The sequence below is a fragment of the Simochromis diagramma genome, unplaced genomic scaffold (genome assembly GCF_900408965.1).
Source record: "Simochromis diagramma unplaced genomic scaffold, fSimDia1.1 OVJJ01000456.1, whole genome shotgun sequence".
In the NCBI taxonomy this organism is placed as follows: Eukaryota; Metazoa; Chordata; class Actinopteri; order Cichliformes; family Cichlidae; genus Simochromis; species Simochromis diagramma.
In genome coordinates, this window is record NW_024387186.1 from 11701 (window position 1) to 133596 (window position 121896).

Sequence of the window (121896 nt, forward strand, 5' to 3'; positions counted from 1 at the left end):
ACCCAGCTAAACATTGAAAATAAAAAAATAAAAGAGTCCGTTATCGATCTACAAGCCCGTAGCATGAGAGATAATCTTGTGTTCTCTGGTATTCCAGAATCTGCCGGAGAGGACGCGGAGGCAACGGTGAAAAGCTTCATTAAAATCCACCTGAAGCTGCCGGAGGACACCGTAAAGAACATCGACTTCGATAGAGTGCATCGCTTGGGGGGCGTGAGGTCGCGGACCGGGAGACCACAGCCTATTGTGGCCAAATTCGGTCAATTCAAACAGAAGGAACAGGTGAAGAGTCGCGGCAGAGAGCTGAAAGGAACGGACTTCAGCGTGAACGACCAGTTCCCCAAAGAGATCCTGGAACGATGCAAGGTCCTGTTCCCAGTTCGACGTAGCTTCATCCAGAAAGGCTCCCGTGCTGTCATCGCCGTGGACCGGCTCTACGTGGACGGACAGCTGTACCGCGACCCCGGCACCACACCGTGGTTATATTGACTGCACCCCAGATAAGAACCCGCTACACTCTTTTCTTATTCATTCACACTTTCTCCTTTAACATGGGTTTAACCTAGTAATATCAATATGATGTCATAGCAGATATAACACCGTCACCCTCCGTCATTACTTTAATTGGAATGTTTCCGTTTCGTTTCTTTTTTTTTTGTTGTTGCTCACAGTTCATGTGGTTTCTTTCTTTCTCTTGTCTTTCACTGCTGTGATCACCTACTTCCCCACTCACCTACAAACAACACCCTCTATTTCTCCATATTTTCACACCACGATCACGCAAACACATCCGCTCAACGGCAGCACATTCACAACAGCCTCACAGCACGCACAGACTTGCAGGACACATAACACAAGCCACGCTTGTTCATATTAGTGAATATTCACACACATAGTCAGACTTATGGAGCCTCTCACCACACTTTTTTTTTCTCTCTCTTTCTATTTACAAACAAGTGATGTTTCCACACTCTCTCCACCTGTCTAAACGAAACACCCAGCATACATCATTAGACATACACACACAATTATGGGCATGCTGAGGTTTGTCACATAAAGTGTAAACTAATAAAACTTAATATGCAGCAAGCCTAAGAAAAGTGGACAGTCTTCTATAAAAGAGCAAAACTCCACAGCTGCTGAAACTCACTGCCACAGACACTGGTGTTATACAGCGTAGGCCGTAAGAATTAAAATCGTTATATCTCAGATAGGCCTACTGTAGCAGCACAAACGCTCATTTTACCTGCACAAATCATCACAAACGTAGCACTAACCGCTCCGCTTATTTGCCTTTATGTTTCAAGTGGGTGGGGGGTCAGCTTCACTCTGCTGGCGTAGTATGCGAGGGCGTGCATGTGTGAGTGCGCGCGCGCGTGTACTTGTGCGCGGGTCTATGCTTTTGATCGGGAAATAAGGAGAAAAGGCGCTGCCGTAAAGGGCGGTGTAGAAGCGCAAAAAAATTAATGCGGCGGAAAAGAGGCGGCTGGCTTGACTGCGGTCCTGCTTGAGAGGAGGCGTTTCCACAGGCATGCTTCCGGGAGCAAAGAAGTGAGTTTACAGGAGATAAACAGTCCTATCGTGTTACTATCTATCCGATACCAATACGAGCGTTGGCACTGGTACGATCGACGTCTGGATAACTCCGCCCACCACGAATACAAGGCTGCACTACTGCTGCATTCTGCACTCATCATCGCTCCAACATCGTCACACGTAGGTAAACCTCCACCACTGTATCAAACTTTCTGTCTGCAAAATTAAATTCACTCAAATTTCAGCCTGTGGTGTTTTTTTTTTCACCTTTCCTTAATCTGAACACATCGGTGCTACAGTTTTTGTTGGGTTTCTTTGTTTTGGTTTTTGAGTTTGTGAGCTGTGAATCTCTGCAGTCATACTCGACTCTACGTGGACGACTTCCGCGATCGGTCAAAGAAAACACCTGCACACCTGTTACGGATCTTAGCTTTTCACACAACAATGAGAGTGACGCGAACCATGGGGCTCTTATTACTGTAGCAAAATCTTGCGCGTTTGTAGTAATCTTTATAAATGTGTAGAGAAACACAAGCACTAACTGATTGTCCTTGGACTGACTCTGCACACATAGGATTTCCAACTGTTAAATTATTAAATAAGGGACACACTGGCATACCAGAAGCACAATGCACAACCAGCTGAGCATAGTGTAAATATGCACTGTGACATTGCGTGTAACGGTCAATATATGTGACAATTGGTGGAATAAGGACGAACCAGTTTTGCTCATTTTACAGGATGTCCCGGTTAAAACGGGACAGTTGGAAACCCTAGTGTCACATCAAACATTCTGTTTCTTTTGAAATAACTTGAAAAATATTTATTAATCAAGTGAAAATCTTCAGATTTCTGGTCAGCTTCCTCAGGGGGCGTCACAGTACACATACAGTACCTTTCCATCACATCAGGAGGCTCACACTTATGAAGGGCCAGGAGTGACATAATAAATTAAATAAAATACGTCATTAAATAGTTAAATGTGTCAATAATTAATCATTATAAAATTAAATGTATATAATTAAATTCATTAAATAACATTGGAAATAAATCATTTAAATGTTCTAAATGACATGAATGAGCATTTAATTCATTAAATAAATTTAAATAATGAATTAATTCCAATTTTAATATGTTAATGAAACATAAAGGCGTATTTAATTAATTTTGTCACTCCTTGCAATCCATACACACTGGGGTAACCACATATATGAGGTCAAACACACAGATTCATGGTCTCATGCTCTCTGGTCTCCATTTAAATATAAATATGAATGTAAAGTGTGAGTTAGGACTGAGTTTCTGCTCCACTGATCAGTTTCTGGAAGAAATCAAAGATCAGCTGTTTAAATTCAGAGTGTCATGTTTGATTTGTTTGATACTTTCTTTGCCTGTGAGTCTGAAAATGTGACAGAGCAGCTGGAAACAAAGAAGAAGAAACTTTCAAGATTATATGGTGATGAAGGATTTATGATATCATTTGTATTCAGAGATGAGAGTGCAGTGATTCTAACTGCTTTTTCTTTTATTTAAGGGTCCACATGGAGGCTGTACTTGCTTCAGTTAAAAATGATCTGATGAACAATGACACTGCTGCAGCTGCAGTAGAAAAGATTCAAAGATATTTAAAAGAAGCAGATAAGATTCCACTAAAAATCGCCATCACAGGAGAATCTAAATCTGGTAAATCCGCCTTTGTTAGTGCCTTAAGAGGCATAAAGAGCATTGGTGATGAAGATCAGGGCGCTGCACCCACTGGTGTTACAGAAACCACCTCAGAGGTCACAGAGTACCTCCATCCAAACTATCCCAATGTTACTTTATGGGATCTTCCTGGAATCGGCACCACCAAGTTTCCGGCTGATAAGTACCTGGAGCTTGTTGGATTTGAGAAGTTTGACTTCTTCATCATCGTCTCAGCTGATCGCTTCAGAGAAAATGACGTGAAACTTGCAAAGGAGATTCAGAAGATGAAGAAAAAGTTCTACTTTGTTTGGTCAAAGATCGACAACAACATACGTGATGAGGAAAGAAAGAAAGACTTCAGTAAAGAGGAGACTCTTAGAAAAATCAGAGACGACTCTGTTCAAGGTGAGTTTCTTATCTAATCATTTTTACCGAAGTAACATCACTTTGTGAATTTACTATTTTAAAATATTCAGCATGGTGGCACGGTGGTTAGCACTGTTGCCTCACAGCAAGAAGGTCCTGAGTTCAATTCTACCATCAGGCTGGGGTCTTTCTGTGTGGAGTTTGCATGTTCTCCCCGTGTTTGCGTGGGTTCTCTCCGGGTACTCCGGCTTCCTCCCACCGTCCAAAGACATGCAGCTTGTGGGGATAGGTTAATTGGATAATCCAAATTGCCACTAGGTGTGAATGTGAGTGTGAATGGTTGTCTGTCCCTGTGTGTTGGCCCTGCGACAGACTGGCGACCTGTCCAGGGTGTACCCCGCCTTTTGCCCTATGACAGCTGGGATAGGCTCCAGCGCCCCCCGCGACCCTGAAAAGGATAAGCGGAAGCGAATGGATGGATGGATGGATGGAAAAATATTCAGAACTTAGTTTGATTTTTTTCCCCCTCATGTTAACATGTATTTTCTGTAAAACAGGACTCAGATGTAGACACCAAGTCTTCACATGTTTTCCTGGTGTGCAGCTTAGAGCCTCACTATTATGAATTCTCTAAATTAGTGGGTCAGCGACCCTCTTAGGGACATTTCCAATAAGGCATAACAATCTGGGACTCTCCATCAATTTGCCCTGAAAAAGCTTCTCAGATGAAACATCTTCAAGAAACCTAAAGAAGTCCATACCCTTTTTCTTACCAAGCTCCTAAGAGTACCATGACCTGGATGACTGAGAACCTTCACAGAACTCTGTCTTACCTTGTATTTGTTTAAATACATTTTTATTTTCATTCTCTCTTCTTTATACCTCAGTGCAAACAAGTGTGAACATCATTCTTTGTTTATTAAGTTAGTAAAGTTAAACTCTGAGCCTTTTTTGTTTTTTATCTTTTATAACACAGGTCTTCAGAAAGAAGGTTTTGAGTCTCCACAGGTCTTCCTGGTGTCCAGCTTTGAGCCTCACATTTATGAATTCTCTGAATTACAACAGACCTTAGAGAGAGAACTTCCTGCACACCAGAGTGATGCTCTGCTGCGTGCCATGTCCAACATCAACGAGGAGATCATCAACAAGAAGAAAGAAGCTTTTCAGTCCAGAATAAAATACTACTCTACTCTGTCTGCAGCTGTAGCAGCTGTTCCAGTTCCTGGGCTTTCTGTTAATGTTGATCTCAGCATGATGCTTTCAGTTGTCACAGATTATGTAGCTGGGTTTGGTCTTAATAAGCAGTCTCTGGAGAAACTTGCTGCCAGCTCAGGTGTGTCATACAATGATTTGTGTGCTGTCATTAAGTCAGAACTGGCTAAAGAAAAAATAACCAAAGAGTTCTTCATGAAAATGTTTATCTCAGTTGCAGGTATAGCTGCATTAATGGCAGCAGAGAAAGTATCCAGAAAGATTTTCATAATTGTAACTGCAGCATCAATGGGCATCTCCTTTACAACAACCTACTTGACTCTGAGTTATTTCCTTAACCAGCTTGCTGATGATGCTCAGAGGGTGTTTAACAGAGCTCTGGGTGTGAACATATCAGTGTGATACTATAAAGTAAAGTAGCTACTAGTTACATTTTAAGCTGCAGTGTTCAAACAAGCTTTGATATTTTTTTTAAACAAATACAGAATCATTCACTGATTTCAATTTGACTGACTTCAGTGAACAGTAAGCATCTTTGTACAGCTGATCTGTGTATCAGATGCCTCAGCAAGACTCATTTCCTCTCATCAGAGCAGAAACAACATAGTAACTGTTTTCCCCTCATCACATTAATACAGAAACAAGTGTGATCTTATTTTTAATAAACTGTGTACTGTGGAGAAGAGCTACTGGATTGATGCTGTGATGCTTTTTAATTATTTGGTTAATTTTTAATGTCAACATTTTGTGCAAATCAAATCAAATCACTTTTATTGTCACATCACATGTGCAGGTACATTGGTACAGCACATGTGAGTGAAATTCTTGTGTGCGAGCTTCACAAGCAACAGAGTTGTGCAAAATACAATAATGTAAACAAGCAAAATACAAGAATGGCTACATCTGAAACTAATAAATGTACAATATATAATAGTATATGCATTTCTGGATGTGTTTACTAAATATTTTTCTACGTGTGTGTGTGTGTGTGTACACATATTTTACAAATTAAATAGAGTAAACAATAAATAAAAAATATAAAAATATACAGAGTTGAATATGTGCAAAACAGTGGCATTACTGTACAGTATGGAGTGCATAATGTTAAAGTTCCAGTAATGAAGCTGAGGTGTCTATGACGTGTTCAGCAGTCTGATGGCCTGGTGGAAGAAGCTGTCTCTCAGTCTGCTGGTACGGGACCGGATGCTGCAGAACCTCCTTCCTGATGGAAGTAGTCTGAACAGTTTATGGCTGGGGTGACTGGAGTCCTTGATGATCCTCCCCGCTTTCCTCAGGCACCGCTTCCTGTAGATGTCTTGGAGGGAGGGAAGCTCACCTCCAATTATCCGTTCAGAGCACCGCACTACTCGCTGGAGAGCTTTGCAGTTGTAGGCGGTGCTGTTGCCATACCAGGTGGTGATGCATCCAGTGAGGATGCTCTCAATGGCACAGTGATAGAAGGTCCTGAGGATGCGGGGGCTCATGCCGAATCTTTTCAGTCTCCTGAGAAAGAAGAGGCGCTGCTGCGCCTTCTTCACTGTTTTGTTTGTGTGTACTGACCATGTAAGATCCTCAGCCAGATGTACACCAAGGAAGCGGAAGCTGCTCACTCTCTCCACAGCAGCGCCGCTGATGGTGATGGGGGTGTGTACTTCTCTGCACCTCCGGAAGTCCACTATCAACTCCTTTGTCTTTGCGACGTTGAGGGTGAGATGGTTGTCTTGACACCAGTGGGTCAGGGCGCTGACCTCCTCCCTGTAAGCCGTCTCATCACCATTGGTGATAAGACCCACCACTGTAGTGTCGTCCGCAAACTTCACAATGATGTTGGAGTTGTTAGTGGCTGTGCAGTCGTAGGTGTAGAGTGAGTATAGGAGAGGGCTCAGTACACACCCCTGTGGAGCACCAGTGTTCAGTGTGATGGGGGATGAGGTGATGCTGCCCAGTCTGACCACTTGGCGTCTGTCAGACAGGAAGCTAAGGATCCAGCTGCAGAGGGAGCTGCTCAGTCCTAGATCCTGCAGTTTCCTGTCCAGCTTTGAGGGAACGATGGTATTGAATGCTGAGCTGTAATCTACAAACAGCATCCTCACATACGTGTCTCTCTTCTCCAGGTGTGACAGGGCAGTGTGTAGTGTCAGGGCTATGGCATCATCAGTGGACCTGTTGTGGCGGTATGCGAACTGTAGAGGGTCCAGTGAGTCGGGTAGTGCAGAGCAGATGAAGTCCCTGACCAGCTTCTCGAAGCATTTGCTTACGATGGGGGTCAGGGCTACAGGTCGCCAGTCGTTCAATGAGGAGATGGTGGAGGATTTGGGTACAGGGACGACGGTGGCCATTTTGAAGCAGGCTGGGACTACAGACAGAGAGAGGGAAAGGTTGAAGATGTGCGTGAACACTCCAGCCAGCTGAGCCGCTCATGACTTGAGGACGCGGCCGGGAATCCCGTCCGGACCAGTAGCTTTGCGTGCGTTCACCTTCCTGAAGCACCTCCGCACATCCTCCTCAGACACAGTGTGCGCACTGACGTCATCCGCGGTGCGCACACTGTCCGGTCTCATGGTGTTCGCTGTGTCGAATCTAGCGTAGAATACGTTTAGATCCTCACACAGAGAAGCCGTGGTCTGCGGTGTGCTGGTTTTCCCTCTAAAGTCTGTGATCGTGTTTAGTCCCTGCCACATACTCCGAGGGTTGTCAAACTGTTGCTCCACCCTGTCCCTGTACTCACGTTTGGCTGCTTTGATCGTCTTCCGGAGTTGGTAATGTGCGTGTTTGTAGTCCGATGTGTTCGCGGAGGCAAAGGCGGTGCTCCGTGCCGCGCGAACATCTCCGTTAATCCAGGGTTTTTGATTTGGGAAGGATTTAACTGTTCTGGATGGGACGACATCTTCCACGCATTTCCTGATAAATCCGCAGACTGAGTCTGTGTACTCGTCAATGTCCCTAGCAGCCACGTGAAACATTTCCCAGTCTGCGTGATCAAAACAGTCCCGCAGCGCAGACTCCGATTGGTCCGTCCAACAGTGCACCGCCCTCCGGGTTGGAGCTTCCTGTTTCAGCTTCTGCCTGTAGGCGGGCAGGAGCAGGATGGAGCGGTGATCTGATTGGCCGAATGGGGCGCGGGGGAGGGCTTTGTACGCATCCCGGAAAGAGGTGTAGCAGTGGTCGAGTAGCCGGTCTCCACGGGTGTTAAAATGGATGTGTTGGTGGAGTTTGGGTGAGACTTTCTTCAGGTTTCAGATCAAATAATGAAATTGGTTTTGCTATATTATATTACCATGCCGTAGCTTCCACCATAATAAATACTGAGTTATGCAGAATGTATGATGTCATGTGATAAGCAGAGGTGTGTGGAACAGAAACTGCTCTGTGGTGTTTGTGTTGACTGTATATTGTGTTCACTGCCCTCCAGTGGTCGCAGTGAGGAGCTACAACAATAATAATACAGTTATGAACTCTGTTTATCACCATCATAAAACCCTGGTCATATGCTCGGGCTGTGACTGCTGACAGCAAAGAGGAGCATGGAGAACTGGTAGTTAGCTCTGCAGAGCAACAGGTAGCTGGTTTCTTGCAGTCAAAAGGGATCGACCTGGACTGTAATAACATCGAGGCATGCCACCCTTTGCCCAGGAGAAACGCTAGTGATAAACCAGCTGTCATCATAAGATTTGTAAACAGGAAACACAAGAATGCACTGCTGAAGCAGGGGAGAAAACTAAAGGGATCGAACGTCTACATTAATGACCATCTAACCAAATACAACGCTGACATGGCTAAGAAAGCACGACACCTAAAGAAACTGGGTAAAATTCAAAATACCTGGACTGCAAACTGTAAAATATTTATTAAACTCAACGGCACACCAGAGGAAGCCAAAGTGCTGGTCATCAAACGCATCCAGGATCTGGAAAAATATTAACAAGTCACATGACTACAAATGCAAGGAGCTGAACAAACAATCTACATTCATCAAAGCAGGTAACAGAAGATAACAACGGAAGCTAAAGCACAACATATTAAATCATGAAACAATCAGCTAATTTAACATCTGGGAATTATACACTGCTATCACAGAGGATTGCTAATCATGAGAATCTGGAGTTAAATTCACCACAAAACACGGAATACAATACACACTTCACAGAGCAGGACATTGATCCAGAATCGAACTTTTTTAACATCAGAAACACCTGCTGCTATTATACTGAAGAACAATTCAATTAAACTGTCAAGGCTGACTGCAAAATGCCCATAATCCACTTTAATAGTAGAAGTTTATATGCCAATTTTCACAAAATAAGAGAATATTTAAGCAAATTTGCACATCCATTCAGTGTGATTGCAGTATCTGAGATGTGGATTAATATGGGGAAAGGAGTGGACTTTGAAATAGACGTATATGAATTAAATTTTATGAACAGAAAGAATAAGAATGGTGGGGGTGTGGCTTTGTTTGTGGACAAAAATTTAAAATACAGGAAAAATGACGGTGGTGGTGGACAACATATTAGAGTGTGTAACAATAGAAATTGGTATGGAAAAAAATAAAAATGTCATTGTAAGTTGTATATATAGAACACCAGGTTCTAATATTGAAATATTTAAGGAGTGGGTAGATAAAACATTTATTAGGACAAATCAAAAAGTTATGTTCATTTATGGGGATTTCAACATAGACCTATTAAATCCAAACAAACATAGTATGACAAATGAGTTTATTAATACAATGTATAGCATGGGACTCTGTCCAGTGATCAGCAGGATTACAGCACAGTCGGCAACCTTAATAGACAATATATTTACTAATGAAATAGAAAACAGATCTATAAGTGGTCTCCTAATTAATGACATCAGTGATCATCTACCGGTTTTTGTAGTGTTTAACAGCAATTACAGGAAGGTCAAACAGGAAAATACAACAAAATACAAACGAGTGAGAACAGAGGAGTCCATAAATGCATTTAAAAGTGATTTACTTAAGCAAGAATGGGAGATGCTGTATAAGGAAAAAAATATTGATAAAGCTTATGAGATTTTTTAGGAAAATTTAAACTGTTAAATGATAGCCGTTGCCCAGTAAAGAAATATAGTAAAAAACAAAAATATGCAGAGTGCCCATGGATTACAAAAGGATTACAAAATGCATGTAAAAAGAAAAATACCTTATATAGAGAATTTATAACGAACAGAAGTACAGAAGCTGAAAACAAATACAAGAAATATAAAAATTAATTAACTAGTATTTTGAGGTCATGTAAAAAGGAATATTATGAGAAATTATTAAATATGAATAAAAATAATGTTAAATGGATTTGGAAAACATTAAATACCATCATTAAAAATGGTTCTAGGCAGTCAAATTATCCTTCGTATTTCGCTAATAATGATAGAAATATTAGTAACATGAGTGATGTGGTTAATGAGTTCAATAAATTCTTTGTAAGTGTTGGGCCAGACTTGGCTGATACAATTCCTGATATAACAGATTCTGCAGAGAAAGAAACTAAACTCATTGACTGTAATCCTCATTCAATGTTTTTAACAGTAGTAGAAGAAAAGGAAATCATTGATATTGTTGGGAAATCACAAATAAAAAATTCTAAAGACTCTGATGACATTGATATGGAAATTGTTAAGAAAGTGATAGATGGCATCTCCAAACCCTTAACACACATTTGCAATTTGTCTCTACAAACTGGTGCATTCCCAATACAAATCAAAACAGCTAAAGTAATACCACTGTTTAAAAATGGAGATAGACACCAATTCACAAATTATAGGCCTGTTTCTCTACTTTCACAATTTTCAAAAATACTGGAAAAAGTTTTCATTAATAGACTTGACAAATTTATTGATAAACACAAAATAATAATGGACAGTCAGTATGGTTTCAGACCAAATAGATCAACATCTATGGCATTAATGGAACTAATTGAAAATATCACCAACAATATAGATCAAAGACAATGCATAGTTAGTGTTTTCATTGACCTAAAAAAAGCTTTTGACACAATTAATCATGAAATATTACTTGATAAACTGGAGTACTATGGCATTAGAGGAGTGGTGCTAGAGTGGGTCAGGAGTTATTTGAGAGACAGGCAACAATTTGTGAAGATTGGTGAATATCAATCAGAGTGCCTGGACATTGTTTGCGGAGTTCCACAGGGGTCAGTATTGGGACCAAAGCTGTTTATCCTCTACATCAATGATATATGTAAAACATCTGATATATTACAGTTTATTTTATTTGCAGATGATACAAATCTTTTTTGTGCTGGAGAGAATTCACAGCAGCTTTTGGAAATTGTCACACAAGAAATGATTAAACTGAAAACATGGTTTGACAGAAACAAGTTATCACTAAATTTGAAAAAAAACTACATTTATGTTATTTGGAAATTGTAAAAAAAGATGCCGGAGCAAAATTGTTAATAAACAACGTTGAAGTAGAGCAAGTTTCTGATACAAAATTTCTGGGTGTGATAATAGATAACAAAATCTGCTGGAAACCTCACATAAAGCATATACACGCTAAACTGTCAAGAGGCATCTCTGTACTGAGTAAAGTTAAACATTTTTTGCCTTCCAAATCACTTTACTTTACTGTTCACTTATATTGCCATATTTGGAATACTGTGTGGAAATCTAGGGAAATACATACAAAACTTCACTTCAACCACTATGTAAAATTCAGAAAAAAGCAATCAGGATGATTACTAAAGCAGGATTTAGAGACCATACTAACATCATGTTCTTGAAATTAAAAATTCTGAAGTTTATGGATCTTATAAAATATAAAACTGCAAAAATTATGTACAAAGCCAGATACAATATGTTACCAGGAAATGAACAGAGGATGTTTTTTGATAGAGAAGGGGACTATGAATTGAGGGGAAAATTAAATCTGAAGACTCTTAAAGCACGGACAAAGGTTAAAACCTTTTGTGTTACTATTTATGGGGTAAAACTGTGGAACAGTTTTACTGTGGACCTACAGCAATGTTCAAGCATTAGTCAGTTTATAAAGATGTTTCGAAACTGCTTTTGGAAGAATATGAAACTGATAAAGTTGATCACCCATTGTATATATAACTATGCTAATTTGTATCTAAATTATATCTATCACTGTAGCTATGTTTATACATGTTCTCCTTGTTTATTGTGTGGGGTAAGTGATGATGGGAATTAGGTGAATAGTGGGATTCAATAGAAAGTTGAGCATGGGGTAGGGATTAATAAGTATGTTATACTTCTTCCTACTCCATTTCAGACCTAATAATTGTCATTTCATGTCATTTAGACTCTGATTTATTTTATTTATTTCCTTTTTTTGTTTTATCTGAGCACATACGTGTGTGTATTTGTAAATGCAAGTATGTGTACTTGTGTATATATTGTTTTTTTCTGTATATGTCTGAAATAAAGATACAATACAATACAATACAATCATTCTCTTATTATTAATAAAGTGCAGCATTAGCATTATTTATGACCCTTAAAAAACAGATTCCAATGTACTAAACAACACATTATAACACCGGGTAAGTTATTCTAGTCTCTGTATATGTGTAGTAGACAAAATATTAGAAACACTGGTGAGCACCTAAACACTGAGCTTCATCATGATTGGGTTAAAAGTAAAACACAAGTCCCCACACCAATTTCTCAATTTGTCAGAATGCATGTGGATAATACAAATCTATAACAACTGAAAACTAAACTGAATGGCTTTAAGAGCTTGTTCAGAAAATGATTTAAGTCATTTTTCACTGTTAGAAATTTGTCAACCTGCAGGGCCAGCACCCCTATACAGGAACCAATGTGGGTGAGAGGACCAGCTCAAACTGCTGCAAGGCCATACAGGTGTCTTTCCTGCCTCTGATATGGAAATGGTGGTCCTGAGAGCAGGTGCAGTTTGTGTCTGCCACACCTGTTCCCTTCTAGATCGTTTTCCCTGTTTAGCTGTTAATTACAGGGTTCATTTTAGTGGCCTGGACAGTCGGCCCCAAGAGACTTATATTTTAAAATGCTGGAGTAACATCGAAGAGCTATTTACACTACAACTAATACTATTAAGTTAAAGACTGAATGTTCACAATTTAGACCTTAATAGCAGGATATTTTATTAAAGCAGTTTAGCAAACCAGAATAAAAAATAATAATAAAGCAAAATGATTATAATAACTTGAATTATACTTAACTAACCTACTCTGAGCTAATGCTGATTTTATTCACATCGTTGGAGAGAAAAGGCACGCTAGAACTGAAACTGTCAACAGTGAAACTCTTAGAGCCATTCTTCAGTGTTTTTTTATTCAACCAGGAAGATCCCATTGAGATTGGAAACCTCTTTTTCAAAGGATATCTGGTCAAGATAGGCAGCAGCACGGTTACAAAAATTATACAATTAAACACAGGCAGCAACAGAACACATGCAAAATAAAAAAATAAAAATAAAATTCAATTAAAATGACAAACAATCTATTTGAAACTGTCACGGTTTGCGATGCAAGCCGTGTGGGAATTATTGAAGGACCCAAGATGCAGACACTGCTGATGTGAGTGAGCTTTATTGAGGAGGATGACATACAACAAAAGGCGAGGGTGGCGAGAACAGAACTGACAAAACCTAAACAGGGAAATCTAAGCATAAAACATATCTGAAACCTTAAGATACGAACGGAGATGCAGGGGAACCAACAACAAACAGTAGAAAATACAGGGCTTAAATACACACTGGGCAATCAGGGACTGGGAGACAGGAGGGAGACACAGCTGGGGGAAATCAGAGCTGACGAGACTGAGGGAAGTAAAGCAGAATACAATAACCTGAGACACTGACCTTCAAAATAAAACAGGAACTGACACATGCAAAGACACAGACTGAGAAACCCAGACTTTACACAGAGGAACACATGTGCAGGAATGACCAAACACTAAACTGAGGAACAGAACCAAAGAACTTGAAAACCACAACCAACATCACAATAATAGAAAACACAAAACACTGGGTCAAAAGACCCAGGACCATGACAGAAACAGTTGCATGTTATGGACTTGGCCTCAAGGACTTGGCCTAGTTTTGAATTAAAATCACTTAATGAAATGAATTCAGTCATTTTCCAGTTGTTCTGCAGTTCTCTCCAAGCCAAGGGTGCTAAACCTGTAATGCTGCACATGTTTCATGCTGTACATGCTCATACCTTTTTTTACCAGCACATGTAAAAATGTTGTAGCAACAACTTCTTTGTATTAAAAGAAAAACAGAACTTATTTTGAAAATAAAATCTCAGTTTTAACTTCAGTTTCTTCATGAGTTTCTCTACATGTGGTTTGAAGGTGAGCGAGTCATCAATCAAGATACTCAGATATTTATATGTGTAAACCAATGATTCTATGATTATTACCCTCAAGAGTGGTTACTGAAGGAATGTGTGTTCATCTCGCAGGAGACAACAGAGAAGAAACCTGAAACTCTTCTTCACCTCGCTTTCATACCTGTTCAATCGTTCTTCTTCTTGGTAAATGGTAAATGGCCTGTATTTGTATAGCGCTTTACTAAGGACCCCAAAGCGCTTTACACATCCAGTCATCCACACATTGGTGATGAAGCTACATTGTAGCCACAGCCACCCTGGGGCGCACTGACAGAGGCGAGGCTGCTGGACACTGGCGCCGCCGGGCCCTCTGACCACCACCAGTAGGCAACGGGTGAAGTGTCTTGCCCAAGGACACAACGACCGAGACTGTCCGAGCCGGGGTTCGAACCGGCAACCTTCCGAACTCTTGAGCCACAATCACCCCGGCTTTATCTACTGAACGCTGCATCTACATATTTTGGCCATCCAATCGAGTTGTTTGTAAGCACACAATGTCCACCCACACCTTATCTCTCTCTGTCTTTCTATCTGACTTCTTCCACATATGTGATTTAAACAGAATTTAAACCTTAAACTTTAAAATAAGTTTAAATTACATTTTCTTCTCTAACAGAGCAAAATCGTGTTTTATTGTGATAGCATTTTGTCTGTGTTCATCATGTTTAGTTCTACTGTCACGGCCTGGAGGTTCAGCTGGTCGCTGATCAGCCGTCTCTCCCTCTTTCTCTCTAGTCCTCTCTCTCTCTCTCTCTCTCTCTCTCGCCAGGGCTGAACTCATTATGGGTTCACGCCCTTGGCCCACACCCTCGGAGGAAGAAACACTTGTGCCTCATCAGTGTGGATGGTATTTAAGACAGGAAGCAACGGCTGTTCTTCGCTGGATCGTTGTGAGAATCGCGTCAGTGAAAGTCGAGTGTCCCAGCAAGTATTTTCCCGTGCAGTGTGTGTTTAGAATCTAACAAGCGTTTCTTTGTGTACAGATTCCCTGGACTGTTTCCCTGGTGTGCGAGTGGATTCGTGTTTGGATTGTGTGGAGAGAGACGAGCGTGTTCCCCTGGATTTTCCCCGGAGCCCTGCCCCCCTCACCTTTTGTACATAGCACTGCCCCGCATCTGTGTATATACACTCGTTGGACATTGTTCTTTAATAAATTCTCTTGTGTGCATCATCCCCGGAGTCCAGCGCGTGAGTCCACCTTGTACTTCGTGACATCTACTTCCTCTATTTCATTAGTTATATTTACCCCAGGTGTATATCCTCATTAGCCTGTCTATTTAAGCCCTCAGTTTCTCCCAGTTCCTTGTTTCATTGTCGTCAACTCCTCATGTGTGTTTCCTGTTCATTCAGTCATGTGCAGTTCTCTTAGTTCAGTCATTAAACACTGTGCATATTCTAAACCAGCTGGCGAGTCCTGCGTTTGGGTCCTTTCTCTCCTTATTCCACACACTGAACGTGACACAAATTTAACACTGTGGAGACAAGCATCAATATTCTGGTTAGATAAGAGAAGCTTGGAAAGAAAACAACTGGACTTCTTTAAGATGCTTGAAGACATTTCACTTCTCAGCTGAGAAGCTTCTTCAGTTCGAAAACCAAATGGTGGAGAGTCCTGGGGATTGAAATGTTAGCGGGGGTTGTCCCTTACGCTCTGAACGACCATCCTCAAACAGAGGCTGTGACAACAGCTTTCTGCCACCTTCAATGCAGTTTTGAGATCCTTCCCAGGTCCCAAAACCCCCACTCACATTTTGTGTCAAATGATCTCAATGGATCATATGATAGGGTGAGGCAAGGTTTCGCAATGGTTTAACCCCAAACTTCTATCGAAAATGAACTACTCCTTTTTTCACACCTTGTGATAAGGCACATAATCAACAGTGGGTCAGCAACCCTCTTAAGGGACAACTCCCACTAGGGCTTAAATACCTGGGACATTACCTGCCAGGTATTACATACCTAGGACCGCTCGCCCCTTCGGGCGGTCAGTCCTCCAAGCTCGGGTCCTCTACGAGAGTCCCAAGACTGCGCTCTTCTGGACAGAGATCTAAATAATAATAATAATAATGGATTGCATTTATATAGCGCTTTTCGGGACCCCTCAAGCGAGGGAAGTAAAATCAGATCCGTGGCAAAGTAAATCTAAAAAAAAATAATGATATCCCTAAAGATTAACTATGTATCCATTACACAGCATACCTGATTGTATACTAAAACAATACCACAATCTCATTAAAGAATTTCTCTGGGCAGGGAGGAAGCCTAAAGTGGGCCACCATAGAAAAGATTCTTGTCACACCCTTTCACCCTATACAGATGTCATCACAACAATCCAGTGGTAAAGAGACACAATTACTGAACACTCTCAGGAGGTTTGGGCAAAGGCTACAAAATGTACAAACTCTCCGATTACAAACAGCAATATGCGTCACTTTGGTATAGCCCAGAATTAAAAATAGAGAAACAAATATTATTTTGAAAAAGAACTCTTGGTAATGGAATTCATACAATTAGTGACTTCTGTAAAGATGGTATTCTTAAATCTTTTGTTGAGTTAGTTCAAGAGTACAACCTATGAGATAGGGGTGACTTCTGGAAGTATTTGCAGATTAGACATTGCATAGAAAAATTTCAGCCAAACAAAGCAGATAATTCAGTAGTTAACCCAACCCCATCTAATCACAAGGCATTACTATTCCACAGTAACTCAATTCACATGACCACCAACACATGTGACAATCTAAGAATTATCTAGTAGAGAGAAATAGAATTGTGAAATAGATACCTGGGAATATATCTTGGCTGATAATGGTAAAAGTAACAGACATGTTAGACATAACATCATGGACATCATGCAGGCTTTTTAGAACAGGATTTATAAATAAAAATGTCTGTTGTAAATGTGAAAAGGAAACTGCCACCTTTCTGTATTTGTGACAGGTTGAAGGACTACTGCATATAAAACTGTTCAGTTAATACTAATTCATATCTGTTGATATAAGGACGAAAATAATGTAAATATGGTAAGAAAATGGTTAAGAGTTTATTATTTTTCATGTTATATTAATGGCTTTCATGTTACTTAAGAGAACTACAATCTATACATCTCTGATCGGCTAGTGAGCCTTTTTTGGGATTGATTAGTAGTGTCTCTATTCTCCACTAGGGGGCTTTCGCGCGTTCTCCTCACTGCAATAAACGACTGCATGAGAGACGCAAGTCATAATCACTCTCGTGAGTCTTTTCCCCCTGTTTTCAGGGGTGTAACACATTTCATATTGGAATGTGCCAATGTTAAGCCATTTTGGCATAGAATATAAAGCTCCAAGAGAAATGAGTAAGACTAAGCCACTGTCCCTATGTTTAGGTCTAATCTAATGTTATTATCCATTGTTCTTCTACTGATTCTGAGTTCTGGTTCAGGATATCTTATTCGGACTCTCTGATGCAGAGACTCAAACAGATGTTTAAGATCACTGCCCTGAATTAACAAACAGAGGGCTCAAACAGATCCAGGGAATCTGCACACAGAAGCGAGTATTAATATTATGCTAAACAATCACTAAAGCACTTTTAGATTTAGCTGGGGCTTTACGAACTCAAGGCATTCAACGTTCCAGTCATGAGCTGTTCTGAGCCGCAACCTTAAATAGCGGCCAGGAGGAAGCAGGAACTAATCAGTGGCAGGTGCAGATCATCAGGACAGGTGGGCGGGCCCAAAAGCAGGAGATGAGCTCCGCCAAGGCAGACAGAGGACAGTGAGGGAGAGAGGGAGTGACAGAAAAAAACAAAAAACAATACTGTAGCCCAACGTGACCCAGCCGGAGAGACACGGAGACCATGACATTTTCGGCCCTTAAACATTTCTCCTACGAAGACATGACTCTAATGCCCTTATATCTGCATCCCTCCTAATAAAAACATTATAAATCATCTGCATAAGCAAGCAGAACAGCTGGTTTAAACAGCTGTAGATGCAAATAATCTTAATACAGTTAATGAATAATATTAATCTAAAAGTGTACAAAACCAGATAACGTAAATCTCCATGATCCTTTCAAATAAAAAGCCTTTTCCTGGTTCATGGAGATCACTCTAAACCAGAGTATTCCAACTTGCTGAATTCCAAAACATGACGCATTAGAAACAGATTGTTACAACACAAATCTCGAGTGTTTGACTTCTGGGATGCACTGTGGTGCTGTCCTGGTCCTGGGAACGTTTACTCAGCATTTGTGAGGCTTTTTTGACTCCTTAAATTTGTTTATTTAAACATTCTATGTGATTTGGGGTTTGTTTAGACGGTACAGTATTGACTGTTCCCCATAATACCAGTTCTTTTGGTAATAAAAGTTATTGTTTCAGGTGATGTTATTCTTTGCCGTTGGTTATGGTTAATCATTCTATGATAGAATGTCTTTATAGTTCCAGTTAATCAACAATGGATTTCCTAACTGAAACATTGCATCACTGCCAAGAAAAAATGACTTCCGCGAAATCCAGTCATAAGGAAAAAACACACAGTTTATTTGACTGGTTTTACTGCTTAAATGTCCACGAACCCAGAAACAGATTATGTTTTTCATAAACAGATCATTGTGCTCCAAGTAAATTTGATGTTTGAGTATCATGTCTAAAGTTTAGAGTTAGCACTAAGACCAAGTTTAGCTTCAGATTTAGACCACTGGTTTTGCAACTGTTCCACTAATGTTATTTGGTTACTAGTCCTCTTCATATGTCATAGCTTGTGTATATTTTGAAGAACCATAATTCATTGTTGTTCTCTGTTTGTTTGTTTTTGTTTTGACAGATCTATCTGATCTTAGTGTGAAAAAGTCCTGTGCTATATTGTAATAACATGAACGTGTCTTTAATGTCATTGTTTAGTAAGACTGATATGAACTTATATTAAGTCTAATCTGACTTTGTGTCGATCTTGCTTAATGACCCACGTTGATCAGAACAGTGTTGGAAGTTATTCTTTTCTGCCCCAAGACTTGTTTTTGTCCTGAAAGCTGAAACTAAATTAGGAACAAGGGTGTTCCGATGCAAAATGAACTAAATCTAAAGGAAGTGCTTTCACTAAAAGGATTTCAGGTAGTTTTTATATGTATGCAGTTATACCCAGCTGCAAATGTTTTGCCTGACTATTACTGCCCCTGTGGGTTTTTTTGTTGTTGTTTTTTTGCCTGAGATAATGACCTTTTTTAGCTTCATTAGTGTGGAAGTTCATACATCATAGTTGTTTTTGTGTTTTGCTCTTTGTTTCAGGCACATTGGTAGACTTATTTTGTTTACTTTTGCTGTCTGTGTATTTGGTGTGTTGGAAGTCTATGCAAATAATGATTAATAAATAAAATACACATAATCTAAAAGTTTACTGTGATGTAGGCTCAAAATATATCAACCTGGTAGATATCTCAGATCTAAGAGCTAACATGATGAAATAGCTTTCTGGATTTTACAATCTGGAAGCATTTTTACCCTTTCATGCATGAATTATGACAACCTCAGTCAGGATAGAAGTAACAATAATTACAATGAAACACGTCATACATCTGTGGTAACATTAAACGACCAGTCGGTGGCAGGGTATGGAGTTACACATCAGTGTCCAATGTAGTGGTTTATGTTAAGTATACCATCAATACTGACACAAATACAAGCAAACAGCCTTCGAGTAGCCGTCCACTGTAGTGACCATTATGCGTGAAAGGGTTAAGATGTTTCTTTTCCCAATTGCTTAAATAAAATCAAATTCTGTGACACTTTATTACATTGATTTTCATTTAAACATGTCTAGACTTTAGAAAAATGCTCAGTCTGTGCTTTTGTTTCTGATTTGGACCTTTTACTCTGCTCTGATCATTTCATACCTTGTGATCTTCCTTTTCTTTAGTCAGATAGGGCAGTATGGTGCACTGCATTTCCACACACACTCCAAACTGTTTGAGTTAAAATTAACCCTAAATCAGATCCAGAAAGCAATATTGAATGTTTTATTAATGTCACTATCTCTGGTACATGCTGTTAACAGTTAAAACTTTACTTTTAATACACAAACACCCTGTTTAAATTCCTGATTTACTGCAGAGGTGAGCAGCATCAGGAATTACGATACTCAAATAATCCTAGCCCTCAAGGACACGTATTTCTTTTTTAACTGTAATAGTGATAGGAAAGAATAACATCCAAGTCAGAATATGAGGAAATGGTGTGGTTTGTCTTGGTAACTATGTTGAGTAACAGAACAGCTGTAGTATTTAAGATGTAGTAGTGGTTCGTGTACAGTTTTATGTTTTAATACAGTTTTAATACAGTTTTGTGGCAGTACCAGAATAACGTAGAAGCAACCGTTCTGGATGCCTTTTCTACTACAATATCTACAAATGTCTGCTCTTTACACTCCATTAAATGGTACTTTTGTTGAATATGAGATTCATGTCATTAATTAATGTCATCATGCTTACTGAGAGTAAATTGATAAGTAAAAATACATTTTCGAGACAATGAAGTTTGCAAAAAGGTTTAGGGTGTCATTAACTGGCGACCACTATTAATGTTCAGTTCATCTCAGTTCAATTTTGTTTACTTCAAGCACAATTTTTGCTACTGCACCAGAAAGAAGACGGCAGAGTCATTTCATGACTTATTTGTCATTAAATTAGTGGTGCAGATTTAAAAATTTACCTGAAATATAGCACAAGTGTAAACTGTTCCTATAGTGTGGAGACCGTGTCTGTTTTTATATATTTACTATCTCAACAGTGTCAAAAATGTTAACTAATTTAGGCTAGATCACTACAAATTGGTAGCTACTTTTAACTTTCTGAGCCACTTTTCTGCTGCCATTTTGCTTGTTGCCAGTCAAGGAGCTGAATTCTTCGAGTTTCTTAATGATTTCTATTCCTGTTCTGCTGGGATTTGGTTTCATTATTTGAAACCAAATCCCAGCAGAACAGTTAACATGATATTAACTGTTAATCTCATATTTACAGTTAAACAGTTAATATGAGATTATATTTTCATGTTATTGTCTAGTTGAATTTGTGTAAATCAGCTTGCCAAAAATTGTCCTTTAACCTCCTAGGACCTGGCGTCCACATATGTGGAGACCACATTTTGGGTTGTCTAGACCACATTACTAAATTTTGCTCTACAAGGGCCTGATATCCACTTACAAGGACATTATACTGCCACTGTTCTATCAAAATTTGAAACGAATGTCCTCATATGTGTATATCAGGCCCTCACAGAGCAAGATCAGGTAAAACAATAGTTCTTTGTTTTACATTAATCAGGTCTCTTTATGGTTCCAATAAATCATCAACAGATTTCCTAACTGAAGTATTGCATCAGCAAGGACTTCAGTTAAATACAGTCATAAGGAAATAAGACTGTTTATTTATCTGGTTTTACTGCTTAAATGTCCGTAAACAGTGTTTCATAAATGAATCATTGTGCTTCAAGAAAACGTGATGTTTGAGTATCTTGTCTAAACTTTAGCATTAACACTCAGACAAGTTTTAAAACTTTAAAGACAACTTTTAAATTTATACCACTTGCCTTGTGATTGCTCTGCTAATATTATTTGGCTAATGTTATTTTTTTATTTGGTAGTCAGTCCTGTTCATATGTCATAGCTTGTGTATATTTTGAATATATCACAAGAACCGTCATTCATTGTTTTGTCCTTGTTTTCATTTACTTGCTTGTTTGAATCAAGTATTGTTACATGCCTATCATGTACAAACTAACAGGTGAAAATACATTTTCAAGACCATGAAGTGTGTCATTTTTTGACGACCACTGTTAATGTTCAATAGATTTCAGTTCACTGCTTTTGTATTGCACCAAGTCAAAACAACATGAGGTCATGTATCACAATACATGTGCCAGATACAATTTACACATCAATAACTTCCTGTTTACCAAACAGATCAGAGTTCAAGTACATACCTTTATGTGCACTCTGCAAATATCTTCCTGGCCTGCATACGCCCACAGGAACGTGACCTGATGTGACTCAGTTTACGTATATAAAGACCAGAGAAGTTCCCCGTCATTACTGCATCACTCAGCTGATACTTGAACAACATCTTTACCTGACAGGTAAGAATCCTACTTTTCATTCACTGACTTCATGCCTGTGCTCTTTCTGGATATTCATTGGCTGTTTTTGTTTATTTCATAACAGAGGATCAACATGAAGACTGTCCTGCTCCTCTCCGCTCTCCTCTATGCTGCACTGGCAGGTAATATTCAGCACACACAGACTCAAACAAACCTGCTCATCAGTCAATCAGCCAACCCTGAAGAAGTGATGGGAGACTCACTAATGCACCATTTTTACTGACTGTGTCATTTTTCTCTGCAGTTCCAGCTGAAGACAATCAGCAGACTTCAGGTGAGTGTTGAAAGTGTTTCTTTTAAGACGTACAAAGACAGTGAGAACAGAATCTAACACCAACACACGTGTGGTCAGTGTCCCCTTCGCTGTTGGCTTTTGTGTCATATTTAGCTTGCACTGTGACAGACAAGAGAACACACAATAAATAATCAAAACAGTCTGACTACAGTTCAACCAGAGTTTCAGCACCACAACCTTAGACTTCAATATGATCTCAAATTTCAAGTGTAGTATCTTCAGTACAGTTACAACTTGAATGTTGCTTTGAATTACACTGTTACACAGTTTGAAGGTTAGCAATGTGCATTCTTAACCAACTCACACATATTTAACTTGGCCTCATTACAAGGCACATAAATGACCTGTATGCAATTTCAGTTTCTCATGAAGGCAGCTGAAAACATTCACAATTAATAAGGTGATGGTGCCTGACGTAGTCTTTGAAGTCACACGTGCTCACAGTCAGCTAACATATCTAGTTTAGAGTCAGTCACATTGTAAAGTGCTTCACATGTTGTGTGTAGGAACCAATGAGAATATTCTTAAAATGATATATATCTTCCTTTTTATCACTGATTGTGTTAATTTGTTTTTGTGCAGCCCAGGAGTTTGAAGGAGCAGCCAAACCTCAAGGTAAGACTCTTTCACTTCCCTTTTTGACCTTGTTTAGTTCACTGGTAAATAAGCTTTTAATTAACAGCAACAAATAGTCAAATCAAATTCAAACACCTCTCTCTGCAGGCCACAGTAGAGAAGTTTGGATATGTATGAATGTGTAAGCTTATTAAATATAGTGCCCATATTTTTGGCACCCCAACTAAGGATTGATTGGAAAGAATGCTGTGGTGAAACTGATGAGCAATAGGAATTTTACCTTTTGTCAAATGTCTTTACTTACTTACTTTACTTTAAATACATTTTCTCTCCCATTAAAATGTCATTTTAATATGGTTTTTGAGGCTGTTAAACATGCTATAAAAGCATGATCAAAAGTAAAGAAACAAAAGTAGACACAATAATGAAGTATTCATCACTGTCTGCCTGCAGCTCGTTTTAGCTTCTGTCCAGATGGCTGGTTCAGCTATGGTCCTCGCTGCTTCAAGTTCATCAATAGTCCCAGGTCCTGGTTCTCTGCTGAGGTACTGTCATTGAGCTCAACTATACATTTACACCTGAACAATGAGATGTTCCATGGTTTTTGAATTAGCTGAGCAAATTTTTAGAAACACCCTTTCATGGAAATCATAGAAATGGCGGTCTCTGCTTCACCTGAACTAAAGCTTTGGTGATTGTATATATTTGTAGGACAGTCAGTCTCCCACATGACTCACAGAGCTTTAAGTTCACACTGCAGCTTAATGATACATCTCTTTATGTTCATCTATCCAATAGGAGTACTGCAATAGTCTGGGTGGCAATCTGGCCTCAGTTACCAACCTCAGAGAGTACAGCTTCCTCCAACAGATGACACAGACAGCGGGTCACACTACTGCTTGGCTGGGAGGTTTCAGCCTGCAGGTAGAGTTTTAGAAAAAAAGAAACACCACCTCAGTCAGTCCAGATCAAACTTTGGACCTGGTCGGAAGTGGGTCTAGACTTACACAGAATGGATATGAGAATAAATGAAGAGACTAAGTCAACACTCCCTCACACATATGTTCTTTGCATCTCAGAACCGGTGGCTTTGGATTGACCGTGAGGGTTTCTATTACACCAACTGGTACAGCCCGTCCTCTTCCAGCAGCTACCCTTGCCTCTTCCTACGATCCACCTGTGAGTAATATCAGCATCTGAAAATGTTATATTATTTTATTTTCTTACATAGAGCATTGCCTGTAGAGTTAACCTTGATATGTCAGTTCAGATCAAATTTGATACATGGCTTCTTTCAAGCTATGAGACTGACACACCCTGTGTTTAAATGTATGCCATTTTGTTAAATCTGATATACAGTGGGTCAGTAAAGTGTATTATTGTGCCCAAACATATAAGGGTTTGCTTACTGGGGATAACGGTGCAGAATTTGTCAGTCTGCTGCAGAGAATACCAAACTGCTGGGGCACAGGGTAACTGCAGGTGGGGTGTTAATCTAGGTGAAATGAATATATTTTTAAATAAGAATCAATAGGTGCTGACCTCTATTTAAATGCTGTTAATTGCTGATAAAAACCACTGCCTTGATGAATTTAATGTTAATTTTGATTTGTCTCTTTCTAATTCCAGATGGTTGGGGTAACACTCTGTGTACTACCAGTTATTCTTTCATCTGCTCTAAGAATCCATTTGGTTGTTAACATTTATGCTAAACATCTGAGGCCTGTGGGTGGACCACATTGTATTTTTTTTCTGTTTAAAAGCATAAACTCTGTTGTATGTGTTAATGAATGGGAGATTTTTTTTAATTTCTAAAAATGTATTCTTCAAAGACTTAAATAATGAAGTGCTAGTAAATTTTAAACTTTGTTGGTCAGTGTAACAGTTTCTTTTCTATAATAAAGACAATGTGTAATTTCCTTTCTTGTACCTCTTGTAAGTCTCCTTAAAATTCTTTCACACCCAAATAACAATAAACAATATCAATACCAGAAATTAAAGGGGCAGTAAAGCCACACATCCCAAAATTAGATTTATGTGATTTGCCTCTGGTCTGTAATGCTCCTTATGAATCTAGGTTGTTTTGTGTGAGAGATTTGGTTAAATTAATAGATGAACACATGCATGCAAGTGCAGAAACACCATCAGGGATGTTCACTGATAACAGGAAAGAGGATCTGGGTTGAAATACCCAGGCAGGCAGGAACTGTTTAGGAGTCTAAAATACAGAGGAAACACAAATGACCATGAACCAGAGCAGAAATCCGGAACAACAGCTAGGCAGCATGACATTGGTGTGCATAAAAGACAATCAGATTATAAGATGGTAATTCATTTCAGTTTTCAAGTTTATTTACTTTGTGCAAAATCACATTAACAAAAACAAAATGAAACCTTTGGAGTGGTCTAGTCAAAGTCCTGACCTGAATTCATTTAAGATGCTGTGGCATGAACTTATGAAAGCGATTCATGCTCAAAAACCCCCCAAAGACACGTGGGCCAAAATTACTCCAAATGTTTTTCCAATGTGATATCTGTCCTATCAGCATTTTGATTACAGCACATTTTTTGGCCTGTGAAAATTGAATCATTGCGTAATAAAATAATTGTTAAAAAAACAAAACAAATAACAACAACAAAAAAGAAAACAAACCCCCCAAAAAACAGAAATGTGCAGTCACTCTAAGAACATCTTTTAGCACCCCTACTAGGTCAAGAATTGTTTATGGTAAAATGGTAAATGGCCTGCATTTGTATAGCGCTTTTCTAGTCCTTAAGGACCCCAAAGCGCTTTACACTACATTCAGTCATTCACCCATTCACACACACATTCACACACTGGCGATAGCAAGCTACATTGTAGCCACAGCTGCCCTGGGGCGCACTGACAGAGGCGAGGCTGCCGGACACAGGCGCCACCGGGCCCTCTGACCCGGTGGCGCCTGAGTAAATGTCATAATCCTGGGTCTCTGACCCAGTTTTTTTGAGTTCTGTAAAATTTATGGTTGTTTGAGTATTGTATTTTCCATGAACTTTTGAGTTTTCATCATAGGCTATATTTAGGTCCTTGAATTTTCTGTTTATTTTATCTCCCCTGTGTTCCTTAATGTGTTCCTTAAAGTTTTTCTAGTAGAGATCACAGTCAGACACTAGTAGGGGTGAGGTACCATGCAAAGCAATCCCAACTCTCTAGTACCACAGGCCCTTTGCCCCTCAATCCAGTCAGAATAGCCTGATATGACAGTCTCACATATTAGAACTTTCCACTCTTGGAATGTTGGGTTTGTGGGCAATGTCTCAGTATAATTCTGGCTGCAGAGACAAACCTGACTGTGCACCATTTTTGCAGTGGTGGAATTACTGTTTTATCTCGTAGAAGACCTAAACATAGGTACCTCACCCCTACTAGTGTCTGACTGTGATCTCTACTAGAAAAACTTTAAGGAACACATTAAGGAACACAGGGGAGATAAAATAAACAGAAAATTCAAGGACCTAAATATAGCCTATGATGAAAACTCAAAAGTTCATGGAAAATACAATACTCAAACAACCATAAATTTTACAGAACTCAAAAAAACTGGGTCAGAGACCCAGGATTATGACATTTACTCAGGCGCCACCGGGTCAGAGGGCCCGGTGGCGCCTGTGTCCGGCAGCCTCGCCTCTGTCAGTGCGCCCCAGGGCAGCTGTGGCTACAATGTAGCTTGCTATCGCCAGTGTGTGAATGTGTGTGTGAATGGGTGAATGACTGAATGTAGTGTAAAGCGCTTTGGGGTCCTTAAGGACTAGAAAAGCGCTATACAAATGCAGGCCATTTACCATTTTACCATAAACAATTCTTGACCTAGTAGGGGTGCTAAAAGATGTTCTTAGAGTGACTGCACATTTCTGTTTTTTGGGGGGTTTGTTTTCTTTTTTGTTGTTGTTATTTGTTTTGTTTTTTTAACAATTATTTTATTACGCAATGATTCAATTTTCACAGGCCAAAAAATGTGCTGTAATCAAAATGCTGATAGGACAGATATCACATTGGAAAAACATTTGGAGTAATTTTGGCCCACGTGTCTTTGGGGGGTTTTTGAGCATGAATCGCTTTCATAAGTTCATGCCACAGCATCTTAAATGAATTCAGGTCAGGACTTTGACTAGACCACTCCAAAGGTTTCATTTTGTTTTTGTTAATGTGATTTTGCACAAAGTAAATAAACTTGAAAACTGAAATGAATTACCATCTTATAATCTGATTGTCTTTTATGCACACCAATGTCATGCTGCCTAGCTGTTGTTCCGGATTTCTGCTCTGGTTCATGGTCATTTGTGTTTCCTCTGTATTTTAGACTCCTAAACAGTTCCTGCCTGCCTGGGTATTTCAACCCAGATCCTCTTTCCTGTTATCAGTGAACATCCCTGATGGTGTTTCTGCACTTGCATGCATGTGTTCATCTATTAATTTAACCAAATCTCTCACACAAAACAACCTAGATTCATAAGGAGCATTACAGACCAGAGGCAAATCACATAAATCTAATTTTGGGATGTGTGGCTTTACTGCCCCTTTAATTTCTGGTATTGATATTGTTTATTGTTATTTGGGTGTGAAAGAATTTTAAGGAGACTTACAAGAGGTACAAGAAAGGAAATTACACATTGTCTTTATTATAGAAAAGAAACTGTTACACTGACCAACAAAGTTTAAAATTTACTAGCACTTCATTATTTAAGTCTTTGAAGAATACATTTTTAGAAATTAAAAAAAATCTCCCATTCATTAACACATACAACAGAGTTTATGCTTTTAAACAGAAAAAAAATACAATGTGGTCCACCCACAGGCCTCAGATGTTTAGCATAAATGTTAACAACCAAATGGATTCTTAGAGCAGATGAAAGAATAACTGGTAGTACACAGAGTGTTACCCCAACCATCTGGAATTAGAAAGAGACAAATCAAAATTAACATTAAATTCATCAAGGCAGTGGTTTTTATCAGCAATTAACAGCATTTAAATAGAGGTCAGCACCTATTGATTCTTATTTAAAAATATATTCATTTCACCTAGATTAACACCCCACCTGCAGTTACCCTGTGCCCCAGCAGTTTGGTATTCTCTGCAGCAGACTGACAAATTCTGCACCGTTATCCCCAGTAAGCAAACCCTTATATGTTTGGGCACAATAATACACTTTACTGACCCACTGTATATCAGATTTAACAAAATGGCATACATTTAAACACAGGGTGTGTCAGTCTCATAGCTTGAAAGAAGCCATGTATCAAATTTGATCTGAACTGACATATCAAGGTTAACTCTACAGGCAATGCTCTATGTAAGAAAATAAAATAATATAACATTTTCAGATGCTGATATTACTCACAGGTGGATCGTAGGAAGAGGCAAGGGTAGCTGCTGGAAGAGGACGGGCTGTACCAGTTGGTGTAATAGAAACCCTCACGGTCAATCCAAAGCCACCGGTTCTGAGATGCAAAGAACATATGTGTGAGGGAGTGTTGACTTAGTCTCTTCATTTATTCTCATATCCATTCTGTGTAAGTCTAGACCCACTTCCGACCAGGTCCAAAGTTTGATCTGGACTGACTGAGGTGGTGTTTCTTTTTTTCTAAAACTCTACCTGCAGGCTGAAACCTCCCAGCCAAGCAGTAGTGTGACCCGCTGTCTGTGTCATCTGTTGGAGGAAGCTGTACTCTCTGAGGTTGGTAACTGAGGCCAGATTGCCACCCAGACTATTGCAGTACTCCTATTGGATAGATGAACATAAAGAGATGTATCATTAAGCTGCAGTGTGAACTTAAAGCTCTGTGAGTCATGTGGGAGACTGACTGTCCTACAAATATATACAATCACCAAAGCTTTAGTTCAGGTGAAGCAGAGACCGCCATTTCTATGATTTCCATGAAAGGGTGTTTCTAAAAATTTGCTCAGCTAATTCAAAAACCATGGAACATCTCATTGTTCAGGTGTAAATGTATAGTTGAGCTCAATGACAGTACCTCAGCAGAGAACCAGGACCTGGGACTATTGATGAACTTGAAGCAGCGAGGACCATAGCTGAACCAGCCATCTGGACAGAAGCTAAAACGAGCTGCAGGCAGACAGTGATGAATACTTCATTATTGTGTCTACTTTTGTTTCTTTACTTTTGATCATGCTTTTATAGCATGTTTAACAGCCTCAAAAACCATATTAAAATGACATTTTAATGGGAGAGAAAATGTATTTAAAGTAAAGTAAGTAAGTAAAGACATTTGACAAAAGGTAAAATTCCTATTGCTCATCAGTTTCACCACAGCATTCTTTCCAATCAATCCTTAGTTGGGGTGCCAAAAATATGGGCACTATATTTAATAAGCTTACACATTCATACATATCCAAACTTCTCTACTGTGGCCTGCAGAGAGAGGTGTTTGAATTTGATTTGACTATTTGTTGCTGTTAATTAAAAGCTTATTTACCAGTGAACTAAACAAGGTCAAAAAGGGAAGTGAAAGAGTCTTACCTTGAGGTTTGGCTGCTCCTTCAAACTCCTGGGCTGCACAAAAACAAATTAACACAATCAGTGATAAAAAGGAAGATATATATCATTTTAAGAATATTCTCATTGGTTCCTACACACAACATGTGAAGCACTTTACAATGTGACTGACTCTAAACTAGATATGTTAGCTGACTGTGAGCACGTGTGACTTCAAAGACTACGTCAGGCACCATCACCTTATTAATTGTGAATGTTTTCAGCTGCCTTCATGAGAAACTGAAATTGCATACAGGTCATTTATGTGCCTTGTAATGAGGCCAAGTTAAATATGTGTGAGTTGGTTAAGAATGCACATTGCTAACCTTCAAACTGTGTAACAGTGTAATTCAAAGCAACATTCAAGTTGTAACTGTACTGAAGATACTACACTTGAAATTTGAGATCATATTGAAGTCTAAGGTTGTGGTGCTGAAACTCTGGTTGAACTGTAGTCAGACTGTTTTGATTATTTATTGTGTGTTCTCTTGTCTGTCACAGTGCAAGCTAAATATGACACAAAAGCCAACAGCGAAGGGGACACTGACCACACGTGTGTTGGTGTTAGATTCTGTTCTCACTGTCTTTGTACGTCTTAAAAGAAACACTTTCAACACTCACCTGAAGTCTGCTGATTGTCTTCAGCTGGAACTGCAGAGAAAAATGACACAGTCAGTAAAAATGGTGCATTAGTGAGTCTCCCATCACTTCTTCAGGGTTGGCTGATTGACTGATGAGCAGGTTTGTTTGAGTCTGTGTGTGCTGAATATTACCTGCCAGTGCAGCATAGAGGAGAGCGGAGAGGAGCAGGACAGTCTTCATGTTGATCCTCTGTTATGAAATAAACAAAAACAGCCAATGAATATCCAGAAAGAGCACAGGCATGAAGTCAGTGAATGAAAAGTAGGATTCTTACCTGTCAGGTAAAGATGTTGTTCAAGTATCAGCTGAGTGATGCAGTAATGACGGGGAACTTCTCTGGTCTTTATATACGTAAACTGAGTCACATCAGGTCACGTTCCTGTGGGCGTATGCAGGCCAGGAAGATATTTGCAGAGTGCACATAAAGGTATGTACTTGAACTCTGATCTGTTTGGTAAACAGGAAGTTATTGATGTGTAAATTGTATCTGGCACATGTATTGTGATACATGACCTCATGTTGTTTGACTTGGTGCAATACAAAAGCAGTGAACTGAAATCTATTGAACATTAACAGTGGTCGTCAAAAAATGACACACTTCATGGTCTTGAAAATGTATTTTCACCTGTTAGTTTGTACATGATAGGCATGTAACAATACTTGATTCAAACAAGCAAGTAAATGAAAACAAGGACAAAACAATGAATGACGGTTCTTGTGATATATTCAAAATATACACAAGCTATGACATATGAACAGGACTGACTACCAAATAAAAAAATAACATTAGCCAAATAATATTAGCAGAGCAATCACAAGGCAAGTGGTATAAATTTAAAAGTTGTCTTTAAAGTTTTAAAACTTGTCTGAGTGTTAATGCTAAAGTTTAGACAAGATACTCAAACATCACGTTTTCTTGAAGCACAATGATTCATTTATGAAACACTGTTTACGGACATTTAAGCAGTAAAACCAGATAAATAAACAGTCTTATTTCCTTATGACTGTATTTAACTGAAGTCCTTGCTGATGCAATACTTCAGTTAGGAAATCTGTTGATGATTTATTGGAACCATAAAGAGACCTGATTAATGTAAAAACAAAGAACTATTGTTTTACCTGATCTTGCTCTGTGAGGGCCTGATATACACATATGAGGACATTCGTTTCAAATTTTGATAGAACAGTGGCAGTATAATGTCCTTGTAAGTGGATATCAGGCCCTTGTAGAGCAAAATTTAGTAATGTGGTCTAGACAACCCAAAATGTGGTCTCCACATATGTGGACGCCAGGTCCTAGGAGGTTAAAGGACAATTTTTGGCAAGCTGATTTACACAAATTCAACTAGACAATAACATGAAAATATAATCTCATATTAACTGTTTAACTGTAAATATGAGATTAACAGTTAATATCATGTTAACTGTTCTGCTGGGATTTGGTTTCAAATAATGAAACCAAATCCCAGCAGAACAGGAATAGAAATCATTAAGAAACTCGAAGAATTCAGCTCCTTGACTGGCAACAAGCAAAATGGCAGCAGAAAAGTGGCTCAGAAAGTTAAAAGTAGCTACCAATTTGTAGTGATCTAGCCTAAATTAGTTAACATTTTTGACACTGTTGAGATAGTAAATATATAAAAACAGACACAGTCTCCACACTATAGGAACAGTTTACACTTGTGCTATATTTCAGGTAAATTTTTAAATCTGCACCACTAATTTAATGACAAATAAGTCATGAAATGACTCTGCCGTCTTCTTTCTGGTGCAGTAGCAAAAATTGTGCTTGAAGTAAACAAAATTGAACTGAGATGAACTGAACATTAATAGTGGTCGCCAGTTAATGACACCCTAAACCTTTTTGCAAACTTCATTGTCTCGAAAATGTATTTTTACTTATCAATTTACTCTCAGTAAGCATGATGACATTAATTAATGACATGAATCTCATATTCAACAAAAGTACCATTTAATGGAGTGTAAAGAGCAGACATTTGTAGATATTGTAGTAGAAAAGGCATCCAGAACGGTTGCTTCTACGTTATTCTGGTACTGCCACAAAACTGTATTAAAACTGTATTAAAACATAAAACTGTACACGAACCACTACTACATCTTAAATACTACAGCTGTTCTGTTACTCAACATAGTTACCAAGACAAACCACACCATTTCCTCATATTCTGACTTGGATGTTATTCTTTCCTATCACTATTACAGTTAAAAAAGAAATACGTGTCCTTGAGGGCTAGGATTATTTGAGTATCGTAATTCCTGATGCTGCTCACCTCTGCAGTAAATCAGGAATTTAAACAGGGTGTTTGTGTATTAAAAGTAAAGTTTTAACTGTTAACAGCATGTACCAGAGATAGTGACATTAATAAAACATTCAATATTGCTTTCTGGATCTGATTTAGGGTTAATTTTAACTCAAACAGTTTGGAGTGTGTGTGGAAATGCAGTGCACCATACTGCCCTATCTGACTAAAGAAAAGGAAGATCACAAGGTATGAAATGATCAGAGCAGAGTAAAAGGTCCAAATCAGAAACAAAAGCACAGACTGAGCATTTTTCTAAAGTCTAGACATGTTTAAATGAAAATCAATGTAATAAAGTGTCACAGAATTTGATTTTATTTAAGCAATTGGGAAAAGAAACATCTTAACCCTTTCACGCATAATGGTCACTACAGTGGACGGCTACTCGAAGGCTGTTTGCTTGTATTTGTGTCAGTATTGATGGTATACTTAACATAAACCACTACATTGGACACTGATGTGTAACTCCATACCCTGCCACCGACTGGTCGTTTAATGTTACCACAGATGTATGACGTGTTTCATTGTAATTATTGTTACTTCTATCCTGACTGAGGTTGTCATAATTCATGCATGAAAGGGTAAAAATGCTTCCAGATTGTAAAATCCAGAAAGCTATTTCATCATGTTAGCTCTTAGATCTGAGATATCTACCAGGTTGATATATTTTGAGCCTACATCACAGTAAACTTTTAGATTATGTGTATTTTATTTATTAATCATTATTTGCATAGACTTCCAACACACCAAATACACAGACAGCAAAAGTAAACAAAATAAGTCTACCAATGTGCCTGAAACAAAGAGCAAAACACAAAAACAACTATGATGTATGAACTTCCACACTAATGAAGCTAAAAAAGGTCATTATCTCAGGCAAAAAAACAACAACAAAAAAACCCACAGGGGCAGTAATAGTCAGGCAAAACATTTGCAGCTGGGTATAACTGCATACATATAAAAACTACCTGAAATCCTTTTAGTGAAAGCACTTCCTTTAGATTTAGTTCATTTTGCATCGGAACACCCTTGTTCCTAATTTAGTTTCAGCTTTCAGGACAAAAACAAGTCTTGGGGCAGAAAAGAATAACTTCCAACACTGTTCTGATCAACGTGGGTCATTAAGCAAGATCGACACAAAGTCAGATTAGACTTAATATAAGTTCATATCAGTCTTACTAAACAATGACATTAAAGACACGTTCATGTTATTACAATATAGCACAGGACTTTTTCACACTAAGATCAGATAGATCTGTCAAAACAAAAACAAACAAACAGAGAACAACAATGAATTATGGTTCTTCAAAATATACACAAGCTATGACATATGAAGAGGACTAGTAACCAAATAACATTAGTGGAACAGTTGCAAAACCAGTGGTCTAAATCTGAAGCTAAACTTGGTCTTAGTGCTAACTCTAAACTTTAGACATGATACTCAAACATCAAATTTACTTGGAGCACAATGATCTGTTTATGAAAAACATAATCTGTTTCTGGGTTCGTGGACATTTAAGCAGTAAAACCAGTCAAATAAACTGTGTGTTTTTTCCTTATGACTGGATTTCGCGGAAGTCATTTTTTCTTGGCAGTGATGCAATGTTTCAGTTAGGAAATCCATTGTTGATTAACTGGAACTATAAAGACATTCTATCATAGAATGATTAACCATAACCAACGGCAAAGAATAACATCACCTGAAACAATAACTTTTATTACCAAAAGAACTGGTATTATGGGGAACAGTCAATACTGTACCGTCTAAACAAACCCCAAATCACATAGAATGTTTAAATAAACAAATTTAAGGAGTCAAAAAAGCCTCACAAATGCTGAGTAAACGTTCCCAGGACCAGGACAGCACCACAGTGCATCCCAGAAGTCAAACACTCGAGATTTGTGTTGTAACAATCTGTTTCTAATGCGTCATGTTTTGGAATTCAGCAAGTTGGAATACTCTGGTTTAGAGTGATCTCCATGAACCAGGAAAAGGCTTTTTATTTGAAAGGATCATGGAGATTTACGTTATCTGGTTTTGTACACTTTTAGATTAATATTATTCATTAACTGTATTAAGATTATTTGCATCTACAGCTGTTTAAACCAGCTGTTCTGCTTGCTTATGCAGATGATTTATAATGTTTTTATTAGGAGGGATGCAGATATAAGGGCATTAGAGTCATGTCTTCGTAGGAGAAATGTTTAAGGGCCGAAAATGTCATGGTCTCCGTGTCTCTCCGGCTGGGTCACGTTGGGCTACAGTATTGTTTTTTGTTTTTTTCTGTCACTCCCTCTCTCCCTCACTGTCCTCTGTCTGCCTTGGCGGAGCTCATCTCCTGCTTTTGGGCCCGCCCACCTGTCCTGATGATCTGCACCTGCCACTGATTAGTTCCTGCTTCCTCCTGGCCGCTATTTAAGGTTGCGGCTCAGAACAGCTCATGACTGGAACGTTGAATGCCTTGAGTTCGTAAAGCCCCAGCTAAATCTAAAAGTGCTTTAGTGATTGTTTAGCATAATATTAATACTCGCTTCTGTGTGCAGATTCCCTGGATCTGTTTGAGCCCTCTGTTTGTTAATTCAGGGCAGTGATCTTAAACATCTGTTTGAGTCTCTGCATCAGAGAGTCCGAATAAGATATCCTGAACCAGAACTCAGAATCAGTAGAAGAACAATGGATAATAACATTAGATTAGCAAGGCTAGGCAGAGAGGTGTTTCCCTGTGTGCCTCTTACAGAGGAGGGAGCAGGTACCACATGAGGTTGGACATGGACGGGGAGGATTTGCAGGGAAACAGCAAGACTGCCATGATAATCTTTGTTTTTGTCTCACTATATAAAGTTGTACAGCCCGTTTGAGGGTTATCCTTTTTGTGAACCAGATGCTTGATTTCACACAGAGGTCCACAGTGCTGTGTAAACTTGTAATTTCAACTACCAACACAAATTAAATCTTTTTAAATGACAACTTTCTCCTGAAATTCCTCCTAAAAAATTTGAACACGACAAGTGACAACAGACAAGGGACTGTATTATGTATACACACACGTGTTAATAGTGTAGTTTAACACAAACTAATAAGGCTAGAACCGAACAATGACAGAAGACAATAACAGTTGCACTAATCCCCCAAAACTGCTTTCATGCTATCTAATATCAGTATGAATGTACTGATTGGAGTCATGACACATTCTTAAAAACTGTGAAAAGCAGTACATACTGATGTCCCCTTATGTTTCATGGATTACAGGGATCATCTCTGAGGTTGTCGACTTTGTTCTGCCAGCAGTACGCCAATTTTGAGATGCCTTGCCCGTAGCTATTTATGTTTGATGCTTTCATATATATACAGTGGCTTGCAAAAGTATTCGGCCCCCTTGAACTTTCCCACATTTTGTCACATTACAGCCACAAACATGAATCTATCTAATTATTGGAATTCCACGTGAAAGACCAACACAAAATGGTGCACACTTGAGAAGGGGAACGAAAATCATACATGATTCCAAACATTTATTTTTTTACAAATAAGTTACTCCAAAGTGGGGTGTGCGTAATTATTCAGCTCCCTGAGTTAATACTTTGTAGAACCACCTTTTGCTGCAATTACAGCTGCCAGTCTTTTAGGGTCTGTCTCTACCAGCTTTGCACATCTACATACTACGAATACTTTTGCAAGCCACTGTATGAAAGCTGCAGGGACCAAGTCTCCAGGCAGACATGATATAGGAATTAAGTCAGGAAGAAAAAAAAAAGCAATGCTTTAACATAGATTCCAAAGAAGGTTTAGTTTTGCAGGTCACGGTGAAACTTTAACTTTTAAAGCTTCTCTGGGGAGACAAGTGACTAACAGCACAGATTTAGAATTACTACCAGAAATCATACCGTGTGAATTCTTTCCTCTTCTCAGGCTGACCCCGAGTAACGACTAAAACAAAAAATGTTTGGTTGGGTGCTGTCACTATGGAAAAAGAAGAAATGCTAAACCCAGACAGTGAAACTGGTAGCCGACAACGACGCCTTGAGAGGCCCTTGAATTTTTGACAAAGTGTAACAAATATGAAAAACATAACAAAATCAGAAAGGAGGAAAATTGTTTTACACAGCACTGTATATGCTTTTTTTTTAATTTATTTAATTTTTTTTTTTTTTTTACAAGTGTTAATAATAATAATGTATTCTGATATATCACCATCTGTTCTCAGGTGCAGTTCTGAACAAGCTACTTCAAACTGTGGACCAGTGCTCCCCAAATCCTTGCCAGAACCAGGCAATATGTTAAACCACTGTGGGGCATTGAGTCATAGGCCTTCTTGTAATCAATCCAGGCAGTGCACAGGTTGGGCAGTCTTGTCTTGCAGTCTCGGCTGACTGTTCTGTCTACCAGTAGCTGGTGTTTTGCGCCTCTGGTATTCTTGCCAATTCCTTTCTGTGTCCCGCTCATGTATTGACCGATGTGCCTGTTCATCTTAGCCGATATGATGCCTGACAGGAGCTTCCATGTAGTACTGAGGCAGGTTATTGGTCGGTAGTTGGAGGGGACCGGTCCCTTCTGGGGGTCCTTGAGGATCAAGACCATCCGGCCTTCAGTTAGCCATTCTGGGTGTCTCTCGTTAACGAGCAGCTGGTTCATTTGTGCTGCCAGGCGCTCGTGGAGTGCAGTCAGCTTCTTTAGCCAGTAGGCGTGAACCATGTCGGGCCCTGGTGCTGTCCAACTCTTCATACTAGAGACCCTTTCTTGGATATCTGCCACTGTAATGGTTACTGGACCCTGTTCAGGGAGGTCACTATGGTCTGCCCTCAGATCCACTAGCCACTGAGCATTGCCGTTATGGGTTGCGTCCTTCTCCCATATGCTCTTCCAGTATTGTTCCGTCTCCAGCCTTGGTGATGCTGTTCTCATATTGTTCCCCATATTGTTCCCTTGCCACTGAGAGTACACCTTGGCTGGTTCTGTGGAGAACAGCTGGTTTATTCTCCTGCCTTCTATCTCTCTGGTGTACCTCCTCAAGTGGCTGGCCAAGGCTGTGAGTCGTTGCTTGGCAGTTTCCAAGGCCTCAGGTATGGACAGCTTCCTGTACTTCTTAGGCACCTTCTTCATCGTGCCTTTCTGCAACTCCGATAGTTGGCTAACCTTCCTCCATGCTACCTTGATCTTAGCCTCTAGCCTCCTTCTCCATGAAGGGTACTGCCCCTTGTGGCTGTTCAACTTGTAGCCAAGCATCTCACTGATCACTGCTGCCGTATTGTAGATCAGCTTGTTAGTGTCGGTAATCGTGGCTGTAGGTATAGTCCATAGTGCTGCATTAACATCATCTAGTAGACCTTCTGAGGGTACTTCACGTAATCTTGGTAACCGGCTACGGGGGGGTCCAGGTTTCAAGCTTGCTCAGCATGGATGAGGCCCCCACCCTTTCTGCTCTCAGTGCAATTATCTGTAAAATGTGACCTTATTATGGTAAAAATGTAACCTTTAACATCTACTGAAATCAGGTGACCAGAAACCCAGATACCTGGGCAACAGATAGCAGTTTTTATTTATAGTAGGACTACATAAAGCAACTGGCTACCAACTAGTAATCAGCAATGCTTTATTAAACCAAAGACTTATTCTGCTACACAATAGAGTAATATCCTCATGTTACAGTTTCCTAAATATGAAAAGCATTTCTTCTTGTTCTTCCTGCAAATCTAGCAAAAAGCAACAGATTAGATTTTAGACTACAGCTGCAGATGGATGGAGGTCCAGCAGTGTGAAGAAAGAGGCTTCACAGTTCTGCTCCTCTGTATCTGCAGCACTTTGTGCTCCCGCTGTAGCTGCTGCTCCAACTGGTCCATCAAACTCAGAGTTGACACTGAGCGCAGAAGTGTGAGCTTGATGGAACAGACTGTCCTCATCTACAGATAAGGATGCAGTCGTGACTGATGCGCTGAGCGTTGTACAAGCAGAGAGATCACGTGGCTGTAGCCATGTTTGGTGGGTGTTCGAGATCCTACCACCTACAACATAGCGCATTTCTGAGCATCCCAGCCGCAGCGCTCCACTCTGCATCACAGCATCTATTTTTTATGAAAGCCACATGAAGCACAGAGTTGGTGAGGAGGGCAGAAAGTCGGCCACGTGCAGGCGACATGCAAATGCTCTGAAATGCTGCCAGTTTGATTTGTGGCTTTCAGCAGAAACTCTGATGAATGCCACTGTTAATCTGCACTCAGCATGCACAGCATGGATGATGCAACTGAAGCCTCCTCCTTTCTTGCTCTGAGTGCAGGTATCTGTAAAATGTGACTTTATATGGTAAAAATTATCTCCCACCCGAGACCGTAGACAGAAGCTTCCTGTTTTAGCTCACGGCGGTCTTCTATTACTGCACACTGCTGTCTGCTCAGATTTATATCTTCAGAAACTGTTACCATAACACCTTCTGTCTCTAATCAAAGGCGAGCATGAATGATCCAATTGGAGTTAAATCGGTTATAGAAAACTACGACACTGCTGCAGCAGCTGCAAAGATAAAGAAAAAATATCTAAAAAAGACAAGAAATATTCCACTAAATATCGCCGTCACAGGAGAAAGCGGTGCTGGTAAATCCACCTTTGTAAATGCCGTCAGAGGTTTAACAGATGAAGATAATGAAGCTGCACCTGCATATGGAGACTCCACCTCAGAGGTCGCAGCCTACAAACATCCAGACTATCCCAATGTCACTTTATGGGATCTTCCTGGAATCGGAACGCCAATGTTTCCAGCTGAGAAATACCTGAAGCGTGTTGAATTTAGGATGTTTTACTTCTTTATCATCGTCTCAGAGACTCGCATCACAGAAAATGATGTGAAACTCGCTCTGAAGATTCAGGAGATGGGGAAAAAGTTCTACTTTGTTCGTTCAAAGATTGACAAAGATTTAAGAGCCGAGAGAAGAAAGAGAAACTTCAGCAAAGAGAGGACTCTTACAAAGATCAGGGAAGACTGTGCTCAAGGTGAGTGTGTGATTATTTATACCAGAGAGAGAGAAATGTTCACTGCACTGTTTTCTCTTCTAGAGGTCTTTCAAAGTTTGCATTGGACATTGGCTGCTTTTTCACTCGTACTGATCATCCTGTTCTTAATGCAACCCGTTCTCACTCCCAAAGCGTAACATTTTACGCTAGGTGACAAATCGTTACCATATTACGTTTTCGGCTACCCACCACGTTCCTAAATGACGACCTCGGAAAAAGAGGAAATATGAGAACCGTCTGGACTGAACCTACACATGTTCGCTCTTTTTCTTCAAATCGCTTAGAAACATGCTATTTAACATCATTAAAGTCCTGGTTAAGGTCAGGAATAAGGTTATGGTCAGGGCTAGGGATAAGGTTAGGTTTAGGGCTGGAATACAGGGCTGGAACGTCTATTACCGCGGGAGCGTCATTGCACTGGATTCCAGCCATCACCCGCCGCGTACCATAAGAACGCCGAAGGTCTCCTTTCGCGTTCCTCAGGAACGCCGCGGGACGTGACAAAACGTCGACATGTTACGCCTCGGGAGTGAGAACGCTCTGCTTAATGACAGTCATGCATGCAGTGCAGAGGTCAGACCATTGTTGAGCTTTGTCCTGAAAAATGCCTGTGAGACTGGAAAATAATAAACAAATAAGGAGAGAAGGTGGCTGTGCCCCGTCAGTTTGATATCATACTTTAGGCTGATGTTTGTTTTATTCATTTGTTTGTCCAGTAAAAACCATTTTTGGTCTCCACCAACATAAAGGTGTTTCTTTTCCTCTGCTATGTTACAAGCTCATCTCTCTCTCTCACAAGAACATTTTCTTAAAATAAATTAATAAACTCCATCTTAATAATCTGTCACATGGATTCCTTCTGTATTACAGGTCTTCAGGCACATGGCATCAAGTGTTCAAAGGTGTTCCTGGTGTCCAGCTTTAAGCCTCGAAAGTACGATTTCTCTCTCCTACATGAGACCTTAGAGAGACAACTTCCTAAACTCAAGAGGAATGCTTTTGTGCTGGCCATGCCCAACATCAGCCTGGAGATCATCAAGAAGAAGAAACAAGCTATGGATCTACGATTACCTAATGTGGCCTGCTTTGGTAGACCAAATGTTTCTGTTCCTGGGCTAACTGTTTCTGTTAATCTACCTTGGCTGCACATTATTATTGTAATGGTGGTAGATGCGTTTGGTCTTGATATCCCATCTCTGTGGAAACTTGCTGCCAGCACAGGTCTGTCATACAGCGATTTGTGTGCCGTTATCAAGTCACCCCTGGCTGCAGCTGAAATAACTGAGAAGCTCCTGCTGAAGGTGTTGAACCAGGTTGGAGTAACATCTGAATTATGTTTTGAATTGAGCATGATAAACTTCGTTGAATCGGTTGTGGGCTCAATCCCAAGGGGAAGATGTTATCGGGTAATGGAGAAAGCTATGCCTATTATCCTCAGAGAACTTGCTGATGATGCTCAGAGGGTCTTTCAAAGAGTTCTGGCCTGAACATGTCGATTTTGTAAAGTAGTGACACTTTTGAAACTAGCATAGATCTACAAACAAGCTTTTAACTTGTTCTAATTAGACAGTGTTTGTTTCAAAATAATAAAATTCATAATCTCACTGCATCCTCACAGCTGATCAGTGTGTCCGAGGCCTCAGCAGGTCTCATCTCCTCTGATCAGAGCAGAAACAGCATTGTAACTTCTCCCAGCATCACACACTAATATGTAATCTTAAGGCAGCTATTAATAGCATTGTTATTAGCATCTGCAGTTATTATTATTATTGAACATATATTGGCTTTTCAGTGTTTTAATAAACTGTGATTACATTTGTCGTTTTGTTTTTATATTACATTTAAATGAGATTTCCGATAAATATACAAAACCTTTTAATGAATAAATATAAATTTGATTAAAAGAAATCATTAATATTATTGTTACGCAGAGTTATTATAATAGAGGTTGAACATTTTATCTTTCAGCATAATAAATACTTTAACACGTTTTAAACCCTTGCTCTGTGGTGCTTGTGTGCTGTTGACTGTGATGAGTGTTCACTGCCCTCCAGTGGTCGCAATGAGGAACTACAACACAATACAAACATGAACTGTAATATTTTTTTTTTGTCTATGCATGCATTATATTATTGTTTTTCAGAATTCCAGTTATTGATAAAATATTACTGATGAAAAATGTTGGCATTGTTACTTATAACAATAAGATGATTTTCTGACCTAATGTTGGTAAAATGTAACAGAAGCCGTCACAACAATGTCTCCATTTGTTGGAAATATCCCTCTGACATGTTCATTTGATCCGTGCATGTGCAGAATAAAATTCTATATCAGTCTAACATCTTTGGATTATTGTTCTCTGTGGGGAATCAAAAGCATCTGACAGAACTCGTGCAGGAGGTGAAGGTGTCCTCGTGTCTTTGAATGATGGAGCAGGATGCAGGTGTGGATAAGTCTGAAATGACAGCTCTGACTCTGAGCACGCTCTTAATAGCCTGTCAATAAAACATCCAGCCTCAAAGTGAGCACATAATGCAGGCCCGGCCCTAACCAATCTGGCGCCCTAGGCAAGATTTTAGGTGGCGCCCCCCCTACATCGGCAGTGTAGTGTATGTACTCACAAGAAACCAAATAGCTTTGTCTTTGACCTTTTTTTTTTTTACTTAAAGAAAGCAAATTCACAATCAGAATAATTAACAAGATAAAAAAATATATGAATAAATAAATGAATACAAAAAATAAAAAATGAATATATGAAATACAATAAATTTTACATACATAAACACAATAAAACGTGTCAACAAGTTGGATAAAATAAATTAAAAATACAATATAAATAAGGCACTGCACAAAACAAGATATTAAATAAACCAGTATGACTTTAACAACTATATTACAAAAAAGGGGATCCTACAGAGTTCTCTAGTTGTGCTTTTTAATACTGCATTAACTAGAATGACTTACAAATTACTGTACACCACCCCCTCATCAACCTCACATCACCTACTACAGCCTTACTCTCCTAGTCTTTCTTGCAGCAAAGTCATCTACAACATCATCATATGACAACTGATTTGAGACCACATGATTTATGCTTATGATGGAAAGTCCACTGAGACGTTCTTGCATCATAGTAGATCTCAGGTAGGTTTTAATGAGTTTGAGCTTAGAGAAGCTTCTTTCAGCAGCAGCCACTGTAACAGGAAGAGTGGCAAAGATTCTCAGAGCAACCCACATGTTGTGGTAAATTTCTGCCAGCTTCTTCTCATGCAGGAAGGTCAAGAGTTCCATGTTTGTCATGTTCTTTGATGGCAATGGTGGGAAATTCTGCATTTCCATTGCAAGTTCTGTGCCATTAATGTCCGGCTGGCTGTCATGGGTCAGAGTAGTATTCAGTGTTTGGCACTGCTGTAGCAGCTCTTCTTTTTGTAAGTTGTGGAAATTGAGGAGTACTCCAAACTTGTCATTCACCTCTCCAAGGTTCTGAAATCTCTCATCAAGTGAAGAGATGGCTGTATCCACTACCACATTAAAAAATGTGGTTTCCATTTTTTTAAGTGCATCTTGTATGGGCTCATCTGGAGACTCATAACCGAAGTGCCTTTTGGTGGTTCTCAATCGCTTTTGTTTGAGTTCAGCCTCCACATTAATTTCTTCACACATCTCCTTTGCCGTTGTCTGTGCATCAGAAAATCCAGTGTTTCTGTAGCTGGTGAGGGAATCTTTGGTTTTCTTCAGCACGTCGACAGCCACATCTAGCTGCATGGAGGGTGACTGCATGAGTTTACTCACATACTGAATCTTGCTGAGAATGTCATACCAGATGGCTGTACAAATGCAAAAACGATAGGATCCAATCTCCTCAGCCAAAGACTGGGCTTCAACTCTGACCACAGGGTCTGTAGCTGTTTCCCTCACCTCCAGAAGAGTCTCTCTGACTTGCTGAGCCTGATATCTGACAGCCTCAATGCTTTTTATCCTGCTTTCCCATCTGGTCTCAGCCCATGATTTCAAGGTGGTTTTCACATGTTTCAGGAGAACACCCCACCTATGGGTGGAGGCTGAGAAGAGCTTGAATAATTTTGCTAAATGCCCAAAGTAGCCAAGGGCATCTGGTGAGCTTTTTGCAGCATCAGCTACTACCAGATTTAAAGTGTGGGCACCACATGGGACCAAAAAAGCTCTTGAGTTTAGCTGAAGCAACCTTGCCTGAACACCTTTATTTTTTCCCTTCATGTTGGCCCCATTGTCATTAGGACTGTCCTCTGCAGTCTTCAAAAGGAATGTTAAGCTCCTCTATCCGTTTTAGCATGAGAGTTGACAAATGATCTCCTGTTGATTCCTCTGCAACAAGAAAGCCCAGGAAATGCTCTTTAACTTGTGGTATGTCTTCTTGTGACACTATCCTGATTATGACAGAGAGCTGTTCCTTATGACTCAGATCAGGTGTGCAATCTAAAATGATGGAGAAATACTTTGATGTTTTGATATCTTCCACAATGCGTTTTATTATTCTTGAACTGATGGTGTCAATCAATTCATTTTGGATTGTTTTTCCCAGATAATGTATGTGACTGCCAGCTCCACTTTCTACTCTACTGACATGCTGCTTCATCACTGGATCAAATTTGGCCATAAGCTCCACTTCTTTCAGAAAATTGCCATTGTCTGGTTTATTTAATGTGTCTGTGGACCCCCTGAAAGCCATGTTTCTTTCAGCTAAGGACTGAATTATTGCCACCAAACGATGTAGAACTTCACGCCACCTTTTTCTCTCAGCCTCAGCAAGTGCCATCTCTTGTTTATCTATTGTGAGTCCTTTCGCAAAACGGACCTCCAAGTCCTTCCATGTTGCCATGTGAGCATTATGCTCCTGGCTATCCTCATGGACCTTGAGCAAGTGGCTTGCATTTTTCCAGTCCTTCAGACCTTCCCTACTCAGTTTGTAATCTCTCCTGGAAAACATTTTGCAGCAGAAGCAGTGCAAGCTATCCTCTTTTTTCGAATACATAAGCCAGGTTCTTCTCACCTTTTCCCCATTGATTAAGAGTCTGTTAAAATAATCATGCTGACACCTTCGCCCGTCTTTCTGTTTCGGGAATGTGAAGTCACTATCAATTACAAATGGACCTCTGTGAACTAACTCTGTTCGTACCTTTTCAGTTAAAGCAGAAGGCCAGTCAGCAGGGTCTATTGGTGCAGCAGGAAGACCGCTTGATGCTGCTGCATCACTGCTGGGTTGTGCTGCTGAGGTGGAGGCAACAGGAAGACCACTTGATGCTGCTGCAAAACTGGTGGGTTGTGCTGCTGAGGTGGAGGCAACAGGAAGACCGCTTGATGCTGCTGCATCATGGCTGAGTTGTGCTGCTGATGCTGCAGCGGTAGATGTGGTACATGGCCCAGGGGTGGGATTTAGAAACTTCAACAGTGCATCTGAAGAGAGGAGTATGTGACACCACTGAGTATTAAAGTCTAATAATAAAAACATATGATTCCAGGAATAAAATGAAATAATATAAATGAAAAACCAAAGAGATATATGTATGATGTTAACTGATATGCAAATTAGATTAGATTCAATTTATTGTCATCATTACAGTGAAATGCTGAATAGCAGAATGCAAAGTAACAGTATAATATCATATGAGAATGTTATTCAAAGGAGCTTGCAAAGAAAAGCGTCTGGACTTCTTTAAGTTGCTTGAAGACGTTTCACCTCTCATCCGAGAAGCTTCTTCAGTTCTAAGGTCAAATGGTGGAGAGTCCCAGATATAAACCTAGTGGGAGTGACCCCCCACAGAGGGACGAAAGGACCCCCTGATGATCCTCTAATCGCCTGCGCCAAGGTGTGAAACTGGGCGTGGGTCCCAATCAGCCAGAGTTTCGGGTATGTTCATTGTGAAACCTGGCCCCACCTTATCATGCGAATTCCTGAGGTCAGATGGCCCAGGATGTGAGTGGGCGTTAAGGCGTCTGGGAAGGGATCTCAAAACTGGATTATAGATGGCAGAGAGTTGGTGTCGTAAACCCCCGCCTCTGTTCAAAGATGGTCGCTCACAGTGGACATAGATGGCTTCTTTCACTCCTCTTTCAAACCATCTGTCCTCTCTGTCCAAAATGTGAACATTGGCATCCTCGAAAGAGTGTCCTTTATCCTTAAGATGCAGATGGACTGCTGAGTCTTGTCCTGTGGAGGTGGCCCTTCTGTGTTGTGCCATGCGCTTGTGAAGTGGCTGTTTGGTCTCTCCAATGTAGAGGTCTGAGCATTCCTCGCTGCACTGTACAGCATACACCACATTGTTAAGTTTGTGTTTTGGCGTTTTGTTTCACCCAAAAGGCGTTTTGTCCAAGTTTCACACCTTGGCTCAGGCGATTAGAGGATCATCAGGGGGTCCTTTCGTCCCTCTGTGGGGGGTCACTCCCACTAGGTTTATATCTGGGACTCTCCACCATTTGACCTTAGAACTGAAGAAGCTTCTCGGATGAGAGGTGAAACGTCTTCAAGCAACTTAAAGAAGTCCAGACGCTTTTCTTTGCAAGCTCCTTTGACTACGATGACCTGGATGACTGAGAACCTTCACAGACATGAGAATGTTATGTTATGATTATCTTTGACCGAATCACAGCAGTGCTCATATTAAAAAACAGCATTCCCTCTCATGTGATATTGCTTAATTAACATTAATGATGTGCACTTTAACAACTAGGCTTACAACTATAATATATACAGGGGTGGAAAATTGACTATTACCTGCAGGGTAAACGTTAGCTAACCAGAAGGCAATAACAATGTAAACAAAAAACACCTGCTTAAAAGATGAATACAAATGAGGAATGGTGGGAAAGGTGGGAGTACTGTAATTACCTAACGTTACATTATTATTTTCCATAACAATTTAGCCCCCTCCACAATATTAACTGACGTTAAAACAGTTAACTAGCTATTTATTGATTAGCAATTAGCGAATCATGTAACATTAGCTTAATGCTAAAAATTTAGGTTACTATCACATTCAGACAAATAATTTCATGTAGGCTAACGTTACCTAACTCTGTCTTTTTCTCGTTTCTCCTCCTCTTCTTTTCTCTTTTTTCTTCCCTGGGCACCTGACAGTTTTGGCCGTTTTGACATCTTGTGTTGATTTTTTGATGTGGTGACGTCCAAAAGGAACCATGATACGGGAAGGGAGGGGGCGCACCGTGCGGGGAGGGGGGCGTAATGTTGTAACAAATAATATTTCTATTAAATAAGCTTTACTTTGCATTTTAATTAACGTGGGATTATTTTTTGTATTTAGAAATAATAGTACCAACTTTTTTTTTTTTTTCAACATTTGTGGCACTGGCGTGGCGCCCCCTGATGGACGGCGCCCTTAGCATTTGCCTATACGGCCTATGCCACGGGCCGGCCCTGCGTGATGGTGTCGACTTCAAAGTTATTATAGTTTATAGGTTATTATAAATTTAAACTGAAAACTAAGACTAGATGTCAAAATTATTCAGTTAACTAAAATAAAAAATAATGTTTTTTAAAAACTAAAATAAAGTATTTTAGTTTTTATTGTTTGGTAGAAATTTATTCAAACTTGCTGGGTGAGGCTTTCATGGATGTGTTTATACCTGTGCGATTTTCCTAAATATTGCCTCTGATATATGCCCTCCATGCTTTAATAATTTAAAGGACAAGAACTAAAGAACCAAGAAAATCCACAGTAGAAACTCACTCAAACTAAACTGAATAAACAACAAAAAGTGAAACAAAAATAAAAGTGACTTAGAAAGTACAATAATTATGGTCCACCTGCCTGGGCAGAGGCTGTGTGGAGGAATTTTTAGGCTTCACAGGGATGGTGTGTGGGAGACAGGCTTATCTTTTTAACTTTTCCCCTGAAGAGCTGCTTTTATCCTTCTTACTTTGAGTACATTTCAGAGCCTGTACTTTTTTACTTTTACTTGAGTAAAGAAGTTGGTCCTGTTCCTCTAGTTAAATCAATGGTTCCCAATTTTTTTTTGCAGGCCCCCCTTTGTTTTACAAGAAAAATGCCCCCCGCGCGCACACGCACAAACACATCCTCCAACCACACGCACCCATATTTTGCTCCATTGCGGTTTATTTCACACATCAAACATTTAGTAAACAATTAAGTAAATATAAGTAATCTGCAATAAATTACAGGTAGTAAGAAAATAAACTAACTCTTTTACGCTGCGTCCACACCTACACGGGTATTTTTGAAAACGCAGCTGTTTCGTCCACGTAAACGGCGTTTCGAATCACCGAAAACGGAGATTTTTTAAAACTCATTTTTTGCGTTTATGTGTGGACGAGGAATACAGAGTTCGTCACGCAACGTCAAAGGTATGTGCCTTTTTTCACGTCACGCTGTGCGTCACGTTATTGCTTACGTGAGAGGAATTGCAGAATGGCAGATAAACAGTATTTTGTCTCTGTCTGCAGGTTTTACGCACTTACAGTGGGGCAAAAAAGTATTTAGTCAGCCACCGATTGTGCAAGTTCCCCCACTTAAAATGATGACAGAGGTCAGTAATTTGCACCAGAGGTACACTTCAACTGTGAGAGACTGCTGCTGTAAAAAGAACGACACTAGTTTTCAACACAGAAAATTTCTCACGTTATTCACATCATCAAAGTAACCTTCACATTTTCCCAAAAACACAGTGTAACAGCATCACCAACTCATAACCTGTAGTAGAGAAACAAACATCCACCAATTGTTCTGTTAGAAATCACATCATCAAATCACATGAAGAACAGAATGCAAATGTTAGCGCTGCGCAGGTGTGTACACACTTTCTCACAGTAACTTCTGTGAGCAACACAAGCCCATGAATAACACACCCCTGGTAGATTCACAAACATAGAAAATGGCATTTAAAAGGTAAAACCATCACGCAACCTCAGGTGTTGCTGTCATCTTTCTGCTCCTGTAAAAGGAAACACATAAATTCATCTGCCCTTTTTTCCTGTCTAGGTGGAGGTTAACCTTGAGTCGTGGTCAAGTCTTGTCAGCTTTTACCAGTCAGTCAGTTTGTTTTTATTTCCATTCATTCATTCATTCATTCATCGATTCTTTCTTTCTTTGCTGATAGTGGAACCCATCGTCGCATTTAGTTTTCACTCTCAGCAAAATGACGTCATTTCAAAAAGAAAAAGAAGAACTTTAGATCGGATTACATCGCTGAATCCTTTTTAGGCCGGGACTCTCACTTTCTAATTGTCCCAGATAAGTGGCTTTCTCCAGAGCCCATTTTAATGTGGAGAAACTCACTTGCAACAATTTTCTCAACGATGTGTAGCGCTTTTAATTCCCGACGTGCAGATCTGCTTAAAGAAAAGAAATTCACAAACAGAAATCAGTGCACTGTTCAAAAAATAAAATAAAATAAAAAATGACAAATAAAACTGAAAAACAAAAGAAAAAGAAAAAATACAGAAGCCCGGTCTTAGGACTTGTCACAAAATATTCTCTCTCTTATAGGTGAGAAAACACCCATACTTCAGAAACAAAACAAAAACAAAACTAAACAAAACAAAAATCTGCTAGTTTCACTCATTTAAACTCTGGCTGCAGGATTCTGTTCCCCCCTGCTATCATGTTCCCCAAAATAATACTAATCCAGTCGTCTATGTATCAGTTCTCAACCCACTCAATAAACCAGACAGGATGATAGTAAACAGTATTGCCTACTTAAAATTGTGTTTGATCTTCATTACGTGTGTGTGTGTGTGTGTGTGTGTGTGTGTGTGTTAGTCGGGTTAGTACATTTTCTGTTTTATGTATCCTTTTATGTACCTTCCCCCTTTTTTCTGAAACAAAACTCCGTTCACTCCAAATTTTGTTTAAGAAACATCTAAATGAAAAACTCTGTCATAGGCAGGCACAGCTAAACCCCAAATGCTTGCAGGTTACCATAGGCAACCACGCTGAGTATTGTTAACCCCTTCTACAAATACCCTCTTTTAATGTGTAACACTTTGTGTATGATTTTTGTTATCTCTGGTGCATATTATCTGCATGTGTGGTGTCACCTTTCCATTTTCTAACAGTACAGTTGCATACCTCAGTGCTTGTCTTCCTCCCCCTTTTGTGGAGGTCTGGACACTGTGTCAATCCTCCACTTCCAGGCAGTCACTTGTCTCCCTGGATTCTTTAACCCAATTTGGTTCCCCACACTAAAACAGCAGCCTCAGCCCTCTTCTGCTCCTTTTCTTCTCTCCCACTTTTCAGTCCAATGGCAGTCAGTTTTCTTCAGCTTTGTCCCGTGTCTCTCTTTGTCCCACTGTCTCTTTCATTGCCATCTCACTCCAAACATGGCAAATGTCAAGCTCAGACAGTCTTCTCAAAAGTCCTTCACACACAGTGAGGTTGCAGCTTGCTGGAAACGCATCTCCATCCATCCAATCTAGATGGTGGTTCTTCTCTTTCTGATGCAGTTTGCCCACAGCGCTGCTGGACCTCTCTGCTCAGAACTCTGGTATTGTCTCTTGGACTCCTGTCCACTGTTGATGTTCATGCTCGTGCTTCTGAAACTGCACTCTGTGTCTTCAGGGAGAGATTAGCTTCCTTGGAGCTTGCTTGTTCAGGATGAGGACGGGAAGCTGCAAAACAATTCAGCCAAAAAATTCTGGCTGGGTGTTTCTATTTTTTCTAATGATTTTAACCTATAATTTTCTTCCGACTGCTGCCCGTGGAGAATTGATCCAGGTCCGTTCCCCACCTGTAAACGACAGACTGAGAGACTTTCATTATTCACTGTGACTGCATATGTTTTCATCACTCCTAAAGCAACACATCTCTGCTTATTTTGTTTTGAACTCTACTGACTTTAAACCCCCAAAATGAAATTTCTATTTGTTCTTAACTGCAAACACAAAAATCTTCTTGATGTTGTTATTAATTATTTTCATCCACCACACTCCAAATTATGTTTTCTTTTGTGTCCAGCAGGGGAAGAAGGTGACCTGTAGCGTCACTGCTTCCCCCAGTTGGAGACAATTTCCCACTCACACTTCCACACTTTTTATTTTCTTTGTTTTCATGATTTTCTTTCTCTTTTTTTTTTACACCATTGTTTTACACCCACACATTAACCTGTTAACTCACTCCTCCAACCTCATTTTCCTTTCACCCCAACAGCTCTCATACAGTCAGCAATCAAATTCTCCATTCATCCTTGAGTACTTGGTCACCTTTAAATGTCACTGTTAATTTTATCAATTTATTTGTCATTACTTTAACACTAATCCACTGTTTATTTTTTAATTACTTTAGTTCATTTTCTCCTATTTGATCACTACGATTTCTTGACTATTTATTATCTCACAGAAAATCAACTAATGTACTTTGTCTCCCTCTTTGTCATTAAGGAATTCACACACTCTCACAGGCTGGTCACTCGCCCCCACCTTTTCTTTCTCTCTCACACACGCACATTTTGCTCTTCGTTCGTTCCACCTGTGAACCCCGCCCCTCGAGGCTGGCTCACACACACCTCATGCTTCTCGCAGTCCCATTCAAACTTTCTGCGAGACACTTCTTCCTCTGCTTATTCCGGACAACGCCCTAAGCGGCACACAAAGCGGATGCCGTCCGCTCGTGCACCTCAGAAATTATTCAAACTGCACCACGGACTGGATACCGCGGTTTCTCTTCCCCTAAAAAATATAAAACCAAATTAAAACCCCAATTGACTTCACAGTTTGCAACAATTCGTGACACGGCCTTCTGCCGTGATTTCTGCACACCACAAACACACACTTTTAGACACGAATTCTTTTTATTACTTTAATTGACTCCCGTACTTCAGACGAGACGCCGACTCTAACGGCGCTTTCACACACACTACACCGTCCTCCTTCTGCATCAGGCACTGGTTCAACTCAGCTCGGAATCTAACCGGCGAAAGCAACCGATCCTGCTTTTATGCATACTTCAGACTGTGACAGGGACCTCTCCCCGACTTAGTTATTTAAGGAGCCACGAATCCCCAGGTCACCACCCTGGATCTCCTGCCCTCACAGGTCCTAGCCCCGCGTCCGAGACTAGGTGGGGTAACCAAACCCGTGACACGCGCAGCGCTCAGCTGGCGACAAAGCCTTTCAGCCCCGCTTTCTAACTAATAGTAACACGTTTCCCGCTTTAACGCACGAGGACGGATCACCGCCACTTTTTTCCTAATAACTAAGACGGATCAAACACCGCCGCGGATGAAACACCGATTCTATTAATCCGTAACAAACGTCTCCTGCTTTAACGCACTGAGATTTTCTTACGGGGCGCTAAACATCAACTTGGAGTTCTTAAAAAAGTCTCTTGCTTTAACGCACTGAGACGGACGCTAGCCGCCTTTTTTTTCTACTGAGTGAATTTACACTGGGATACGTTCAACTTAGCGAACAGATAATTTAGGCTTTAAACAATATGCACGGTTCGAAAATAAACAGGCCGTGCTTACCTTTTAATCATGTGAGCTAGCTCTCTGTTCGCCTCGTTTCACGATCTCAGCTCTGCCAATTCATCTCTGCGCCTCGAGCGAATCCCGGGTTTCACGGCACCAAAACTGTTGAGAAATCAGTTCTACCCCGGTTCTTTTTATTCCTCGAGCATCCAGAGATGGCACCGGACTCAGTAGTCATTTTCACAAAACTTTATTCATCTTTACTCTTCTTCATTTAAGCATGCACTTCTAGAAGGGAAGACGAGGCCGGTGTCCCTCTGCAAAAGTCTTCACCCCTTTGTTAGTTACAGCCAGCTTTATAGAAGCGACCCCATCATAAAACCCCCTACGGTGTGCTGCAAACTCTGTCTGTGTCTATGTGCACGAGCACATGAATGCCTACATGTGCGCGTTCCATCGTGTCTATGTGAGTGCTCGTGTGTGCCTGTGTACGCATACCTGTGTGTATGTGTGTGTGCACATGAGTGAGTGTGCGTGTGGATGTGTGTGCGTGACAGTTAAAACACTGTGGGTGTAGGTAACTCCCTAGAGGTCATAAAACCCCTCTCCCTTCCAGACCACAGGTATCCAGTTACAATGTTGAGACCCCCACCCATACATCCTCTGGGGAATTCCCACTCAGCATTAACTCTTCTCTGTTTTACTTTCACAGCTCAAGTGGGGGAGGGGTACCCTACTCCTAAGTTCACGACAGAGTCAACCTTTATTATATTGAGGGCAGTGTCAGTGTCTCTACAATAGTTCTACATTCTATAATAACACATTTCTAAACTCTAAATCAGCTAAATATTCTACAAGATACTGAAAACAACATAATGAAATCACTGTCATGTACGCAAACACACTATAAACCTACACTGGAGTGTCTATTTTTATGTAATGCATTTAACCCATATATTTGATGTAGTTAGGTCAAGTATTATTCACATGTATATCATAAGATTATCACAAAAAAACGATGCTGTTTGCTGTACTAATGTATGACCTTTGACCATGTTGTGACCTATTGTCAGAAGGCAAAGCAAAGGGTTAACCTAGGGGTGTCCCTTTGGGCCGGGCCCTCAGCCAGAGCCCTGCCCGAACTCTGGCCCGTACTTGACCCTGCACCTGCTGTTTTTGGGCGTGTGGGAAAGTTACTCAGCAGCAGGAGGTGGGACTACTGGTACCTTTAAAAGGGGGCCTGGGAAAGCCCTCGGGGCTTTTTTCCTGCTGTCTGTCCGTTGGGGTTGGTCCCAACCTGCATGCGCTTATGGCGAACACCCTAGGGGAGCTTTGCTTTTCCTTCTGTTTTGCTGAGCTGCACTGTTCAATAAAACAGCTGGCAGAGAACTTTGCTCCTCTCCTGTAATTTTTGTGTTTTTGACTTTAATTGAAATTGGGAAGCAGAGATTCACCTATTGCTAATCTGAAGAATTACTCTCAATTGTGACAACTACAGCGTCTCTTTGTCTACTTAACAGTGGTTATTATTCAAGGATTCAAGGAGCTTTATTGCCTTCGCGTCACATGCTTATATGAGGTGGAACGAAATTACGTACACACGGTCCCGAACGAAAAGAAACAGAATAACGAAGAAACAGAATTTAAGAAAATACTTACACTCCATCATTGCCTACCGGAGTTTTGTTTTGTCCGCCTTCTCTCTGTTGCTGTTGCTCTGCCTTCCTGAACTGGAAACGTCTATGTGATGAGAATTGGCAGCGTTCCTGTGGAGCTTGCTCATCTGGATTCAACTGGTTTCCATCTTCCACCCAGTAACTCAGAACACAGCAGCTGAGCTTCTTCAACTTATTTACTCTGACCACTGGTGTTTCAGATTATTTGGTGTTTCAGATTATCTGGCGTTTCAAATGTGTCATGAACTTTTTAGCTGCCACTACTGACGAACCACAAAATCATTATTGGGTCTTTAAAGATGCATTTCTGTGCTTGTTGTTTTGAACACAACTGTTGTTACTTTGTTTTAGAAAAACACGAACATGTGAGGTTACCTGGTGACCCAAACAGCGCTGAAAAGCGATGCAGGAGTCTGCACTGATCAGCGCTCCAAAGTACGTCGGTAAATGTTATTCTTCACACACACTTTTTTTTGTGACATGAGGATGATCTAAATACTCCTTTAGTTTTCACAATTAACTTTGAAAATGAATAAAATCAGCAGATTAATGAAAGAGAATGGAGGTCTTTACATGACTGATGAACATTTAAATAACTTTTCAAAGCTACATGAAGAATTCTTACAGGCAAATGATGATGATGATGTACTGTTGCTGTTGCCAGAAGATGAAAGGAATGTGAACCAGATGCTCTGGTTCAATCCAAAAAAGGAGCAGTTCAGTGGGTTTATAACTGAATTTGAAAAATGGACCATTATAACAAGACATCAGCATCAAGATGGCGTGAGCCCAGATGACAGCGTGTCAGTGACTGATAGACCAGCTGCAAAGAAATCAGGTACCAGCGTCAGAAGAAGATCATCCAGAGTTTGATCTGTATCATCTGTACGGCAGGAAGAGGAAGGAGAGCGTGCTGTTCTGCTCGCACGAGCAGCATCCTGGAAACAAAGACAAGCCTTGAACATTGAAGAATGTAAGTTAAAGGCAAAAAGAGAACAGCTTGAGATGAAGACAGCTATTGCTGCTTTTACAGCCATAATAATAGTGTTAAAGGACTGTGGATACAGGAGCTGTAAAAATGATGTGAAACAGCTGTTCAACAGTTCAGCTTCCAAGAGCCAAAGGTAATGAGTCATAATGTAAAAGGAGAAAATGACATACACCAAACAAATGCCAATGTTATTCCAATGAATCTATGCATTTTGTCATGATGGTAATGAACTGAGAATTACAACTGCCTACATGAGCAGAGCATTTGATTGGCCACAAATTAAAACAGATGATGCAAAGGCTCTTCATAGCTATTCACTGTTTCTCACCGGTTATAACAATGCAATGCAAGACATCAGTCAACTGCAAGAAATGGAGAACCCAAGTTGTTAGTTATTGTCTCTAAACTGCCATATAAAATGAGAGAAATGTGGAGAATTTCTGCCTTGGACATTCAAGAAACAAGTGGAAGGAGAGCAAAGTTCTCAGATCTGGTCAGATTCATAAACAGACAAGGAAAAATAGCTGCAGATCCTTTGTTTGGTGACATTAAGGATGCTGAAGATAAAGCAACAGTCAGGAAGACTCAGACTGAATATCCAGGAAATCAGAAAACAGCAGAAACTCTCTAAGGTCTCATGTAAGAGACATGAGTCGTACAGGTGGAGATCAAACTTGGACACCAAGAAGACCTGTTGAGACTCAATGCCTAAATCTTTGAGTCCGCTGTCAAAGGAGGAGTACACAGTGTGACAGTAGTTTATTGGTTTAGTCTTGTGTCATCAGCGAGGAGGCTTATTTCTTTTCTCAGTGCTGTACAATTACAAAACTGGACTTAAACTTAACACAGTAAGGATGGGACACGCTTGTTTGAACTGTAATATAACAGCACCGAAAAACATACTGTTGAGCTCAAGCAGGATAAAGCAATATCGTGAGATTGTATCGTGGTGTCTGGTGATTCCCACCAGCTTGACATTTGTGTTAACCTCTCACTGTCTTTGTAAATGCTGTAACAGACCCAGGAAGTCTGTGTAGAGTCTGTCTTTGATAACTGAGGTCTTCAAGGGTCACTCTTCATGCATCAGTTATCATGCGTGGATGCTGCATAGATCTGCCTTAAAGATTTTTTTTATTTTTTTGTACATATGCTTCATATTAGTACCACTGATTTTCACTGTGTTGTTATACCATACATACTAGAGGACAGAAAATAAATGCATTTGCCATTATCAGAGTTTTTTTTGTTTTTTAATAAACAGTAAAAGTGTGATTTAACCCTTCGGCGTCGACAAACATACCAGTGTCCAACTCACATGACCTATTTAACATAGCAGCAAGATGCAGCAGCTTCAAAGTACAGACCAGTTTTTAAATTGAATTGACACGCCGAGTAAAACCAGAGCTATGATTAAATAATTAGCTCAAAGTGCGTTTTCTGAATGCTGTCGTCACATTTGGTGCAGGAAGAAATGGTACAGACTGGATTTTCAAATTCAGTGGATTCCAAGAGCCTATCCTAGCTACCATGTGGCTAGAGGGTGTTTATTAATTGGACATGTGTACAGCATGGTGTATTTTTTTTAATAAAATGTACTTCATTGATCAGAGAAGTGTGAATATATTACATGCGGAAATGTTTAATTTGCCTTTATCCTCCATTAGGTTTCCAGCACAGCTAAGCAGGTCACATTCTGTGGCTCAGTCTTTCACCAAAGAAGTGATTCTCTTGCCAGACCATCTAACTGCACATGTGCCAAGGAGTAACAAAAAAGCTTGGCTTTTTGAAAATGGACTGGAGTTTAATTCAATTCAATTCAATTTTATTTATATAGCGCCAAATCACAACAAAAGTCAAGGTGCTTCATAGGTACAGAGAAAAACCCAACAATCATATGACCCCCTATGAGCAAGCACTTTGGCGACAGTGGGAAGGAAAAACTCCCTTTTAACAGGAAGAAATCTCCAGCAGAACCAGGCTCAGGGAGGGGCGGGGCCATCTGCTGGGACCGGTTGGGGTGAGAGAAGGAAGACAGGATAAAGACATGCTATGGAAGAGAGACAGAGATTAATAACAGATATGATTCAATGCAGAGGTCTATTAACACATAGTGAGTGAGAAAGGTGACTGGAAAGGAAAAACTCAATGCATCATGGGAATCCCCGGCAGCCTACACCTATTGCAGCATAACTAAGGATTCAGGGTCACCTGGTCCAGCCCTAACTATATGCTTTAGCAAAAAGGAAAGTTTGAAGCCTAATCTTGAAAGTAGAGATAGTGTCTGTCTCCTGAATCCAAACTGGAAGCTGGTTCCACAGAAGAGGGGCCTGAAAACTGAAGGCTCTGCCTCCCATTCTACTTTTAAATACTCTAGGAACAACAGGTAGGCCTGCAGTGTGAGAGCGAAGTGCTCTAATAGGGTGATATGGTACTACAAGGTCATTAAGATAACATGGGGCCTGATTATTTAAGACCGTGTATGTGAGGAGCAGGATTTTGAATTCTGGATTTAACAGGAAGCCAATGAAGGGAAGCCAAAACAGGAGAAATATGCTCTCTTTCTAGTCCCTGTCCGGACTCTTGCTGCAGCATTTTGGATTAGTTGAAGGCTTTTCAGTGAGTTTTTAGGACATCCTGATAATAATGAATTACAGTCATCCAGCCTGGAAGGAATAAATGCATGAACTAGTTTTTCAGCGTCACTCTGAGACAGGATATTTCTAATTTTAGAGATGTTGCGCAAATGGAAGAAAGCAGTCTTACATATTTGTTTAATATGTGCGTTGAAGGACATGTCCTGGTCAAAAATGACTCCAAGGTTCCTCACAGCGTTACTGGAGGCCAAGGTAATGCCATCCAGAGTAAGAATCTGCTTAGATAGCATATTTCTAAGCTTTTCAGGGCCGAGTACAATAACCTCAGTTTGATCTGAATTAAGAAGCAGAAAGTTAGCGGCCATCCAGGTCTTTATGTCTTTAAGACATTCCTGCAGTTTAACTCATTGGTGTGTGTTATCTGGCTTCATGGACAGATAGAGCTGGGTGTCATCTGCATAGCAGTGTAAATTTATGCCATGTCTTCTAATGATGTTGCCTAAGGGAAGCATGTATAATGTAAACAGCATTGAACCCTGTGGAACTCCATAATTAACCTCAGTGTGTGAAGAGGACTCTCCATTTACATGCACAAACTGGAGTCTATTAGGCAGATATGATACAAACCACTGCAGTGCAGTACCTGTAATACCTACAGCATGTTCTAATCGCTCTAATAGGATATTATGGTCGACAGTATCGAACGCTGCACTGAGGTCTAGCAGGACAAGCACAGAGATGAGTCCACTGTCAGAGGCCATAAGAAGATCATTTGTAACCTTCACTAAAGCTGTTTCTGTGCTGTGATGAGCTCTGAAACCTGACTGAAACTCTTCAAATAAGCCATTCCTCTGCAGATGATCTGTTAGCTGTTTGACAACTACTCTTTCAAGGATGTTTGATATAAAGGAAGGTTGGAGATTGGCCTATAATTAGCTAAGACTGCTGGGTCTAGAGATGCTTTTTGAGTAAAGGTTTAACTACAGCCAGCTTGAAGGCCTGTGGTACATAGCCGATCATTAGAGATAGGTTGATCATATTTAAGATTAAAGCATTAATTAATGGCAGGACTTCTTTGAGCAGTTTTGTAGGAATGGGGTCTAAAAGACATGTTGATGGTTTGGAGGAAGTAATTATTGAAGTTAACTCAGAAAGATCAGAGAGAAACAGTCTAAAATATCAGTAGTTATCAAATTTGGGATTTTTATTTCAGTAATGGTTACATTTTATTTGTAAAGAAGTTCATGAAATCATTACTAGTCAAAGCAGGGGTGGGGAACTCCAGGTACCAAGGCCCGGTGTCCTGGCGGTTTTAGATAACACGCCCTGGGTCAGCACACCTGAATCAAATGATTAGTTCATTAGCAGGCCTCTGGAGAACTTTAAGACATGTTGAGGAGATAATTTAGCCATTTAAATCAGCTGTGTTGGATCAAGGACACCTCTAAAACCTTCGGGACCTGAGGCCTGGAGTTGCCCCACCTCTGTTTTAAAGGGACGGTTGGCTCAACAGAGCTCTGACTGTTTGTCAGCCTGGTTACAGAGCTGAACCTATACCTGAACCTGGGGTTGTCCTTTCATTTTCATTTATTTATTTATTTATTTCACACTTGGTACAACAATTCAAACAAACCAACCACACTTTCTATCAAAAAGCACTACAACCATATGGTAAAAGGAGCAGGAAGAAGAAAATATTCTTATTAAACCCTGCCCGCTATCTACAATTCAACTTATATTACAAGTGGGCACCAAAAATCAGGGAACAAACTAACATTAACATTTATCTCCGGTCCTAACCCAAACCAAACAACAAATTTACAATCAGAATATACCACTCCACATAGTAACAAGGAGAAAAATAAAATAAAAATAAATAAAACATAATTATAATGGATCCTTTTTCAATGAACTCCAATTTCATTTATATTGAATTATCGTTTTAAGCATGTGTTAGATTTGTATTGTTGATTGTCATTTATGCTTAGAAATATTTACTTATATATGCTTAGAGTTTTGTAATTAGTTGTAGATTGGTAGAGGTTTTGATCCTTGATAGTCTGCAAACTTTGTGTGTATTAGACAGCACTTTGGGAGCATGAGAGGTCGTACCGTGTCTTATTGTTTTATGATAGGATTAACGTAGTTGCGTCTGTTCTAGTCTAAGTGCTCTTTGTTTAGATGAACTGCTGGACTTCCTCACCGTGTTATCTAGGGTGAACCATCTAGGGTGAGGGGGAGGCTACCCTCTTCCTGACCAAGGATGTTTGACCCTTTGATCAGCAGTCCACACACACACACACACACACACACACACACACGCGCAAGATACTCTTTGTGTGTATGTAGACGTCATATGTTAATGAACTTATGCATATTCATGTAACCTCAATAAAAGAACAGTGGTACGGGAGAACGGACGAGAGCAACTGGGGTCAGGCGAGGGAACGGCGTCTGTCCGGTTCTCTCCCGTGCACGAGAAACATGAAGAACTTTGCCTACTTGTGTCTTGCTTTGCAGTGTAATTATATTGCCTTCAACGTTCCAGCGGATGGGTTCAAGCTACAAACCTATCAGCATGTAACACTTTTTAAAACAATGTAAATTTATACAATTCTTTAAATTATAATGAAGAGAGTTCCACAGTCGTATACCGCTAACCGTTGGACTCATTAATCTTTGTGTTGTGTTAATCTAGCTGATGGTTAAAATAAAATTTCCTTCTGCCATCTTCTCCCCCTGAACACATTAAAAATACTCTTTGTAATTTAAAGGGCAAAATATTATTTTTAGCCTTAAACATAATAAATAGTGTCCGTAGTTTCACTAAATCTCCTAATTTTAATAATTTCGATTTTATAAATAATTTATTTGTATGTTCTCTATATTTAACATTATGAATCATTCGTATCACTTTCTTCTGCAATAAGTTTATAGATTTTATAGTTTTCTCATATGTATTTCCCTAAACTTCCACACAGTAACTAAAATATGAGAAAAACAATGAAAAATATAAAATGCGCATTGTTTTATAGTCTAATAAATCTCTAACATTTCCCAAAATATAAATGTTTTTAACCATCTTCTTTCTAATATACTCAATATGTGATTTCCACGTAAAATTTTCATCTACTATTACACCCACAAAGCGAAATTCAGTTACTCTATCAATCAATTCTCCATCAATGGACATAATAACTTCTTCCTCCTTTACACGATTGCCAAATATCATGAATTTCGTTTTTGTCAAATTCAAGGATAATTTATTTACATCAAACCATATTTTTAATCTTAACATCTCAGAAGTCATAATTTCAACCAAATCTTTCAAATTCTCTCCAGAGCAATAAAAATTTGTGTCATCTGCAAATAAAATAGAATTTAACCTTTTTGACACGTCACAGATGTCATTAATATATAAATTAAAAAGTTTAGGTCCCAAAACAGAACCTTGAGGAACGCAACATACTATCTTCAATCTTTCAGAGGTGTTACCGAGAAAATGTACATATTGCAACTTATTTTCTAAATAACTCCTTAACCATTTCAATGCCACTCATCTCACACCATAATTATACAATTTAGAAATCAAAATATAATGTTGTAACGTATCAAAAGCTATTTTTAAATCAACAAATACCCCGACTGTATATTTATTAGGGTTCTTAGGGTTGTAGTGAGATGTTCTGGCTTTGTGGAGGGCTTTCTTATAAAGCAACAAATTATTTCTCCAGGCTAAATGATGATCCTCTAAATTTGTGGCACGCCATTTCCTCTCCAGCTTACGAGTCATCTGCTTTAACTCAGTAACCAGTAGGTGGCAGACAGTCACTCTGATAAATAAGTGACTGGCCAAGTAATCCCTTACAAAAGTAACACAGGCCAGTTATGGTAACAAAAGCCATCAGTAACACAGAACTGCTGTTTTGCTGTGTTTCAGAGCAATAAACCTCAGTGTGCACCTGGATGAACCTCGTCCTCCTTCAGTGTGTAACAGTGACAGTAAAACTAAGACACAGCAGTGAATGTTTGGAGTGGGGGCTCGATGAACAGGTTGGTTAATGGAGGTATGGAGAAGCTGCAATTGGGGACGGTGAAACAGATTGATTCCTCTTCTAGTCTTAAATACTGCCTGCAGATTGGCCTGGATCTCCCACAGGTGAGTATAACAGGTGTAGTGATGAGGGCTCCGCCCAGAGGCGGGAGCACAGGGACACCATGGAAAAATCCAGATGACTCAGCCGGCCCATGACCACTTCTCATTTGAGACTTTTGTTAACAGCAGATCCTTAAACTTAGTTACAGCACTTTCAGAAAGACACCTACTGTGATGACAGTCCTCATGTGTAATCCATTATTCTAAATGTAAAGGCTACTGTAACTGATTTTCAACATCTGGATGTTAAAATCATCTACAATTACTATTTTTATCAGAACTGAGCACTAAATGAGATAAAAGTATGACAATCAGAAACTCTAAGGCCCAGATGGATGATCGATAACAACAAATAAAACTGTTTTTTTAGTTTTCTGGCTTTCAAGTGAATTAAAACTACGTCTACATTTTTGGGTGATTGATGAGTGTAAGAATGCTGCCACTCCTCAGCCTGTGCTTCGTGTGTGTGTGTGTGTGTGTGTAACCTCCGCCCAAACTCAGGTACAACCAGTCGAACTTAAAACACAACAAAACGAACATTCTTTGGTTTTGACTCATCGCCCATCACAGCAGCAAACACAGTGATCTTATTGGCTGAGCTCTGCTGTAGGCGGTGCTCGTGGATTTAATTGTCCAAACAGTGTCTGTGGTTCACTTCATTAACCATGATGTTTGCTGCTCTTGCAGGTGCAGCTCTGTTATCAACACACAGCCCTCCTCTCTGTTTCCAACAACACCTGCAGTTAAAAAAAAGAGTAAAAACAAACTGGTTGGTTCAGGTTGCAGCATTTTCATTGGTCGCTCTCTGTGGATCTGCCCTCACCTGTTCTGCACCTCCATAACAACCAGGTGAGAACAAACTGAAGAACCGATCGCTGTTGTTGCTGATCCAGCTGTGTGTGTGTCAACAGTACGAAGAATCCAGTGAGTACCTGATGTTACCTTAAACTTAGTTAAGTGACAGGTTTGCTGTCCTATCAGTACAAGAATGAGAATAAGCACAAATTATTTTTTCAAGTCAAGGAAAAGGAAAAGTTTCAGGTTTATAGAAAGATATTATTTGTAAATTAATGTTAATGTTGGATGTAAAAATACTCAACAAACCCCAGGAAGAGACTTTGGTGGCCTCAGTGTTTTCTCATATAAACACGTCTTTTACCGACATTTAACGTTTTACCTTTAATCACTTACTGCCCACATGTGCTGTGTCCGTGTGCCGTCAGTAACATTACTGATAATCAATAGTATATGTCTGCATTCCAAAATAAAAGTCTTTATGTTTTTCTTTCTGTCAGGATGAGCATGGAGGATCCAGATGATTCGTGCCCAGAAGAAATTCCTGGAGTTAAAGAAGCCTTGAAGAACAACGACACGGCTGGAGCAGCAAAAAGGATTAAAGAATATTTAGAAAAGCAAACCAATGTCTCGTTAAATATCGCCATCACAGGAGAAAGTGGTGCAGGTAAATCCACCTTTATTAATGCCTTCAGGGGGATAAAGAACAGAGACGAGGGAGCTGCTCCTACTGGTGTCACAGAAACGACGTCGGAGGTCACACCGTACCCCCATCCAGATAATCCCAACGTCACTTTATGGGATCTTCCTGGAATCGGAACCAAAGACTTCCCAGCAAGGAAATACCTGAAGCTTGTTGGGTTTGACAAGTATGACTTCTTCCTCATCATCTCAGACACTCGCTTCAGAGAAAATGACGTGAAACTCGCTCAGAAGATTAAGAAGATGAAGAAAAATTTCTACTTTGTTCGCTCAAAGATTGACAACGATATCCGAGCCGAGGAAAGTGTTTCCGACTCCAGCAAAGAGAAAACTCTCACAAAAATCAGAGACGACTGCATTCAACGTGAGTGAGGTCGAGTTTTCAAAATCATTTAAATCTAGTTTTTAATCGTTTTTTATTTGTATGAATCTGATGGTGTTGACATGTTTCCTCTGTGACGCAGGACTCAAAGACCTGGGCATCGAGTCTCCACGAGTCTTCCTAATGTCGAGTTTTCAGCTCCACAAGTACGACTTCTCTCTCTTACAAGAGACCTTAGAGACAGAGCTTCCCAAAGATAAGAGAGACACTCTGCTGTATGTCATGCCCAACGTCAACCCCGACGTCATCAGCAAGAAGAAAAAAGCTTTAAAGGTACACTTATACCTCTTGGCCACTCTGTCTGCAGCTGCTGCAGCTGTTCCCGTTCCTGGGCTTTCTGTTGCTGTTGATGTTGCTGTGCTCATTGGTGCTGTCACACATTTTGTACATGCGTTTGGTCTCGATGTCCAATCTCTGAAGAGACTCGCTATCAGAACAGCTGTGTCATACACTGAGCTGCGTGATGTCATCATTTCACCAGTGGCTGCGAAGGAAATTACTAAAGAGCTCTTCCTGAAGGTGTTCGCCCAACTTGGAGGAGCAGCTGGATTAATTGGAGCAGAGGAAGTATCCAGATTCATTCCGATAGTGGGAATCCCGGTAGCCATGAGCCTCTCCTTCGTCACAACCTACAGAGTTCTGAACTTTATCCTCAACCAGCTCGCTGAAGATGCTCAGAAGGTATTAAATAAGGCTCTGGTCTGAGCGTGAAAGGAAAAGGCAATGAACCTCAGTGAAACTGGGATTCACTCATGAAACTCAGTAAACCAGTCTCCTTGTACAGCTGGTCAGCTTCACACACTCAAACTTTTCTCATCATCACATACATACAGAAACAAACATCATCATATTATTCAGATATGAACTGTGTAAAGTGTAGAAGTCTGAGTCATTGTCATGTTTTTTCCTTTGTGTAAGTGCTTCCTCAGGACATCAGGAGATACGATGACCCACCTTCAACTAGTTGCGGCAGATGGCTGCACTTCCTGGGTCTCCTTCCTGTTAAAGGCAGTTTTTCCTTCCCTCTGTCACCAGGTCTTTCGTCATAGAGTGATGTCTGATTGTTGGGGTTTTCTCTGATTTGTAGGGACTTCACTGAACTTAATTTATCTGAGCTGTTTCTACCTTTACTCAAAGATGTCTTGTTGTTTGAATAAATTGTGATGAAACTGGTTGTTTTGCTGTATTATATTTTCACATCATAGCTTCCAGCATCATAAACACTGAGTTAAACAGACTGTTTGATGTAATGTGAGAATCAGGGGTTGTTTTGATGTTTTTACTTGCTGTTGACTGTGGATTGTGATGAGTGTTCACTGCCCTCTGGTGGCCAAAGTGAGAAACTACAACACAAATAATAACGATATGAATTATATTACTTATCACCATCACACCTGTTTATTATTAATAAAATGTTATTGATAAATAAACATCAGTGTTAGTGTGTAGGTCAGCCACTATATCATTTATAACTTACCTCAGCACTTCAGTCATCTGGTACTCTTCTACACCACGCAGAGGCTGTCTCCTCCTTCTTCAGCTTCCACCTGACTCCACCTTACAGTCTCCTGTCTGTTTCAGAGTGCACCTTCTGCATAAGACGTCGTCCACCTGTGTGCATGTACAGGGTGCAGGGTGGACGCAATATTAGATACCTTGACTCTGTGGTGTAGATTTACGTTATGCACAAAACAGAATAAGGATTAATGGTGGAGAATATTAACGCATCTAGGAAATAACAGAACAGACTGCAGCCATCAGATGTATCCTGAGTCCTTCGATGACAGCCTCATCACCTGTAACAAAGACAGGAAGGATGAACTTGAACCGGCTGTGACATCAGTGAAATGCATCGCATAGACACGAGGTGGCGCCATTTCACTACCAAATACTGTCAGTTTGTTTTGGAGCCACAAACAACAACAGGAGAGGAAACAGGAGACGCACTGCAGTGAACATTCACACAGAGAAATCTAAATCTAAACACGGAGCACACGCTGATCAGAGATCAATCGTTTACTGGGTTGTGATCAGTTACAGGGATGGAAAATAATCACAGGTGATGTTGTGAATATCTGACTGACATTTATATCACAGGTCTGTCGGTAAACTCGACCTCACCTGTTTGATTCGTATTATTATCTCCAGTTTTTTCCACCTGCTCTTCATCTCTGTGAAGCTGAATCTTTGGATTTAAAACTCAATTGTGAAATTTGGCAGAACTGCAGTTTTATCTATAATCTACAAGTTGGCCGGATGGTGACTGAGTGATGATGATGCCCCACATTGATAATTTTCATCTTCCTCAGTTCCCTGAAGCTCTGCTCGTTGTTTACCCGTTGCCACGGTGAATCTGTCCTGTCACCTACATGCGTTTCTGTGAAACTGGAAACTCGGAGTTAAAAGTTAGAGTTTGGTGAACTTGGTGCTTTGTGGAGCAATCTCTGATTGTTGTCTCAGATATTATCCCATAAATACAGAGAAATAAAGTTCAGCTTTGCTCTCAAACAGAAAACCTGCAGCTGACGTCTGACATCATCAGTTTCTGTTCAAAGTTAGAAAACAACAGAGATGGAGGCAAACTTCCTGCAAAAACCTCAAATGTTTTGAAGTTTATTTACTTATTAACTGTTATTTTGAATGAAATTTATTTTATTAAATAAAGTATAACATGTTATATTATGTAAAACTGTATTAAAAATACAGAAAGAAAGAAACTTGGATTCTTCTGGATGTTTGATTTGGTATCCAGTATTTATTTGTACATTTACCTGTTTTCCACTGATAATGCTGTTAATAAATAACTAATAAAAATCCCAGAAATGCTTTTTAGATTTCCTCTGTGTGGGATCATTGTTCTGTTGATTGTTTGGTCCCAGTTTGGTCCCAGTTTGGTCCCAGTTTGGTCCCAGTTGTAGCTGTGGAACAGACGACCTCACAGATGAGTAAATACTACTTTGATTACAGGATTTATGACTCACAAATCATCAGGCTTGGTGCTGCAAACATCTGCACGCTGGTCTCGTCTGTCCAAAGAAAATCGTTCTTGCTGTGTTTGATAAAGGATGAATTTCATGATTCCCTGATATGTAAAAACCTCAGAATAGAGGAAAGGTGTACTTTATTTTTACTATTACTGTAACAAACCACTGTCACTGGTGTTACTGTAACAGTGCGGTGTATGGGGCACACGGATGACACACAATGCAAATATTGTGGGTTCTCCTTCCAAATCTAGGCCGGGTTTATTTAACTAATGTATCTCATAACTCTAAAGTTGTTGTTTGTTTGTTTTAAGGCAACAGATTAGCATTTTTAAATAAAGCCAGCAAATCAAATGTTACAGTTTCCCACAAAAAAGAGAAATCCTTCGTGTCAGATGTGACCTTTGCGGAGGCGGGTAAATCACGTAGGGAGAACGTCCCCACGCGGCTGGTGACGGCTTTGCTGATCAAACCATCAGATAAGGAAGCTCCGTGTGAGTGCGAAGATCAGAGGAGCTTTCTACAGTCATCGAGCCCGAGAGAACGTGGCTTTGACTGCGCCTGCTTTGAGGTTTTGTTCTTTGTGGTGCCATCACCGTCTTCTTACCCACACAGAGCGAGGAGCTGTTAAAGAGCCACCGCTCTGTCAGGAGTCAGAAAAACATCGGCTCAGGGAGAACGCTCTGCAAGGTATGCATGCTCTACACTTACTGTCTACTGTCTCACTGCATTGTGATTTTAGTGTGTTTGTTTTCACTGTGCTGCATCTAAAGAAACGTTTGTTTAGATGCAACACAGAATTAATTTTAAAGTTTTAAAGAAATGATCAGACTTTAAAGGATAAAATGCCTTTCACAGATATTATTTCATATTTGGAGAACTGCCAGTTCTGCAAAAACATGAAACCCTGTTTGTTCCCAGTTTGCATTTTTAGAAAGGTGTTGTCTTTTCTTTACTGCCTTTCTCATTAATAACAGCCTCACTGAGGTTAGTGAGAACTGAAAGAGGTAAAGTGAGAGCAATATGAGCCTGTCACATTTGTTCCTCACGGCAGGTTTTTAAAGAAGTTCAAGTTCTTGTTTGTGTCTTTATCGCGGCGCTGTAGGGTCCATTTACTCAGAACTTAAATGTGTTTCCTCAAAGCTGTGAAAACAGCATCCATGTCCTGCCTCCTCATTCCAGAAACAGAACGATACATATCAGGTAATCACGTAATTAAGACGATCGTGGGGTCAAATACAGATTAATCTGACTGCTACCTGCTCCACATGCTAATACGAGCCTCGAAGGTTTACCCAGAATGCACTGTGATTTATCAGAAACAGATCAAGCATCAGGACACTGATGTTGGTTTCTGCTCCTCTGTGTCACAGATATAAAACCGCTGCAGTTTATTTATACCGATGCTCACGGCCTGTCGGCGAAAACCGTCTGTAGCTCGGGACTCTTGTGGCTCCAACACTTTAGTTTTTAAACAGAGCTTCAATGTGTTTCTCAGCTTTGAACATTTCATGTGAACATCTGATGGATTTGTGACATTGTTAAAAAATGCTGGAATTTTTTTTCAATGCTTAAATCTGAACCCACCGGCTGTGGATTTCAGGGCCTGGAACTCAGAAAACATCCACAGTATGAAAGTGAAGTGTAGCAATGTTTCATTAAAACAATAATAATAATGCTTCATTAAAAAAACAAGTTAATGTACCTAAAAAAAAAGATTCTGAGGCGTTTGGGTGGGAGGAGCCATGACCTTGTTTTTTTGTGTCATCTATCATAATTATAAGAAGCACGAATGCTGTGTGAGGAAAAAGCAAACGAGGACAAGTGACTGGAACATTAAGTTGTCCTGATGCTTCCTCCTCTCGTACAGATCCATCGCGCTCTGATTTCATGTGAAATAACTGACGCCTTCTCGCTCGCCCAAACTCTTTCCATCCCTCGTTTCTATCTGCTTTGATGGTTTTTCCACAACTGCTGTGACTCAAATCTCTAAACCCCAAACTCAACTTTCAAACCTCACCAATGCACCAAAACTGTCTTATTGGCAAACCACATATTAGGAGACACACACACAGTCAGTCAGACTAATGACGGCGCTGCAGAGGCTTCATTGTTAACGCAGCTACAGAAACGTGTTACAGCAATTCTACAAACACGTGAAGTAAAAGCAGAGCTGGACCTCAGATTACAGACGAGTCACACCTGCAGCTAATTTACAGCCACTAATTAACCCAACATGCAAGTCTGTGGCCTGCAGGAGGAAACCAGAGCACCGGCACACTCACCCCACACTTAAATATTATTATTATCATGTCCATGTAAAGCTTCATGTGTTAAACATAGCATTTTAATTTGGTGGGAAGCGTGAAAAGGTGTGAAATATGTGAGCCGGCGTCCCAGTGACTGCTGGGCCCTGACCTCAGGACCCACAGGAGTCTCCTCAGATCAATGAATTAAAATTTAACAAAGAAACAACACATAATATTAATTATTAATGCTGCTTAAAAGTTTTTACTTTGAAGGTCAGCTCTCGCTGTTTCCTGCTGTTTTCATTATAAACAGCTGAACAAGCAGAATTATTATCATGTTGGATTTTTTTAGTTAAATTTAAACAGATTTTTTTGATTTAGTTGCTTTATAAGTTTTAGTTTTCATTTCATGTAATTTCTGGGATTAATAATAATAATAATAATAATTATTATTATTATTATTATTATTATTATTATTATTATTATTATTGTTGTTGTTGTTGTTGTTGTTGTTGTTATGTGGGCTTATTTTTGTTACAGGCATGTTTAACTCAAACACTACTGTTGGTGGACAGAAACTAAAAATGAAACTTTTCCTGTTTAATTATCTGTATTTTAGCAGCTTTGTAATCACACGTTGTTCAAAGACACGATTGAACGAACTCGTGTGGGAAACGGCTTCAAAGCCTGCAGACGGATCCTTGCACAGACCCACGTTCATGAATGCATCAAAAGTGAGACATTTAAATCTCACACTTTGCATGTCCTCTGCTTTTTATATGGGTTAGGACTGTCTGTACGCGCTGCCCTCCATCTTCCTCCCTTCATCCTCCTCTGCCTCTCCCACTCTCCCACCCTCGCTGCTTTATATCAGCTCAGATCAGAAAAGCTGTGAACAGTTCTGAGTCGTCGTGTTTAAGAAGTGACGTTTGAAGTCTTAGATGATTTAATTCTGTGAAAGGATTTCAAAGAAGGTCAAATGAGGTACTTTAATCTCATTAAGGTGACACACTGTCTGTAGGTCACGGCCCACGTGTGGCCCGGTTTGATCTCAAGTAAAAATGCTTTATTTTAAAAAAAAAACAAACTTCAAAATTTATTTATTTTTTGCTAAAAATAGTTTAAAGATTTCTCCTGGAAAAAGCACAAAATTTAACAGCGAGCTGATAAAATCTAGATTCAGTGAATCTGAAACTGTTACATTTTATCCACACATTAGTTCTGAAAAATGTGGATCACGTTAGTTCCTCTGATTCTCAACAATAACAATAATAAATCTGATCTTGTTTTTTTATGTTAGTAATGATTCAAAGGAGCTCTGAAACAGTTTTACAGCCACAGATGTGACGACCTCACAGCCACAAACTGAAATGAAGCATAAAAACTCTAAAATTGACCCAACAGTTAAACTCAGCAGTAAAAGCCAGTCTGTGAAGATTCTGACTGTTTGGATTTGACATCATTATATTTGGTTTGTCTGCATCTAGACCGATTTTAACTTCTCATCCGACAGCATAGTTTTAATGACAAATAAATAAATTAGCGAGTGAATGAAATGTTATCCAGTGGCTGGACTGGAGGTTAGAGCTCGCCGGCTTCTTCAGAAATCAGAATCTGATTCAGAGAATCTTCGTTTGTGTTTGAACAATGCAAAAAAACTCTGAAATATCAGGAGAACAGCTTAAAGTGCAGTTCTGCAGACACAAAGCCTCTGCACTCCCTTTTTTTTTTTGTCATTTTCTCACTTCAGTTTGGCTCTTAGTGTTTGTTTTTTGACCTCATTACATCTGAGATGCCCTCTGATAACAATCGGATCATTTTCTAAGCGAAGCACAAAGCACGGCGTACCTGTGCAGGCGTCGCCTCGGGCTGAAAGTGGGTCATTCATAACCAGAGGAACAGCTGACACAGAACGATGGTTTATTTTCTGAAACCACCAGAAAAGGTGTGAGGAGTCTCAACCCCCGGTGTGTGCAGGGTGCACGCTGTGCTGGATTGATTTGTAGTGTTGGTGCTGAACTCTTCATATCTTCTTTCATCAGACAGCGCAGTGGTCTGTCAGAGGTCAAACCTGCTTTCTAATGATGGCACAGGGCTTTCCTTTGGTGTCATCACACAGAACCTTCTGTTGATTAATTTTGGCTTTTGCACCACAGGTTTCTACATCTGGAAGTAAAACTGCAGCTTTAGATCAGGACAGAAATCACAGTAATTCAGCTGTTTGTGAGAATCACATCACAAACTACTCAACACAACTGATGTTACAAAGTTTTCCTTCAAATCAAAGGATCTGATTCAAATTAAAATTGGTTCAATATTAAAAATTATTATTACAATATGATTCGTCACACGATCACACATTTAGAAATCAGGCGGTGTGTAAACTTTTACAACTTCAGTGTCCTGAAACTTTTGCATCTGCGTCTCAGACTCGTTCTGCTGAGTTTGCTGTTAAATGGATGAGACAGACTCATCCAGAGAAGAGATCGTTATGTGGCACAGAGCAGACAGGAACACAAAAACCACCAAAGACACTGTGCTGAAATTTAAGGTCGGAGCTGCTGTGGCGGCTTTACGTGGATACGTGGCAGAAACAGGAAGCTATTAGAGGCACAGACCAAAACACCCACATGTGACTGCGAGACCTTCACTGACTGGTGGAAGCAGACGCCGCGGCTTCAGCTCATGTAGCACGTCAGACACTTCACGCTGGAGAGATCCTTGATGTCAACATGACTGACCCAAAGACACGAGAAAGGTCGGCTTCAGGACGGCGTCTGGATGGGAACCCAGGCAGCGCAGCAGCTGGACAGCTTTCAGGAAACATTCACAATTTATGTGTTTTAATTCTTTATAGACAAGCGTTTTTTACAATGTACAACGTCTGGTTTCTGTGAGCGGTGGAGCATTAAATAACACGTCAGATCTACTGGGAACAATGGAGGCCGGGGATCCTCTCTGAAGTCTCTTTTCTCATTGCTCAACCTGAACAACATCACATGATCAAAGCTTCACTGACAGCGTGTTTCAGGTCCTTCTGCAAATGTCTCCAGTCAGTGCTTCACTCATCATGTTTCTTTTCTTCTCCAGGTCGCAAACATGACGGAGAGTCCTGCAAACGCGACATTTGGTGACTATGACAACGGTACTGAGACATATATCGATGACGATGGCTTCTGCATCATGGATCCTGACGCCAGTGAGGTCATCACCCAGACTTTGATCCACTCCATCATCTGCGGATTCGGCCTGATTGGCAACATCCTGGTGATGGTGACTTACATCTTCTACAAGAGAACCAAGACCATGACGGACGTCTACCTCTTCAACATGGCCGTGGCCGACCTGATCTTCGTGGCTACGCTTCCGTTCGTCATATACAACGAGCAGCACGATTGGTCGATGGGCATAGCGGCCTGTAAGGTGCTTCGGTCGTCCTACAGCATTAACCTCTACAGCGGCATGCTGCTGCTCGCCTGCATCAGCTGCGATCGGTACATCGCGATTGTTCGGGCGACGCGCTCTTTTGGGACGCGCTCCCGTGCCCTCGTCTACAGCCGCCTGATCTGCTCGGCGGTTTGGGTGTTTGCACTGGCGTTAACTCTCCCCACGCTCATCTACACTGAACCCTCTGAAGATAACTCCCCGGGGTCTGACCGCGTCACCGTGATGTGTCAGATGTCTTTCAACCAGACTGAAACTGCGGCGCTCATGAAGCTGCTGGTACCCAGCCTCCAGATGGCCGTTGGCTTCCTGCTGCCCCTGTGCGTGATGGCGTTCTGCTACTCCTGCATCATCTACACGCTGCTGAGGGCGCAGAGCAACCAGCGACACAAGGCCGTCCGGGTGGTGTTGGCGGTCGTTGCTGTCTTCATTGTCTGCCATCTTCCGTACAACGTGACCCTGCTGATCCACATGCTGTCTCTGTTCAAGCAGAGGAGCTGCGACGCCGAGAACCTTAAACTCAAATTTCTCAACATCTGCAGGACCGTCGCTTACCTGCACTGCTGTCTCAATCCCTTCCTCTACGCCTTCGTCGGGGTCAAGTTCAGGAACCACTTCCGCCAGATCATGCTGGACCTCTGGTGCTTCAGCAAAAGGTACATCTACACCGCTCGCTCGTCACGTGGCACGTCCGAGATCTGCATGTCAGGGCTGAAGTTGTCGGAAGGCTCCAACAACATGTCGTCATTCAGCGCTTAACACTTCAGCTATAAAGGGAAATCAGTCCGGCATTCATCGCTCTCAAGCTTTGCTGTGAAACTGTGCTTTAATCATAGAGACTGTGAGATGTTCTCATCTACTGCATCCCGTTTATATGACACAAAACTGGACATCAAGTCCAACAGCTGTCCTCAGAAACACAGGTGACCACAGCAGCTTATTATCCATCAAACTAAAAACACAGCTGCAGAATCTCACGCTTTGACTTCACGTATTGTTCTTGTGATTTAGAAGTAACTGTGTCGTGCAGGTTGCAACTGTACTCTTTGCTAATGAAGTTTGATGCTATAAACCGCATCTCTAACTGAACTAAACATAATGTAATTTTTTTAACGGGCAGGTTTGGATGTTTGGGACATCGAGGTCGGTTTTCTGTGACATGAACATGTAAACACATAATCCTGCAATCTGAGAATGAAGCGCCCTGTTGGAATAATTTGGTATTACAGTCGAGGTGTTTATTCCTGTTCTCGTGTCACCAGCAGGAGCTTCTTTTTTGTGTATGATGATTAAATCTGCTGTTTTTAAAGATAAGAAGTTAAACTTCTTCATTTTCTGGATCTTCCCATAACTGTCACTTGAACCTCATCTTCTTTTCTTGAAGCATGCTGTACACCTGCCCTGCTGTTTTTAATATTTGGCATTTTGTAGACCTGTGTTTTGTTTTGTTTTTGCATTATCTGAATAAAACTGTATGAAAATATCAGGGTTTTAATCAATATTAATTATTAATTTAACTGGATGTGCCAAAAGTTTGCAGACTAAAATGTATTTTTAAGATATTGTGTGCGTGGTTTCTCTGTGGATAGATATCATCGTACAGTTCTGAGTATCATGTCTGAGAGGAAGTGGGTAACCCGAGCAGAGCAGCGGGCCGAGCACGGGGTTCTGGGGAACGCCACAGCTAAACTGGGCTTTGGAGAAACAGGAAGATGGGAAAACTAGATGTAGATCAGATTAACAGTGAAAGGAGAAGTGTGGCAGCAGATTGTGACACCGTGTGCGGTTTCCAACAATGACTTTCTCAGATGTGCTGATAAGCAGAGGTTTCACAGGCTACAGACACGAGCACAGATAGTGTGCTCAATAATCCAGCTGTTTCATGCTCCTGCAGCCTGCTGTGGAGGACAGGGACCTCTGCGCAGGTCAGACTTTTGGAAGCACACATAAAACATTTTATTGAGCACTGATGTGTGAGTTCATGTTGTACCTCACATGTCATTGTTTGTGCCACGTAAAGGCCTCAGGACAGGAAATGACACATGAAACTGTCATTAATGGAGAAATTATGATCACTGGAGCAGGAAACTGTGTCTCTAATACACTAAATTAGTTTCAATCAAACTCTGTGCTGGCGTTTGTAGTTCCTCTGCAAAGTTTCCATAGAGATAAAAAACACTGAGGACAAAGCTGCCGTACTGACCAGAAAAATGTGTAAAACCTTTAAAAAGTATCACAAAGTGTTAGACTGTGTGTTTGAACAGCTGTACCTCAGACATAAAGCACTCTATCAAACGCTGGCTGACCTAAAACTGAAACTCCAAACTGTGTCAGTCACTGCTCCAGAAACCTCTATAACAACAAGATCAGTCCACGCTTGAACAATGGCAGCGCTCTGCTGGAAGCTGCTGCATCAGCATGAACTGTGAACACATTACTACAGTACAGGCAAATGTGCACTAGTAACACTGTTGAATTATTACTGTTAAAGTTTTACCCATAGCTTCTCAATCCTTACACGGTCACATAACTACATCCAGGCTTTGTTTGTTCGATCCAGACAAAGGTGACTGCGTCTGTGTGACCTGTTATGTGAATACAGCCGTGTGGGAGCCACAAAAACCCTGAATCTCAAATAAAAGCTCATAAAAATATTTCTACGATCATCAAACAGGTAAAATAACAAACAATTAAAAGAGCATCATTTCACCAACTGTATGGAAACAAAAAACAACCGAAGCTCAGATTTACTGGAGCGAACGTCACAAATCAGACGACGCTCTCATTACGCTCCGAACCGCAGACGTTTCACGTTCGATAAACTACAACATGAAGCGATTCCACAAAACTGCTACGACCCTTCTGTGAAGCCTCCACCTTGGACACCAACACAGAGCCGTTCACATCAAATCGCCATTTCCAGCCCAGTTAGAGAGTCGTAAATTGTTGTAAATTTTACAGCACGTTTTTCTCACCTTGCAACTTTTGACTTGTGGGACTGATGTAAATGTAGTGACGTTACTGTGATTCTACTGTCAGCCATGCAAATCAGCCAATAGAAGCCGAAGTTCAGCCTATTTAATCAACTCTGGGGCACAACGTCAACCATCCCATCATACTGAGAGTGTTGGTAATTCTTCAAAAAATATTCAAACAACAAACATTTTTTAGGCCTGTAAATAAAGTTCAATCATTTCTGCTGTTCAACAGAAATTTCTACTCACAGATGTGTCACAATGTGCCAAACACCGGCCTGTGTCCTCATTAAACCCACTGTGTAATTTCTGTGTTTGCACAGATGATGCTCATATGTGGTTTCCTGGAGTTTATTGTCCACTGTGCATATTTTCAAAGAGTTTATAACCAATATAATACAAACAAATTAGGTGATAAAAAAATATTCTTACTTCTTTTTGCTCCAGCCTTGGTAACTTTGACACAGTAACTTCTGCTGTAATATTTACACCTCTAAAGAAATCTCACAAGCGTTCGCTTTACTTTGATACCAAGATGTTTACACAGAGTCTGTAATTGCAGAGAAATACATGACTGGAGCACATGTAGAATTGACGGCTCCTTTTTCTTTTTCCACTGCTTTGCTTCTAACAAGCAGACACATGCACTGTAGAAAAACGCAGCTGCAGCCACTGCGGGCTGTCCGCTTACATGCATGCATACATACGACCACCAGGGGGCAGGATAGGACCATTACTGCATGCCTAGCTTTGTTGGCAGTTTCATGGATGTGAGGAGCGTCTACGCAGGGAACGGCAGCGGTCTCTGCGGTCAGGAGTCACAGCATCAGCTGATTTATGAGCATCCACCTCTCGTCACAGAAATGGCAGCTTGTAAAACGTTAGCGTGTTGACTGAGAGAGCATATCAGCCCCGGGCTCATTCCAGATGACTTGTTTTATGTTTTTCAGTTATTATGGATGAGCTGAGATAGATAGATACCTCAGGGCCTCAGAGAGGTCTCTCCTGTGCGGCCTTTTCATGAGGAATGTCAGAACATCTGGTACCTGATAACGAAAGCACTGGTTTCTCTCTTACAGCTGAGTGATTCTCCCAGGAGTCGTCACTGACGCATCGTGGGGGCTCATTTGGTTATCTGTGAGCTTTAACTGGAGCTGCACTGGTCCTAGTTAGCAAATCTACACCTGGTTAAATGAGACAAATCACAGCTAATAACACTTTGAGTTCCTTTGCTGGTTGATTAGAAGTTAAATTTGGAGACGTGCAACATTTCTTACACGGATTACAAAAGTGAAGCCAGTGCCAAAGTACCTTAAACCTGTATTTTTCTCTCATGTCCAGCAGGGGGCGACTGTGCTGTAAACAAAAATGCGATTTTTGAAGTCTTTCAAAGGTTTTTTTGGACATTGGCTGTTTTTCACTCATTTCCAGATGTTGTTCACTTGTATCTGAACGTTTTCAGAGGAGTGTTTTTGAGCTATGAATCATTCCAGTGTTGTGTCGTCACAGCTTAGCAAAGAGCTGCATCTTTGGCCTCTTTGTCATCAGCAGCCTGTCACACAAACACATTTATTCACCGTTCTTTAGTCGCATTTTTAAAAAATCCCAAAGATAACACAGTGAAACAGCATAAAGGGATATTTTTTGCACCAACAAGGTGATTCCTGAAGAACTGAAAACTTGTGGAGAAAAGGCCTGAGAACAATTATCTACAGCTGATGAATCTGAAAGTACGTTCTTTAGAAAAGAGCAAAAGATCCAGCAGAAACCTGACGGAGACCCTGAGAGATGATCTGGACCTTCAGCCGATCATCTTCTGTTCACTGAAGCCTGGGTTAGTGAACCCTAACCCCTGACCCCTAACCCTAGCTTCATCAGAAACTCTCTCAGTGAAGGACGGCTGTCAGCAAGTCAATCTTAATGAAGGGAAACAGGAGCAAAGGCTGATGTATGAAAATGACACAAGAACTGGACTGAAGATCCGAGGAACAGGTCTGACGGAGAGATGGATCCACACCCTGGTCCTTACGTTTGAGGTCTGCTGTGTGTACACCACAGCGGAGGCTGTCATGGTGTCAAATCTTTAAGAAAGTAAAAACAAAAAAAAAAAAGAGTCTTATCATCTGCGTATGAATATTTTTTCACTTTTAGATCTCTGAGAGCGATTTCAACAGATTAGTAAAAGACCCCAAACTCTTTGAGCCTCCACCGTGGTGTCACACAAAGGTGTGTGAAGACGAGACAAAGACAAATATCCACCAACAAAGTACCAAAGGAAACAGAATATCACACACAAACAGGGCACGACTTCAGCGAAACAAACTGAAGTTTTGACAAAGAGCTGAAGAAACGGGGCGAAACATGGAGAACATGCAGAGAACTGACTGAAGACTAGACACAGGTGAGGGCCAAGAGCAGCACGGCTGGGCACAGAAACACAAAGCATGAAGAAAAACCTCAAACAAGACGAGAAAAACCAAGTGAACAAACAGCCGCGAGCACTGAAACAGCCAAGAAATCCAAACAGAAACTCAATCGCATCAATCAGGAGTGCAGAACTCAAACCCTGAGACCAGGACCAGGAGACACGTCCAAGTCTTTGTATGCTAACACGCTGTCATGTAGGCAACCGAGGGGCAACACCCTGAGCTGCAGACACCCCCCCCTCACTGAGCGCCTGACATCAGCCCGTCAGCGCCGACAGGCCTCAGAGATACAGTCGCAGATGAACTCCCATCGATGAAAACCAACATGCATTCGTTTTGATTCCTCGTGCATCCAAGTGTCTCTCAGTGGTTTTGCTGATTTAGAGTTTTATTTTCTCCCAGGCTCTGTGAAGAAAGCTGCAGACAGGTCATTTATCTTTCTTTTTTAAGAGATGCAGACAGATGGTTCTTTTTGGCGTCACGGTCGGTGTTTGTGTGCCTGTGAACATACATTCCTCCAGTGTGTGCTTGGCCCATTTTATGCCTGAAGGAGGGCCGATTAGGGGGTCCTGGAGGCGAGGAGAGGATTATCACGCTGGGTCAGACTGTACCCCGCTGGCGTCCACCGAGGAATGCGGGCAAATCAACCAGCGGGCCGATCAGTCAGTCACGCACCGAGTCATCCCATCTGCCAGTCGGTCATCTGCCAGCGAGGCGCTCGGCCAGTCCTCACATGCTTGGCTCTCTATCAGCAACCGTTACTCTGCCCAGCACTCACACGTCTGAAATAATCGTATCTAACCTGGAGAACACTGACGATCAAACCTCCTCTTATCTGTGTCTGCGTTTCAGCCACAGGATACACTCTGCTTAGGCAATCACACTTTACAGACCTGGGAAAGCAGTTTGGTATTTTCATAAGGGGAGAAAGAGTCCCCCTGGTGGGAGGGGGGGTCATATGTAGCACTCTATTTGGCGTCGAGTTACAGCTGTAAATCTAATTTGTGTAACTTAAACGCTGGAAGCTGAAAAGAGCAAAGCTGAGAATGAAATCAGAGACTGAGGAGGAAAGAGGAACAAACAACCCAGCCTTCACTTTCACACAGACTAATGCAGCAACGCCACACAGGCTTCAACCCTTTCAGCATCTATTTTCAACATGCGGGGCAGTGTGGTGGAGTTCATCCGGAGCCACTCATGTCTGCAGGAGATGTGATGAAAGTGGGTCCGAGTTCAGGGACTGAGAGCAGCACCAGCCAGCGGGGCAGCAGGTAGTGCTGCCGTGTGCTTTAGCATGTGCAACAGAGACAAATCTGTCACTCTCATCATGGCCCAATGAGCAGTTTACTGCCTGTAAGGAAATCTTTTTACACCAAATGATGAAATGTTCCTGAACCTAAAGTGAGCAAAAGTTTAAAAAAAAAAAATCATATTTTGTTCTCAAGTCCTCAGACAGCTCTCTGCTCTCCTTTCTGTCCTCCGTGCAGCACACTCACACTACTACTGGCTTCAGGTGTGATTGCTTCATTGCCAGCACCTGTTGACAATTCACCAACAATATTGAAAAGATGCCAATAATTTTGTCCAGCCCGAGTTCTGTGTGAAACGCTTCAAATGTGACTTTTGTTCTTTTGGGGTTTTTTGATCAAATGCAAATAAACGAAATAAAGTGTAAACCAAAACATTTGTAACTGTAACAATATTCTGGGAGAAATGGTGCTTTTTCTGGAAAGATTTCAGGGGTGCTGATTATTTCGGCTGTGACTGTACATAAATAACATTGTTTACCATCCCATCCCCTCCAGTGCACAGGAATCATTATGTCATGTATGCGCGATGCTTCCAGTGTTAAGACGACACTTTTATTTGAGGATACGATGCCTGAACACATCTGCAGTAGCTTGTTAGGATTACCTTTTCTGCTGCTGATGGCGCCTCTGTGCAAGATGCATATTTGTGGTGGTCCCATCTGTTACCAGTTATAAATAAAACTGAGGTCTTTGTGCGTGTAAAGCAGCCATACTTATCAACGTGAGCATCCTCTCAGATTCACGAGTCTAAATATGGAAGGCTGCCGTTTGACATAAGGAGGTGCTTGCTTCACTTTTTTAAAGCGCTCGAGGCGAGCGTTCAGGACAAAAACACGAGTTTCACAAACATGTCGGAGATCATCGAGCAGCTGGAAGGAATAAATGAGTCAAACATGCCTCGTGTTTTCTGAGTATCACTGCCACTGAATGAATTAAGTCCAGTCCAAAGCACACTGGACACAAAGAACAGGAAGTAATCATGCTGAATGAAAAGATGCTTTGTTAGCAGTTAGCTGCTGATGCTAACATCACAGTAGATGTGATACAAACAGAAACGTTGAGGACATCAGGCTGAAGCTCCACAGAGACCTCCTGAGAGGCAGTTACTGCAAATGAGGCCAATAAGCTCTCTGCCAGGTTTGATGAGCACAACTTTTCCACTGAGCATGCAAACATTTCCTCGTCACTGTCTCCCATTACGATCGCTCTGGATTGCCATCGTTAACGCTGGCAGATAAGCACGCAAGCATTTAGAGTGAAGCTTGCTTGTGAACTTTACATGCAGTCTTAGTAAAATCTGCCCAATCCTGCATTCAGCACTGCAGCACAGGTGACTAATAATCTGTGCACTGAAGTCAGAACATCTGAACATTTACAGGAAGGATGAGACCTTTTCTGTGGGGCTCACAGCAGATTTGCTCCCTGACTGATGGGTTCTTGGTTTTAAACCTGGAACCTGTAAAAAGCCTGTGCACAGAGTCTGACTCATGTGAGTGGCTAGGGGACGGGCTCCCACAGGAACCAATACACAGCAGATGCAGCCTATAGATTCCAACATCTGCTCGTGATTATAATCTGTTCTCCTAAGGCACTAAGGCACCTGGCTCTGAACCAGCACCTAAAGATGTGTCCAGTTTGTTGTGACCACAGAGACGAGTCAGGCGGGCAGATAGGACCGGAGCACACGCCCACTCATGACGTCTGCAGCTAGAATTCTCAGGGCAAGAATCACAGCGCGAGTCTGAACCCAACCACCAGTTTCATCCAGGTTCACTCCGTGTGCAGGGAGACTACGCTGCACATCAGCGCGTCCTCGCAGGTGTGAGCTGGCTGATAATTCCACATGGGCTCAGAAAACGACCAGCTGTGATCAAAAGGTCCAGAAACATCCATAAAAACATAACTGATGTAAATTTGTTCACTCTCACACTCATGGTGATCTTCTCGAGCAGCTCTGGACTGTTTCCTGCAGTCCTGCTGTGTATTATTGTACTCGTCTCTCTGTGACGGATGCTCGACCGCCTCCCACGAGTCAAACCGTTGATCCTCCAGTTTGAGTTTCGTTTTCAGGAAGTGGGACAGGTCACAGGCCGAGAGATGTGATGAGTGATTCATGTGGGGAGTGATTGTGTTGGTTGCTTGCTTTCCTTTGTTTTTTACTGGTGCATTATGGGTAGCCTCAGTCTCTAACTGAGCATGCTCCAGTGACAGGCCAGCACCTCATGGTCAGGTTTCAGGTTTTTGACTTTTATAGACGTATTTTCCAGTTTTGTGATTACACTTCATACACATGGTATCGTGATGATTTTCATGTATTTTTGTAAACCTGAAATAAACGTTTGATCTACTTCAAGGCAGCAGAAGCAAACTCCAACAAAGCTGTCGTATAACTAATGACATTATGACATCAATAGACTAAAAGTAATAAACCAGAATAAAGTGAACATACAGGCAGGAAATGGGCGGGTCGCTCATGTCAACAAGGGGAGAGACGAGAGCCCAGCTGAGTGTGTGGAGCTTTTGAAAAGCTGTTGAAAAGATAAACACTCAGCTGCAGTCCATCAGCACAGACCTGCTTACAGTTTGCTTGTCTGGACTCTGGCAGGACGCTCACAGGAAGCTGCAAGTCCACGAGCTCTCAATAAGATCCCCCTGTGCCTCCAGCAGGACTAAGATTACGTCTGCATGAAATAAAGCGCCTGTAATTCTTAATAACTCGGTGAAGCACATTAAACTGCATCTCTTGTGATTTCAGCAGTTGCTTTATGCAAACACCTGCCCTGTAAACTCTCTGCCTCATGTGTCAGAGCCAAAAACGCTAGCGGGAATCCATCTCATGACACTTCCTACCCGCCGGGGGTCACAAGCCATCGCCGCAGTCCTTTGAGTGCTGGGATGCAAAACCCATTTTCCCTCAGCAGGACACCACTTCTCTGGCTTTCATCCGCCCCGCTCTGGAAATGAGAATGACGTTCCATTAGCGAGGGGAAAGAATCCCCCACCTTGGCGAGCGAGAGGTGCATCGCTGAGGGCCAATTGCCTAAATGAAATTCCAGTATGTGATGAGTGGGAAGCAGGCGGCTCGCCGGGTAGCCAGGACTGTGCAGCTGCAGACTCGTGTCCTTTCCAAACCCTGAAGTTTAGCCCCCGTGCTCTGCCTCAAACTCTGACACACACTGCATGGAGATCCAGATCTCAGGGTTGCTTTAGATTTTGTAGGCCTGCATTGCTTTGCTGAGTGTGTGTGTGAGACATGCTGGTCTAATCTAGCCCGTCCACAACACTTACATAATCAGATTTTCCACCTCTCTCTGAATCGCTCAGTCTGGACCTTTGGCTTTCATGTTAAACTCTGCAGCAGACAAGGAAACAACCAGACACAGTCCATGTGTGTATTCCTGTTTGGATCTCCAAGTGAGCCAGGTCCCTTGTTGTCAGGGCGATAATGTGTTTTCCTGCCAAAGATCGAGGCTCTTTTATCTGTGCAGCACTGGAAACCTCATTTCCCGGTCCGGTTTTCCTTCCAGAGGCTCTGTCCACTCCGGTCTGGCTGCCAGAGCCGAGTCTGTGGGGAGAAGCGTGGAAGACCAGGCGTAGAGTTCAACGAGACAACTCCCAGAGCAGAATTCATTTACTTCAACCCACATGTGGCCAGCAGTCTGAAGCTGCTAATATTACTCACCTTGCAAACATCCCTCACAGCTGCTTTCTGCTTGTCTGCACATAGTTTAGATGCTGTTGTTGCTCTTGGCAAAAGCTGGCAGTTAGTGTGCTAACATGCTAATGTTTAAAGGCACAGCATGCTCAGTCTTGTCGCCTTCATGTTTGCAGGTGTGTTACTGATTTGCTCTCATCCACAGAGCTGCCAGAGCGACCAGCGATCACTGAAGGTCAGTGACACGGTGAACGGTAGCAACAGGTGGAGCAACTGTTAGCAACACAGAGTAGGCGGTGTCCCTGCTGAGGTGAGCGACTGCAGCAAAGGATGGGTCTGATTAACCTGACACAGTGGAGCACAGGTTAGAAGGTTATTTACTGAACCGGAGCCTGAAGGTAGCAAAGAGCAGAACAGCTCCTGTGAGGTTTTAGGATGTTTGCAGATTGCTGCAGTTTCCATGTTTGCATGAAACATGCAGGCCTGCGTGACTGAGGCCTTTTAACCTGCAGACGAGTTTTCAGGGACGATCAGATGTTCGGGCCGAGATGTCCTCTTCCATCTGCTGCATGAATTGGCCGTTGACTCTGGAGCCTGGGTAGGAAATGATGTTCACATTTGGAGAGTCACACCAATAAACTGAACTCAGCTCAGCTCCACTTTCAGCCCTTTATGAGCTTATTGGTGCGACCCTCCACAACAGTCCCAGTTTTTCATGTGGCTGTTGGGGCAAAGAATTGCTGGGTCCGCTCTGGAGCGTCTGCTGTAGCAGCAGATATCTCAGCCAAGACTTCCTGTTTTGTCTGCTGGTCACAGTTTCCAAAAGCAGATTGATTTCAAAGAGTGAAATGCACTTCAGCAGTTAGAAGAGGACAAATGAAAAACTGATGGTCATCGATGATTCTGAGATTAGACCAGGTGGGTACTACACTAAAGGGTTAACTACTGTTAGCCCCAAATCTACTGACAGGTTTCATTTTATATGCAGATGACAGTTTAACCTCAGCAGGAAGTTTATGTGAGGACAGATCTGCAGAGTTCCTGTTGCACGTGAGAGTCGTGGTCAAGATGAATTTCAAAAAGTTCCTAAAAGGCTAAATATTCACAGGTATGGACGGAGGTGGACTCACCGTACTGATAGTCGATGTCTGCAGACACATCGTCTCGTCCTGGGATAGGTTTCAGCCCCCCCCCCCCAAGGATAAGTGGGATGGATGGGTCTAAAACTGTAATGGGACCCATCCAGTCATGACTGACAGACCAGCTAACAAACCAAACAGGAAGTGCAGGAACTTGAGAGTAATCAGAGTCAAATGCAAACTTGTAGGCTCTGTAGTTTGGACCTGATCAAGTATCTGCTTTAAACCAGAACACTAAATCAGACGAGTCATGTTCAGTGAAACAAAAGTCATTTTGTGATGAGCAAATAAAAAAGTCATCTCATTAATGATGAGCTGACAAAGAACAGGCACCAACATGTGACTGTAATTCAAATGTGGCTTTTTTATTTATTATTACTGTTGAGAGGCATACATTACAGTGCAAACCATTCTTTGGCAAAGGTACAATACAACTGTCATGACAGGCACTAGGTTGTCCACAATGACCACTGGTTAGGACAGTGTAGGTAACACACGTTCAGTACTGCAGGGCAGTGCGCTCCACTGACACTGGGAACCTTTTCAAGGGGAAATAAAAAAAGAGGGACTCACAAATACACACATCTATCAACACACACACAGACAGGTAACGCAAAGAGCTCACAGAGCTTCGGGGCGCGAGCCAAAGCTAGTAGCTGTGACCGAGACACGGGGACACGAACACACAGTAACATGGTGCTGCAGGAGAAGGAGACACCACTGTAAACACAGTTCGTCCAGTATGAGGTGATACTGTTTACCAGTGTGACTGTGGGTGCTCTGACATCTTTACTGTCACCGATCAGCCCCTCAGCTCGCAGGATGTTACCACTGAAGAAGAAAACACAGGAAAGGGAAACCGCACACGCTCCGACACAATCGGAGGAAAACAGGAAGACGAGATCGGGAATTGTGTCGCACGGAGCGAGTCAGTGCACGGAGAGTACGAGGAGTACAGTACGTGTAAAAGGCGGTAAATCGGTCTGACAAACAGCCCCCCCGACCCTGAGCGCCCCTCCCCCAACATCACTTCCTCTCTCATATGGCTTCAATTATGAAGGAATGAGGGTCAGAGGCCCGCGCCACACATGCTCGGCTACATGGCGTCATCCTCCATATCTCAGAGCATTCCTTAACCTATATAAACACCCAACGGGGGGGGGGGAGAGAGCGAGGAGGGGGGCTGCTGGACAAAGGAATGCAAGCGTGTCCTTGGACCGAGAGAGCTGCAGAGCAGAGCTGCTCGCAGTCCTCCAACGGTGTCGTCGGCGCCAGCGGAGCCGCAGGCTGTGACCCCGCCCCCCCCCCAGCACCTCTCACTTTATTCTTTTAAACTGGATCTAAACAACTTTTAGCCAAACTGTCCATAAATACACAAACTGGCAGCAATATTCTGCTACTTATTAGAGCACTAAGTCTGTTATGGACAGCAGCCATTTCTGTTATATTTCAGCTGCTCATTGTTTGTCACGCTGACCTTTAAATGTGCAGCTTTATAACTGTAATCAAGAGAAAGGAAAGTTTCTCTGTTTTACATATCAGGGCAAAATAAAGTCTGTAAAATGAGGTAAATACGACCTGGAATAAGCGACACATTAATTCATTATTCATGCAGACGGCGTGTATGCGAGTCCAGCCTGTGATTCATGGAGGAGCACTGGAAGTGACGGTTTCCTGTGTGACCGCCTCAGTCAGTCTCTCCACTGTGAGGTTTCAGCATCTTTGGAGTTCATGGTCCAGCTATTAGGTTGGTGGACAAACATCTGCCCTCTGTTCAGCTTCCAAACGACCCACGCTTGTTCTGTCTTCTTCTGCTTGTCGTGACCTTTAACCTTTCACATGCTAGCTGAGTTTGAGCCGGAACTCTTGGGTCTGACCTCACGGTGAATTTTCTAGGACGTCCACTGCTGTGAAGATCCAGACCTGCAAACTGACACAGCTCCTGCTTTTATAGAGGCGCTGGTGATGATGATGATGATTAATTAATCAATGCATCTGATTGGCAGCTCCTCGCTGACGCTGACTCCTGCAGAAGCATTAAGAGTGGACTCGGTTTATCACGTTGTTTCTGCATTTTGCATTAGCGTCTGCAGAATAGATGATAACAGGTTGTGTTAACCTCATTTAGACACCTGATGAGAATCGAATTGTTTATATTTGATATTAGCGCACACGACTATGGCTGAGTGTTTCTGGCAGGTAAGCATCGTTTCAGCTACTTAATAAACAGACGCTGGTTTGTTTGGCTTTAAGCCTTTGTGCTAAAACTTGTTCAGATCCAGTCAAATATTTGTTTCATTGAAATTACTGAGCTCATCTTCCCACGACTGCAGAAGCACCGGTCCGAACATGAGCAGGTCAAAGTGAGAATACTGAACCAGGACAACATTCAAACATACACTCATAAAATCATACTTTTGGCTTTAAAACACTGAGGAAAATACTGGAATAAAGTCCGCGGCACGTGAACACAGTGGTACAAACAGGGTTTCTTTCAAAGGCGCCGGAGCGAGAGCCGGCCGAGTGTCCGGCACACACAGCGAGGGAGTCGTCAGTGGACCGACGAGCAGAGATCAGTAGACATTTCTTTTGCATTACAAACATTTTTGTAGGGCTTCACATTTTCTTCATATGCAACAATTTATACAAAAAGGGAAAAGAAGAGAATAACATGATAAAAAAGCACCGCGGGTTAAAGATGCAGTAACTCTACTCATAAGTACAACAGTCGTCTCAACTGTGATGTAGCATTAAGGACATACTGAGTGTATATAGGCTGCTTTGCATATACAACAAAATACTTTGAAGGTTTAGTGATTAAACTGTGATAAAATCGGGGGGTAGCACCAGTTTTCGGCATCTCTAACCTGAGAATATTGTGTGAGACAAGAAAATGGCGACCGCCTTTCCATCTACTTCCCTGTCCTGCAATTTATCGTCGAGCGGGAGGAGCAGGATGGCAAACGGCGGCTGGTCGCGGCTCTTCGGGAGCCTCGGCGCAGGGAGGAAGGAGAGGCTGGCCCGTCTCACGCCCGCTCGTCCATCCGGCGGGTCAGAAATAAATCCACGTAGTGACAGCGGCTCGTCGCCGGAGGATTTCGAAGCGAGCCTCGCGCCGCTGGGTGCAACAAACAGGAAACAAAATAAAATCCCTCCCCGGGTCGAAGAAAACGAAAAACTGAGACGAGGCTGTTGGGTCTGTCGAGGTCGTTGGCGGCGGTGGAGCCGCGCGATTTCACGAGTCTCATGTCCTCTCCATGCGTCTGACTGCGAGCGTGTGACGTTCAGACGCCAGAGGGCGTGTTTGCGGGGGTCCTGAGGGTCGTTACGGGCGGCGGGCGGGCGCCGTCAGCTGCTCGAGGCACACCGGGCAGCAGCTGCCTTTTAGCTTGACGGGCCGTTTGCACTCGGTCGCTGGGCAGGACTCCACGAAGCAGGTCACCTGGGCGTCCTGTCGGGGCGGGAAAACACAACAAGGGCGACAAGTCATGACGTCGTTACGTGTGAGATCTGAGGCGAAACTGACAGAAAAGATGCCAAAGACGCCAAAACGGGAAAGAAAACTTAAACTGTTCAATAAGAACTGACATCATTTAGCTCACGTGATCAACAACCAATCACACGGCTGCAAACCAGGGCAGGTAGACATGATCGCGTTCAAACCCAGGTTTGATTTTGGGTTCTGTTTGTTTGCTTGTGACAATAACACCATGTGACCCTCAGCCGGTCGCTCCGCCTCCTGCCACCAGGACCACCTGACCTGGGACTGACCTGCCCGTCATGCTCGCTGTGTCGTCGTGCGTGACGACCACAGGCTGCTCTGTTTGCTCGCAGACTGTCTTCCTCGTCTGCTTCTGCCTGCCAAGCTCAATTACTGCAAACATCCCTCTGAATGCAGAGAGGTGTGGAAGAGGACAGCGAAAGATGGCAACACAGCGGCGTGGAGGCCAGGCCTGCAGGAGGTGGGAAGGTCTGGCATCGGAGCGCCATCGCCAGCAGCAACACAGTCAGACACGAAAACTGAACATGATGCCAAGAGCTGCTCGAAGAGACGAGACGCTTCCAGACTCTCAGAAACATTTAAACGGCGTCTGACAGAGGACGTGTTCACGTGTTAACCCACAGCCCTGCCCGCTACACTCACTCTGCATTCACATGTGGCGCACGGGTCCTTTTTCCACCGCTCGCCGTCCGCTCGCTCGCGGCCTTCGCTGTCAGTGCAGTCAGTGGTGCTCAAACGGGCTTCAAGTCTTTTAATCTGCAGAAACATGAGAACAACACATTTTAAAAGTCAGAACACACACCTCACCTCCCCAAACACACTGACACCTGCAGCTGACCAGAGGGCAGAGCCAGCACACCGACCTCGGCACGCCGACCCCTTCTTGAGGAATTAACTGTGCTCTGAGCAGCGAGACATGGCAACGTTTTTAAGATGGTTAGAAGTTTCAGACACTTTGATCACAAACGTCACAATCTGGATTTAAAGGATAAAGAACAGCTGCAAACATCTGTCTGTGGATGCAGACACACCTGCTTTCGTAAGCTGGTGATGGTCTTCTGCATGTCGGAGACAAAATCCTGGAAGTCGTTGATGGAGGGCTCAGTGCTCTTCCTGGAAGTCGCAGAGACATTTCCCAGACTGCCCGGGGTCTCCTCCACTGAGCTGCACACACACAAACCAAATGACTGAAGATGTTCACAGTTAACAGTTTACAGGACAAAGATGCACAAATGAGTGTTTTACTTATTCTACACCTCAAATATCTGTTATCGAGGTATTGTCAGGACAGCATTCCTCGCCACATCGCAGGTCACCTGACTCACACATCTGTAAGTGTATGTCGCAGGTTTCTGAGGCCTACAAGTGTTTTTATTTTTGCTGTAAAACAAGAATTTTCTGGCCTAAAAACTGATGCCAGACTTTCCCACGTTCCAGGACCGCTGACACCGAGGGAACGCTGTAAGATTACACAGGGGGCAGCAGTGAGTCAGCCATGTTCAAACTTTACAGCACATATAAACATGTTTACAGCCTGATACACAAACTGGTTGGTCTCCATGGATACTTCCTGAAGGTTTGCATGATTAGGGGCGTGGCCTGCTAGCTGTCTGCTGGACTCGGGTAACCAGAGTCCCTGAACTGGACCTCTGGACAACGTCTGTGCTGTTGGAGCAGTTTAAGTTTACAGGTGTTGTTACCTGTTCTCCTGGGAGCTGCTGGCAGGTTTGTACTCTTTGTAGCTGTGCTCAGCTGACCGGCGTCCCCTGAAGTGGTACGACAGGGCGTTGAACTGGCCCTTAGTTCTGCAGTCTGGTGGGTTAAACACAACACACTGAAAATCAGTAGAAGAAGAAAACAGAGTTGCTGAGGCCAACAGAAGGACCGTTTATGACCTGACTGCAGTGCTTTTAGGCTGAAGTGCTGGAATCAACCACGGGAGCACACGGTACCCTCATCTCTTAGCGCGAGTTGTTTAAATCTTCTCTGACGTGCTTCGTCTTGCACTGTATCGGCTCCTTTAGACTCTCTGCTATGCAGACGACTCACCCATTTATCGAGCTGTGAGGGAGACGACCGCGACCCCCCTAACGATCCCGCTTTTGTCATCCTGGAGGATGAAAAAACTGACAAACCCTTCTCCACTGTCACAGTGACGCAGCTTCCAGGTTTACGAGCGCCGCGTCTTTATGTAAACGCTCAAATCTCAGCTGCGGTTGATTCACAGACTGCATGTAGAAGACGAGAACAACAACACTTCCTCTCTTGTGCCGACACATAAAAGCGAACACACACGTGTCACTGTTAGCAAACGCAGTTATATTCTCTGTTTATTGTTTCTGCTCTCCTCATACAGTGAATATGTGCAGTATGTAAGAGGCTGCAGTCAGAGAGCAGACTCATCACCAGCGTCTGCTTCCTCTTTAAAGAAGAAAACATGTTTCCATCCTGTGATTAAACTCCTGACTAAACCTTTACATCAAACACTGAGATCACTCCAACCACAATAAAAACCTCTTTTTAATAATGGAGGTTTGTTTTCATGCACCAGTATAAAATAATAAAACTGGGATCAGATTTGTGCAACAAATTCACACTACGGGCCAAAAATAAACTTTAAAAGGTTGAAGCAGAGACAGCGACCTCTGTGACCACAGAGCCACTTTGTCTCAGCGAAGATCAGAAAAACAACCAAAACCAAACAACGTCCTGAAAGCTCCTCTCGCCCTCACGGGTCTGCAGGCTGTTCTATTTGTTGTTCTGCGCTTGCTCAGGGCTGCAGCTGTTCAACACATCTGGGAAACACTCGAATGCTAATATTCAACCAGTGATTTATTCAGTGGAGTTTAATTTATTCAAGCTTAAAATAAATGTTTGTGTTTTGAAAACAACAAACGTCTGCTAAGGTATCCTGGTCGTCGTGATCTGAGCTGTCGAGTAAACTGAAGAATAAAGCGAGCGTTTGCTGACTCTTACCTTCGCAGCAGTCCTGCCACATGCGCAGGTCGATCTGAGGGACGTCGTCACAGCTGATGTAGCCGTGAGGCAGCTCGGCCACCCTGAACACGTCGCGCTGTACGCGCGTGATGTTGTCGCCGTTATCGCACAGCACCCGGGCGAGGGACGCCTGCTTCAGCTGGGTCAGCTGGGCAGGCGTGAACACGCCGGGGTTCTCGTACCAGAACCTGAACACGGCAGGAAGGCGAGAAATAGGATTCATCTGTTGCGGTCACGTGACGCTCTGCGACAGTTCGGTACTGAAAGGTTAACCTACCTGTCACCGTCACGCACGCGTTTGAACTGAGTGGTGAGGAGACACATGAGGGTGGGGCCCAGCCTGCTGCCGGGGACCAGATCTTCGGCCATGAGGGCGGGGAACAGGTCGATGTTCAGAGGCGTGCCGTACAGCCTGCAACACGAGAAAATAGAAACACGCTGAGCTCATAACATAACTCTGGCGAGTCACACTGAGCCTGTCTGAGGCCACGCCCACCTCTGCAGCTTCTCTCTGACCGACGGATTCTTAATCTCGTTCTTCAGGTCATCAAAGGTCCGAGCAGACGTCAGGTTACAGAAGGTCCTGTAGTCGTTATACGGCGGGATGCCGTGGTCCCTCCCTCGCTGTATATTCATGGCGGCCAGGTCCAGAGCCACGGCGTGGGCCATGGAGAACAACCGCTCCGTCAGCTCGGTGTTCAGAAGCTGCGTGGTGACACGCATTTTACCGGCGACGCCGAAGAGCCCGCGAAGCAGCGGGTCGATGCCGCCCTCGTTCACGATGCGGAACGGCGAGAAGAAGGCCCGGTGCAGCGAGATGTGGCCCTGCGGGATCGGCTGGAAGTCCTCATCTAACCTGTACAGGATCGGGTTGATGAGGGTGTGGCCAAAGCGGAACGCGGCGGTGGCAAACGCGTTGAAGACGCCGGCGTTCACGTTGGGGTCGTAGCCCCCGTACGGCCCCATCATCTTCATGCCAACCTCGCCTAAGATCTGAGAGAAGAGGAGGGTTAGTCTGCCTGCTGCGACATCATCAGAGAAGCGTTTCATTGGCTGCAACTTTTACATTAAACAGCTGAATGAAGTGAGCCCCTCCCTCTCTCTGTGTCCCGGGCTGTCACACTCATGCTAACCCTGAGCTCACCTGATGATTAGCTGAGCAGCGCGGGCGCCATCAGCTCGGAGCCGTTACCTTGGGCAGCCAGTGGCTGTAGGTGATGTGCTGCATCTGGGCGCCGACGATCTTCCGAGCCTCGTGGTAGATGGTGTCCCCGTCCCAGTGGGGGTTCAGCCTCAGCAGCTCTGTAGCGATGCGGTTGTGCTCCCTGAACCACGCGGTGTGCATGGCGGTCAAACCCAGCTGCTCGTTGGCTCGGTGGTCTCCGGCGAGGAAGCACGGAATGGGACTCTCGTTCTCGTCCCTCATGCACTCGGTGGGCGGCCCGCTGGCGAACGGCAGGAGCGGCTTGCCCGTCCGCTGTATGATGCCCTGCCGCAGGAGACCCCTCTGGCTCGCCAAGTCGCGGACTTCCTCCGATTCGTGCCGCGAGCTGCCGTAGACGTTGGAGGCGTCGATGTAGGAGGTCAGCTGGTTGATTTGCTCTCTCGGGTAAACGCTGTTCATCAGCAGAGACGTCATCCCGCTGCCGCACACCGGGCTGGACCGGACGAAGAACATGCAGCGGGCGCCGCTCCGCAGCTGCCGCTGGTCGTTGGGCGGGAACTGGATGGGGAAGCAGGGCGGGTCGTTGGTGCACACCTGAGCGCACAGCTGGCCGTCGGAGAACCGGGACTGGCTCAGAGCCACCACCGTGGAGTCCAGGTCGTGGTCCAGGAACTGACCCCACTGCATCAGCATGTGCGTGTAGCGGTCGTCGGGGGTGATGGTCTCCGATCCGATCATGGTGGTGGACACCAGCCTCGGCAGCGGCAGCTTGTAGCCGTTATGGACGCGGTCGGTGGCGCCTCGCGGAAGGTTGAAACCGTTATCGTAGACGGACTTCAGCAGCCGCTCGAAGGCGGTGAGCGAGGCGCCCCACATCGGGTGCTGCAGGTTGTTGCAGGTGCCGTCGTGGCTGCGGTACTTCTGGTGGAAACAAATGTCCGAGCAGTTGTTGATGCGGCGGTGGGCCGTGCAGCCGGACAGGTTGGCGATCATGTCCAGGAAGCGGGGGGACACCAGGTCGTTGTAGCGAAACGCTGCGGAAAGGAAACACACGCTTAGACATCCATCACAGAGTAATCATAGCAGCCTGGCTATTACACTCGGCCCCGCCCCCTCTGTTAACGCCAACACCTCCCAAACCAAAGCCTAAGATGTCACGGTGGATATGGCCATCTTTTATATACAGTCTATCACTCCCAGCTTCAGCCCACAGCGCCTCCTGGAGACGCCGCGGGTTAGAGACCTGCTCACATTCATCAGGTAATCCACAGGATCAGGCCCTGGAGCCCCTCCCACAGAGGCCACAGGGCGCCCTCCATCAGCTTTGAAATGAGAGCACAGCACATTCAGGTGTGTTAGCAGTGCAGCGTTGCACTTATGCATAACAGCAAGTGTCAAGCGTGTGTGAGGTGAGACTTCCTGTGTGAACGTTCCCACACATCACTGCTGCGTGTTTGTTTACGGGGGAGTTAAAAGGAGAACGTGGGAGCCGGCGTTTCCCTCCACGAACGTTTGTTCAAACTCGCCGTCTGTTGTGTTCATCACTGTTCCTGCGTTTCCCCGTGAACCTGAAACTGTCACTATTGGTCTCACTACATTTACACCACATGAGGCGTCAACTACACTCAGCCTTTGTTATCATTTCAAGGATGAAAATATCCCAAAGAGCAAAAACAGGAAGTGAAAAAATGGTGAAAAAATTAACTAAAATAAAAATCTTGCAAAGAGAAAACTGCAGATTTATGAGGGAAACACTGACACATTTCAATATGACAAAAAAATGAACAAAACTTTTTAGAAGAACTTGCAGATTCAGGAGAATTAAAGCCAGAAATTTAATTTCAAAACTAAGAAGGACTCGATTTCCCGTCACACTGATGGTGAAATGTAGATCAGCTGCGGCTCGTCGAGCACGGACAGCGAACGCTTCGATCGCGTCTCATATTCATATCTCAGAGCTCACGTGCGTTCTGCATTTGACCTTCGTGCTGTTAAAATTAACCCCCCAGAACAACGACTGCTTCATGAGCCATAAACTAAAACAACCCCCCCCACATGCTTTTGCACATAAACATCCAAATCCCCCCGTGCTCCCCCCACGCGCAGGTATAATTGACCCAGTGTGAACACAAACCACGTAGGTGAGGCGCTGTGACCAACCGAGGACTAATAAAAGTGTTTACGGCTCCTCGTCAGCGGGCCGTGGTCACGTGTCCGTCCCTCGGCTGTCGCTGAGGAGAAAATGGCGCACGGATGGAGGCGTGCACAGCAACGAGAGATTCATAGACAGAATTAAATTATTGGCACCACAAGACTCCACTCAGGAAACTGTGTGGAAGCTGTTTACTGAACAGCAGCTTCATTCTGCAAAGTCTGAAACTGCATATGTGCCCAAAATATCAGCACAGCAGAGATGACCGATCAGTTTAGACCGATCAGCGAGCGCGCTCAGTGTTCACGAGGGTGTGGTTTTGCATTTTCAGCAGCGTGTCGAGTCTGAATCTGCTCACCGGTGCCGTTGGTGTCCACCATGAGACCCTGGTTGACGTGGTTCTGGATGAGCAGCAGCGTCTGCTCGAAGATCTCTCCGGCCCGCGCCTGCTCCACGGTGTAGGGGTCCCGCGGATACCGGAAGAGAGCCAGCAACTCCCCGGGGGTGCGAGGCTGACTGCAGGGCGAGGGAGGAGAGGGAACAATAAATATGACAGATCACAGAGACAGTAAGTGTGGAAGTAAGAGACAAAGACAGGTTAAACAAAAGCAGGAGGAAAGATCGCTCCGGTCTTTGGGGATTTTCCGTTAGAGCTCGAGGACTAGAACATCAGGTGGGAATTTCTCCAGTGCAGGTCGGAGAGTTTAAACACGCAGCAGCGTCTGAGTCACTGCGCAGCTGAGTCGCCGCCATCATTTCACTCTTGGTCGTTCCTGCTTCCTCCCAAACATCAGCTCGGTGGTTTTCAGCACAGCTATTCTAAACTTGCACTGAGCCTCGGGCTGTTGAAACTCAGCAAGGTGCTGCAGCCACGATCACACCGCCGCCGTCAACGCCAGCGCTGTTGGCGAGCAGGACTTCCTAACCTGGTCACATGACCCCAGGACACCTCACCGGTACACATGTTCTCATCCTGACCCATCATACGTCTCTCCGTTACACTCAATCCCATGATGCACTGCAGCAATAACGACAAACACGACAGCCACGTTTTAAAGACCTACGAAAGACTGTCAGTCAAGTTTAAGCACCAAACCAACACATCTGTCCACGTCTGAACCAATCACAGCAGATGGCCCCACCCCCCCGAGCCTGGTTCTGCTGGAGGTTTCTTCCTGTTAAAAAGGAGTTTTTCCTTCCCACTGTCGCCAAAGTGCTTGTTCACATGACTGTTGGGTGTTTCTCTGTGTGTATTATTGTAGGGTTGACCTTACAATAGAAAGTGCCTTGAGGCGACTGTTGTTGTGATTCGGCGTATAAATAAAGTTGAATTGAATCTGTCTTCCTGTTGCTACATCAGCATTCCCCCAGACAGACGCACGCGGTTTCATAATAATAATAATGAAAGAGTGATGACGGTGTGACGGGATCAAAGATGGCCTCAGCTGTTACCGCCATCACAGCGGGCTGGAAACCCCCTGAGCTCAGACCGAGGAACCACATCACTCAGCAGGATGGAAACGCTCGTTACAGAGGTGACATCATCACCTGTCGACAGCTACAAATCAAAATGGACACGTTGCGCTGTTAGCACAAGTACCAACGCAGCACGATGTAAAAACCACAGCTGACAACATGTTAAACTGTCATGTGATCGTATTACTGTGGTTCACGCCTGATTATTGTTTCTGTCTCGTGTTGAAACAGAACTAAATGACGGCTGTATCAGGTGTCAGGTTATCACGATGCCGCCTGGAGTTTTGCACCGAGCTGAAACCTCAGATCGTTCGTTAGTATTAATGCGCCGCTGAAACAGGACTAATGTTGGAAACAAACACGGTGCAGAGCTCACGATGAAGATCAGCCTCGGCTGCTGTGCCGGGGAAGAGGGACACACGTGGTGGCGTAGGAAAATGGAGACACTTCAGAGCCTTCCAGGTTTTTATCCTCGAGGCCGTCGTGAGGGTCAGAGTCTCATATCGCGTGTTTGTCATATCCTACCCGTCAAAGAGACGCCTCCTCGTCGACTCGATGGCGCTGTCCACAGTACGGATGGCCTGCTCTATGGACGTGCTAACGAAGGTGTCGCCCTCCCTGCTGACGGCGGGCACTGTAGAGACACACAGGTGGAACATCAGCAAGCACGAGCAGAGCTCGGCCTGGGTTTGCATCTCAAACAGAACCAGAGTTTTTAATAAAGAGGTTGGTGTCATCCCTAACACAAGCCCCGCCCACCTCCTCCACAGTGATGCACAAAGTTGTACATAGGCCTGTTATGAGATAAAAACAATGAATCGTGCAGAGCTGCTCCAGTGGAGCCACAAAATAAAAGTACGGAGGTATATCCGAGTAAGGCCGTGAGGCAGACTGCGGTCTAAACCCAACAGGAAGTCATGTCCATCTTTCATACATTTAAGTAACGGCCGTAAGCAGCTCCAGTTCACCGGTGTTCTTTATTTCACTGAAATCCTGTGAGCTCTTCCCTCCTGAGTGATTTCTGGCGCTCCTTCGTCTTCGTGTGCCACTGAAAACATCCAGCAGCTGATGCAGTTTAAGGTCGGTTGCAGAGCGCTGACCTCCAAAAGTCTCAGCAGGAAACAGCAACACACTCAGAGACCCGACAGCGCGGCTCCATCGGCCGAACAGCAGATCACACACACCGAGCAGCGCCACAGGCCTTTGGTCCCGGCGGCGCTCTGATATCACTGCTTACCTGTCACCGTTAGCACCATGCTAGCCACCTGGTAGCCGATGGGGTTGCGTGCGACACACTCGTAGCGTCCAGCGTCAGCCGTGCCCACGTCCTTCACTTCCAGGTAACCATCGGGGCTGATGTGGAACTTTCCACTTTCTGTCACCTGAACGCCATCCTGAGAGACAGACAGAGGTCAGAGGTCACGGTGCTGAGAGCTGGTGCCTGAACTAAGCCCTCGGTGCATGCATGTGTAAGGACACAGACGTCTGAGTTTTACAAAAGCTCTCGGCGTCTGGTTTGAGCGTTACGACCCTCTCGGTCTGATTGATCTGACCTCCTGACCGCTGCACCTGCACTGAGGTCGCCTCTTTACCCGCTCACCTTGTTCCAGGTGAGGACCGGCTGCGGCTGGCCCTGAGCGCTGCAGGGAATCTGCACGTCCTGCCCGGACTCCACCGTCAGGTCCCTCGGGGCATTCGTGAAAACAGGCGTCACTGAATGAGTGACACACACACACACACACACACACACACACACACACACACACACACACACACACACACACAAGTTAATGAGCGGGCAGCAAAGGGTCCACATGTGAAGTGCATTTTGTAATCAATCACAGCCGACATCAAACATTTTACTGTCGCAGTGTTTGTGCTTCACCAGAGCTGCTGCTTCCCTCTGCTCACACACAGGAGCATCAATCAGCTTAATGTGAAGCTCAGAGCAAGACAGAACACACACACACACTCACACACACACACACACACACACACACACACACACACACACACACACACACAGTCATATTGCATAAATACAAACAGATTTCTGATTGAACCCTTGCGTCACTGTCAGAGTCTTGACCCCGCCCCCTGCGGTTCCTGTGCAGAGCGAGCAGCACAAACACAAAGACTCATCGACATCTAAACACCTGAAAGTCTTTGTGCCTGAGGATGAAGAACTCTCTCTGTGCGCGTTCACCCGACCCACACTCGCCGGCGTGCTGCTAACGGCTGAATTTGAGGTTGTCTAATTTTTACAGGTCACCTCTGCAGGCATTCCCCTGGTGGTCGTTGACAGTACTGCAGGTCTTTTCCAATATTCATGTTTTATATTTATAATATAATATTCTTAATTCTAATAAAACATGAATGTGTTTTAAAACGTGTTTAAAAACTGTACACGGCTTGATCCTACGGGATAAACTTGGACTTTCCCGTTGCTTTCATGATTCGCGCTCGTGTCACTTCACGCTCGCTACGTGGGCTTCTCCATGAAACAGCTGTGGGCTCACACAGTGCTCCAGTGTGCAACCATTACGCAACTGGTACTTTGCAGCGTGTTAACAGGCATTACAACATGGAAAAACATGGCGTCACCTCAGGATTACAGGCTGCCGTGTTTTCCTGTGCCACGCTAGGCCTGTCATTGCAGAACACGCACACACACAAACACACACACACACGAACACACACACACCTTCCAATGAGCTGTGACTTAAACACTGCACACCACTCCCACTCCCACCCTCCCCTCCACCTACACAAACAAACAGCCTGTGATTGGCAGCCATATTTCATCTATGCACCACCTGCTCTTAGAGCCTAAAGCTCCGCCCCCCTCCTCACCTCTCTGTTGGATGCTGAGCTGCACGGCGGTGCGCGTGGTGCCCACGGGGCTGACCGCCTGGCACTCGTACTGGCCCTCATCGTGGGCTGCCACCCGAGTGATGCGCAGCGTGCCGGAGGGCAGGGTCACGTGACGGCGGTCCGAGGGTAACGAGCTGCCCCCTCGAGTCCAGGCGATCACCGGCTGAGGATAGCCGGTCGCCTCGCAGGGGAAATCCACCGTGTGGCCTTCCAGGGCTAGCTGGTCCTGCGGCGTGACGGTGAACTGAGGGATCGCTACAGGCAGAGCAGGAAATGATGTTTTAATTGGTCAACAAAGGCACACAGCATCCACACCTTTCATCGATCTTCTGATTTACCTTGTACGATGATGTGCGCCGTAGCGTGTATGGTATCAACATTATTGGAGGCGAAGCACGTGTACTGTCCTCCATCAGCCTGCTCCACGTTCTGGATGTAGAGCCCTCCGGAGGGGGTGATGGTGATGCGGGCGTCGTTGGGCAGGGGCGTCCGGTCACCCTTCGTCCAGGACACCCGAGGCTGCGGCTGGCCCGTGGCGCTGCACTCCAGGGTCACGCTCTCCCCCACCAGGACCTCCGTGTTCTGGGGCTGGATCACAAAACTGGGCCGTGCTGGAGGAGCAGACATGGGAACTGTGGTGACCTCACTTTTTCTAAAATAAAGATCTGAAGATGTGAAACAGCAGCTCATGCTGGGATCGATGATGCCACTCTGAAACCATCCCCGTTTGTCACGGCACGCAGCTGTGCCCTGTCCTTATTTGGCAGTGATTACAGTGGAGTCAGAGCAGTGTGTACACAGCCAGGGACCTGAGGTTTACAGCCACACAGAGACAGGAAATGCACAACATCTGCTCCCAGAGGCTGGCCGTGACCTTCAGCTCAGATTTTAGCACATTCATGTGGTTTCAGCCTTTTCCCAAAGCTTTGCAACTTTAATACCAGTTTAGCTAGCTGTAGTTTCAGTTGTCATGGAAACATGACAGATAATCTGATGCAGGTTAAATAAGTCAGCCATGAACTCCAGACTTGCTGTTGCTGCCACATCCATACAGGAAACCTGGTTATTCTACACACGGCTTCTTCCTTTTGCTTCTTTTCACAATAAAAGCCCCTCACATATACAGAAGTGCACTGAAGTTTTTCACACTGGTTCTGGGATAAAAGTGAAACGATATCTTTGATTCTTCTGGTTACCAGATGTGAAACTCACTGATATTTCATAAAGCGTTTAGAAACCAGCCTCAACATCAATCATGACCATAAAATGCATGAAAGAATAAACAGAAATTAAAAAAGGCAAACAGGACTGCATCCCATAATGCATTGCATCCACAGCTTTAGCTGCATAGAGTGCATAAAAAACATGGCACCTACATTTCACTGACATCAGTGTGAAGATGATACGCAAACAGGTAACCACAGTAACTTTAATTAGTCTGGAGCGTTGACAGGAAGTAACTAGTAATAAGTAATGAACTTAATGAAATCAGACTGTATGTGTGGCTGAGAGTTTGTAGCTGTGAATGTTTCTGTAACACCTGACCTGCTGACCTCTGAACTCTCGGTGCAAACACCACAATCACAACGCTCCCTTTCACCGTCTTTAAACGTCTCAGTGGGATATCGTGTATTTTATGGCTGTCACAGTGAACGGGCTCGGGAGCGCACACTTACACGGAGCTCCGAAGTATCGCAGCGTGACCTCGGACGTTTTGACCTCTCCGGCCACATTTTTGGCCATGCACTGGTACACTCCCTGATCCGTCTCCCTGGTGTTCTGGATCATCAGCGTCCCGTCCTCCAGCAGGTTCAGACGGCTGTCGTCGCGCATGTTTAGCGCATTGCTACGAGGAAGACGCACCGATAAAAACCAGAGCTCGTAAATGCATGCGATGCGTTTCGATGTTAACCCACCCACCCGTTAGCCTTACTTGTTCCTGAGCCAGATAATCTGTGGTTTAGGGTTGCCTTCGGCTCTACAGGTGAAGTAGACGGTGTTTCCCGACGTCACGTCCACATCGTGAGGCTCCGACGTGATCCTGGGAACCTCTGCAGGAGAAGATCAGACAGGAAACAGATGTAATGTATAAGCAAGCACACAGCATCACACGTCTCTTCATATGTATTTCTTATGACTTCTGAATCGAGCTTCTGCTGAGTCTGTCTCGTCTTTTTGAACCTGCTCAATAATATCAGGGCTAAAATCCAGATCCAGAGGGAGGTCGGACAGGGATGATGCAAACTTCATGAGGCTTTTTGTTCAAAGATCATCGTCATTCTGACCCACAGAGTGGAGAATGATTTGTTCAGCAGCTGCACATGGAGACCAGTGGAGGAGTCCCCCAGGGTTCAATATTAGGGCCTCATTTTTTCCTGTTTTTTGGTTGTAAGGAGACTTGAAGCACAAACAGACACAAAGCTCCCAAACACAAGCGGGATGATATATGAATGTCCAGATCTGAAAAGTGAAGCCAGGTTCCTTAAAGCTGCACTTTATTTACAGACCACCAGGGGGCGACCCTCATGGTTACAGATATGCTGGTTTTGGGGATTCATTTCGTCAATTTTGATCATTATTTAAGTCATAAAGGAGACTATTTTGGAAACCCTCCTCCACACACTTCACACCGCCCTCCTGTTTATCTCCACCAACAGGAGGCGAGTGTCCCCACCAGAAACAGCTTGTGTGAGGAGATGGCACTTCACCTCCAGCCACTGCTTTGTTTTGACAGCTCCTCCACCCACCGTGCAGGGATTCGCTCGGCCAGCGGGGGAGGAGGGCGTGGAAAGGCTTCCACCGCGTTTTCAGGCAGACATTCCAGACAGGGCCACGCCGAGCAGGCCCGGGCACGTTTGGGGGCCATCGAATTAGCTGCTGAGGTTTAAATGTGGCGGAGACACAAGCAGCTGCCAGCCGGCTCAGCGTGCAGCCATGGCCGCAGGAAACGCAGAACTGAGACGGCGGGATTTACAGCTGCTCATAAAACCGGGTGAACATCAGGACACAGACGAGCGAGGAAAAGCAGTTCAACCTGAGCTGAAGCAGCCTCTCTGTGACAGAGCTCAACAGATTTTCTTCTTCTCTTTTGTTTTACGGCACTCAGCTGCACAGAAATGAAACTTTACAGAGTTCACTTGTTAACTGATGAAACAACTTTAAATAAAATATGAATTTTTGTGTCGACTGATGAGAAAAACAAGCAAAATACTAACATGACGGTTTCACACCAGACTAAACACTTCTCAAACTAAAGTGTCTCACAATGAGGACAAAGGCCTCCTGTGGGCCTCCATCCTCACACACACGCGCACACACACACACACACACGCACGCGCGCGCGCGCGCACACGCACACACACACACACGCACGCACACACACAGCTATCAGCCAGCCCATCTCAGCAGCTGCTGGTGGTCTGACGCAGGGCCCACAGACACGTTGAGCTCAGACTGTTTGTGGTGTGTGAAGGATGGAAGTGGGGGCTGCAGACACAAAGAGAGGATACACCTGTGTGTGTCTCAGCTTACCTGCAGGGAGGGGGGCTGGGGGGGCTGTCTGAGAGTTTGCAGAGTTTGGCTATAAAAATAAGTGGATGTGTGTAACGCATGACTTCACGACGTGCTTCCTGTTAGGCTCCAAAGTCTTGAAGCTTTCTGCTTCCTTTGGCCAGCAGAGATGAGAGGAGACGTTCAGGAAACCAGGAATGAAAGCTGCACATCCAGCTGCTGTTAAACAGCTGTAACTTCTCCACTTTATAGCCAGTGATGGGGGGAGATTGTTTCTATAACTCATTCTGTAACTGTTCTCAGTACCGCAGTTGAGCTCCTCAGCGGTGAGCGTCGCCACCGATCTGCCCTGCAGTCGGCTCGGGTAGTCGCAGGTGGCAGCAGCCTGAGCGTTGCCCGACTCGGCGTACTGCTTCAGCAGGTCGGCCAGCCAAAGCAGCTCGCAGTCACAGTTCAAGGAGTTGGAATCCAGTCGCCTGCACACACAGAAACACAGAGACAACTGGGCATGTGTGGATAGATGGAGCCCGCAGTCTGGATGAGCAGTAAACCCTCCCTCACACTGGACACGCCCCCTTCCTGACGTGAGCACAGGTTTTTCAGGGACGAGGCTCTCGAATATTTATTTGAATCTAAAACTTCACAAATGACTGAGGCTCATTTATAAGTAATAAAGGAAACCTGGTTATTGTTGTGGAGCCTCCTCCACCTGCTCATAGCTCCGTATGTTTATTTGCTCTACATCAGCATCATGATTACTGAGCCCCAAACTCCTCCGCTCATGTCTGAGCCAGCTGCAGTACCTCTAGCATCCAGCAGGGGCTCCAGCAGTGAGTCAGTCTGCTTAAAGTTTAATAAGGCTTAAAGTTTGCAAACTGGGGGCGTGGCCTCTTTGACTGACAGGTGGTTGGTGACACAGGTGGCAGCAGCTCGCTGTCTGCTAACAGGACCTCTGAGCAGTGTCTGTGCTGTTGGAGCATTTTAACAATGTCTTGTGACCAATAACATCGCTGCTGTACTAACAGCAGCTCCAGTTTCACTGTTTGGACACAGATACATGTCTGCTTGCATCATCTGGTCACCTCTGGCTCCACAAAAGCAACATGGTGGCAGCGCTGTAAATGGAGTGCGGCACAACGTGATGTCTGGAATCAAAGAGCTGCAGCCTGTTTGGTAACTAAACCAAACAGGAAGTCTCTGTTTGGTAATCAGAGTCCTCTGAGACACACAAACATGCTGTGATGACATCGTTATTACCCAGGAAAATATGCAGAGCAGTAGGCGGGGCTGTGCGACCACGTAAGCATGTCTGTTCCTAATGACATCATGTAGATCCTGTGGCTCAGGAGGATTCACAGAAACGAGACGACAGAAAATAAAGAAAAGCACAAACTCTAAAGACTTCGTATTCTCTTAAATGGAGTCATTTATATGAGCGACGTCTCAGATGGACTCAGATCTGCTGCAGCTCAACGGGAGGAAAAGCTGTGGGAGGGCCGAGCGCTGCAGGCGAGCGTGAGAACAGCGCGCTGCGGTTTCATGGCATCTAACCGATAAACACGCCTGTCTGATAGTGAGCACAGAGTCTCGCATGTGTTTGTGAGCTTGTCTTTTCCACTTACAGTCGCTTCATGGCCTGAAGATGAGAGAAGGTTCCCGGCACCAGCTGGGTGATCCTGTTGTTGTGCAGAAACCTGAGAGAGGCAGAAAAACATCACAGTCGTCAAGCAGGAATCTGTCGTTTCAGTGAGGAAACACTCTGAGGGATCACACAGTCCCAAAATCGATCTGCTCGACTAATAACAGGACATATTTGCCTTTAATAGCATCTTTTGGGATGGGAGAAGAAATATGATCGTTTTCCCAGATGATGACTCGCGCTGGCTAAAACGCAGGCATGAAAACATTTTCCTGTGTACACGAGTCTCGGGCCAAACACATTTTTAATAACACAAAATGACATTAATCTTCCATCCCGCCCTCAGGAACGCCATCCACAGAATCCTGCTCTCCATCTCTCTCTCAACGCTTTGACCGCAGAGAAATTTCCCAACCATGACCGGAGTGTGCGCCTGGGAATTCCACCCTCAGGTGTTTTCCCCGTGCAGCAGGTGTCCTTCCTCTCCTTTACTCAGGAGACTGGGAGGAGTGGAAACCCTGCTGGCTCATAAACAGTGAAAGAGATCAGGACACCTGCTGCCGATCGCTCGTCACGCCTGAAAGTCGGCACACGTCTGTGCGCGCCGCGTTTACACTGTAAGGAGGTGCTTACAGTGTGCACAGCACAGGCAGTGCACTGCTGCAGGATAGTTAAACTGGGATGTATCCCATAATACTGATGGTCAAAGCTGGTCAGGGAAAAATAATCACACTTGATTTGTCTCAAAACTGCTGAAGAAATAGTGAAAGCCAAAGTCGAGGTCCTGAAACCGTGTGTGTGTGGAGGGGGAGGGGCTTAGCACACAGCCCTGCACACCCTGCAGCACACACATGCAGGGAGCGACGGTGCTACCAACCCTGCACGACGTCCTGCAGCCGTTCCTCAGAAACCGTTCTGCAGCCTCTGACATCAGTGAAATGTCTGAGCGCTCTTCCAGTCCACATTCCTTCAGCTGAAGGATGTTCGAGCGCTTCCTGGCATGTACCGTCTGCTTCAAATTCAGATCTGGGCTCCGCGAGCCTCTCTGTTCTTTCTTTCCGAGCCATTCCTTCCATTCCCCGCCAACTACATCATGCTAGTTATTGCTTTCTGGTTTCTATCAACTGTCACAGTAAATCCAGTCGCACCGGTGGCTCTATTATTCCACGGATCTTAAAATTACCGTTCGGAAAAGCTTTTGGTGAACGCTCAGGCAGGATGAACTTACAGTCGCTCCAGCTTTGGTAGATGAGTGAAGGACTCTGGTTCCAAGGACTCGATGTTGTTGAAGTGCAGGTACCTGCAGAAGAGAGCAGAATGTAGACAAAGCAGAGGAAAACTGGATTATGTGATCTTATTGTCCTGATGAGCTTCACCGGCTCTTATCTTAAAGCTACAGGGCCAGATTTACTTCGCGCAGGCTGCAACCATGAAGATGCTACAGAGGGAGAGCAAAGGTTTGGGTTGTAATATGAAGAAGGTCTGATGAGGTCACACAAACACAGGGCAGCGTTAACTCGTCTCTGCCTCTTTGGAAACCGCCGCCTGTTAGGATCATGGAGGCAGCTCTGAGAGAATCAATGATTTTATCATCAGGGCAAACTGATGGAAACTGGTGGGGTCTCTGAGGCTGGGCAGCAGACAGCCATCCCGCAGGATGTGCAGAAGAAGAACACTGAGCATTACTGTCAGACCCACGTGTGTTAATGACGTTAGAGTGCTACGTGCATGAGCGTGCACGCTGTCATTGTTCTCTCCGTGCTGCTTGAGGCCGCAGGGATTTATTAAAGTCAGAGGAAGGAATCTGACTCACAGCCAACTGTGGCCAACAAACAGACTGAAAAATCACAGATTACAGCCAGCGCAGCACGCCGTGACGCTGCGATGGTGCAGCCTGATGGAAACCTTCACGAGGCACCTTTGTGTGGTTTAAATGCTCCTTTAAATCAAGTGGAACAATTAATTAACTGTACCCAGACCTTTGTGTAACAAACGCCACCGATGCTCGTTTGTAAATCACAAAAGTACTTTTTAAAGCTGAAGCAGTCTTTAGTAAATCTGGCTCTTTGTCTACAGCAGGGGCCTCGAGGGCCGGGGTCCTGCAGGTTTTAGTTCTCAGCCTGGGTCAGCACACCAGAGTCACATGATCAGTTCATTACCAGCCTCTAGAGACGAGGTCATTTAACTGAGCTGTGTTGGATCGAGGACACGTCTGAAACCTGCAGGACACCCTCGAGGCCTGCAGTTGGACACCCCCTTGTGTTTGTCTGTGTGACTCTCTATCATTGATTCTGAGTGAAAAGCAGGGACGCTGATTGTTTACTGGAGAGCAAACAGAATGAAGCTAATATACAAGATTGGGGTAAACAAATCCAACAGCTGTGAGGTTCAGCCGGGTGAGGGTCAGAGCAGCAGAGCAGACGTCATGTACACCACACCTTTGAGTTTAGAACAGAAACACCTCCAGACGAGCGCACCGATCGTACGGTCACGCTTTCAGAACCATCCCAGTGTGGCTGCTACGGGAACCAAACAAACGCAGACGAGCTGGAAATATTTAACTCGGTGAAACGTTTCCTCAACGTGTCGCGAAAGCCTGTCAGCTCTGCCGAAGCCTCCGACACTCAGAGAGGGAGGAGCTTACTGTCGCTGTCTGAGGCGCGACTCGTTTCACTTTTATACAAAGAACAAAACGCAGAGCCAGGAGAAACTCAGACACAGGTCAGTGCTGAAAGCAGGTTATCACTGCTCATTCAAGCTTTCCTTGTACTGAAGGAAGGAAGCAGCGGGTGTCCGAGTCACCTGATGTCCCAGTGTTGGTTTGTGGATCATCACAATTCATGTTTGTCGAGGTTTCAAGTGCACAGTCACTAGGGCTGCCACAAACGATTATTTTGATAGTCGACTAGTCACCGATTATTTTTGCGATTAGTCGACTAATCAGATCATGCATCCATTGGAAGTAAAACGTACAGCTTATTGCACCAGCAGCATCTGCTCTTATATAACTATTATTAGCTTACAGCTTTAAGTGTTTAAGGTATGTGCTAACTAAAAATAAAGACAAGATGATAGTTTATTAAATTTTAATGAAATTTGCAGATTGTTTCGGTGAAGTTTAATAAACTCCTTGCTATCTAAAATATAACAGGACACCGGAGTATGTCCTCCACCATCTCACACTTCTGATAATCAGCTGTCTGCTTGACGTTTATTCAGCTGTGTAAAAACTTTAATCTCAGCCAAACTGATTTACTCAGGAACAAATAAAATACTTAAAAAAAAGCCAAACAATAACATTTTTAAGTTATCTAAGTGACTTATATATCATGTTTAACCTGAGTAGCGAAAGACGGCGGTGGGTTTGAAAACGATTTGCCGGGAGTCCGGTGTTCTCACGGCTCTAGTGAGCCTTGCCCCCGGCTCGCTATCGAGCTAGTGGGTAACAGACGTCTCCGAAAACGTCGGAGCGCTTTTGAAAATATGTGGTGTCTTGATAAACTGAGCAGATATTTGAGGTTTACACAGCTACATTCTCGCCTGAAACTATGTTAAACGTTTATTTTGTGACCCAGAAAGAGTAATAAGAGTAATATTAAAACTAACTAGCTGCCGCCATTGTTGGAAACTGAGCTGGGCCGCGCTATGAATTCTGGGACACAGCTTCTTCTTCAGGGTTTAACGGCAGCTGGCATCCTTGTAGATGCAGTGCTGCCATCTTCTGTTTCAGTCTGTTATTACACTCTTAAATCCTGCTACTTATTCCTGCGTCTTTTGTGATCTTACAAAGCTTCAAACGACGCGTCGACTATTAAATCAGTCGTTGACGATTTTGATAGGCGACGTAATCGTGACTAGTCGACTAATCGTGGCAGCCCTAACAGTCACATTGCTGTGATGTCATAGTTGTGCAACTGCTTACGTCCACTCAGCAAAAAATTTAAAAAAAATTGGGCGCTCAAGGTCCGAGTCGGGGTCAGGGTTGGAAGTTCGGTGGGTGGGGGGGTGATGATGCAAAACTATGACATCACTACAGCGTGATATCCAACATTATGATGACGATCCAGGCACCCTCGCGTACACGGGGACATCAGTAACCCTCCGTCTGAGCACGCTCAGTTACAGCGATGACATAAAACGGTGGAGTTACCGATGATGTTCTGGGCGTTTTAAAATTTCATTTTTCTAGATTTGACTGAAAAACTGTCACCGATACGTGACTCCCATCACGTCTGCCGACGGGCTGATGTCATCGGTGATCAGCTGATAACTCATGAATCCGCGGCTCTCTGGGCTGTGACGCGTTCAGCCCTGAGGTTTCTTTGCTCCGGTGTCGTCACAGGTCCGATTCCCTGACAAACCGCAGGCACGCTGATAAACTCGAACAGCGCGCGCTGTTGGGCCACTCTTCGGCCTTTGGCATGCATCGCCCGATGATGCAGGACCATTAAAACCCACATATACGTAAACTCAAAACAGATGTTGGAATGCACTTGGTGAATTGGCCGTTTGTTCTCTGTTGCAGCGAAGAACAGTGAGTCACAGGCTCCTCACAGATTACTGAGCCTGAGTTTCTCAGCAGACGCAGCAGAAAGAGCAGCAGAAGCCTAACAGCAGACCATCAGCACATTTACGACCTCGTGTACAGCCACACATACGTCTGTCAGACATGCAGGTTTACGGAGCTCGACGTGTTTCTGACAGGCAGGATTTGCATCACACAGATTAAACACACACGATGCAGATTTCACACAAAGAAACAGCAAATTTACAGCGAATCAGAGCAGGAGCTGTTTCTGCAGCGGGACAGAAGCGAGTCAGGCTGCGGCGTGCAGACACGCTGCTCCACAGCAGCCGTGCTGGACATCCCAGCAGCGCAGGTGAGTTCATGCTGCAAGCTTCACAGGAGGGAGGGGCGCAACGTCGCCGCCATCCTGACCGCACAGCATGAAGCCAGTGTTTCCCCCACTCATGTCCAGGTTTCACAGTACATGTGGTTGTTAATGCTCAGATCAGCTGATCTGAAGAACGCACACTGAGTCGGGATCTGAGTTTGTGATCCAGCTTCAGTAAACCTAACGACGTTCACCCTCGAGGGCCAACGGAGGAACTGTGACGAGTGCACGTGAAACAGGCGGAGTCCATCCTTCGGTTTGTTAGAGGTGTGGGGGGGGGGGGGGGGGGGGGGGGCAGCTGTGGGGGAAACACTGGTGACTCATGCAGAAAGGGTCACGGGAGGCAAGCGCAGCTGCGAGGGGGCTGCAGTCACGGCATGCACGGTGGCAGCAGAAAGGTGGATGAAGGGTGGGCGTAGCACACTGTGGGGGAAACATGACACCTGCAAAGTCTGCGGTCATGCCACAAGAACATGCTCGCAGATAACACGTCACATGACGGAGACTTTGCCAGGCTTTATGGAGGGTTTGTTTTTCAGGAAGGGGGGAGGGGGTGGAGGCATTTACAGCTGGAGAAGAAAAGGAGGAGGAGGAGCGGTGCTGCGAGCAGAAGGAAAAGGTGGAAGAGGAAGTAGGTCACTTACAGTTGCTCAAGAGAGACAAGCCCCTTAAATGCTTGTCTGTCAATTGATTGGATTTCATTCTTGTACAAATAGCTGGAAGGAGAGATAATCAGCATCATTAGTAACACACACACACACACACACACACACACACACACGCACAGAAAGGATAAACGTTTGCTGTCTGTAGAAGTATTCAGACGTGTCTCGGGGGCGGAGCCTGTCCTGCTTCACATGGACAGGTGTGGTCAGCAGGTGAGTGTTTGGGGCAGCAAACGGTTCAAGCTTCAGGTGAGACGATCTCTGCGAGCACCGCCCGGTAACGCGAGCTTTCTTAAACTCTCTGAGATGTTTTATGACACGGTTGATCCTGATCCTAAACATCTACTACTGTAGAGGTGGGGGGTGTGGCCTGTGTGCGTGTAACGGGAACAAAGTGACAGATGAGCGTTGGTGACAGCATTACGACTTTTCACTTGAAAACTTAAAAACATGAACTTTTTACAGGCAGGGGAAGTGGAGCTGTGCTGGTTCTCACAGCTTCCTGTCAGGTCTCCTGTTTCTGTGCTGCACGACCTTTGACATGTGCATGTTTTTTCTCCGTGGCACATGTGAAAGAAATGCGACGAAAAATAAGAGCTAATGACTGCCTGACCTTTCACCTCCCTCCTCAGTCCACTCGTGACGAGCTGTTCTTTGCACGTTTGCCTGACTCACGGTGTCGGTTGGGCTTCACGCCACCGCTCGGCAGTGACGTCTCCCCGAGCTGCGTTCATCGGACTTTTGTTGTTGTAGTGATCGTTTTCATGGAAATGAAGCAGAACCACAGCCCGGCTGCTCCCTTTAGCTCGACAGCTGAGTTTATCACAGTAATAAAATCAGGAAGGATTTGTTCTCCCGCAGGAAAACCTTCAATCTTCACTGGAATTTACGGGAGGATTCATGGGAACGCCATCTCAGGCCATAATCTCGGTGAGGACTTCGTCAGAACTCAGATCTGCTTTCTGTCCCAATCAGAGCTGCTCACGCCCACACAGGGGGGAGGGGCCAGGGGGGAGGGGACAGAGGAGGACAGAAGGGAGGATACAGAGGGAAGGACACAGAGGGGAGGACAGAGGGAAGGACACAGAGGGGAGGACAGAAGGAAGGACACAGAGGGGAGGACACAGAGGGAAGGACACAGAGCGGAGGACAGAAGGAAGGACACAGAGGGGAGGACACAGTGTGGAGGACAGAAGGAAGGACACAGAGGGGAGGACACAGTGTGGAGGACACAGAGGGGAGGACACAGAGGAGGACAGAAGGGAGGACACAGAGGGGAGGACACAGTGTGGAGGACAGAGAGGGAGGGACACAGAGGAGGACAGAAGGAAGGACACAGAGGGGAGGACACAGAGGAGGACAGAAGGGAGGACACAGAGGGGAGGACACAGTGTGGAGGACAGAGAGGGAGGGACACAGAGGGAAGGACACAGAGGGGAGGACACAGAGAGGAGGACACAGAGGGGAGGACACAGAGGGGAGGACACAGAGGGGAGGACACAGAGCGGAGGACAGAAGGAAGGACACAGAGGGGAGGACACAGTGTGGAGGACACAGAGTGGAGGACACAGAGTGGAGGACACAGAGGAGGACAGAAGGGAGGACACAGAGGGGAGGACACAGTGTGGAGGACAGAGAGGGAGGGACAGAGAGGGAAGGACACAGAGCGGAGGACAGAGGGAAGGACACAGTGTGGAGGACAGAGAGGGAGGGACACAGAGGGAAGGACACAGAGCGGAGGACAGAGGGAAGGACACAGAGGGGAGGACACAGTGTGGAGGACACAGAGGGGAGGACACAGAGGAGGACAGAAGGGAGGACACAGAGGGGAGGACACAGAGAGGAGGACACAGTGTGGAGGACAGAGGGGAGGACCAGTAGCCTGTCAGACTCCAGCTGTCCGCCTGCTCCTCCATCACAGACTCACAGTCCTGGTTATGCTAACAGCTAATGAGCATGTGTTACATCGCTGTGTTACATCGCTGTGTAACGACCGCTGGCAGTGCGGCGGCGGTGGGAGCGTGCGCGCTTGCCTCTTGAGTTTAATAGCAGAACATGATTGTGGGGAAGAATGAGGGCCCACCCTGCTGCCCCCCCTCTGTTCTCTGCACTCAGCTTTGCTCTGCTGCACGAAGCAGTAAAACGCCTCCTAAACACTAAAGTGGACAACACACTACCCCCCCCCCCTCCCCCCTCCAAGCACCTCGCTACCTACTAACACAGCCACCTATCGAGGTGCGCACCAACCTCTACAGTCATCATCATCGTCAGCGTGAGCTCCTCTATGAAAGCACAGGTTTTGGCAGTTTGCAGGTCTTGCTGTGTTAACACACAATCCTCTCAGGAGTGGACGTCCCATAAAAATTCACCCTGAGGTCAGACCTCAGACTCTCTCTAAAACAACATGGCAGCGTAGGGTTGCACGACCTGAAAAAGAGCGGCTCAAAGCCCGCCCACAGTGATGACACAGACCGATCACTGCAGGTTACTGCTGCTGAAGGAGGAGCTACAAGCTGCTGAGTCGGGACCGGACTCCAAAGGTTCTCCACATATGCATAATAAAGAAAACAAAATGAAGCACTAAAGAGAGAGCTTACAGGACGGAGCTGAAGAAGGACTAAATAAAGAGGAGTGCTGGGGGGAGGTGCTGTACGGTTGTAAGGAAGTGAAGAGGTGAGAAGAGTGTGTGAGTGTGTGTGTGTGTGTGTGTGTGTGGGGGGGCATCTTCAAAGGGTCAGTGCTTCACCTCCACTGTGCTTTAAAGTGAGCTCTGTAATCAAAGCAGCTGAGGATTTCATTACAACATGAAAGTGTGTGTGTGTGTGTGTGAGAGTGTGTGTGTCTGTGTGAGCGTGTGTGTGTGTGGTGTGTGAGCGTGTGTGTGTGTGTGTCTGTGTGTGCGTGTGTCTGTGTGTGTGTGTGTGTGTGTGTGTGAGCGTGTGTGTGTGTGTGAGCGTGTGTGTGTGTGTGTGTGTTTGTGAGAGTGTGTGTGTCTGTGTGAGTCTGTGTGAGCGTGTGTGTGTGTGGTGTGTGAGCGTGTGTGTGTGAGTGTCTGTGTGTGTGAGCGTGTGTGTGTGTGTGTGTGTGTGTGTGTGTGTGTGTGTGGAGGGGGGCATGTATTTCAGGAATGTGTATGTTTGCTCTCTGGCTTACTGAGTAGAAACGGCTGTGGGGGGGTGGGGGGATCAGGGACGTTTGGTTTCTACATGTTTCAGGTCACTTGGGCTCCATCATCTCTATGACTGCAGAGCGGTCAGCGGGGCTGATCTGGGATCAGAGCAGGGGAACTAAAGATGGCGTTACGTTTCCGATGTTTGGCGCTGACAGTCGAGTTGAGCTCTCGACTGCGAGCTCAGCTGAGGCCGCGGGACGATCGCGCGTGTGACTCACAAAGCCAAGCCCGAGGCTTCACACGCCTGCAGGTCACCGCGTCCAGACACATAAGTACAGAGGATCAGACAAAAGGAGGCCATTCATTCGCACAATTTCCGCAACGCAGCCTCAGCCGTCCGCGGCTTCTGAAGCACCCGGCGAGGCTTGTTCCAGCACGAGCGCCTTTCTGCTGACTGAGCGAAAAGCTTCTGAGAACAGTCTGACACAGCAAACACAGGAAGTGACGGCTGAACTCACAGATATTTGAGGTTTTCCAGGTCTTCGAACGCCCCCCTGGGGATCCTCCGGATGTGATTGTTGTTGAGAAGGCTGAGGGGAAACAAACACAGGATCATTTTCTGCTTCAGTGTCAGTGCCTGTACTGTGCTAGCTTAGCAAAGAGCCGCAGCAGGTCAGAGGTGCAAAGCGAGCTCAGGTGAGACGTTCAATTCCTCGAGCCGACCTGCACGCGTGCGAAAGCAGCAGAACGAGGCATGACTGTCAGCATGAACCTTTCAGCTCCGTCGTCACGCTGAGCTCGTGCGTCTGGCTGGAGAACACTTACAGGGTGTTGAGGTTCTTTAGTCGCCTGAAGGAACCCGGCTGTAAATCCTTGATTTTGTTGAACCTCAGGTCTCTGAAAATAGAAGAAAGCATGTTCATAATCAGGAACACGAGCCAAGCGTAACATTTATTTATCCATTCAGACCAGTTTGTTCTGGGAGATTTCTATTAAAAAGACAAGACTGGACCATAAAACATTTAAACAGCACTTTTTGCACATTTCTGTTGCGCCGTCTTCGTTTTGTTTTTTTGCCATTTTTGCAGGTTATGTAGTCCTGTGTTGACTGTCTGTCATATGTAGCACCACGGTCTCGCTGTACACCTGCACATGGCTGAATGACAATAAAGCCACTTGACTTGAGTTCAGACAGACAGGAAACCTGCTGATGTCCAGGAGTTCAAGATTCGGCTGTCAGTGCCAGCAGAGGGTTTTTAACCAAGTATGACGTGAACATTTTTACTTATTTAAGTTGTCAGATTACTTTTGAGCCCCTGAAATGAAGGAACTGTTAAACATGTGATCCTCACATTTGTAAACAAATGAATTAAAGCTGAATCTGAGCTGTTTCATTCAAATTCACTGAGACAGAACCAAGAACCAAGACTGTCCAAGTGTTTATGGACCTGAGTGTAAACGTCTGTTAATTCATGTGCATAGCACGAAACTGATCCAGAAATTACATAATACCACTCATTTTATTTATTTGTGTCATTTATTTTTCTTTTTATGCATCTGTGTAAAATAAGTTAATAAATACAGAAACAAATAAAATGGAAATAATTATTTCCTGCTTCTATTTGTCTGCTTGGACTTTATCATTCATTTATTTCACTGAATAATTGAATAAATAATAATGCACTGGCATGAATAAAGATCAATAATAATAACAACCTTGATCTTTGTTTTAAATGCTGCTTTTAATAATGAGTTTTGCCAAATGACGATCAGAGAAAATGCACGAGGAAAATCAATCGATCAATAAAAAGCTAAATGAATAAGTAGCACTTCTATGAAGGCTCAAAATCAGCAAACCTATGAATGCAAAGCTGTGGTGCATTAATAAAACATGCAGGAGAGCAGGATGTAAGTACTGGATAAAAGCTGAACAGGGACCATAAAGTCCAGCGCAGAGCCGCCACGCTCTCATCCTGAGGCACGTCTGGGCGTCTTACTCATGTGGCAGGAATGCTCTTATCAAGCTTTAATCACGAGGGCCGATTTAAAGCACATTAGCCCCAAAGATAACGAGCAGAAGGCTTCGTAATGAGCTCAGGCACTAATCAGCCTTAATAAGAGCGAGCGTGCCGTCGGTGCGACGAGCTGAAAACACGCCGCTCCTCCAGCTTGGTGAAATCTGAACGTTGTGTTTTTGGCTCTGAGACATCTGAGCCGTGATGTTCTTTCAGCGCCACAGAGACACGAGCGTCAGGACAGATCCACGAGGCCGAATCGTCACTGAGCTGAGAGTCGAGACAGGAAAACATCAACGCTCCTTCTCCTCTAGAAGAACTCCTCCCCTGGCAGAGCTCCCAGCATTCTTCGTATCCGCCGACCTGGCAGAGGAAGTCATCTGGGTCACTCAGACCCAAACTGACAGACATTCGGCTGCTGAGAGCCCGACAGCCCCCCCAACTCTAAAGACTCATCCTATGAAATCCAAAAACCTGAAAATCCAAAAGCTTAAGCCTGAAATGTGATCGTTCCACTGAAGAAATCTACACAGGGTGCATTCTGGGTAAACTGAAGGCTCCTGTCAGCGTTCCTGTTCACAAATTCCTTCGTGCCAATATTTAAAGGACCCGCTCCAGAGAGCTGGGACCGGGCCGGGTGCAGGACTTCGCATCTTTAACTGAACTACACCTGGCTGTTTGCAGCATCCTCCATCTCTGCTGTTTAATGAGGGCTGAGCGCTGCTTTACATCCTACCAGGGCAGACATGAGGAAATATACCACGTCTAATAATCCCAGAAATTATTCTTTTATAGTTAATGTGTGAATCTTAGACCATCACCTCTAGTCTAATCAAACACCTGCTGTTGTTGTGCTGTGATGCATGTGAGAGTAAATGTAATGGAGACTTGAGGACAGGCATCGTCTCAAACCAAAGGTTTGCTCTGCAGCTCAAAGACAGAGCCGTGAGGGTCCACGAGGAAAGAGCAGGTACGGTACCCACAGAGCGCTCTGTCCAGACACGACGAGGCTGTCGCACCTACACCGCCCCCGGCTGTGAGGACGAGGAGGAGGGGGGGCTACGTGCTGGATCAGGAAGCTTTCCTTATAATGAACTTCTGTTAGGAGGTCTGAAAAGCCTGTATCGTACATGCGACCCCGCCCTCAGAGCTGCCGATGGCTGTGAGGTCGTTAACTGGACCGGATTTAACGCGTCCTGCTCGGTGGCTGTGTTATTCTGGCTCAGTGCGAGTGTGTGCCGCTTTCATGGCTGGCATGACTGCGGCTCTTTGTGGAGAAGGCTAAATAAGGTCAGCAGAGCTTTGTCTGCGGGGTGTGTTTAAAGCATCAGCTGTCGAGGCTCAGCTGACCAGAAAGTCCTGGAAGGACGGGAGGCGGTGAAATCGGCCCCGAAGGCTCGACGAGCACTCCGATGCAGCGGGAGGAGACAGACTGAAAGCTGGCTGTCCTACAGCTGGATCGTGTGTTTGTGTCAGAGCTCGTTCTGTCTGCAGATCTGTTAATGAAACCCTCGTGAGCGCCAAAGCCTGACGCTGCCCATCCATCATAACCACAACCACGTCTAATCCCCGCTCGGAGAGAGGAGGCAGCTTTGCAACGTGCACGTCAACGCTGCTTCTGCAAGCACGAAAGCAAAAACCTCAATTGTCTCAACACAATCAAACAGGATGTAATAACTCGCCCGAGGAGCACGGCGGTCTCTGGAGCCGCTCGATAGTTTAGAAAGAGGAGAAACCGGAGAAAAGCAGGGGAGGCGAGTGAGTCAGTCCATAAAGGGGGAAATTACAGTGCGGAGCACGCTCAGTAAACAGTGTTTGTAGACGTGCACGTCCACGCAGCGCTGCAGGCCGGCCGAAATCCACACGCAGCATTTTAATGCTATTTGTGGCAGAGCTGATTTAATGAGTCAGATAACAGCCATTACGGTCCCACGCCTCGAGGAACCGGCAGACAGCAAGGCTAACTCCCACACAACAGCAAGTCTGAGAACGGCGTCCCAGGTCACAGATGAAGGGAAATGAACAACAATGGGAGCAAAGGCAGGGAGGTGTGGAAAAAGATCGGCATTTCCCACACAGAGGCTCACTCAGACACTCAGGTACACAAACACAAGTGCAGGGAGGCAAATCCTGATCTCATCCACTGCTGAACTTCTAAGTTTGCTCCCGTCAAACGACCTGAAACACTCAAACAGATCCATGTATGCTACACTGCACACAGCCTGTCCCCTCACATCACACCAACTCTGAGGGAACGACTAACGAGCAAAACAGCAGGAACGAGGCAGAAACACCGACTCGGCCAATCACCGCAGCTGATATGTTCATCCAGCCACCCGTCCTCTGACAAGTCTCTGAAAGTCGCTCCTCTGACCCTGACCATCGTCGGCTCTGCTCGGTTCATTCTGAGCGCGCTCAGCAATCAGAGGAGATGCTGGGATGACCTCCAGCAGGTCTGCGGTGACCCTGGATGGGTTGGTATGGAAACCGAGCCAGTTTCATGGACTAATCAGAATTTTTCATTGAGATTTGTGAATCATTTCCACGATAATGCGACTCACAGTTCTCTGCCAACGTAACAGGAAGTCATTGTGTTTGCTGTGATGCGTTTGACATGTAAACAGTCAAAGACACGCAGGAAGTGAAGCACGGTGTTCCTGCGAAGAAAGGAAATCAGTTCACAGCTTCACAAAGACCACAAACAGATGAGACCAGGGCCTGCAGCAGGTGGAGGTCTGGCACTGCAGCCAGGTGAAGCCGCTGAGCCACACAGGTGAGTAAATGTGAGCCTCCGACGTTCTCGCCCGTCTGGCTGCACATCAGCTGCAGGAGCAGAAGCCGAGCAGTGTGAATGAGGCCGACGTGGCCGGCATCCAGATCACAAACATGAGGCAAAGCCAATTATCATGCAGGACTTGGTGGGCGCACAAAACCAGACAAAAGCAACCGGTCCTGTGTGAAAGTGCGGCGTCTGCCCCGCAGCTGCTGCACGCACCTGTAATCTGACCCCAGATCAGGTCACTCAAGGAACCTGCAGCTCGTCTGGCACTGACTCGCAGACCTGCTGGCTTTTTATTTTCTGTTCGCCTCTTTAAAGCTCTGACGCTGAGCTGGGAGGATTTCAGCTTTCTATGAATGTGGCGTGAGCCGGATGGCGAGCGGAGCTGGCTGCCTCCCAGCTCCTCCAGCATCTGAGGGCCACGTGTGCGCCTCACCGTGCTCGGCGGGCTCTTCGGCTTTGCATGCCGAGCTGCCAGCAACTGCCGGGCCTGTGCGAATCACCGAGTTAAACGAGTACATAACGGCCTCCTCGCAGAGCAGGAGCTCCAAACATGGCCGTGACATTTATCTGGAAAACGTCCTGCGTGGAGACGACTAGTAAGGCTGGATGTTGAGTTCAGCCTCTATGCATGCGTTACCTGTAGCAGGAGGCCACGCCCCCATGATTTTAAATACCTGAAAGAATCACTGCGGCCTTCAGACTCCAGTCACAAAAACAAGAATGTGACCTGTCACAACATGTGAGCTGCCATGTTTGGCATGTTGGTTTTTATAGTTACAAAAAGATGTAATGTGATTACAGTTACAGCTCCCTGCAGAGAACTAAAGCTGGGAGTAAAACACATCCTTCAGCCCGACGAGGCGTCTGTGCACACGTGCACTGACCGACATGCTCCCCGCACAATCCACAATCAGCCTGCGTGTTCCAAAACAGCCAATCACAGACGTGCACCATACGGACCCACTGATGAATCGCGTGGCTGTAGGTGGGGGCCCAGCGGAGAGCCCGGCTGTGCAAATGTTTGTTCAAATTAACCAAAAATCCAGTAAAAACAAACTCCAATAATAACAGGAAGTTCAAAACTGCTTTCTAAGTTTAAGGGCGGAGTCCTACAGCGCGGTGAGAGGCGAGGTTAAACCCTCAGCGACTGCAGGTTTGTGCCCCGACACGAGACCCAAGGAGTTGGTTTGTATCTCGGCCGGTCGGCCTGAGCGAGCAAAGCTGTGGGCATTTCTGGCTCTGCATTCCACTGTGCTGCCGACACCGAGCCTCACAAACCCTGACTGCAGCACATTCCAGCGGCCGTGCCGCTGCCCGTCACGCAGGCAGATATCGGGCCGCTTGGGGAGAGGACACTACCAGTGTCTCAGCCCCGTGACACGAATGCACGCCGAGCTGAATCACAGCGCACATCCCTGTGTGAGCCACTAATACCGAAAACAACCAGTTTATACCCCATGTTGGCAAAACAGGATCATTCATCCCACTGCTGCAAATCCCTGAGAAGATGTGCAGAGACCGTGAGTCACAGTTTGGCCTCAAACAGGCGTCCACAGAGGAAACAGCTGACAAATACACACAAACCTCCATGTGTGGAGGCCCGAGAGCCAAACAGGAACTCTGCGGGCACAAAACCAGGACGGTCTTTGTGTCGTGACCCAGATTCAACAAGACGTTTCATACAGAGATCATCTTTCCTCTTCATAAAGGAAATCAGCACTTTGTATTTATCTCAGTTATCTTTGTCTAATATTAATATTTAAATGTGACAAGTATGCAAAAAACAGCACTGCACGCTCTGACGTGGCTGCGACATCATCGAATCAGGCGGGCCTAAACAAACAAAGTCAGCTCTGCCTGATGTTTACATGACATCATCAACTTCAGCTTCTGTGACTCTAACATCATCATCCTCCAGCTGAGCCCACACCTTCACACCAAGCAGACCAATTGGTGCTGGGAGGAGCTCGTGGAGAGCGACATCATCTCTAACAGTCACTCACATAAACACGTGAACAGCACGTGTGCTGTTTCGACTTTAATCACAAATATCTGAACAGAGCTGTAATACCAAGGTAGTAAAGGTTTAGCAGGACAGACGCAGGCTGACGTGAAGCATCATCTCCCACCTCTGTGATATTATCACTTTAAATTCCTCCCATGGCACACCGCCAGCTGGACTCGGGGGCCGTTCCTGTGGAGCCACAGACGGAGGTCAGAAAGAATCTGCAGCAGCTGTGAGCTCGTCCTGAAACCACCTCACAGCTCACGGTAGAAACTGTGAAAGAGTTTCAGATGAAGGGCTCGCCGCCTCACATGCTCAGCACCGGTCATCGTCACCGCTGTGGGTGACGATGACCGGTGCTGAGCATTGAAGCTGCATTTACACCTCGACCAGCAGGCGCGACTTCCTGCTGAGATCGGTGCTTGAACAGGCCTTTCATCGGTGGCCACACAGGAGCATTCATCCTCCATCCTCCTCTGGGGTATGTGGGCAGCGCCGCCGCCGAGGGCTGACGGGCAGGGAACGGCTAATTCTGGCACGCCTGGCTGAGTTGCCCCCTTTGTCCTGGATGAAGCTATTTATAGTCCGGCGTATGACGCGCCCGCTTAAAGACAAAGGGGCCACATGTTTGGGACGGACAGATGTGGAGCTGTGTGTTCTCCCGCTGAGCCGAGCCGCTACGACATGCTGACCAGCGCACGCCGGAGAATTTCCGTCCTTTCAAGGCAGAGGAAGAAAAACATGAACAACAAAAAGCTCCAAAGACAATCAGAGAAGGAAGGGGAGGTCACTGAGACGCACTACGCCACGGCGAGGACGCTGTGGGCGTGAGGGCCTCGGTTTGGGAGAGGTCAGCTGACCCAGGCTGGGAGTCGGTGCTGACGAGGCCCGCCACAGGGTCAGAGCTCACTGTGGAGAAACGAGCCAACACGGGGAAGGGCAGCAGCGCCGCCGCTCACAGTCGTCTTCATCTTTCTTTTACTCATCCTCGCCGCTCTAACATGTCTCTGAAACGCCACGAGGGGCCGCACGCGGACGCAGCATCGTGACAGCATCAGTGGTTCTCCTCCAAACACGCCAAAGCGAGCAGATCCAGATGTGCGAGGCGAGGCTTCAGTTTTAAAAGCAGAGCGAGAGTTTGCGCCCCCTCGCTCGCTGAAACTCTCTCAGGTCTTTGTCTCTCCGCCCTCTCCATCCTTCTTCTGTGGTTCCTTCTCCTCGGACGCTCCATCAGCTCCTTGCTGAGGCTGTAAGACAGTCGTGCTCGATGCAGAGATTCTGAGACCACCATCAGCTCCTTCCTGTTTCCCGATGCCCAGTCACAATGGCCGTCAGAGCGTGGAAAAACGTCCGTGCTCCAGATGTGCAGTCTGCTTCCAGCGTGGCTCTTCTTCTCCACACTTGGGCTGAGGGACGGCCGTCCTCAACCGAACAGCGAGGAGCTGCTCGGTATGGCAAAACGTCTGGTTCAGGTGCATGCAGAGACCATGATTATAAACAAACAAATAAACAATCAATAAACAATAAACAAGGAAGAACTGAACTCTCACAGAACAGCTGGGCAGGGAACAGCTGGGGAGGGAACGCCCCCCCAGAGGACTTTTTAGCCCAATACTCTGACCCAAACCTTCCTACCCGGCCTGAAGGTCGGGCTCAGCGTCAGATACGAGCTCAGGCCTCAACAAAGCCCAGAATGAAAGCACAGCAGAATAATCACATCTATAACTCACATATTTACATTTTCAATAAAAAACTGAAGCAAAGATCTTTGACGTCACAGCTAGAAAACGACCACACCCACCCGGACATCAGCTGACCCCACCCTTACTGTGTTTATCTTTCTCATATTTATTTTATATTTACAGTGAACAAAGCGTCAGAGCTGTTCTACTCAGAAAAACTATAAATCACATAACTGCAGTTTTTGGAAACGTCGCTGGGACAAATATGAAGAACACAAACGGTGCGAGACCCCTGATTGGCTCCGGTGTACAAATGCAAACACACAAGAAGCAAAAAGCAACACCAGGATCTGCTGATGTGTCCCTAAAACACCAGCTGGGACAGTTTAGGGGGACACAAGCCCCAGAATCTAACTTCAGCTTCATACCAGCTTGGTTGGACCTCTTTCAAAGACCTGCAGGCTTCCTGTGACCTCACAGATCGACTTTTAAGGTGGATCCATCGGATTCCTCCTGAGCTCAGCCTGCGGTGTCCTGAAAACTTTCCTCTTCTCCAGCTCGGAGACCCTAAAAGCGCCTCTCCTGCACTCTCTGATCCCCAGAACCTGCAGCAGCACGGCTCGGTGTGCACACGTCCCCCTCCACCCTCACTAACACTAACTCGGACCGTGTCTCGGGCCTCCCCCTCCGCAGGCTTGCGGATCGAGCCGCTCTCCGCCGGGAGAAAGTACTCACAGGATGGTGGTCTGCGGAGAGACCGCCGGCACCGTCTCCATGTTCAGATGCATACATCTCACCGTGGTCCGGAAACACAGGCAGCGGCTCGGACAGCACAGGCCGAACCGCCGAACCGCGCAGAGCAGCAGCAGAGAGGAGAGCAGCGCAGTCCGCAGCGCCATTTCTAACCGAGCAGAGCCGAGCGACCAGCTGCCTCCTCACACACACAGACACACACTCAGAGAGGAGGAGGAGAGGCAGCACACACACACACGCAGGCTGGAAGTTCGCAGCCCGGCTGTCCTTCTCTGAGCGGAGCTCCTGAAACAATGAAGGAAACTTTCAGAAGTTTCACCGACCAATGATTCTGAGCAGGACAAAGCTGCAGTTCCTCTGCCCACCGGCAGGGGCAGCAGGGAGTCCGCCCCGTGCACTCACATGTTAGAACACAGCAGAAACAAACATGTTTACAGCCGGATACACACACAGTCCTCCCGCTTTCTTCTAAAGGAGATCATATGCAGCAGTACCATCACTCAGCGAGCTCACGGCTCCAACATCCCTGCAACTTTTATATTGTAGCAACTTTTTAGTAACTTTTTAAACCAACACTGTGTGCACGAAAAGACTTCAGCATGTGGAGACAGTCATTGATAATCATAACTGTATTTGTACAACATGCACACACAGAGCTGCAGAGGAAACACGAACAACAAGGCAGCAGGTCAGGTGTTGACGACACTTCTCTGCTGCTGATCTTCTGGACAAAAGTCTCCACTCGGGTCTCATCTGTCCAAAGGATGTTGTTCTGGTGCAGCTTTGCAAACCCAGGCTGTGTTGCCATGTTCTTATTAAAGGAAAAGGCGTTCTCCTGCAGGGTCAGTTTTTCTCATTGTGCTGTCATGAACTTTGACCTTTAACCTGCTGACTCAGGCCTGTAGAGTCAGACGGGCTCTCAGGGTTTTTCTTCCTGGTTTGATCTTTGAGTTAATTTGCTGGGACGTCCACTCCCGAGGCTGAAATGATGATGATGGTAAAGGAACATTTTATTTTATGATATTAATTATAGTTATGATTGAAAATAAGGCGTCGAATCTGTCCAGAGTTAGTGGACACCCGCTCT

The 121896-nt window shown here is 44.1% G+C and overlaps 7 protein-coding genes and 2 long non-coding RNA genes across 13 annotated transcripts; 5 read left to right on the forward strand and 4 right to left on the reverse strand.

Moving 5' to 3' along the window:
* The first annotated feature begins 1413 nt into the window (after positions 1-1413).
* Positions 1414-5567, forward strand: LOC120745057 (interferon-inducible GTPase 5-like). 2 transcript variants are annotated; one of them, XM_040049696.1, is made up of 3 exons: positions 1414-1720; positions 3071-3627; positions 4565-5567. In XM_040049696.1, the coding sequence occupies exons 2-3, from the start codon at positions 3078-3080 to the stop codon at positions 5200-5202; spliced, it is 1188 nt and encodes a 395-aa protein (XP_039905630.1). In that variant the 5' UTR covers positions 1414-1720; positions 3071-3077; the 3' UTR covers positions 5203-5567. The 2 variants fall into 2 exon arrangements, with proteins under 2 accessions (XP_039905630.1, XP_039905631.1); XM_040049697.1 differs by lacking the exon at positions 1414-1720 and having other exon boundaries at positions 2738-3627.
* Positions 5568-21640: 16073 nt separating this feature from the next.
* Positions 21641-25881, forward strand: LOC120745070 (ladderlectin-like). The gene is made up of 8 exons (XM_040049717.1): positions 21641-22295; positions 22381-22438; positions 22561-22590; positions 23194-23226; positions 23641-23732; positions 23986-24111; positions 24267-24366; positions 24817-25881. Exons 2-8 carry the CDS (start codon positions 22390-22392, stop codon positions 24885-24887), a joined length of 501 nt encoding a protein of 166 aa, XP_039905651.1. The 5' UTR covers positions 21641-22295; positions 22381-22389; the 3' UTR covers positions 24888-25881.
* A 1844-nt stretch (positions 25882-27725) lies between these two features.
* LOC120745071 (ladderlectin-like) lies at positions 27726-30806 on the reverse strand. The gene is made up of 8 exons (XM_040049718.1): positions 30638-30806; positions 30495-30552; positions 30343-30372; positions 29707-29739; positions 29201-29292; positions 28822-28947; positions 28567-28666; positions 27726-28116 (listed from the first exon to the last, which is right to left on the reverse strand). The coding sequence occupies exons 2-8, from the start codon at positions 30541-30543 to the stop codon at positions 28046-28048; spliced, it is 501 nt and encodes a 166-aa protein (XP_039905652.1). The 5' UTR covers positions 30544-30552; positions 30638-30806; the 3' UTR covers positions 27726-28045.
* Positions 30807-38320: 7514 nt separating this feature from the next.
* On the forward strand, positions 38321-42091 carry LOC120745060 (interferon-inducible GTPase 5-like). The gene is made up of 2 exons (XM_040049701.1): positions 38321-39666; positions 40558-42091. The coding sequence occupies exons 1-2, from the start codon at positions 39132-39134 to the stop codon at positions 41172-41174; spliced, it is 1152 nt and encodes a 383-aa protein (XP_039905635.1). The 5' UTR covers positions 38321-39131; the 3' UTR covers positions 41175-42091.
* Positions 42092-49520: 7429 nt separating this feature from the next.
* LOC120745083 lies at positions 49521-51247 on the reverse strand. The gene is made up of 2 exons (XR_005698558.1): positions 49882-51247; positions 49521-49791 (listed from the first exon to the last, which is right to left on the reverse strand). It is a non-coding gene; the product is annotated as an uncharacterized LOC120745083 (long non-coding RNA).
* Positions 51248-62131: 10884 nt separating this feature from the next.
* LOC120745056 (interferon-inducible GTPase 5-like) lies at positions 62132-64833 on the forward strand. 2 transcript variants are annotated; one of them, XM_040049695.1, is made up of 3 exons: positions 62132-62373; positions 62820-63385; positions 63486-64833. In XM_040049695.1, exons 2-3 carry the CDS (start codon positions 62821-62823, stop codon positions 64106-64108), a joined length of 1188 nt encoding a protein of 395 aa, XP_039905629.1. In that variant the 5' UTR covers positions 62132-62373; position 62820; the 3' UTR covers positions 64109-64833. The 2 variants fall into 2 exon arrangements, with proteins under 2 accessions (XP_039905629.1, XP_039905628.1); XM_040049694.1 differs by having other exon boundaries at positions 62134-62448.
* On the reverse strand, positions 64668-65376 carry LOC120745082. The gene is made up of 3 exons (XR_005698557.1): positions 65128-65376; positions 64881-65014; positions 64668-64746 (listed from the first exon to the last, which is right to left on the reverse strand). It is a non-coding gene; the product is annotated as an uncharacterized LOC120745082 (long non-coding RNA).
* Positions 65377-66709: 1333 nt separating this feature from the next.
* ccr6b (chemokine (C-C motif) receptor 6b) lies at positions 66710-73602 on the forward strand. Its single transcript, XM_040049709.1, has 2 exons — positions 66710-67077; positions 71727-73602. The coding sequence occupies exon 2, from the start codon at positions 71736-71738 to the stop codon at positions 72837-72839; it is 1104 nt and encodes a 367-aa protein (XP_039905643.1). The 5' UTR covers positions 66710-67077; positions 71727-71735; the 3' UTR covers positions 72840-73602.
* Positions 73603-83929: 10327 nt separating this feature from the next.
* On the reverse strand, positions 83930-121215 carry LOC120745046 (peroxidasin). Of its 3 annotated transcripts, XM_040049655.1 has the most exons (23): positions 120792-121214; positions 112398-112469; positions 112091-112162; positions 108440-108511; positions 104129-104200; positions 102884-102955; positions 101568-101737; positions 99685-99802; positions 99428-99597; positions 98090-98362; positions 97731-98006; positions 96478-96590; positions 96115-96271; positions 95403-95511; positions 93760-93917; positions 91277-92283; positions 90581-91077; positions 90362-90496; positions 90064-90272; positions 88788-88899; positions 88119-88251; positions 87730-87843; positions 83930-87036 (listed from the first exon to the last, which is right to left on the reverse strand). In XM_040049655.1, the coding sequence occupies exons 1-23, from the start codon at positions 120953-120955 to the stop codon at positions 86911-86913; spliced, it is 4401 nt and encodes a 1466-aa protein (XP_039905589.1). In that variant the 5' UTR covers positions 120956-121214; the 3' UTR covers positions 83930-86910. The 3 variants fall into 3 exon arrangements, with proteins under 3 accessions (XP_039905589.1, XP_039905590.1, XP_039905592.1); XM_040049656.1 differs by lacking the exon at positions 108440-108511 and having other exon boundaries at positions 120792-121215; XM_040049658.1 differs by lacking the exons at positions 101568-101737; positions 102884-102955; positions 104129-104200; ... (2 more) ...; positions 112398-112469; positions 120792-121214 and adding an exon at positions 101283-101561.
* Between the last annotated feature and the right edge of the window lie 681 nt (positions 121216-121896).

Coding starts and splice junctions, on each gene's coding strand:
- LOC120745057 (XM_040049696.1), top strand. CDS start 3,078: ATGGAGGCTGTACTTGCTTCAGTTAAAAATGATCTGATGAACAATGAC. Junction 3,628..4,564: donor CAGAGACGACTCTGTTCAAG/GTGAGTTTCTTA, acceptor TTTATAACACAG/GTCTTCAGAAAGAAGGTTTT.
- LOC120745070 (XM_040049717.1), top strand. CDS start 22,390: ATGAAGACTGTCCTGCTCCTCTCCGCTCTCCTCTATGCTGCACTGGCA. Junction 23,227..23,640: donor AGGAGCAGCCAAACCTCAAG/GTAAGACTCTTT, acceptor GTCTGCCTGCAG/CTCGTTTTAGCTTCTGTCCA. Junction 24,112..24,266: donor TGGGAGGTTTCAGCCTGCAG/GTAGAGTTTTAG, acceptor TTTGCATCTCAG/AACCGGTGGCTTTGGATTGA.
- LOC120745071 (XM_040049718.1), bottom strand. CDS start 30,543: ATGAAGACTGTCCTGCTCCTCTCCGCTCTCCTCTATGCTGCACTGGCA. Junction 30,373..30,494: donor CCTCTATGCTGCACTGGCAG/GTAATATTCAGC, acceptor TTTTCTCTGCAG/TTCCAGCTGAAGACAATCAG. Junction 29,740..30,342: donor AGACAATCAGCAGACTTCAG/GTGAGTGTTGAA, acceptor GTTTTTGTGCAG/CCCAGGAGTTTGAAGGAGCA.
- LOC120745060 (XM_040049701.1), top strand. CDS start 39,132: ATGAATGATCCAATTGGAGTTAAATCGGTTATAGAAAACTACGACACT. Junction 39,667..40,557: donor CAGGGAAGACTGTGCTCAAG/GTGAGTGTGTGA, acceptor TCTGTATTACAG/GTCTTCAGGCACATGGCATC.
- LOC120745056 (XM_040049695.1), top strand. CDS start 62,821: ATGAGCATGGAGGATCCAGATGATTCGTGCCCAGAAGAAATTCCTGGA. Junction 63,386..63,485: donor CAGAGACGACTGCATTCAAC/GTGAGTGAGGTC, acceptor TCTGTGACGCAG/GACTCAAAGACCTGGGCATC.
- ccr6b (XM_040049709.1), top strand. CDS start 71,736: ATGACGGAGAGTCCTGCAAACGCGACATTTGGTGACTATGACAACGGT.
- LOC120745046 (XM_040049655.1), bottom strand. CDS start 120,955: ATGGCGCTGCGGACTGCGCTGCTCTCCTCTCTGCTGCTGCTCTGCGCG. Junction 104,201..108,439: donor CTTGTCTCTCTTGAGCAACT/GTAAGTGACCTA, acceptor TCTCTTCTGCAG/GTACCTGCACTTCAACAACA. Junction 87,037..87,729: donor GCGCCACATGTGAATGCAGA/GTGAGTGTAGCG, acceptor CCGCCCCGACAG/GACGCCCAGGTGACCTGCTT.